The sequence below is a fragment of the Numenius arquata genome, chromosome 20 (genome assembly GCF_964106895.1).
Source record: "Numenius arquata chromosome 20, bNumArq3.hap1.1, whole genome shotgun sequence".
In the NCBI taxonomy this organism is placed as follows: Eukaryota; Metazoa; Chordata; class Aves; order Charadriiformes; family Scolopacidae; genus Numenius; species Numenius arquata.
In genome coordinates this window covers 687,898-815,677 of record NC_133595.1, presented here as the reverse complement: position 1 = coordinate 815,677, position 127,780 = coordinate 687,898, and the positions used below count along the sequence as shown (strand labels likewise).

Sequence of the window (127,780 nt, the reverse complement as noted above, 5' to 3'; positions counted from 1 at the left end):
GTTCACCCGCTTACGGCCAGGTCTGTTGCCAAAACGCTTCTGTGTTACTCAGAGCTGTGCCTGGATTTCCTGGTCCCTGGTGTTGCAAAAAAAACCCCTCTCGGTCAGTCTTCGAGTACCCGTCACTCACTGGATTTGCTGTGCTTTTATACACTTTAACGTTCTGTATTTGTTTGTCCCCAGAATGTGCCCACGGGTCCAAATAACAAACCCAAGCTGCCGGTTGTGATCTCTCAGTGTGGGGAAATGTAAAGCGATGAAACAGAAACGTGGTAAGTCTCGAGTCTTCACAGGCACCCGTTGCGATTGAGCTCGGGGCTGCTCTGCTTCTTAATTTTCTCTGGACTTATTTGCACATTCACCGGGGCCTGCAGAGAGCTGACTCAGCTCAGTGAAACACCAGGAAAAGCTCCTCTGACAGCATTAGCTTTTTTGCCAGCTCAACTCCCTGACTGGCTCCTCTCCGAGCGCCAAAGGCAGCGCTGGAGGGATGAGATTTTGCAGCTGCGATCAAGGGGAGGACGGGGCTGCGGGAGCCCTGGACGGGGCTGGGCTGCCTTGAAGCCTTGGCTTTAGAAACCAGTGGAGGAAAGGGACCTGCAGCAGGAACCCAGCTGGTGTTGCCCAGGTGTCTGGGGGGGGATTTCACGGTGACCTCTCCCGTTGCTACAGAAAGCAGAGCAGGGGGGCAGGCAGGGATCGAGAAAGGAAGAGGAGGAAGAAAGGAGTTGATCCTCCTTGCTCAGTTCAGCTGTAGGGCTGCCTCCACTGAAGGGCCAAGGAATTATCATGTTACATATTCTTACCTTAACTCGGAAAAATACCGCTGTCCTCACCCGAAGGGACAAGTTTCCAGCATTTACTATTTTTGAGGCTTCATTTTGGTTAAGCCAATAGGCTCATGACAGAGCTCAGGCTAACAAACAGTATTCCATTCCCAGTTGTCCGCCCACTTCACTGGAAAAAAAACTCACCAGCATTTAAACAAATCTGTCTAGATTTCAACGTGTCAGGCTGCAGCTTGTCACAAATCTGCTGTATTAGCCTTTTGGTTGCTGATTTTTTCAGATTTCAGCAGGCAGGCACTGACAAAAGCAAATCCCTGCAATTTTTGACCTTCCATTTTATGATTTCCAAAGACATCTGGAATTGCCCACGAAGACACGTCCCCACTTCCGTAATAAAGCCCTTCAGATCTGCAGCGCTTCAGACTCTCGGGAGCTCCTCCTGTTTGACGAAGTGACAACTGGGGATGTGATCACTCTTTCATTTCCCTGGTGTTTCTGGTGGCATTTACAGGCTTTTGAAGGTGGGGACAACCCTGTGAAGAGGCTTCTTGCAGGTGGGCAGAGCCCTGCTGATGGATCACGTCCCCTTTAGGGTTGTCCTCGCCCCAGACTCGTCGATCATTTCTGTTTGGAGTGGATGGTCTCTGGCCAACATCCAGCTGGAGACTGGAAGGGTTTCATTTCTAGGTGCGAGGCTGGTGCCACCCTCTTTATTTCCCAGCCAAGGTCTTGGGAACTGCCTTTCCCACCCTCAGGCCTCGCAGCCACCTGGGGACAGCGATGGCGTTTGTCTGGCCCCACTTCAGACTAAATCCGTTACTTATCGAGATGCTTTAACCTCAGCCAGGAGAAATGGGCACTGTTGGGTTTAAGTTCAGGGGTAGACGCTGAGCAGGAGACCCTGCAGGGCTCCCGCGTTCCTCAGCTCAGGCTGGACGTGAGGTGGTGTGTGCAACCAGTACCGCTCACTTGGGAACCGCTGCAGCGGCACCCAGTGTCCCTGCACGGTCCTGCTGGTGCAGGATGGGCTGGGAATGGCACCCAGTGTCCCTGCACGGTCCTGCTGGTGCAGGATGGGCTGGGAATGGCACCCAGTGTCCCTGCACGGTCCTGCTGGTGCAGGATGGGCTGGGAATGGCACCCAGTGTCCCTGCACGGTCCTGCTGGTGCAGGATGGGCTGGGAATGGCTCTCCCGCTTCGCCAACCTCTCTCTTCTTCCTTTCAGTGCTCCTTCGCCGGGGGTTAGGCCTCTGCTGGCTCCACCCAGTTCTGACTCCAGCCCATTCCGCGCTGCCCCAGTCCTCTCTGATGGCCAATAATAATCGGCACCTATCTCTTTTTTTTTTTTTTTTTTTTTACATTTTGGAATGTAAATAAATAATTTTGTTAAATATTTGTGCAGCGCACATCAGTTAACGTGCTTGGGGACAGGTGAGAAGGGCTATAGCATCCTCAGCAACGTGCGTTATCCCTAACTGGTTCCACTGGGAACACTTCATGTGCGGGGTATGGAGGGACATGGCTGCTGGGCTTTTGTGAAACGGGAAAGAAAGGGTGAAAGGAGCGTGGCAGAGCCGTGCTCCACCAGCTCCTTTACTCAGCAGGTAAATAAGGCTGCCTGGAGAGAGGTTCTTGGCATCTTGGGAGTCTCCAGGACCTTTCTACACAAAGCCTTATTGAAGCACAAGAAGTTGGTGTGGCACAGACTTCCGTTGCCGTGAGTTCACTGGGCTCTGAGATGAGTTTTGTTGTAAAGGAGTGTTTGTAGAACCTCCCCTGGCCCATCACGGCACTGGGACCTGGGGCTGTTACGTGCCACGGGTGCTGTGAGGGTGTTGGATCAGGGCTTTGGGGTGGGAAGCAGAGAATGACCATACTGCAGGAGTAGAAATTTCACTGAATTTCACTGAATTTTTAGAGTTGGAAGGGACCATGAAGATCATCTAGTCCCACTCCCCTGCCGAAGCAGGATTGCCCAGAGCATGTCAGAGCATGTTACTCAGGGCTGCATCCAGGCGGGGCTTGAAGATCTCCAGAGAAGGGGACTCCACACCCTCCCTGGGCAGCCTGTTCCAGGGCTCTGGCACCCTCACCGGAAAGAAGTTTTTTCTCATATTTGAGTGGAACTTCCCATGTTCCAGCTCGTGCCCGTCGCCCCTCGTCCTCTCACTGGGAACCACTGAAAAGAGTCCGGCTCCCTCCTCCTTCAACCCACCCTTCAGATACTTATAAGCATTGATAAGGTCTCCCCTCGGCCTTCTCTTCTCCAGGCTAAAGAGCCCCAGCTCTCTCAGCCTTTCCTCATCAGGGAGATGCTCCAATCCTTGAATCATCCTCGTTGCCCTTTGCCCCTACTCTTTCCAGTAGCTCCCTGTCCCTCTTGAACTGGGAAGCCCAGAACTGGATGCAGTATTCCAGTTGTGGCCTCACCAGTGCAGAGCAGAGGGGGAGAATGACTTCCCTCGACCTACTGGCCACACTCTTCCCTACGCAGCCCAGGATTCCATTGGCCTTCCTGGCCACAAGAGCACATTGCTTGCTCATTGTCATTTTGCTGTCTGCCAGGACCCCCAGATCTTTCTCTTCAGAACTTGACTCCAGCAGGTCCACCCCTAACCTGTATTGGTGCCTGACATTCTTCTTCCCCAGGTGCAGGACCCTACACTTTTCCCTGTTGAACCTCATGAGGTTCTTCCTTGCCCAGCTCTCCAGCCAGTCCAGGTCTCACTGGATGGCAGCACGGCCCTCTGGGGTGTCAGCCACCCCTCCCAGTTTGGTATCATCGGCAAACTTGCTGAGGATACGCTCTGTCCCCTCGTCCAGGTCGCTGATGAATATGTTGAACAGGACTGGACCAAGTATTGACCCCTGGGGGACACCACTGGTTACAGGCCTCCAGCTTGAACCTGCGCCATTAATCATGACCCTTTGGGTCCTGTCACACAGCCAGTTCTCAGTCCACCTCACTGTCCCTTCATCCAGCCCACACTTCCTTAGTTTCCCAATGAGGATGTTATGGGAGACTGTGTCAAAAGCCTTGATGAAGTCAAGGTAGATGACATCTGCTGCCCTCCCCTCATCCAACCGACCAGTTATAGCATCATAGAAAGCTATCAGATTGGTCAAACATGATTTACCCTTGGTAAACCCATGCTGCCCACTTCCAATAACCCCCCGCTCTTCAACTTGTTTGGAGATGACATCAGCTCTCCTTATCCAGCGCGGTCACAGAGAGCACGGGTGAGGCTGCAGGTTGGTGGAAAAACTGATTTTTCTTCTGCCAGCCTAGGGCTGGAAGCTCATCTGCCTCCTGGGGGGCTGTAAACTGCCCCTCCTCGGGGCTGGGCTGCAGCATGAGGTTGCTCATCTAGTAGATTAAATATAAAAGGGTTGGGACAAAGTCCGTTGTGTCACCTGCAGGGGCTTTGTCCCACCCGGGCGCGTCCCAGGGCAGCAGGAGTGGGTTGTGTGGGGCTGTCTCGGGGAGGTGCGGTCTGTGCCTGTAGCTTGTGAGAGTGAGTGCTGACATCCTGGAGGACAGATCCTGCAGGCTCTGGCTTTGTGTGCTCTTCTGTCTCCTGGCTGTTTAAAGTTCTCAAAGCAGGCTCTGGCTGTGGGGGCTTGAGTCCTCAGCACAGGAGGGACATGGACCTGTTGGAGCGGGGCCAGAGGAGGCCACGGAGATGCTGGGAGGGCTGGAGCCCCTCTGCTGTGAGGACAGGCTGAGAGAGTTGGGGGGGTTCAGCCTGGAGAACAGAAGGCTCCAGGGAGACCTTAGAGCCCCTTCCAGTCTCTCAAGGGGCTCCAGGAAAGCTGGGGAGGGACTCTGGATCAGGGAGGGGAGCCCTAGGAGGAGGGGGAAGGGTTTGACACTGAAAGAGGGGAGATGGAGCTGAGATGTGGGGAAGAACTTCTTTGCTGTGAGGGTGGTGAGAGCCTGGCCCAGGTTGCCCAGAGAAGCTGTGGCTGCCCCATCCCTGGAGGGGTTCAAGGCCAGGTTGGAGGGGGCTTGGAGAAACCTGGTGTGGTGGGAGGTGTCCCTGCCCAGGGCAGGGGGTGGCACTGGATGGGCTTTAATGTCCCTTCCAACCCAAACCATTCTGGGATTCTCTGATTCCCAGTAGGGAGGGGAAAACTGGACCCAGATGACAGCTGTGAGATAGAGGTGACCAAAAAGGGACAAACTCAGCAGCTGGTCCTGCTCGGGAACCGTGTCCGGATGCTCCTTGCCCAGGGGTTTGGGCAGGAGCTGGGCTCCAGCGGGGCGGGGGGGCTGTGCCGATGCTGAGCTCTGCTGTTGGCGCTGCTGGTACCCAAATTCACTGTAATTTTTCACCAGGGAAACCAGCGTATTTCTGGGTCTGGGCTCAGCAGCGCATTCTCAGCCTGATGTATTTATGTCACCGCGATCAGCCGGTCTCACTGCCCGCAGAGCAGGGGTCACAGCGCTTCCCCAAGTTAATTAACAGCGGCCAATTCATTACAACCGCTTTGAAAGTCATTCCAGTGGCTAATTATATCCCATTACGTGTCTCCATTTGATGCTGAACGTGAGAGTTTCAGCTTTCCAACTTACGTACCTTGCTGTTCCTTATCTGCTGGCTGAAGGTTCTCCGAGAGAGCACATTTTTGGGTTTAATTCCTCTGGGATGAAGTCCCTCTTCAGTAACGTTGTAGGTAGCAAGTCCTGGAACCTCCTGCCTTAGAGCAGATGATGGATCTTCTCTCTCTGAGCTCCAGCATCTTTCTCCAGCCGTGGATGGTGCAATGGAGACGGTGTTTCTGATTCCCTCTTTATTCATCTGAGGATCAGGTTGGCCTCTGGGCCCTGCAGGGTTACCCCCCACCAAGAGACTGCTGTGTGGTGGAGTATGGTCTGTTCCATCAGGTGGACCACATTTTCTTCTGTAGGTGCACAGCCCTGACATCCTCACAGCCTTCGTCACTGAGATTTGAAGTTTTCTCCCCAATTTTCTCCCTCTAGAGCCTCTCGCACGGGGGATTCCCCATTTGCCATTATATTTTAAGAAGTATTTTTCAATGGACTTACTGAGCATCATCCAGTTTTGATATCATTCTAGTTTCTATATCAAGATCGTAATCCTGATGCAGATCTCTTGTGGGATCGTATTATTGTTTTAAAGCTTTTTCCTTCATTAGCTGAGTTGGAGACTTCATGGAGGAGATAGTTCCCCCTCTGCTCTGGGGAAACCCCACCTGGAGTATGGCATCCAGCTCTGGGGCCACCAACATCAGAAGGACACGGACCTGTTGGAGCGGGGCCAGAGGAGGCCACGGAGATGCTGGGAGGGCTGGAGCCCCTCTGCTGTGAGGACAGGCTGAGAGGGTTGGGGGGGTTCAGCCTGGAGAAGAGAAGGCTCCGGGGAGACCTTAGAGCCCCTTCCAGTCCCTAAAGGGGCTCCAGGAAAGCTGGGGAGGGACCCTGGATGAGGGAGGGGAGCCCTAGGAGGAGGGGGAAGGGTTTGACACTGGAAGAGGGGAGATGGAGATGAGATGTGGGGAAGAACTTCTTTGCTGTGAGGGTGGTGAGAGCCTGGCCCAGGTTGCCCAGAGAAGCTGTGGCTGCCCCATCCCTGGAGGGGTTCAAGGCCAGGTTGGAGGGGGCTTGGAGAAACCTGGTGTGGTGGGAGGTGTCCCTGCCCAGGGCAGGGGGTGGCACTGGGGGGGCTTTAAGGTCCCTTCCAACCCAAACCATTCAGTGGTACCAAGTTAGCGTGTCAAGACCTATCTTTGTTGTTGTGGGTTGACCTTGGTCCCATCCGAGCCCCTCACCTGGCCAGGGTGTCATGTGGGGAACTGGGTTTTGTTCTTCACGCTGGGATGTGGAAATGGCAGTAATTTGTGGGTGATGCTGGAAGGGCTGATCCCAAGGGGATGCACGTTGGTCGCAATGGATGGGGGTCTCCATCCAACCCTATCGCTGGATACACGGTGGGGCGATGGGTCAACTCCCAGTGACCTTCTTGGTGGTTGCTGGTGACTTTTCTCTCCTGTTAGGTGGGAGGTGTCACGGAGCCAAGGGCAGGGCTCTGAAGCTGTGGCCAACAACCACATTTCTCAAGTGCCCAAGGAAAAGGAGTTGGTGGCTGGGGATGCTGGGTTTCTCCTGCACCGTCCCTCTGGGGAACCCAGCTGAGATCTTGGATCCCTCTGAGGCGCCATAAGGTGAAGACACGGGATAAAGAACCCATCGGTGATGGATCCCCCACCACCTGGGTGAGGAGAGGGGCTCGGGGTACGGGGGCTGTCCCGCTGTCACCCCCCTCAGCGCCACCGGGAAGGGCGGGATGGTGAGGAAAAGGCTAATTAGAGACCAGGCTGTTACGAGCCCTGTGGCCCGGGGCTACAGCCTGGCTCTCCCGTGGCCCAATTAGCCCGGGTGCAATTAGCGCCCCCGCCGTGTCCCTGTCCCCTCCTGGCCGGGGCCGGCACGGGGCTGGGGCCTCCGCCGGACCCGGCCGCCCCTTCTCAGAGGGGTGATCACACTGCACCTAATTAAGTGTTCCAAGCAGCTCCGCCATGTCTCCCGGTCCTTTCCCGCCGTTAATTAACGCACCCAGGCTCCTCCCTTCTCATAATGGTTTTACTGAACGGGAGCCCCCGGCCCTTGTACCGGGGCCGGAGCGGGGGCCGCCCGTAGCGTGGCTCTGCCCCGTGTCCTTAAACCCAGGGGGAACGCCGCCAGCGCGGCCGTTGGGCCGGGTCCCGGTAACGCCGGGGCGGCGGCGGCCGCTCGGATGGGATGAAGGGGACCGGGCGGCCCGGGCGGAGGGGCCCAGGGGGCGGCGGGACGGGAGGGACCGGGCGGGGGCGGGAGGGGGCCGGGGGCACCGGGCGCCGCAACCGCCACATGGTCGCGCGCACTTCCCCGGTCGGGCCCGTTGGAGGCGGGAGCGGCGCCGGCGACCAATCAGGGCGCGGGGGCGGGGATTTCGAGTAGGCCGGTAAGAAAAGCGAGCCTGGCAGCCGCGGGCGGAGCGGCCAATGAACGCGCGCTCCTGAGGAAAGGCAGGCGCCTCCGCCAATAGGCGTTCCGCGAGGGGCGGTGGCCTGGAGGGGAAGAGCCAATGGGGTCGCTGGCCGCTTAACGGACGGGCCGAACGGCTAATCGAGTCGCGCGCGGGCGGGGCGCGCGGGGTGGCTAGCCGGTACGGGCCGCCATTGTGGCCAGTTCGATCGGTATCGGGAGCGGAGAGCGGAGCTCAGCGAGCCCGGAGCAGGGAGCAGCCCCCCCACGGCCGGCCTCAGTCACCATCACACCGCGGGAGGCGGCGCAAACAGCCAGTCACCACCACCGTCCGCACCGAACAGCCGCCGCCATGAGCAGCGAGGCCGAGACCCAGCCGCCCGCCGCCCCCGTCCCCGCGGCGGCCCCCGCCGCCCCCGCCGACTCTAAGCCTAACGGCGGGACCGGGAACGGGGGCAGCGGCCTGGCCTCGGCGGCGCCTCCCGCCGGCGGGGACAAGAAGGTCATCGGTGAGGGGACGGGGGGGGGGGGGGGGGGGGCTCGGCGGCGGTTGGGAGGCCCCGGCGGCGGCGGCGGCGCGATCCACCACCACCCCCCCCCCCGCTCTCCCCGCGCCATGGCTGAGGGGCGGCGCGAGCTCCCCCTCAGTGAGGGGCGGTGCGCGCGCGGCCGTTGGGCGCCCTCTCTCCCCCCCCCCCCCCCCCCCCCCCCTCCCGCGCGCGCCGCCGGGCCCCGCGTGTCGGCGGGTGGGGGCGGGGCGGCTCAAAATGTCCGCCACGCGGGGGCCTTTGTGTGCGCCGCCCCGCCACGTGCCGCCTGACGCCCGCCCCTCTCTCTTCTCCCCCCCGCACCCCCCCCCCCCCCTCCCTCCTCTCGCCCCCCCCTCCAGCAACGAAGGTTTTGGGAACAGTGAAATGGTTCAACGTGAGGAACGGTTACGGCTTCATCAACAGGTGAGGGGGCGGCGGGGGCGGGGAGGGGGGGGGCGGGCAGCGCAGACGTTGGACCCGAGTTCAAGTGCGCTCCTGGGCCACGCGGGCTGCCGTTGGGGGGGGGGGGGGGGAGGGGAGGGGCTCTTCTGCCTTCGTCACCTCTGTCACCCCTCTTGGTCAACGCGGTAAGGTGTCTCCTACCTCCACCCCAGCATCTCCCACCCCATCGGGTTGGCTTCTGGTGCTTGAAGCCCCCAGCTCTGGGGCCACCAACATCAGGACGCGGACCTGTTGGAGCGGGGCCAGAGGAGGCCACGGAGATGCTGGGGGGGCTGGAGCCCCTCTGCTGTGAGGAAAGGCCGAGAGAGTTGGGGGGTTCAGCCTGGAGAAGGCTCCGCGGAGACCTTGGAGCCCCTTCCAGTCCCCAGGAAATCTGGGGAGGGACTCTGGATCAGGGAGGGGAGCCCTAGGAGGAGGGGGAAGGGTTTGACACTGAAAGAGGGGAGATGGAGCTGAGATGTGGGGAAGAACTTCTTTGCTGTGAGGGTGGTGAGAGCCTGGCCCAGGTTGCCCAGAGAAGCTGTGGCTGCCCCATCCCTGGAGGGGTTCAAGGCCAGGTTGGAGGGGGCTTGGAGGGAGCTGGTGTGGTGGGAGGTGTCCCTGCCCAGGGCAGGGGGTGGGAATGGTCACTTTCAACCCAAACCATTCTATCAGTCTTGGCCTTGCTGTCAGTGAATTTATTTTCATGGTAATACTAATGATGTTAAGATTATTTTTTTAGTGATTGTTTAGGTTTTTTGTTTTCTTTTTCCTTTTAAGGGTATATAAAAGTCTGCTGGGTGTTAGCACAAACAAAATACTTGTTTAAACCCTTGCATGAGGTTCAGTCGCTCAATGCAAGAAAAAATGGCTTTGAGCGCTTGGTAGTTAAAAGCACACTCTTTTGAGGAAACCCTGAATGTATGGGGAAACAAGCAAAATTCAGATTTCTTTTATATTGCAAGACCACAGTGTTTAAAGGGGTCTCAAGAAACAAATGCCTAAAATATTGTTTTTATGACAGTAGCTTATTTTAAAGGAAAATTGGAACACTTAAAAGAGTTGTGTAAGTATATAAAACAGGCATATCAGGGAAGTTATCTGGTAGTGGGAGAGTCCTGGAATTGCTCTGCAAACCAGTTCTGGAAAAGCGAAATCCTGGTGCCTGTCAGTTTGGGGGGGCCTCGCTGTGGGTTGTTTTGCAGAGTCCAAATTCCAAAGAACTGTCCCCCCCAAACACCTCATACCTTAAACCCCGAGTTTCAGAATTTGCAGAAGACTTGGGAACCCCTCTTCAGGGAAACAAGCGTAGATAGTGATGCTTTTATTGGGCCTTTTATTTAGGTTTGTTTTAAATATTGCATTTGTTTTAAACTGTCTGTTACCTTCTGACCCAGTCTTAAGTGTTTGCCAAGCTCCTTAATTGGTTTTGTGCCTGTAACTTTAAAAACTTGACTCTGAGTCTGCCCAGTTTGCATTCTTCATGTAGGTTTTAATGTGAAATGTTGTATAGTTGTCGATGGCGTAAGCTTTAGCGTCTTTGGCTTTTGTAAACGCGTATAAAGTCATAGGCCGCAAACTCTACCTCTAGGGAAGGCTTTTTTCCTGTTTCCCTCAGTAGTGGAAATGCTCAGTGATGTGAGTCAAGCACGGAAGCAAGAGCAGCTAGTTAAGACATCCGAATGGCTTCCCCAGTCATTAATTTGGCAGCTGTTTAATCCCTGAGGTTGCCATTTTTAATGAGAAACCCAGCGTGATCTCGTGTTATCAAGAGATTAGAGCCGCAGCCTGAGAACCGGACTGGAGGACATTTCCTCAACTCTGGAATCTCTCTGGCTTGCTGCAAGGGGAACTTTGCGGGTGCTGCTGCCCTTGCTTGTCTTTGCTTCAGCCGGGTCTGCTTGAAGCTAAAATTAGCTTTGGAAATAAAAATGTAGCTTTGCTGTAGGTGCATGTTAACTTCAAGTAATTTGTGCGTTCTTCTAATGTTAAAAGTGCGTTTCTGTTCTGAAATGCTAGTTTGAATTCTGAGCATCTGTCAGTTTTTTCTCACAGTTGTCAAAATAACAAATGGATGTGCAGGCCACATCCTCTTGGTCCTTGTACCATAATTGGAGCTGCACATCAATGTCTGGCTTTGTATTTAGTGCTCTGCCGGACTCAACAGCGGCCTTTTCTTAATCCGCATGCTTGCCTGGTGCCTTTTTTTATTGTGGTGTTAAAGGTGTGGAGGGGAGAATCATTTAGGTCAAAGATAAGCTATGGGGCTTGCTGGGCCCTCAGAATGGGGGTTTCTCTTGTACCATTCCAAGTGTTCTTTGAGAAGGTGGTGGCTGTGACTGTTGCACCATCCAAGCGGCAGTGCACCTGCTGGAAAACACCATCAGGAATCACAGGGCAGGCACTGGGGTTCAAAATTGACCAGTAGATTATTTTTTTCTTTTAACTAACCATGTGTACACCTTGAGCTTTATCTGTGTAACTGAGCCATTTGTTCATGTAAAACTTCAGTGTGCTCTTAAATGGAAATTGCATTTTCAAAATAACTTTAAAAACAAGCATCTGGTGGGGTTGTCCAGAATCAAACCTGGGCAAGAGCATAGAGCATGTGCACTTCCAGAGCACAGGTGATGAGCACTTCCTACCACCATTTTTCAGTTGAGAGTGAAGGAACGTGCTATGCGTTTTTAGTTTGGGTGGGTTTTTTTGTTGGTGGGTTTTTTTGTTGTGGTTTTTTTTTTTTTTTTTTTTTAGCTGAAAACCTGTTACTTGTCTCCCCTGAAGGTTTTCAGATTTTGGAGCATCTGGTAGGAGATCTTGCATTGTGAAGGTGAAAGTCTTTAGGCTCAGGCTTTGCAAGGGCTTCTGGATGCTGCATCCTGGGCCCTTAGAGATAAGCTGCCTCATGGTGATGAGACTGGCTCTGCTTTGTTGCCTTTTGACTACCTTTTTCCAGTAACCTTTGAGGCTTGTAGGCATCAATTCCGGGAGGGAACAAGGTGACTTACTTTTACTGGTGCTGATTAGCCATAGCTTGGATTGAGTTTTTGAAAACGTCTTAATTTTCATCCTCGTGTTTTAAAGCCAGTGGTGAGGAACACCTGGCTTATCATTTAAAAAAATAAAAAAATATTGTGGATTCTGTCTCCCATACCTGTATGCTCTCCACTTTTGAGCACGTTTTAACGCAAGCTTGCTTTGCGATGTCTTTAACCAGTCATTCTAGGAAATAAAAGCTGCTTTGCTATTGATTCAAACCGTTCCACAGACCAATGAAACTAACACCGCAGCGAGGCTCAGTTGGTACGACGCGAGCCTGAATGTATGGCTGTGAGTTTGGTATGAGTGGTGGAAACGGCACAGGGGCTGTTTCGGCTCTGCCTCTTAATTACAGAACAGAAACTCTCCTGATTCGGTACCGTGTTGTGGTTGCCCAGCCTCAGCGTGGTAACGGTGGAAACCGTACCATGCTCACGCTGAAGGATGCTTTTGGCTCCCTGTCGGTGCAGACCTGAGCCTTTTTTTGTTTCTTGGGAGGGGAGAAACCCCCAGTTCTTCCCTCTCTGTGCTCACAAACGCAGCTTGACCAACCCTGCTGCCCTCAGTAGCCAGCTAGTGGTGTTACTGCTTTGGTGAAGGAAGCATCGAGGCTGAGAGGATGTAGCTCTGGAGAGATCCCGCGAGGCCCCGGTGGTGATACCATCGCTTGTTTCAAAGATTGCAATAGCTGATCTCCCGTGCAGAGCGCTACCACAAGTGATGGACCAGTCACTGTCAGGTGTTTGTTCTTCTTCCAACGTCTCCCTCGGTGGGACGTGAAGGATAGAGAGGTGTGCAGGAGGGAGAAAGAAGGCTTTCACATGTGATTTACTGGGCTTCAGTGTGTGTTCTGAACCTTGTGTAGGTCACCTGACAGTCCCCTCACTGCCTGCAGGAAGCTGGTAGGGGACTAGTTGAGAGCAGGTTGAGGAGCAAGGCTGATGCTGGAAGCTAGTTAGTTGTCTTGACAGTTTTGTCCCCACCCCAAGCAACTGAATTTGTAAACTGGGCTCATTTTGTGTGTGTTTCATACATGAATTTCAATTTTCTGTTGTCTTGCAGGAATGACACCAAGGAAGATGTGTTTGTCCATCAGGTAAGATCTCCTTGAAACTGGAACAGGCTACCTCTCTGAAACTTGCTATGCATGGCCTGTGTAAGTAGGATTGAAGTTGTGAAAGAGCCTCACGCTTTTCCAAGAACTCTTATTTGAACACAAAGAACTGTTATTCGCTACTGGATTGCAGGTAGAGCCTGCTTGTGGCTGGGGGTTTTGCATATCCACATCCATCCATGGCGAGAACATGAGATCTGTGGGCTTGAGCAGGCTGGTATCGTACAGTGATAAAAACTGATGTCTGCAAGTTCAGTCTGACGTGGGGGATAACTGTTTGAAGCCCAGTTGCCTGGTGGATTCATGTAGTTCTTCGCAAGCATATGGAAATAAGGTTAAATGAAAAGCTTGCAGCAGGGAGAGAAATTAATTGGGCTCTAATAGGGACGAAGTGCCAGTGAAGAATTTTTTTTTTCTAGGCAAAACTTCTGTAGAATGTATTGCTCCAGGCTTTCAATAAAAACCTGAGAAATTTTAATAGGTACTTCTTCAATTAAACAGAGATGACAGAGACGTACACTTAAGTATAATTTCCAGGGAGCATGTAAACCTCTGGAAACTAGAGCAGAGTGAGACTGTGCACTACACCTGGGCCTCCTTTCGTGGGGCAGGTTGGCCTTAGTTTAGTCCTTGGTGTCTGACTTGTGAGTTGCGGTGATCAGCTCTGTGGTTTTTTACCCTGTGTGTCTCAGGATCTCTTGTGAAGCAGCCCACAAAGAGTTCTTAGTGGAGCATGGTTTATGTCTGGCGTTTAGGAGTCCCTGGATTGTTCTTTTGTTTCGGGTTAAGGATATACTGCTGGTGGTGTAAGCAAAGGGAGGAAAAGTGACCCCTGGAAAGAGTTTTGACTTGAGTTTGATTTGCCAGCTTTCAGCTTCTTGCTTGTGCTACGTCTGAATTGCCTGCTATTAAAATGTGGAGGCATTTATTTATAAAAGGTTATTCTGTAATGGGCAGTGGAGAAAGGCCAAGTGACTCCGCTGTGTTTCTGTGTACCGAGGCAGGAGTATATACCCTGAAGGAAAGCTTTCGGACTTCATTACTCGGTTTGCAAGTAGGGTAACCTGTAAGTGACCTTGAATTAATGTCACATTTCAGGACTTGCCATGTAACTACTGTCATTGTTTCTAAAAGCAGTGATTTGTTGTAATGTAATAATTCTCATGGTAAAATGGTTTTTAGGGGTATAATTTGAAAGAAACCAGCTTGTTTTATGAGTTACAGCTGTGTGTGCTTTTTCCCATCCCCATTACCAAGCTCGGCTCTCGTGAAGAGGTGTGAGACTCAGCTGCTCTTATATTAAGGCTTCCTGTCTTTTCCTAAAGTCACTGCTTTATAGGCTGAGACTTGGGGCATGTTTTTCCATAGATTTTGTTCCATTTAGGGAGACAAATCTAGTCAAATTCTGTTGCTGGTAATTTTTGTAAATTCATTACACTTGTATTACTCTTCAGTTAGTGTTTGATAAGCAGGATGTGGCTGAGAACGGTGCACGCTGAGTATTAACTCATCTGTCAGAAAATTAATCCTCTGCTGAACAGCACAGAAAATTCAGTGTTTTCTGGTAACGTCGTGTAACGTGCAGATACCAATACAAAGGCTCGTCTGGTGCTGACACCTTGGAAGTGGTACTGCTTGGTGAATAACACACAGAGTAGATTTGTGATTAATTGGTAAATATTGTGGCTGAAGCAATGGTATTGGAAGCCTCAGAGAAGGAAATATCTTAATTTCTGGCCACCGATCTGCATAGCGTGGGACATGCAGGCTACACAGGGTTTAGTGATGGTTTTTATCACAGTTAGGTTGATGGTTGGACTAGATGATCTTAAAGGTCCCTTCCAACCTAGACAATTCTATGATTCCGTGTGGTTTGGGAATGGCAGAGGGCTGGAAATCTGAGTGTGTAATTGGAAAGGCTTATATACGGGTATATGTGCTTCAGAGGAATGTATAAATACTATGGGGGTGTTTAATGCTAAACTCGGGTTAGGAATACTAGGGCCAGTGTGTATTTCAGGGTTGGGGAGTGTGTGTGTGTTTTCAAACTGCTTTTTCAGCTGTCAGGCAGCATGTTTGCAGATGTGTTCAGTCAATGGTAAAGCCGTTGCATGTTTCAAATAGGCCAGAAGTACAGTAATAAAGGTAAATTTTATGACTTCCTGGATTTCCAGTGATTTAATTGCTTTTTCAGGAGTATAGGTCTTCCTCCTAAGATATTAAATATTCAAATTCCTTTATCTTTTTTTTTTTTAAAAAAAAAAAGGTCTTCAGATATGCTAAGTAGTATTCTCATGCTGTGCCTGTAAAGGTAATTCTGTGCTGTTATGTTGTTAGACTGCCATAAAGAAGAATAACCCCAGGAAGTACCTCCGCAGCGTGGGAGATGGAGAGACCGTGGAGTTTGATGTGGTTGAGGGAGAAAAGGTAAAACCTGTCTCTCGGGTGTTAGAGTGTGCGCGGAAAAACTGGTCTGCAGGCTTTGGTGTGGGGCCTGTGGTTTGAGTCGATGCCTGGTGGCATCCAGGGAGATGAATGGCTTTTCATTGCTTTACAATGTGATGTAAATCGTTGCTCGGTGCTAAATTATATTATGCTGTAAGTGATTCGATGCTGACTCTTTTACCTGACGCTGTCCCCGCTCTTTAGGGCGCGGAGGCAGCTAATGTGACAGGTCCTGGTGGCGTTCCAGTGCAAGGCAGTAAATACGCAGCAGACCGTAACCATTACAGACGATATCCACGTCGTAGGGGTCCTCCACGCAACTACCAGCAAAACTACCAGAATAGTGAGAGTGGGGAAAAGAACGAAGGAGCAGAGAACATCCCAGAAGGCCAAGCCCAGCAACGCCGTCCCTACCGCAGGCGGCGGTACCCACCTTACTATATGCGTAGGCCCTACGGGCGTCGACCACAATATTCCAACCCTCCCGTGCAGGGAGAGATAGTGGAGGTAATGTGTTTTGCTAAACTGGCTTGATTGCTTTGGAGCAGGGTGACGGGGCACGGCTTTTTGCTGCTTTTTGTAGATACTCAAGATGATTTTGGTAAGGTTTGGCAGTAAAACGTTGGATAAAACAGAAGCTGAGGGTCTTGTGTTTCGGCTTTTAAAAAATGGAGTGTCTTTGGATTTGCATTGACTTCCTGCACGGTTAACTGAAAGAAACACAAATCCTGATAGTGCGTACTTGTGTGCCCTAGGAGCGCTGCCCACCTTGTTGTACGCATCAGATTTAATTTTAACAGCCCCTGTACAGCCATCTTCCTCACAGTTTGACGAGTTGGGCGTTACTGGGCTTTGCATGCGGCTACGGTGGTTTGTTGCCTGATGTCTTGCAGGGTGCTGACAGCCAGGGTGCAGGAGATCAAGGCAGACCAGTCAGGCAGAACATGTATCGAGGTTATAGACCACGATTTCGCAGGTATGCTGCAGATCAACTTTGTTTTCTTTAACCTTGCCTTTTAGCAACAGAGACAGAACATGGCGATGGTCAGATGCTGCATTGTTAAAGCCTAGCTTGACTTTCAGGGGTCCTCCTCGTCAAAGACAGCCGAGAGAGGATGGGAACGAAGAAGATAAAGAGAACCAAGGGGATGAGACCCAAAGTCAGCAGCCACCTCAACGTCGGTACCGTCGTAACTTCAACTACCGACGCAGACGCCCAGAGAACCCTAAACCACAAGATGGCAAAGAGACGAAGACAGCCGAACCACCAGCTGAGAACACGTCCGCTCCCGAGGCCGAGCAGGGCGGGGCTGAGTAAATACCGGCTTAACATCTCTACCATCATCCGGGTGCGTGTCCGGGGGTTCTCGGGGATACCGTTTGATGTCCCACTTTTCTTTGCTTTTGATGCTTTCCTTGAATTTTTGCCTTAAAAGGTTCTGGACTCTTCTTGCTTGTGTGTGTTGTAGCCAAACTGCCTGCACATGTGAGCACAGTCACTAATGTCCGCAGAACCCAGCTGTGAGGCTTCGCTCTACAAATGCTGCTTAATTGGCAGGACTTAATTACTGGGACTTAATTTTCATTGGTGGAGCCAGTGCCTAGAATACTGTGAATCTGAAAATCTTGGCTGTGCCCAGTAGTTGAGGCTTTGTCCACCCAGAAATAGCAATTCCAGCGGTGCTGGAATGGTGACTGGAAAGTAGCTGGGAGAAACAGGTACGGGGATGTGCTCAGCTCTGGGTGTCTGAGCTGTTACTGCTCGCTCCCGGGGGGGGGGCAGTGAACAGCGTTAAGGCCTCAAGGCATTAATTTCTAGAAAGTTGGCACAGAATTTGCAGGAGTGTCTCGCTGGCCACTTTGTGTCTAACCAAAGTGCTGGAAAAGCTGCTGGGGGTGGCCCTTTTCACAGAGCACAGGGTTCCTGGGGCTGAAGGTGCGGGGGGGGGGGGGTTGCCGCTTGACAGGGCTGCGCGAGGGTCGGTGTTAAAAAAACGCTGTTTTTGTTGCAAGGTGTGACTGGCTGTGACGTGGTGTGTGTTGAGGCTGTCTCTGGACAGGTCTGTTAATTTGGGGATATTTTCACTGCTAGGACTCTTCCCGCTTGTTCTGCTTTTTTTCTGGCACCTTCCGTGTCTGTTCTTGCTCTCTCTCTGTATCTCTCCTCTCGCCAGCGTTCCTATCCCATTCCCACTGTGCCTCACCCATTGCTCCTTGCTGGGAGGGCAGGCAAAGGGAAAGACTCATTCAGGCTCTAGTGGGAGCGGTGAGGAATGGTCCCGGGAATGGGCTGAAGAGGGAATGTGGGAGCTGGGCATGGAGAGTGGCAGCAGCCGCAGGGCTCTCCCAGCTGTGGGAGCTCAGGGACCTGTTCCCCGAGGGCTGGGACCTGCTGGGTCTGTGCTGTGGGTGGGTTACTGCAATCCTCAGCGTTTCCTGTGCGCTGGGTGCAAACCTTTGTTTTATCCCGGTGTTCATCCCAACGGTTAACACAAGCTGGATGAATTCTTAATATTGTGGGCTTCGGAGAAACACCGAGATGGCACTTGGTTGCTTTTTCTGTCTGTTGATAGTACTGGAGAGTATAAATTGTGGTTCCTGTGGTCTGGGCGGTGGTTACTGAAGCCACAGGTAGAGATCTGCTCTCGGCCGTCTCCTGAAGATCCTGAGTTGCCCTCGTGCCTTCCAGGGCTTGGCTCGGGGTTTGCAGAGGTGGCCCCTCGGCCCCACCTGGGCCGCCCTCCCTGGGAGCCGGGGACAAAGCAGAGGCCAGTGCAGGGAGAGGTGTGGGCAGGATTCCCTTGGGTTTAAATCTATCTTTCTGGAGCTGTTTGTATTTGTTTTGGGTGGAAGAAGGTGGTTTTGGCCGCTGGAAGTGGGCCGATGGCGGGAGTGCGGTGGGGCTGGTGGAAGGGCTGTAGTTGATGAGGGTTTTCCGTGGGTGCGGACGTCACCTCTGTGAGAATTGGTGAATTGCTGCGGAGTCTCCACAGCCCAAACACCCGCGAAACCCTCCCACACCTGCCTGATCGTCCCTTTTTCCTTTTTTTTCCTCTCTTTCAGTTTAGTCATCAAAGAAAAGACTTAAGAAATGAAGAAGAAAAGAAAATGAAATTCCAGCAATAAGAAATGAACAAAAGAATTGGAACTGAAGACCTTAAGTGCTTGCTTTTTGCTGTTGACCAGATTACTAGAACTATCTGCATTATCTATGCAGCATGGGGTTTTTATTATTTTTACCTAAAGAAGTCTCCTTTTGGAAACGATAAACACGTTTTTTAAAAGCCTGTTTTTTCTCAATATACCTTTAAAGGTTTTTAAATTGTTTCATATCTGGTCAAGTTGAGATTTTTAAGAACCTCATTTTTAATTTGTATGAAATATACACCTGATTTTTTCAAGTCAAACTGCAAGCATCTGTTAATAAAGGTCTTAAAGAATTACCTCGTGTGTTCGGTCATTTTAAACCCACTGTGGGGCGAAAGGGCTTAAGTTAAATGTTCCTAAAAGGGTTTTTTGGGGAGAAAAAGTGACTTGATTTATTTTTTCAGCAAAGAGGCCTGGCGGGCTGGGCTCCCCAGGGGCAGCCCTCCCTCTGGGGAGGGTTGGGGAGCCCAGAGCCCCGTCAGGGGGTGACAGACTCCTGCTGTCCCTGCGTTGACACGTCTCACGGCCGCTGTCACGCCCGGGCGAAGGAGCAGGGAAAGCGACCCCGCAGCGTGGGGCTGGCGGGCGCTGGGGCCGCTTCTCTAATAACACCCATTATAAATGACCGCTGATGAAGGTGACTGCCATCCAGGAGCTCCTGGGGGGGGAATATCTTCTGGCAGCTTTTGCGAGCTCTCCCTTCTGTGCACTAACGAGCCCCGCCCCCGAGTCACGCAAATACTGCTCTTTTTAATTGTTCTCTCATGTCCTCAAGTGCTAGACCTTAAATGCGCTGGGCCCTCCGGTTTTGCTCACTAAATACCTCCCAGCGGGCTTGTCCTCTGGACGTGTGCTCCCTGGGGGGAAAACTAATAGCCTTTCAAAGAAACTTCTAGTAATTTAATAAACGTGCCCGTGCTGTGTGGTGCCCGGCAGTTGGCCGGGGGTGGTTCTGCCTTGCACCCGAAGCTGCAATAAAGCACCAGTTTTGCTGCCTTTTGGCTTTGTGCGAGACCAGAACTTATGTCCCCAGCCCCCCCTGGGGACGGGGGGCTCGGGGGACCATCCGGGGTGTGGGTGTCCCCAGCCTGTCTGGACTACGACAGGGACACTGCACGGCTCCTCTGCGTCTTCCCCTTGCAGGGACTCCAGCCCAGTGGCTGCTCAGGCCGGGGCTCGCTCTGCTGCCTTTTGGGGTCACAGCCCGTGTTGGGGGGCTCTTCCCAGTGTCCCCGTTGGGTGGAAAATGAGGGAATAAGGAAAAAAAAAACAATATTCAGCATTTGGGGGGGGAGTTGGTGGTGGCTTGGGGTTGTGTTTTGTGTTTGTAATGGTTTGCAAGTGAAGAAGGATAATAATTCTCTTGGGAAACAGAGTCCCCTTTTCATGTAGAATTAAAAATCTACTTAGATCTGGGGAAGGAATTCTTTACCCTGAGGGTGGTGAGAGCCTGGCCCAGGTTGCCCCGAGAAGCTGTGGCTGCCCCATCCCTGGAGGGGTTCAAGGCCAGGTTGGAGGGGGCTTTGAGGGACCTGGTGTGGTGGGAGGTGTCCCTGCCCAGGGCAGGGGGTGGCACTGGATGGGCTTTAATGTCCTTTCCAACCCAAACCATTCTGTGATTCTATGAACTCTGCAGGTGGAGCACCTCCATCAGGCTTCAGACTGACCCACCTCCTGGTTCCTGACGTGTACGGCTGCACCGTTCCTCCCCCGATAACCCCGTGATGACAAGAAATGCTCTGGGTTACAAGCTTTACCCCGTTTTTAACTGCAGACCCCGTGTTGCCACGTTTCCGAGCCCGGGGGCGGGTGGTTTCCAGCAGGTGCCGGGGTGACGGGGGCCACCAGCCACGAGGAGTCAGTGTTGCCTTGTGCAGAAACGCCTTTCCACTGAACTGCAAAGCATCCGTGTCGGAGGAGCTCCTTTGCCCTCATTGTCCCAACGGCTTCCTCAGGGGACTTGGGGGTACCTTTTCTTAAAGCAACACTTTTCTGGGGCTTATTTTCATGAAAACCGTCTGGAAGTGGGGAAAACCCCCTCCTCTGGGGGTGACTTCTGCAGAACTTGCTTTTCTGCAGCTGCTGATGCCCCAGCTCGCGGGGACCCTGCGACCAGAGCCGTAAAGCAATGGTGGAGATGCCCCCAGTACAGGTGATGGTGCTTTAATGGGGTCAGACTGGGGGAAAAATCGCGTCCCGTGGCAAGCTGGGTGCGGGAGGTGCCGGCGCCCGTCACACGCGGGAGTCCATGGCGTACATCTTGCTGGTGGCCGTTCGGCCCCGGGGCTGGGGAAGTCTCTGGGGTTGCCAACGGCCACTGGTGTCTGCCAGGAAAGAGCTGGTGTTGGGTCACGGCCGGGGATAGCGGGGGGGGGGGTCAAGGGGGGTGACACGGCATGGGGACGTGGCAGGAGAAGTGGACCTGGACAGCCAGCGCTGTGGGGTGGACTTCCACCCCATGGGACCAGGCATAAAGGCTGGAGATGACACTGGTGAGGCATCACCTGCCCTGGTGGTGGGACGGCCAGATTTCCACCGGCTTGTGGCCACCGGCTCAGGCTTTGGCTGGTCACAGAGATACAGCTCCAGCACGGCCACTGCTTTGGGTAGACATCAGCACACCTTCACCAGGACCCGGAGGTCCCACAGATGTGGATGGAGCCTTTAGGCACCCTCTCCGTGCCCTGACTGGGCTTACGGGGTCCTCACTCAGCTTGGTCCGGCCTGGCGTGACCCAGCCTCCCCCCCACGGTGCACAGGCTGGACATGAAGGGGTTCCCCTTGGTTTGGCTGGACCCTGTGAGACGTTCCCGCACCCTCTGAGCTGCTCCTTCACCCCACGTACATCCCTGCAGGACAAAAAGCTACAGGAGGTGGGGTGGGGTGGGGTGGGGTGGGATGGGGCAGACTGACCTGTGCAGGCGTAGAGGCAGCAGGTCAGCAGGATGGACGCCACGAAGCAGCCCATCGAGCCAGCCATCCCCAGCCAGCACGACCACCCGAAGTCGTAGTGGACTCCCAGGAAGATGTTGTGTGACACCAGCATGGCCCTCTCCACGTAGACGTCCACCGCGTACCACACAGAGCCCACCAGACCCAGGATGCCTAGGAGGAACAGGTCTGGTGAAGAAAGAATGATACGCCCCCCTGATGGTCCTCAAGACTTCTCTGAGGGGGTGCCCTGAGCTCCTGGAATCCTCCCCCATTCCCTGAGGGACACAAGGTCCATCTGCCCCCTGAGCTCTCCCAGACACACACCCCCAACACAGAGGATGACACCGGCCCCATAGCACATCTTCCGTTTGACACGAGGCTCTTCCTTGAGGAACTTGATGCAGTCCAGTCCAAGCAGCAACGTAGCCAAAGCCAGGCCAGCCAGGAGGTCTGCGGTGATCAGCAGCGTCCGTGTCACCACGATCTTCACTGGGCAGGGAAGGGGAAAAAAGAAACAGAAAGGGGACTTCTGGGGAATGGTCGGAGGAACAGGTCTCCCCACTCCAGATTGCTGCCTGTGTCCCTGCTGGAGTCATCCAGGCCACCAGTTGGCATGTCCATAGGAGATGTCTACACTGGGAGCCACCAACCCCCTGCCGGCCGTGTGCCATAGGCAGGGTGCTCACCAGCCGCATCTGAAACCTTGCAGCTGGACTCAATGAGTTCGTTATTTTACCAGCTCAGGAAACCAAACAACCTAAGGTGCATCAGTCAGCACCTGGGATGTGGTCACCTACTCGAGACCTTCTTGCACAGCCTTGGACAGAAGATGCTGCTGCCCAGACTGTCTGTTTTTCCCTCCAGGTTGTGTAGCCGGTGGTTTGAACAGCAAGTCTTGACTTGGCAGGGAAAAATACGAGAGCTGGCAGGGTTCACGTCACCAGCCGTGCGCTGGGACTGCTCCCTACAGAGCTTGTTCCCCAGAGCAGCACAACGGGGCCTTTCAGGTCATCGAGTCCAACCATCAACCCAACACTGCCAAACCCACCACTGACCCATGTCCCTCAGCACCACGTCTGCCCGGCTTTTAAATCCCTCCAGGGATGGTGATTCCACCACTGCCCCGGGCAGCTCATTCCAAAGCTTGACAACCCTTTCTACACTTAGTCCATGCTGACTTCTTGTTCCCTTCTCCACTCTGTGTTGTCCCGTGTCATCACCCTACCCAAGGGTTCTCCTGTGCAGGAGATGTGCCCCGTGCAGGTCAGGAGAAGTCTCCGTACCACAATATGACTGTCCGTGAGCTGAGGACGCAAGTCCTTGGCCAGTGGGAATGGTCCTCACCCCTACATGCAGCATCAGTGGGGTTGCAGTTCCCACTGTGCAAGGGGGACAGGAGCCGTGCTCTGTGGGACAAAACACCTTTGTTGTGAGGTGGCACAGCCTCATGGCCTCTCTCCCGCTTGGTGACCCCACAGCAGAGCTGACTGAACCATGGGTGGCTGTCGAGGCCGTGCTGATGAGGCAGGAGACCGAGGGAAGCCCTGGGCTGCTTTGCTGACTGAGGAAGGTCAGCTCTTTGCAACCAGGATCATCTTCCCGGAAAGGGAAGAGGGACAACTCTCAGCTGTAAACTTAAAACACGCCTCCAGGCCATGCCAGCTTACCAGGGTGGTCAGCCAAAATGGAGTCATACTGGTCACAGGTCCTGACCCCGTCCTGCATGTTGGTGACACACTCCCTCCAAAGCCCCCGGCATTTGTGGCTCACCTGGAAGCAGGAGAAAGACACTTGAGCAAAAAGCACCCCAGGTCCCCAGGGTTATCCCAGCCCAGCCAGGCAGATCTTCAGGCTCCCACCACCACAGCTGGACATGTCCTGGTGACTCCCCACCCGTACCCTGTTCTCTGTCTCCTCCTTCTGCTCCAGCATTTCCTTATCTCTCTAATCCTCCAGTCCTCCAACTCATGCAGAAAGCAGCGGGCTTGTCCCACCATGTTCCCTTTCCAAGCCCGTGGAGACATGGTGCAACCCCATGGATGTCAAGGCACCCACCTTTATCCTAACCTTGAAGCTGGTTGCTCTGCTCACCTCCAAGCTGTCATCAGCGTTCACCATCCAGCAGTCGGTGCACGTGGCAAGGAGCAGGAAGAGGGTTGAGAGAAGAGCAAGACTGAACGCTGTCATCTGCAAGGCTGCGCTCATGGGGTCACCTGCAAGGGCACAGAGACATCTGCCACCTCTGCTCTGGCCACTTCCCAGGTACCTGATCCACCGAGGGCGAAGTGCCCTCTGGGCAGGGTGTCCTCTGGATCCCTGTGAGTCATCTGGGACCCATCTCATGGTCCTCAGTGCTGCTGCTCTATCACCCTTAGCCAAAGTTGGGCCACCAGGGTGGCATGTAGACGTGGCCTTCAGAGATACATTGATTCTGCTGTGGAGACATACCCATTTTTGGTTGCTCTCTAGATGTCCTCTCTTCCAAATAGACCATCTGAAGTTGCTAACCATTAGTACCTGCTCTTTGGGAATCAAGAAACATTGGCAAACAACTCCTGTTGTCAAAGCCTGTGATCCGAGTGCGTGTCTCCTGATATCCTGAGCTTTTCTTGATGCCTCCATCCCTGCATCCATGTGATTTGGTGGGAAGATCACCTGCCTTTTCTTGCTTTTTGTTTGAAGAAAAGCAATGAAGTGTTGAAACATCCAGGCTGGAGCACAAGTGTCCCTTGGACATGCCCTAATCTCAAGCTGCAAGTCCAAAGAAAGCATCTCCCATTACAGAGGTGGATGAGGCTGCTGGAGCTTGATGTGGGTGCCCATGGGTGCTGCCGAGGCTTTCCAAAGACCAGAGGGGATGAGATCATCTGTTTTCCATCCTTTCCAGGCATGGAGGGACCTTGCAGAGAGGGGACCTGTGCCCAAGGTGTGGAGCAGAGGACATCATATCTCCAAAGGCTGGACATGAATCCCTCTTTGTTGTGTTTCGCAACCCAAGATGCTAAATATTTTAGTGCCTGAAGTTGCAACCACTTCGACGGCCCTTTGGGCAAGGAGGTTCCCATGAGTGCGTTAATTAATGAGACCAGATGGGTCTCTGAGCTGCATGGGTTAATTGTCGTGGGATGACGACTCTTCACCACGGCAGAGTGTGTGACCTTCAGGCAGACGCTGCCCAGCCTGGCGCGGCACAGGCCTCCCCGCGGGGCAGAGGTGGGAAGGAGGGTCGCAGTCCCCACACCCGGCGTCCAACATCTCCCACCACATCCCTCCTGGGACAGCGCTGGGAGCAGAGGTACCACCCACCCTCTCTCTTCCAGCAGCTCCACCAGCTTCACTCTGAGAGAGTACGTAATTAACAGGCAGTCTCTTAGACCCCAATTTACAAGGTTTTTTTAATTTCCAAGGCTCCCTTCTGAGCTAAATCTCCATAACATTTTTTTCCGCTAGACCCTGGCTGTTTTGGAGCCTTTGAAGAAAATCTCTTCAGCCATTTGAGCAAGAAGAAGGAGCGGAGAGGAGAGGAGAGGAGAGGAGAGGAGAGGAGAGGAGAGGTCCTTAACCTCACAAAAAACCAGCTCTGGACCCTTTTAGGAACCAAAAGGGGCTCGGGGGGAGCGTTACCTTCACTGCAGGCTCATTCTTGCTGGGGTGGGACGATGGCAAAAGCTCTTTGTTGCTGACGGCTGGGGCTGGGGACGTGGGTGTCGAGGGCTGATGGGACGAGATGCTGACCCCCCTGATGGAGTCGGGGAATGCAGCACCTGCCGGAGCCTGGGCCGGGCTATTTAAGGTGTTTCCAAGGCGCTTCAGGTGGGCTTTGCGCTCCACAACGTGATGGGCATCCCTGCGGTTACAACGGTAATAGGTTGGAAAGGGAGCCTCCCCAAAAAATACCACGTGGGGAAACCTGTGGGGACCCGCTGGGAACACTCCCCAGGCGGGGGACTCTGTGTCCCAGGCGAATATCCCACATTTTTTAATTAGACCTTTTAATTACTGCCCAGGGGTAAGTGGCCCAAGACATGTTGAGTCCCCAGGACTGGTGCAAGGGAACCCGAGAGGTGGAGGTGGCTGGGGAAAGAAGCTAAAATCCAAGGAGGATAATTAAATCCTTTGGCCAGGCATGTAGCCAATAATTAGGACTTTTTTTTTTTTTTTTTCCCCTATTAAATGGAAAACAAGCGACAACGAGTGCAGTGGTGGTGGCTCGGGTCATGTGTCCCTCAGCCCCCCAGTGGGGTTTGTGTGACCCTGGAAAGCGGTGCCTGCACCCTCTCCTCCTCGACCCATGGAAAACACACCCAACTTTCCATCTCAAGGGTTATATTTAAGAGACGCTCTTGGGTTTTTTCAGGTTTGTTTTGGGTTTTGTTGGGTTTTTTTCCCCTCTGGATAATCCTCCGGAGCACTGAACTGTGGGGGTTTTGGCAACGCACCGGGATCTTGGCAAACCCTCCAGGTTCGGCCCCGCAGAAGCACCAGGTGCCCGACGTGCGCGATTGTTGTGGCTTTACTTTGGATTATCCTGTTTTCCCGGGATTTTGGCACATGGTGGCGAGGCCAATGCTTGGGCACGTAGCGGTGAATTAGTGCTGGAAACACCCGGGAGGGTTTGAGTACCTTCATTTCCCAACGTTTACAGCTCAGGAATTTATGGCACTAAGACATCCGTGATACAGGTAAAATACTGGTGTGGCCCCAAGCAATACAGAACTGCCGCCGCGTGTCCTGGCGACACCTATAAAATAGGTTTATTTTTATTTTCTGCTCATCTAAACAGTCAGTTTCTTGTATATCGAACCAACCCGCCTTGTCCACCCTCAGTTTAAACTTTTTGGAGGGTTGAGAAGATACAGGCAGAGGAGCGGATCTATCAGCCGTTGTATAATTAAGATCATCTCCCTGGTTAATGAAGGAGAAAATCAGATCTTGTGTCTCACTGGGTTTGGAAAACCCCCGTGTTAAAAAAACCAGTGCTGACAGGAGCCCCAAACCTTTGTGTTTTAGCACAGGTTGTGCAGGAGAAACCTGCTGTAGCTGGAAGGAAAAAAAAAGAAAAAAAAAAAGAAAGAAAGATATTTCTTTGATGGGACCATCTCATAGAGGTGGAGAGGACTCCATGGATGCTGTTGGGGCAGGCCAGCAAATAAAAATATGACTAAAAATGACTAAAAATGACATGGAATAAAACCAGGGATGGCTCAGAGGCGTGAGAAAAGCACCTGTGTGCGTGGAGGGGCTGCAGCCCCTGGCCAAGGGCAGCGCTGCCACAGGAACATCTTTGGGCTAAACATACCACGGGGTGCTGAGATGGGTTTAAAAACTATTTTAATCATTTTATTTATTTATTTATTTTTAAAGAAAAAAAAGTGATCCCCCCCCTCCCCCCTCCCCCTTATTCCCATGGAATTTCAGTGCCGTGGTGAGATTTGCCGCGATCTCAGCATCTGGGGTGTCATTTTCCCTTTCCCTTCATTTCTGCCTATTTAAAAATGAACATTCTTTCCCGGGGTTTTGGGGGCAAGCAAGAGGCGTGGCCCCAAACCTAAGTATTGTTCATCATCCTGATTTTATTAAATAAGTGTGTTTGGGGGGGAGGAGGGAACCCCATGTTTTGGCCCGGATGGGACGAGGACAGAGGCAGATCCCACGTAGCGCAGGGAACCCGGCGTCCCGTTCCTGGATTTTATCCCGCTTTGCCCCGTGCAAAACACACGAGGGATTGTCCGAAGGACAGTGGGGACCTTTATACCCCCAGACATGTTATCGCTGCTCAGCTATTTTCCCACCCACCCCACTTTGATGTACTTCCAGCCTGGGCGTCCGTCCCCAGGGAGCCCTGGGGTGACCCGTGGAGATGTCACGGGAGCCACCGAGGACCCCAAATCCCTGGTTTGGGAGACGGGATGGGGGGTGTTTATGGACCAGGTGCTGTGGACAGGATGAGGATGCTGAGATAGGACACTGCTGTGCAAAAACCTGGGTGGAGAGCATCATCCTGCAAGGAAAACCAGGCACAGCATCACAGGGGGATCCTGCCCCACCACAGGGAAAGCACAAATCAGCTTCAATTAGCAAATTGCCTAATTAGGCCCAAGCCAGCTCTGAATTCGTGGGAAATGGGAGAAAATAAGGGAGAGCCCAGCTCTGCGGGACCGTAAGAGGGGCAAGAAGAGGAGGCTGCTGGTGGCATTTCAGCCTCGGGAAGAGCCCTGCAGAGGGGCACGTCCCTGCGGCACAGGGCACCTGGGCTTTTCCTGGGGCTCAGCCTTAAGGAAAGCAATTTTTAAGGCCACATCCCCTCCTCTGAGAACAACGTGTGGCAAAAGACTCGAGGTATTCAGCACCTGCCCAGGAGGGCAAAAGCCATTCCGTGTCAGGGGACATCTCCTGCCTGGACCACGCCGCAGACGATGCTCTGAGGCAGCAAGGCCCTCGCAGGACACCGGCCCGGATTTGGAACTTGGGGGGTGGTGGAGGGGGGGAGAACAAAGAGAACGATTTGAGAAAGATGCCCATGACGGGAACTATTTTAATACCACTGAGTCACAATTTTTAGTACAAACACTCGGCAAAAAAAAAAAAAATGCATTGAAAAATCCCAACCCACCCCATTCCCACGGCCAGGCACCCCATCGAAAAGTTAATGCAATTTTACATTAAAAGAATAAAAAAACCCCATTCTTCTACACAACGCTGTGCTCTTGATATAAAAACACCTTTTTTGATTGCTTTTTTTTTTTGTGTGTTTTTTTTGGTTTTTTTTTTTTTGTTTGTTTGTTTTTTAAAGCACGACTTTCCTTTTCAATCCTCACTGCCGTAGCTTTGGGTGTGTATTTTTGGAGGGGGAACCCCAGAAGTTGGGGTTCAGCCAACCAAGCACCTGCTGGGTGAAGACAGACTATAAGCACTGATCTCCCCTGACGGGTGAAGAAGACATTTTTACAGGGGGGCTGCGATTTAAAAGAGAAAGAAGCTGTTAGTCCTGCGTGAGAGAGAGAAATCAACACCCACCCCCCCAACCCCCACCCCCCCAGGGCAAAAATGGCATCGCTCCCCCTCCAGCACGGCCCAGCGCCCAAAGCAGCGCGTGGGAATCAAATAAAATAGAGGGAAGTGAAAAAAATGGACGAAAATGAAAAAAATAGAGGAAAATGAAATGAGATAGAGTGAAATGGAATAAGATGATAGAGTGAAATGGAATAAAATAGAGCAAAATGGAATAAAATAGAGTAAAGCGAAATACAGCAGAGCGAAATAAAATTTAAAAAAATCAGCTACTTCAGCTAATTAACAAAAATTTAAAATAATAATAAAAAAAAATATATATAATCAAGCTCTTTGGGTCGTTTCCCACAGGTTAGCACATAGCGCATGCAATACAGAAGGACGGATGGAGGTACGGGGGTGATTTTGGGGGGATTTACGGGTGAAATCGGAGCGATGGCGGCGGTTGCAGAGCGGTTAGTAGCGGCGGAGAGGAGGTACACGGCGGTGGGGGCAATTAGCACGTCGGGGCAATTATCACGTCGGCGTTTGAAGACTTCAGCGCCCGCTCCAGGGGATCCTGTTGGGGGGGGGGGGGGGGGAGGGGAAAGAGGGATTTGGACACAGCGGGGAGGCATCAAAATTCACGGCTCCGTCCATCTGCTGCCCGAAATAGCTGGGGCCGGGCACCAGAAATAAAAACAAACCCGGGCTTTGTGTTCAAAACCCCCTTTTTGCCTGGTTTAATTTTGCCCAACGCCATTTATTCTCCAGCTTAACAAGGCCACATACTTGTGCCTGGAGAGAAATAAGGCCGGGGCAGATTTTTAGCTGGCACAGCTCAGCTGGAGCCCCGGCCACTGGGCTCAGATCGAGACTTAATAATAATTAAAAAATAATAAGTGTTGCATTTTGGGTAGCAACGAGGTGGGGGGGGGGGGGATGCTTGCACCCCGAAAGCATCCCTCTGGTAAAAGCGGGGCTCAGGGATGCTCCAGCCCTGGCTCTGCTGGAGGTTTCCCTGGCTCTCCCAGCTTCATCCCGGGGAAACGGGGCTCCGGTTCGGCTCCTCGCCCGCTGCCGAGCACCGGGATGCGGGATGCAGAGGCGGGGAGGGGCTGGGGGGGGGTGTCACAGCACAAAGCACCTCTGTGCAGCACACCCCCGCGGCACCCCCTCGCTCCGCAGCATCCGCGTGATGGTCCGGCCACCCACGGTCCCGGCCACCCCGGGGAGGGGCTGGGGGGAGCCTGGCAGTGACGGATACGGGAGCCATGACCCCCAAACCCCCTACTTTAAAGAATAGTGCTGAAAACGGTGCAAAAACCTGGAAGATGATGAGGAGAAAGGTCTCACGGGGCATCCAGGGACCAGGCGGGGTGGGAGCGTCGGGGTCTTGACTGGTTTTGGGTGGGAGGGGGGGCGCTGGGCGGTGGGAGGGCAGGGGTAGGGGTCAGACGTACTCCCGAGCCGTGGAAGGCTGCGACTGCCGGTAGTACTGCTGTCCTCGTCGCTCCTTGGGGGGGCAGGAGCAGCACAGGAGGGACCCCCCCAGCACGGTGAGGCTGGCGGCCCCCCAGCCGATGAAGAGAGCCGAGCCGAATTCATACCTGCGGTGACAGACAGAGGGGAGCATCAGGGAGGGGGGGCAGAAGGGGCAGAGGTGCACGCTGAGGGGAGGACGCCGTGGGCACAAGGAGGCTGGTGGCCCGACGGGGCTACGGGCGACGTCGTGGCAGATGTTGGTTCTTCTCCTCTTTGGGAAGCCCCGTCTTTCACCTCGGCCACATCCAGCTACTCATCTTCCCCGGGCCGAGACTCCCCGAGAGCTCTCACTCTGTCCCAGCGCAAAGTCATCGGTGGTACCGACCAAAGCTTTAGCGTTGGGGAGATCTGCAACGTGGCAGCTGTGGGGTGGCACGGGTCCCATCCCGTGTGGGACGTCCCATCTGCCTACCACCCCACGCGTTGCCGAAACCGGCCAGGGAAGGTCCCATGGGAAGCACAGGGACAAGCTGGGATTTGGATAAAGAGCATCCCCCGAGCCGGGAGCTTACCTGGCGTTGATGGGGACGGTGCTCTCTCTGAAGAACTCGTAGGTGACCTGCGTTGCGTACAGGGACACGGCGGCCAACGTGCACAGACCTGGACATAGGACCATAGAAGGGTTTCGGTTGGAGAGGACCTTCAAAGGTCACCTAGTCCAAACCCCTGCCATGAACAGGGACATCTTCAACTAGACATCAACCGTTGAACATCAGCAACACCCAGCCCATCACCACACCAGCTCCTCACCCTTTCTTCCATCAAACAGCTTTTAAAAGGTGTTTGAGGTCTTCTACATCAGAGAGGTGTGAGGGCTGGGGCTGACTTACCGCAGAGGATGAAGAGGACACCACCGGCAACAGCGATGCGGCTCTTGGTCACGGGGTCTTCTTCACCGACTTTGGTGCATTTCATGCCCACCACGCTCACAATGATGCCGAAAAAGCCCAGGAGAAGAGAAATCACCATGAGAGCCCGGGAGGTCTGGATGTGAACTGCGGGGCGGGGGAAGAGAAGCCGCTCGCCAACGTGTGCTTTCGGCCAGAGCCGGTCTCCGGGAAAGCAAGGTCACCCCGGCCCACGCTGGGGATGAACCTGTCCTTAACCCTGTCCTTGCCGCGTGGCCCCGTGTCACCCCTTCCCCACACGGCTGGTGGGGTGACCTCAGCTCAACTCCGGGCACGGCTCCCGATGCCCTCCCCGACCTTCCTCCCTGCCACACTCATCCTCGCCGTGACTTCTCAGGCTGGGAAACACCTTGCTCGCAGTGGCTCTGCAGCCCTCAGGTGCCACGGGGGTGACGTACAGCCCCGTGGGTTGCCACGTCCCCATGGGGCACTGCTGGTCCCCACACACGATGCCCACCCGGGAGACAAAACCCACGGGGGCCGGGGGGGGTCTCAGACTCACAAAGGGGCTCAAGCCCGTGGGGACCAGAGGGGGCCAGACTGGGGGGCGGGGGGGGGAGGCTTAGACTCACACAGTGGTTTAGATCAGTGGGGGGGGGGCAAAGAGGGCTCAGAGCCTTTTGAGGGGGGCTCAGGCACAATAGAGGGGCTCAGACCCATGGCTGGGGGAGGGTGTCTCAGATCCATATGGGGGGCTCAGACCTATGGGGGGGGGGTGTCAAACCCATAGAGGGGCTCAGATCCATATTGGGGGAGTTAAACCCACAGAGAGGCTCAGACTCACATTGGGGGGGGGGGGTCAGCTCCATATAGGAGGGATCAAACTGACAGAGGGGCTCAGCTCCATATTGGGGGCAATCAAACCCACGGAGGGGCTCAGCTCCATTGGGGGGGGGGATTAAACCCACAGAGGGGCTCAGAGCCATATTGGGGGGGGTCAGACCCATATGGGGGGGGCTCAAACCCACGGGGGGCGGGGCTGAGATCCATACGGGGGCGGTCAAACCCATGGAGGGGCTCAGCTCCGTATGGGGGGGGGTCAGACCCATAGCGGGGGGAGGGGGTCAAACCCACAGAGCGGCTCAGATCCATATGGGGGGTCAGACCGATATCGGGGGGAGGGGGTCAAACCCACAGAGCGGCTCAGATCCATACGGGGGGGGCGGGGGGTCAGACCCATATGGGGGGGGGGGGGGTCTCAAACCCATGGAGGGGCTCAGATCCATACGGGGGGAGCTCAGACCCATATGGGGAGAGTTAAACCCACAGAGGGGCTCGGACCTGCAGGGGGGGCAAGGGCAGCTCAGACCCACGGGGAGGGGGCTGTATCCCACGGAAGGAAGCCGGACTCACACACACACACACACACACCCACACCCACACACACACACACCCCCACCCCCCACCGCCCCCGGTACCCACCGTCGAGGGAGAGGAGCGAGTCGTGGAGGCGGCACTGGACCTGCCCGGTGCTCTGGGCGGCGCAGCTCATCCACAGCCCCTCGTGAAGCCCCACGGCGGTGATGATGGCGTCCCCGGCGTAGGAGCTCTGCCTCCACTGCGGCAGCACGGCGGCCGCCAGCGCCGCCACCCACCCGCCCAGCGCCGCCAGGTACCCGGCCAGCTCCCGCGCCCCGCCGCCCATCGCCGCGCCGAGCCCGCACGCCCCGCGGGACACGCCCCTCCCGCCACGCCCCGGTTGGCCACGCCCCGCGACCACGCCCCGCGACCACGCCCCCACCGGGCACGCCCCTGGGGGGGGTGTGGAAGGAGGGAAAAAACCGCTGGAGGGGGGGATGAGGAGGGGTCTGGAGGGGGGTGCGGGAGGATTTGGGGGCTGAGACTGGGGTCCTGAGTGGGAGATTTGGGGACGGGGGGAAGATTTGGGGGCGGGGGAAGGAGGTTTGGGGGTCGGAGACGGGATTTGGGTCCCGAGTGGCAGATTTGGGGCCAGAGGGGGCGAGGGATTTGGGGCTGGGGGGAGGAAGATTGGGGTCCTGAGTGGGAGATTTGGGGGCTGTGAGGGGGTCTGGAGGGGGGTGCGGGAGGATTTGGGGGTTGGGATTGGGGTCCTGAGTGGGAGATTTGGGGGCTGTGGGGGGGGGATTTGGGTCCCGAGTGGGGAGATTTAGGGCCCAAGGAGGCAAGGGATTTGGGGCTGGGGGGAGGAAGATTGGGGTCCTGAGTGGGAGACTGGGGACCGAGGGGGGGAGATCTGGGGGTGCAGGAGGGAGATTTGGGGGTCGGGGGGCAGGATTTGGGTCCTGAGTGGGAGATTTGGGGCTGGGGGGGAGATTTGCGGGCAGGGGAAGGAGATTTGGGGCCAGAGAGGTTGAGGGATTTGGGGCTGGGGGAAGGAAGATTGGGGTCCTGAGGGGGGGAGATTTGAGGCCAAGAGGGGGAGATTTGGGGGCTGGGGGTGGGATTTGGGTCCTGAGTGGGAGATTGGGGGTCGGGAGGGGGCAAGGAGGGCCTGAGGGAAGTGGGGGCTGTACGGGATGTGGAGGGGTCCGGAAGGGGATGTGGGGTCCTGGGTTATGGGAGGATTTGGGGCCAGGAGGGGAATTGGGGGCCTGAGTGGGAGATTGAGGGACTGGGGGGAGGGGGAGATTGGGGGGCAGGAGGGAGGTGGATTGGGGTCCTGAGGGTGGGAGATTTGGGTCCTGGGAGGGGTTGGTTTGGGGCATGGTGGGGGGAGGGAATTTTGGGTCCTGGGGGGGGGAAGATTTGAATGCTGGGAGAGATTTGGGTCCTGAGTGGGAGATTTAGACCTTTGGGGGGAAGATTTGGGTGCTGGGGGCGGTGGGGGTGGGGGTAAATTGGGATCCTGGAGTAAGGGGATTTGGGATCTGGGGGGATGTTGGGTCCTGGGGAGGAGAGCTGGGTCCAAGGTGGGGGGAGACCCGAGGCCTTAGGGGAGATGTTGGAGGGCGGTGGAGATTTGGGGCCTGGGGAGGGATATTTGGTTCCTGGGGGGGGGGGGGGGGGGAACACTTGGGACCTGGAGGGGAGATTTGGGTCTTGGGGATAGATTTAGGATCTGAGGGAGAGACTTGGGTCAGCGGAGGAAGGAGGGGAGTTTGGGTCTGACGGGGAGAGATTTGGGTCTTGGTGGGGGGAGATTTGGGGCATGAGGGGTATTTGGGTCTTGGGGGAGATGGGGACCCCCCCAAGTGACAGTGGAGGGAGATGGGGAAAATCGGGGTCCCCAAGGGAGGCGGGACTGGGGGAGGTGAGCCCCCACCCCATCCATGACCCCTTGCACCCCTGCAGGGGGCCAGGACACCCCCCCCCCCTCCAGCCACATAGGCCCCGGGGGTGGCTCCAGGAATTCGGTGTGGGCGCAGGGAAGGGGGTCATGGCCCCCACATCGCCAGGCCTGACCCCCGCCTCCCCGTGGGGCAATCCAGGGACACCACCACGGCACCAACAAGAACCGCCATTGACGGTGGCGTCCCCCCCGCAGGAGGGGGACACGGGGTGTGCGTGGGAGGGGACGCGTGCCACCGCCCCGGTGACACCAAGAAAGTGGCAGCCCCGGGACCTGGCAATCGTTAACCGCCCCGGCCTCATCAGCAGTCTGCTCACGCGCTCGGCCAGCCGGGGTCGGAGGCCGGGATGGTGGGCAACCACCAGTGGGACCATCCATTCCTCCTGGAGAAACCATCCCCCGGGACGCCCCCTCTCCCACCCCGATGCTGATCGGGACCTGCCCTACGCCCTCTCCAAATATTATGGGGGTGCCCGGCTCCGGCGGCGGCACGGGGCAGGATTTATTTACTCACATTCCCCAGATGGTTATGGAAATGGTGGGGGCCGGACACCCGCAGGAACAATTCGATGCCCTGTTCGGGTCCGCCACGGTGCTCAATGTCCTTCTTGTTCAAGGACGGTTCCCTCCTCCCGAAATCGTGGTCCCTTCCCACGCCGCGGGAGCGGGGTCCAGGGGATGCTCCGGAGCTGAGGCGGGAGTTGCACCACCCCTGCCAAAAACCCTCCAGTGCCCATGGGACCTCCCTCCCCCCCAAAATCCCCCTGGTCCCCAAAAAATGCCTTCCTGGGGTCAGATGTCTCCCAACAACAGACAAAAGCCACGGGGGGGGAGGTGGGAGGCTCCAGCCCCCCGCTCAGCAAGAAACAGCTTAGAAAAAACCCACCTTTATTCACCCGTTTTCTGCAGAAGGCACTTAAATAGCCGCAAGTTCAGCCGAGCGGAAAGGCACGTGTCTGCTACGGTGGCACGGGGTCCTCACCCCCAACACAGCATCCCTCCCTTGTCCCCCATGTCACCCCCCCCAGAGTCTCTGTGACACCCCCCCCGGTCAGCTCCGCAGGGGGGGTGCCGGGTGCCGCACAGGGCATCCCCCAGTTCCCCATCCCACATCGGTGGGGGGCAGAGGGGGGTCCCATCCAGCAGCCCCACGGCTGAAGCCACAATGCTGGTGGTCACTGGTCCCGGCAGGGACGTCCCAGTCCCCGTGGGACATCACAGCTCGTCCTTCCCCACCACGACGGTGGCTGGTGGTTCCTCCTCCGGCTCCGTCTCCCGCAGCAAATCCCCCTCCTCCGTGCCAAAAAGCATCCTCACCAGATCATCCGCCTGCACACGCTCCTGTGGGGCAGACCCACGGCGATAAGCATGGCCATTGCCCCCCCCCAAAACACCCACCCGCTGCAGGGGAGGGAGCTCACCCGCTCGCTGTGTCGAGGGTCCAGGGTGAACCAGAGGGCGATGGCGCAGCGCTGGCCCTTGGTCACAGCTTTCACCCCGTGGGGGTTCTCCGAGCCTGAGGAGAAGCCCACGGCACGACCACACTGCGGCTGGACCTCTGCCTGCGATGGATGGGAGACCCCGCTCAGGACGCACTCGGTGGGCGAGGGGGTGAGTTGGTACCCCCAAACCCTAAGCTCATCCCTCACGGTGGCACAGGGGATGGGGCCAGGCAGAACCTGGGTTTGGTGCTGCACATGGATCCTCAAGGAGCTGAGCTACTCACGGTCTCGGTCTTGGCATCCAGCTCAGTGAAGTAGAAAGCTCCTCCTTCAAAGTCTCCGTTGAGGTAGAGGATGGCACTAAAGGAAGCAGGGGACAAGTGGAGGTGACAGCCATCACCCCAGGCCACAGTTCCAGCAACTGGGAGCTCCCCTAACACCATGGCAAGAGCCAGCAGGAGAGCCCAGCCTGGATTGTCCTCCCACCCTGCTCCTCCCAACCCAGGCACCACCAAGCCGTGGTGCCCTCAGGTGGGGAACCTCTGCCTGACAGACACCACCGGTACCTGTAATCCCGGAAGGTGTAGGCTGGAGGTTCCTTCACGCACACCAGAGCCTCCGCATTGAGGATGCAGTTGTCCACGTGCACCTCATGGCTGTTGTCACTCCGGCCTTCTTGCTTCTCTAGGGCGGAACAAGACCTGGCACGTCAGGACCCCTTTGTCCATGCAAGACTGGGGTCTGTCCCCAGGCACCATGCACTTGGAGGTGACAAGAAAGTCAACTGTAGCCTAAAGCCCTTCCACTTGCTGGACCGTGGACCACGAGAGGCCACTTGGGTGGCACAAGCCTCCAATGACTTGTCCCGTAGCATCTCCATGGCCCTCCAGACACAGCCTCTCCCAGCACCCAATCCCAAATGCCTCCGGGTGCTGAGATCTGGGCCGGCATGAAGCCACCTGCCCCACTGGGGGCAACCAACAGAGCTGCTCATCTGCCCAAACCGGGCTTAGGGACAAGCTCCCCACACCTTCCTTTTGGGAAAAGGAGCAGGTTAGGGAGCATCAAGGAGGTCTCCAAGGAAAGGTCCAAGACCAAACCACGCCAGCTGTTGGAGAGGACCCAGACAGGACAAGGGGCTGAAGGAGACTTGGTTCTCCTCGGGCTGTGCTCCTCTGAGGCCATGCTCACCATCGATGGCAGTGCGGCACACCAGGTGGGAGTAGGAGAAGTGGAGTGGGACCTCCAGGCGGAAGTAGGACTCCATCATGTGCCGCACCTTCTCTGTCACGTTGTAGTAGAGGTAGGCGCTCTGTAGGGGCACCTTGCCCTCCTGGCCCAGCTGTGGGGGATGGACAGGACACGGGCTCAGCCCTAGGCAGGTTGGACAAGCACGAGCAGCTGCCTGCCTTCAACCCCCTCATCCCTGGTCTCCACAGCCTGTTTCTCCCCCTCCCCGCAGCCAGCCCAACCTTGAGAGCCTTGAGGACAGTCACGCCGTAGAAGGTCTCGCTGGGGGTGTGAGGAGATGTCTTCCCACGATAGCCGTCCCCGGCTGAGGCAGCTGCCTGCAAAACCCAATCAGCGTTACTGGTGTGACTTCCGGGCTGCAGGACGGGACCTGCCCTGTCCCTGCCCTCTCCTCCCGTCCCCTCCTCACGTTGGTGAGTCTCTGCAGCTCCCGGCACTCCTCGGCGGAAAGGACCCCATCCACCACGACACGCTGGGAGCCGTTCAGCGCCTTGGAGTTCATGGTGACACTGGCTCCTTCGTACACCAAGGGGCCACCTGTGGCACAAACAAGCTTAGGAGAACACAGGGATGGGTGCCACCAACCCTGGGGTACAACCCTGGGGGGAAGCTGTGGTCCTGCCACTGCTCCTGCCACCACTTATGTGGAGGGACCATGAGCTGGCAGTGGGGACACGGAGGTCCCCATCCCACCTCCCTTCCCGGCCCTCCGCACCTTCTCGGATGAACTTGCTCATATCGGCAGACTCCTTGGCCTTCTCCTCCACCAGCGTCTCAATCTCCTTCATGAGGTTGCCGATCTCCTCTGAGATGCGTGCCGCTGTCTCCCTCTCCACCCTGGGCACATGGCAGCCATCAGCTCCACCACCCCACTGTCCCCGCATCAGGAACGAGGGGCACCAGGACAAGGGCAGGAGAAGTTGTCTCCAGGGGCCAGTGACAAAGCCCAAGGCTGGAGAGTTGTCTCAACATAGCCCTCACCCCGAGTGTTCGGGGTGACCTACCCATCCCCATCACCCCAAGGGCCACTGGGGAGCAAAGTTCTGCCCTCCAGCAGCCTCTTCCAGCCTCAACACCAAAACCCCTCCCGGGTAGCACCTCCATGGCCATGGCCTTTGGCCCAAACCCCATGGAGGAAGATGGGTATGTCCCATTGGTCCCACCGTTGGGTAGGCTTGGCCATCAGCTTGGGAGAGCACTCACTTTTGTTTCTCTCGCAGTCTCTTTGGTATCACCTCTTCGGGTGTCCATGTGTCCTGCAGCCAGAAGAACAACAGCATCAGGAGCGGGACGAGGATCTGGCCGGGATGCAGATCCCTCATCCCTTTTCCATCTGGCCACTGTGTCCAGCCTGGTCCAGCACCACTCACTGGGTCCACGAAGGGGATGCCAAAGACGTCATAGCTGAAGAAGAGCAGCTCCTTCTCCATCAGGCTTCGCTGGCGGTACGCCTGGATCTCCTGTGGGGCAGAGGGACGGGGTGAGGACACAGCACGAGGCCTCTGGAAAGACCCCGAGCGAGGGCAGGAGGGTGCAGGGTTTACATCGCTCCTGCGGTCCTTGCTCCAGACCCACAGCCCTGGTTTCCCAGTCCCTCTGGCAGCCGGGAAGCAAGCGGCTTTCCCCATCCTGCATGAACTTCCCTGTCCTGCGTGTTCGAGCCCTGGGGAGAGGACAGGGGAGACTGAGGCACACGCGTGTCCCTCCTGCAGGAAGCTCTTTCAAAGCAGACTCCCTTCCCTGCTCCAGCTGATATGGGGTAGACACCCCCATCCCTGCCTCCCAGGCACCACTTGAGCATCCAGATCCAGCTAGTTTGAATCCAAATTCTCTCCTTTTAAAGCAATTTCACTTCAGTTGTGGGCTCAGATCCTCCTAAGAAGTCTGTCCATCTGCCTCTTGCAGACCTCACCTACAAGAGCTGGTCCATTTGTGCAAGCCACCAAGCCTTCACTGGGCCAGAGATGTTTTTCAGTCTCTCAGCTGATTTCCAGCTTGTTTGGTCTTGTATCCATCCATTCCTCTCCACCTTGCCACCGAAGGGTAGCTAGACCAGAGCAGATCCATCCAGAGCAGACCCCAAAACCTCTGCAAAGGTCCCCAAGGAGGGGAGAAGACGTCCCTGCCATGGCTCATCCCAGCCAGTTGCTCACCTCTCGTGGTTGGATGGGTCCTGCCAGGTTCTCCCCCAGGACGGCAGTGTAATAGGCCAAATTCTGGTTCATCACCTCGTCGTTTGGGAAGAAGAGCAAATAGGTTTTGGCGCATTCAATGGCTTTTTCATAATTCCCATCTGCAAAGAGACCCGGGGCTGGTAACAGCACATCCAAGAGCAGAGACAGAGCAAACACCGATACGGAGGAGAAACAAGGGAGAAAGTCCTCGCTGTTCTCCAAAGGGTCTCCCAAGAAGGGCAGATACCCTGGAGCAAAGATTGCTCCCGCCACAAAGGCAAAATTTAGAGTCCAAGGCGCTCTCCTGCCTCCAGGAATCATCTCACCAGAAATCAGGGTCGTGACTTGGGCAGTTTTCTCGCTTGGAAAACATCTTGAAGCCTATTTGCAGACAGCAACACCCAACCATTTCCAGGCAAACCTACAATTTTCAGCCACCAAAGCACGCTGACCCACCTTCATCTACAGGATTCCAGCCCTTCAGTCCTCTTGGACTTCATTTTTTTTTTCTTTCCTTCCCTCCTTTTGGAGAAATTTGCACAGAAACAGTTTAGATTTTTCTAAGGAGGTGAATAAATATAAAATAAAATGGGGTATATTTGCCCGGGTTATAACTAACTGCTCTGGAGAGGGAGGTTGTGGTTTGGAGCAGGAGGTGGACAACTGGCCGGAGAAAAAAAATGCTTCTCTAGGCTGTTATTTCACTTGGACAGTGAAGCTGCCCGGGAACTGAGCATCTAAAGTGACATGGAGGGCTCTTGCAACCAGGCACAGCAAGACCCAGCTCTGCTGTGCCACATCTCAGGTTGGAGGAGCGGGACCTCATGAAGATGGTCAAGTGGAAGTTCCTCCACCAGTATCAGTAAAGACGGGGGAATGGGTGGGTTTAGAGCAGCCCTGTGGAGAAGGACTTGGAGATACTGGTGGATGAAAAATTGGACACGAGCCAGCAATGTGTGCTCACGGCCCAGAAAGCCAAGACTATCCTGGGCTGAATTGCAAGAAGTGTGGCCAGCAGGTTGAGAGAGGCGATTCTCCTCCTCTACTCCGCTCTCGTAGGATCCCACATGGGGCACTGTGGCCAGCTCTGAGGTTCACAGCACGAGAAGAACATGGACCTCTTAGAGCGAGTTCAGAGGAGTCCACAAAAATGGTCAGAGGGTTGGAACACCTCTATGAAGAAAGGCTGAGAGAATTGGGGTTGTTGAGCCTGGAGACAAGAAGGCTCCAGGGAGAACTTCTTGTAGCCTTTCCGTACATAAAGGGGCTTATCACAAGGATGGAGACAACCTTTTACCAGGGCTTGTAGTGACAGAACAAGAGGCAGTGGTTTTAAACTGAAAGAGGGTAGGTTTAGGTTGTCCATAGGAGGAAATTTTTTATGATGAGATACTGGAACAGGTTGCCTAAAGAAGTTGTGGATGCCCCATCCTTGGAAGCGTTCAAGGTCAAGTTGAGCAGGGCTTTGAGCAACCTGACCTTGTGCAAGATGTCCCTGCATCGTGGGTTGGACTAGCTGATTTTTGAAGGTCCCTTCCTGACCCAAACCGTTCTGTGAGTCTATGATTTCTACCCGTGAAGAGGACGATGTCCAGCGTTGATGGCCAACGGAGGACAGGGCATTGAGCTACTTACTGTTGTAGTAGGCAAACTGCAGGTAGTTGAAGTGCGAGGGCAGGAAATCCTCCAAGGGCTTGTCCCGGCCAGGCTGCGAGGCCAGCTCCGTAACGCAGCCCTGCTTGCAGCTCAGCACCTGCATGTAGTGATCTGGGGGAGAAAAACCCCGTGTCACCGCACCTGGTCATCCAAGGGGTGATGGAGAGGACCCTGAGGGGTCTCCACTGCAACCTCCTGCTCGCAGCAGGGCTATTGACAGCTTTTCAGTGGCGGAGATCCTCAAGGATGGTGGTCGCCCACCCCTGCGTGATTGGTGGTGGGGCTGTGCCACTCTCTAGAGACAGAGTGGCCACCCATATTCTCCCACCCTTGTGTCCTGGTGCCCCTCTGCTGGTCCCTCTCCTGTTTCTCCACATCCCTCTGGAATTTGGGGGATTCCTGGGCATCACCCCCAGTGCTGAGCATGGGCAAACACCTCCTGCCACTTACTAGCCACACTTCTAGCAAAACCTAGGATGGGGTTTGCCCTCTTTGGGGACCCACCACCCCCCAAGTCTTTGGGGACCTCTTTGGGAACCACCACCCCCCAGGATTGTCCCCAGCTCTTGAGACAGGATGCAGCACACGTGGCTCCCACCTGTGATGGCCTGGAAAAGGTCTGCGTTGTACTCCAGGTAGTTGTAGCCCTCGTAGTCGTAGGGTCCCTCGCAGAGCGCGCGGCACTCGGCGTCCGCCACAAAATACTCCTCCAGCGCCTTCTCCAGGTGGAGGATGGCGGCAGCCGGCTGCTCCTCCGAGTAAAACCGGACACCGAGCCGGAACTCGCTCTGCGAAGGGATGAGAAATAACGAGAGGGTCCCTATAATCGAGCATCCGGGGTGCCTTGTCCCCACGGGATGGGGATGGACCTCCAGCACCAAGGTGGCATCTCACGAGCTTGCCGAGCCAACAGCCACGGTGTCACCTCCCCAGGTCCAGCAGCGGAGGGGCGTTTTGGGAGGGGTTGTCCAAAGCCGGGGGGGTGGGTGTCTCACCAGGTGGGGTTTGGCCTCCAGGTCGGTGAAGTCGTCCTCGCGGACGCCCGCCATGGCTTGGTAGTACTCCAGGTTCTGCCTCATCTCCTGGTGCCCGGGGTTGGCAACGAAGAAGGTGTGTGCGGCCGCTGCCGCCTGCGCCGGCCGGTTCATCTGAGTGGGACGGGACGGGACGGGATGGGACGGGACGGACGGGGTGAGATGGTGGCCGCCCCATGGCGCAGACACCCCCCCCCGGGGACCCCGGAACATCAGACGGCTGGGGGGTCCCGCCGCCGGGATGGAGGGCGGTGACGGGGGCGGCCCCGGCCGGCTCCGACGTGGCACTGCCGGGGGGGGCAGGGGAGGGACGGGCAGGGCCCGGGGCTGCCGTCCGGCACCCCCCACCCCGCCGGGGCGGGCAGCCGGACCCCTCCCGGGTCCCGGGAGCGCCCCCCCTCCTTCCCCCCCCCCCCCCCCCCCGCTCCGGGATCGTCCCCGCCCGGTTCTCTCGGTCCCATCCCACAGCCCGGTCCCAGGATCCCTCCGGGCGTCCCGCATCCCCCCCGCACCGGGACATCCCCTGCCCCTTCCCGGGGTCGCTGCCGGTCCCGCCGCTCTCGGACTCCCCCCTTCCCCCCGCCGGTCCCGCCGCCGGTCCCGCACCTTGAAATAGGCGACCTGCAGGTAGTTGTAGGGGCTGCGCTTGCTGAACTCGCGGTCCAGCTCGTCGCCCAGCCGGTACCGGGAGGGCGCGGCGGGCCCGCAGCCCCGCAGGCAGGCGGCACGGCGGAGCAGCCCCCGGAAGAAGAGCAGGTCTCGGAGCACCGGTTCGGTCTGGGACTCGGTTCCCTCCGCCGGTCCCGCCGTGGCGTTGGCGCAGCGCAGGCGGCACCGCACCAACCGGGAGCGCACGGCCGCCCGGGCCCGCAACGCCCGCTCCATCTGCAGCACCACGGCGGGCCAGTCGCCCCGCGCGTAAGCCTCGGCGCCGGCGGCGAACAGAGCGTCCGGGGGCTGGGCCGGCAGCGGGGGGTCGGCCGGTCCCGGCCCCGGTCCCGTTCCCATTCCCGTTCCCGGTACCAGTCCCGGTGCCGTGGCCGCCAGCAGCAGCAGCGGCAGCAGCGCGGGCAGCGCCATGGCCGAGCCCCGGGGCCGCGCGCGCCCCACCCCGCCGAGGCCCCGCCCCCCAACCGGGCACCGATCGCCATGCCCCGCCCCCTTCCGCCTCGCCCCCGCCCCCTTCCGCCTCGCCCCGCCCGCCGACCAATCAGCGCCCGCCATCGGGCTCCACCTTCAGCGGAAGCTCCGCCCCGCAGGCGGAAGGGGCGGGACGTGGCGGGTCGGAAATGGCGGATGAAGGCGGCGCGGAGCCTGGTGGCGGTGGCGGCGCCGCGGGCCTGGCCCTGGTGGAGGGCAGCGTAGGCCGCGCCGCCCGCGTTGGGGACCCCGGGGACCTGGTGGCCCTGGCCCGGCAAGTGCAGCAGGTGAGGGCCGGGCCTGGGGCCGCGCGGGTACTTGGCGTCCCGCTGCCTCTCGGCCGTCTCCAGGGCCTCCTCAGCCGGCGGCCACCCTGGTGCCTCCCAGCACGTCCTGTTGCTCTCCGGTGTCCCCAGCGGCTTCCCAGTGTGCTCCGTGGTCCGCGGTGTCTCTTGCCATATCCCACTACCCACTCCCAGTATCTTCCAGTATTTCCGTGTGCCTCCCAGAGCCCTCCAGTAGCTTCCCGTGTTCCCCAGTGGGCTACACTGTGCTTCCAGTGCCTCCCATTGCCCCCAGCGACTCCCAGAACTTCCCACTAAGCTCCCAATCCATCCCAGTATGCCCTACTGCCTCCCAGTATGTCCCACTGTCTTTAGGCCACCTCAGCGTGTCCTACCACCCCCTCTCCCAGTCTATCCCAGCACCACCTGATGTCTTTTTCCCCCTTCAGTGAATCCCAGTCCATCCCAGTGCCTTTCAGCCCGTTCCAGTGCCTCCCAGAATGTTCAGCTATCCCCCCAGTGCCTCCTGCTGCCTTCCAGTACTACATCCTCGTCTAGTATGTCCCCCAGAGCTTCTCAGTCCACCTAAGTGCCTCCCTGCAAGTCCTACTGCCTCCTCCCAGTGCCTCCCAGTATGTCATACCACTTCCTTCCACTGCCACCCAGTGTGGCCAGGCGGCTCCCAGTGCCCCGTCCCTGCTCCACAGCTGTCACCCCACTGCTGGGGATGTCACCGCTGCCCCCCAGCTGCATGCAGGGCAGCTCCTGCACCACCCACCACCCCGTTAAAGCCTCACGTGAGGCCACAACCGGCGTGGCAGGCTCCAAAGGGACGTGGCTCGTCCCCGTTCTGACCAAACCCCCTTCCTCTTTGCAGGCGGACGACTTCATCCGAGCGAACGCCTGCAATAAGTTGACCGTCATCGCCGAGCAGATCCGGTACTTGCAGGAGCAGGCTCGGAAGGTGAGGACGTGTCCGTGGGCTGGTCAGGAGGCTGGTTGCCTTGGGCTTGTGAGGGGAGGGAGGTCGGCGTCTGCCTGAACCGCCAGACACTGGGGATGAGCTGTGGCCTGGATGTGAATCGTGGCCAGGAGCCAAGTAGAGAAGATTCAATGGGAAAATAACGAGGGTTTATTGTCTGGTATCAGCTGGGGACGGGGGTAGGGGATGTTTTCAGTGCTTTCAGTCCTCTACACACCAGGGAGGACTTCTGTTAAGGCGGAGAAGCGAGGATGGCCTGACAAAACCAGCGTGGGTGTCAGGAAGGACTGAAAGATGACTCTGGTTTTGGGACAGGCAACTCCTGTTGCTGTAGCGTGTGTTGTGCTCCTGGGAGGACTTGGCGCAGTGGGGTGATGATGTGGATCTGAGCCCCTGGGAGAAGATGAGCTATTACCTGATGACGGGCTCAGCTTTCCAGTTTGTCCCAGTTCATTTGCTGGAGCAGGGGGCCCCGGCAGCAAGCCCAGTGGGGCTCGGCTGTCCTGTTAATTCAGACGTCACCCTTAGGGGTGAAATCTTGGAGCCTGAGTGGGAAAGGATCTGCCAGTCACTGCGACTGGCCCACTGCCATCAAGGCCACTACGTCAGATAATGGTTAACTGGTGGAGCCGGAGCTGTGGAGCAGTCAGCTGGTGGAGCCAGGGAGATGAATTCCCCTTTGTCTGCTGTCCCTTCCTCAGAGGACCGCAGCAGGGAAGCCCCCAGGGTCCAACAGCTCTGTACGGAGATGAGGAACAAGTCCATCACGTGGTGGGCTCAGGCACAGAGGTGAACCTGGGGCTGTAGTGAAGAGGTCCTTGATGCTTGGAGGTATCCTCACCTCCCTGGAGGGGTGCAGGAGCTCTGGGGTCCAGCTGACAGGGGAAACTTGGAGAAAACTTTCTCTCTTTGGAAAACATCTCCTTCCTGGGCAAGGAAAGGTCTGCTGCGTGAAGCCTGATGTGCATCGAGGAGGATGAGGCCTCACGAGTGGTGTGTCCGAGTATCTTGGACTCTGGCTGAGAGGCAACGGTGTGCTGCCATTTTATTTCAAGTGTGGAAATTTTAAATTTGATTTTCAGGTCTTGGACGAAGCTAACAGAGATGCTGATCTGCACCACGTGGCCTGCAACCTGGTGAAGAAGCCAGGAAACACTTACTACATGTACAGGCGGGAGAGTGGCCAGCGATACTTCTCCATCCTCTCTCCTAAGGTGGGTGGTAACAGCCCCTGAGGAAGCAGGGAGGGGGAAAAAGATCCACGTTTTTGGTGCTTGGGCACTTCTGGACCTCAGACGAAAGCACCAACTTGATGGGAGCCTTTGTAGGCCCTTGTTAATTAGTGTTTCCCCTTGGTCTGGGTTACCCTGCTGGTGTAAGAGCCATATTATGAAGTTCTCTTGGACCTTGGTGGATGGTGGGCAAGAAGACCACCTGAATGGACCTGAATTCTACCTTTCAGTCCCTGCAGTTCTTTCTCTGGAGCTGCAAATGTGCCCGGGGCCTCCCTTGCCCGGAGTGGCTGTCTGGCAGTGTGGTCTTCTCGGGGCCTTCATCCAGGGTGTGAGTTTGTCTGCAGCTTGGCAGCAGTGGTCTTGGAGGTGTTCTCCTTCCAGGCCACCCGTTTTCTTACGTCCAGGGTGAGGGCCTCAGAGCAAAGCACCGAGCAGGTAGAGGAGCTCTCTGCAGGTCAAGAAGAGCTTGTATCCCCAGGCCTTCCTGTGACAGCACCGCTGTAGCTTGACATAATTTAGACTTGGGGTAGTTGAGCCTATTTTTAGAATAGAAAATGGGATGGTCACGTAGCTGGGACTGCATCAAAGGTGGGAGGGTGATCCAGGATGGCAAAGGTTGGGCTGAGGGACAGCCCAGCCCAGCTCCAGTTGGGAAACTGAGCAGTGATGGGAATCTCTCCTTTCTCCTCCAGGAATGGGGGACCTGTCCCCACGAATTTCTCGGTGCCTATAAGCTCCAGCACGACATGTCCTGGACTCCGTTTGAGGACATTGAGAGACGAGATGCTGAAATAAACATCCTGGACAAGCTGCTGAGCCGGCAGGCAGCGCTCCCCCCGTGTACGGAGCCCAACTTCCAGGGCCTGACCAAGTGACACAAGTGACCATACGGGACCCCCTGCGTGAGCAGACACAGGCAGGGCAAGGAAAGAGACCAAAAACTAAAAATGCTGACGCTGCCACTACTTGCTCTGTGCTTTAATGAGACTAATTCTGCATTCAGTCTTACTGGATTTTCTAGTAATGGAGTAATTTATTTCTTTGACTTCTGCCAAGCTGTAGCGAGAGGCAGATGATATCAGGTGGAATCAATTCCAAGAGGGCTTGGGGCAAAAAGCAAAACCGCTTGGGGCAGATGTGATGATGCTATATAAATAAGTCCTCCCTGCCCGGCTGTGGTGTACCTCACTGGGGCAGGTCATGATTTCAGGGCTGGATTTTGCCCCTCGTTAAAATGCCCATATTTAGGAAGGTCTGTGGCCTGGGAAGAGTGGTGGAACCCTGCGCAGAAGGGTCTGTTGTGACTGCAGTCTCTGTCCCAGCTGGTCCGACCCCCTGAGTCTGTCACGCTGGTGACCTGGAGCTCTCTTCTCTGGGAATAGCATCCTCAGAAGTCCCATGCAGGCTTCAGGTGCTCTTCAAAAGGTGGGTGTTCACAGTCGTGGTGTGTTCCCCTTGGCTTCGAGTGGTTGAGCTGCCAGGGTGAGACAGGAATGTGCAGGGACACTGAGTGCCTCTGCGCCAGAGCAGCAGAGGGGATGAAATAACTCAATCTTGATCTCAAATGTACCTCCAAGACAGGCCCTGTGTCCTGTTTGCATGGCAAGCATCCCTTTGGCTTTACCAGGGAGACTTGGTGGCACGTGGGGCTGGTAGGATGTCTCCAGCCTCTCTTTTTCCACCAAGAGCTGAGGAGAGGCTGCCGGGGAGACGTCCTACCTCTGCCCAGCCTCACGGGGCTCCTCCAGGAGCTCACCTGCTCTGCAAGGAACCGAGGTGGGAATGTACTGATGGAGATGGAGGTGTCCAGGTTGGATCCCAGCATGTAACATCAGATCTGGTTGGATCCTCCCATGACTTGTTCACCTCCCCGAGATGACCTTATGTGCTGCTCAAGGCCTTGCATGTGCACACTGGCCTCAGCCTCCTCTTCCTCCTCTGCTGGCAGTGTGTGAAGGCTGGGGACCATTTGTTGAAGGAGAATTGTGACCTGGGGTCTGGGCCCACCAAGGGTGGAGGTGGTGCTTCTCGGTGGAGCCCAACCGCAAGTGCCCTTGCGGTTGGGCTCCACCGAGAAGCACCACCTCCACCCACATTTGCAGCTGGGCTCTTCTCACTTCTGAGGTGCTGACGGAAGAGCGGTGTCCTCGGCTCCAAGTGACCTTCCCAGACCCCATCTCTCCTTCACCACTGCCGAGGAAGACACCGCTGCCTTCAGCTCTGCTGGGTGATGCCAACTCAATTTGGGGCTAAGTCTGTGCATCAGGCTTGGATCAGTTCATGCGTATGCTCTCAAAATAATCTCTTTAACTCCTCTAAACTTCCTTGTTCCCTTTCTAGCATGGGTTTATTCATCTTACATCGAGTCCCCAGAGGGTCCTGCTCCTCCTGGTCCTCACCTGCAGCTGGGGGTGGTTTAGGTGCCCCACCAGTGTCCTGTGAAGAGGATGCTGCAGCATCATGTCACCCTTGACTCGTGCATCTCCATCTCGCTGTCTGAACCTGCTGCTTTGGGTTATGTGCTGCAGTGACTCTGCCAAGGGGAGGGACGACCTCTTTGCACCCCCAAGAGACCTAGGGACCAGCACCATCACTGGGTCTGGCCATCGCTGCCGTTTATTCCCGCTCTGGCAGGGCACGGCCTCTCCTCCAGCCTCCAGTCCCCAATTGTCTGTTCCCTTTGCCCCCGGCACACCCTGGGAGGTGCCTTGAGAGATGCTTGGGGCTGCTGGCGGTGCCAATTCCCTGTGGGAAGAGCCATTCCCTGCCAGGATCGCAGAGGTTTGAGACAGCTTCATGGCAGCCCAGGATGTTTTTGTCCTAGATTTTCGTCTCCCAGCTCTGCCAGAAGCAGCAGCTCGGCCCCATCCCAGTGTGGTTGAGTCTCTGGTTGGCAGAAGCCCCATCCTCGAGTCAGTCTGGGACATTTCAAGCACCTTTTCCCAGCTCCCTCACTTGGAGCACAAGGGCGGATTAAAAGCAATGTATTATTATTATTATTAGGCCAGGGTATAATTAATTCCTTATCAGGTCACAAGTGTCTAATTTGATGGGTTTTTTCCCTGCTTGTTTCACCGCCCCAGGTCTTATTTTACTGCATGTTATTAAATCTTAACTTGGAAGGGAGAAGTTAATTACTGCATGGGCTTTGCCGTGGTGCTAATTACAGTGACAGCAGCGATCTTCACATGTGTTGATTCATGCTCCTCTGGGAAGAGGGGATTCCTGCCCAAGTTTTATCTCTGTTTCCCATCATTAAAATCTGTACGGTGACACGTGGAGGGGATCGGGGTGATGTCTGTCGGGCTTTGAATCACACGCTGGCCTTTGGTGGGATTTCACACGTGCTTTCCTACATCTCCACCCCTGACCCTCCGTACCCCGGAACTCCCTGGTGTCCCCTGGTTCCTCTGGGAACTGGCGAGTCTTTTTCTCGGCTTTGCCCCAAAAAAGCAAAACCACTATGGCTCTGGCTTTGTATGAAAATACTCAGAAGGTATCGAGAGGCAAGACATGGAGATGGTGGGCTCACGCTTGGAGCTCTCTGCGCTGCGGGGAGCAGGGATGTGGCTGCCCGACGGTCCCGCTGCGGCGCAGGGAGGTGATGCTGGAAAAGGAGGAACTGTTCCCCAAAACAGCTTTACCCGGTGTTGCCATCTCAGCTGGTTTGGGATCTAATTAAACCCAAGGAGCTGAGGCGACGTCAGAAATACTGGAAGGCGCTGCTGCAGGGCTGAGCAACCCATCCCGTGGGAAACGGGCAAGGATGGAGCCGGTGGGAGGGAGATGAGCTGGAGCCTCCTGCAGCGCTTGCAGCGGGGATGAGTTTGTGGAGAACGCAGGAGATGGTGCTCGGTGGAGGACTCCCCGAGTCCCTCGAGGCTCAGGGTGTCACCCACTCGGCTCAGCCTCTACCGAGCCGTTGCTGTTACGGGGTTTTGGCTCAATGGATCAGGGATTTAATCCAAAAATCAGCTGGGAAGAGTCAGTGGGACGCGGTGCCGGGGGGCAGAGGTTGTCCGCAGATGAGGTGTGGGACACGTATCGCTCCTACGGGTTTTTCAAGCTTTTTCTTTATGTGAGGGGGGAAAATAGTACCCTCTGCCCTCTGCGCTGCCCAGAGGAACAGCCGTGCAGGGAAGGAGGGAAGGAGGCAGGACCGGAGGCTGCTGCTCCGGCTGCAGGACCTAATGTGTTTCCTGGGTAAAAATCACCTGCCTCCTGCAAGACTTGGTTTCCATTCACGGGTTCATCTTGAAAATTCATTTTTCAAAATATTCCTTTCCCTTTCGCGAGTGCCCGGGGCAGCAGCGATCCTGGTCTGACGGACACGGCTCGCTCCGAAATCCCCAGGGACGGACGATATTTGCGGGAGGAGACAGAGAGGTGCTTCTGGCCCCCTTCACGCTGGGCAGAGCGGGTTTTGCTCCATCTTTTGCCGTGCAGATAAACTGGGGCTCCTTCCGAAGGGCCGGCAAAAGATGTCCTCAACATCTGACCCTCTCCCAGAGCCGGCGGCTGCCCCCCCCTCGGGCTGCCGGACCGGAGACCGGGGGGGTCTCCCTGCCTTTTATAAACTGAATTAACTCAAAACAAGTTTTCTGGTTCAGGCCAGATTTTGGCTCCCGCTTTTCAAACTGGCAGCAGCCGGAGATTTTCTTCTCCTGCTCTTGTTCCTGAAGGGTAGTTTTTATTTGATTTGTGGGGTTTGATGAGGGGGGTTGGTTATAGCCCCCCCCCCGTGGGGGGGGGGTGTCTCCCGGCCGGGGGGAGTCTCCCAACAAGAGCAGTTGTGGCTCTTTGGCCCCTTTTATTCCAGCGGCAGCTCCAGGCAGGAAAAAAGAAGAAAGAAAAAAATGAGGGAATTTGGAAACAGCCATGCAGGGATGTGCGTGCACCCGGGGCGGGGGGAGGGAAGACGTTGTGCCCCCCCGTGTGCTCCCGCCGCCGCCGGGGTGCCAGGCCGGGGTGGGGGTCCCGCCGCCCCGGGGGTGTGGGGTCTCGCATCCCCCGGGGTGCGGGCAGGGCGGTGCCGGTGTGGGGCGGTGGTCCCGCCGCCCCCGGAGCGCACGAACGGGGCTGTCGGTGCGGTGTGGGGCTCCCCCAACCCTGGGATGCCGGTGCGGGGTGGGGGTCCCGCCGCCCCTGGTGCGGGCAGGGGTTACCGGTGAGGGGTTGGGGTCCCGCCGCCCCCCGGGTGCCGGTTGCGGGGTGTGCCGTCCCGGGGGCGGCGCACGTTTGTCAGAGGGTCTATGGCGGGCACGGCCCCGGGGCTCCCCCCGGCTGGTCGGGGTCCCCCGGGACCATCCTCCCCCCCCCCCCCCCCCCCCCCGCCCCGGTCCCGGGCTCCGCCCTGCAGACAGCTGCGCGCGCCCGCGGGGGGGGGGCGGGGCCCGCCAGCCCCGCAGCGCCCCCTGCCGGCCGCGCCCCGCCCCTCGCCACCGCCCCGCCCCGCCCGGCGTCGGCTGCGCGGTGACGTCAGCGGCGGCGTGCCCCTGTGCCCGAGCCGAGGAGACCCCGCAGCCGCTGCCAACGCCCGGCGGAGACTCTGAGGTGAGCGGCCGCGCCGGGGCGGGCACGGAGCCGCCGCTGCGACCACCCGCACCCTCCGCCACGCCCGCCGGTGCCCCCGCCGTGCCGCAGCCACCCTCCCGGGGCCCGCGGTGCGCGTGCGGGGCCTCCCCGGGCGGCCGCGGGCAGGGCGCGGGGGGGCCCTTCCCGACGCGGTGGGGCGGGGGGGGAGGTGCGGACTGGCGCGGAGCCCCCCCCCCCCTCCTCGGTCCCGGTTGCGGGGGTGGGGGGGGGGTGGGGGGGCTCGGCCGTCGTGGGGCCGGGTCTGTCGGGGGCAGCGGTGCCGGGCCGCCTCCTCCTCCCCTCCCCCGCTTCCTGGCGCGGCGGGCGGGGGCCGGACCCTCGGCGCTCGGAGCGGCGGCAGGAAGCGCTCCGCTCCCGGGCTGGGGGCGTCGGCCGCGGTGGGGCCCGGGCCTGGCTGCCCGCGGGGGCTGGACGGGCCTGGCCTGGCCTGGCTGCCCGCCCCGCGGAGCGGCCTGGCAGCCCTGGGGGGTGGTGGGGAAGCCCCCCGGGGGCGAGGGAGTGAGTGGGGCGCGGGCTGGGCTCTGTCAGGCCGGGGCAGCTCCGGGCCGCAGCCGCGGTGCGGGCGCTGCGGGGGGCTTGGTTTGAGCTGTACGGGCTGGAAAAAGTCATCTCCCGCACGGGAAGGAGGTGGGAGGTGCGGCTTGGCTTTTGCCTGCCAAGGTGCGAGGTCTCTGGCTCACTCGAAGGCCATCCTTACCCCGTGCCAACGACGGCCCTGGTTTTGGCTGGGGCAGGAGCCAGGGCTACCTCGAGGGTTGGTGTTGACATATGTTTCTCTTTCTCCTTTGAAACCTCATCAAGATGTATGTACTGCAGCAGCGTGTAGCCTAGCTATGTTTTAAAGGTTTGTTTTAGTGATCTGGACTTCGGTAGCGTTTTTTTCTTTAAGTGGATAGAACTTGCAGCTGGTGGTGACCGTGGGAGACACTTGTATGGCCAGGTAGCTGTGAACATAACAACCGGCATTGTGAAACCTGTGCTTAATGAAGAATTGCAAAATGGTCAGAATTCCTGTTGCCCTGTCTGTGTGGGTACTGCAACCAGTGGAGCCGGAGTGGCTTTGCTACCCTCTTTTGACAAGGCCTTCACGAGGAGGCCATGTTAGATGACAACTGAGTAGGCAGAAGTAGTTCGGTCTGACCATCTGTGAATCTGTGACTGTCTTTGTCTCCTGCCCATCTGTGTTCCTCCTAGGAAAGGGGGTGCTAGCTGTCTTTATTCAAAGTGTTAAATCACAGTTCCCCAAACATCCTTTTTTTTTTTTTTTTTTTTTTTTTTTTTCCCCCTTTTGAAGGGTATTTAAAACCTGGATCAGGCTCCTCGTATTGCTAATTGGAATAACTCAGTAAAGCACTTAAAGCGTTCCCTTTCAGTTAGCGAAAGGGTCTTATGCAAAACCAACTTTAGATAGAAAGCCTTTGTATTCAGCTAGCTATACGTGGAGAATCCGTTGTTCTGCTTTGTTAAGTGTTCCTTCTTGTTAGTGTAGCATTATGAGGAAGGCTGTATAGGCAGGCTTAGGTCTGAAACGGGTCCTATGGGTGCACGTAAGGCTCGAATGAGTGTATTACTAACTATCGAAATAGTTAGTTTAAACTGTATCTGTGTTTAAACTGTTCACTTGTTTTATGCTTTGGTAACAACGAGGAAAAGCATTTTTAAATCTTGGCAAGGAATAAAAACTACTGTGATGCAAGATAAAACATGTTACCAGACTGCAAACATGTTCTAGGCAGAAATTTTAATCATTAGATTTGCATACTTTGAACTTGGTTATTCATGACCTGCAACTGATGCTCTTGGTTCATTATATATCCTGCTTTGGGGTTATTTGTTTTCCTGGAACTGATGGCCTGGTTTTGGGAAGTTGATTGTATTTTCATTGTTAAACAGAAATGTTCTGAAAGTCCTAGAGTGTCTGGAGTATCTAAAATGGAAACCATAGATCCTTCTACTAAAAGAACAATAGTAAACAGAAACATCTGAAACTCCGAGGGGTTTCCCTGATGAGTGTGCAGCTGTGCTTTCCTTGTGTTCTGTAAAGCATATGAAAGGCCGATGTGAAGTGACCGCTAATCCTGATGTAAAAGTTCCTTCTGGTTAAGATGCAGCTGTAGTACTAAAATAAATTTCCAAGTCTTATGAGCGCAGACAGCCGGACATCTTAATTAAAATCTTCTCAACACCTGTCTGTTACCCCGGGAGCTTCAAAGTTAATACAGCATATTGATGTCGCTGGCTTCCTGCTCTGCTGCTGGCTCCTGAGAACTTGTTCGATACATGAATATGCATCGTCGCAGTTGGGGTGTATGTAATCTGCTTGACTCTAATGTGAGTGCTCACAGCTTTTAAAAGTCATCTATGGGCTTGTGTGTTTTAGCCCTCTCTTTCCTCTGCCTTTTGGGGTCAGCAGAGCTTTCACGCTGTCATTAGCCTCGATCATATGAATTTCAATGATTCGAGCTCCTAGAGTAATAGCCTGTGAGGAGGGATTGTAGGGGGGTGTAGTTATCCTTGCTTTTGAGGCTCCGTTCCTGAGGAAAGAACAACGCCTCTTTTTTTTTTTCTAGAAGGTGAAGGTGTTGTCAAATTAAATGGAAGTGAAATGGGTTTCTGGTACTCAGGGTAGCACAAGAAGCTCTCTTTAACCACTTAGGAGTATTGTAGACTTCTGCTTTGTCTCCTCTCACCCCATTATGCTAAATGCAGGTGAAAAACCCCACTATTTCTAGTATTTCATGTATGACAAATAAAACAGTGTATTGACTAGGTAAGCTTTTATGCTGAAGTTTTAAAGAAATTTGAAGTATCTTTACATTTCTGCAGCCTGTCATAATTTAATTATCGGCTTCCTTCAAGCCCTGTTTAAAATAGCTCACGCCGTACTGCACACACTACATACCATTGGAGTGTCCGTCGGAAAGGGTTACCCCTAGAAATGGCAGGTAAAACCCTTTCACCGGAGTCTCTCCTTGGGCACAACATTCTCCCTCCGCGAGTGCATGAGGCCGTCCGTGTGCAGCGGTAGCTGCCTCTTACAGACCCCAGCGCGTCTTTGTGATGGTCTGCAGGTAAACGCCTGAGATAAATGACAAAAATGACATTAGGGCGAGATGTTCCCAGCTGCTGGGGGTGGATTGTTGTTGGGTGGAAGAACTGGGGTTATTTATCCAGTCCTGGGTGTGCAGTAAACTGAAAATAGTGAATAAGAGAAGCGGAGTTTCAACACTGCTGTCATGTAATTGATCTTTCTAATCTTCCCTTTGAGTTTCAGATAGTGACTTCTGTTAAAGAGTTTTAAAACTTCAGAATACTGTTTGGCCTGTTTTCTCATCAGCAAAGGAGTTGTCCTTTTCTTCATGTATTGACTTTTCTTCTAAACAAGTGACATTTTATAAAGAGCTAACAAAGAGTTAGTTCTGCAAAAGCTTTTAAAACCCCTTGTTCTATTTTAAGCTCTTGTGCTGCTTATTCACCCCATTACTTTTGAATGTTACAGTGTAATTTCTAGCAGGAGGGTTGTTCTGTGCACTGTTCCCTTGGCTCTTGAAAATCCAAACCAAAACTGTTTTTAATATAGCAGTGGAGGGGCTTCCTCTGAGCCTTTGTCTGGGGGTGGTGTGCGGGTACCGCCCTTGTCTGTACTCAGACGCCTGTGCCGGCGGTCAGATGGCGTGGTATCAGTGCATGTTCTCAAAGTGTAGACCAAACTATGGCAGGGTGAAGGTTTTTGCCAAGCGAATACGGTGTTGGAGCAAACCTTAGACTGAGCGGAGGAGTGGGGCTGGTGGGGGCCTGGGGGCAGACGGCGGTGGGACAGGGCTGCTGTCACCCGTGGTGCCAGACTCGCAGCAATAGCTACGGCTGCCAGAGTTGTCTTGATTTGTAATGAGCTGTTCTGAGTTGCTCAGCTCTTCTCAAGTTGAAAGATGCTGTGCTGTGTTTTTGGCCAATGATGAGTGTTGTGTAGGGGAAGGTGTGAGGGGGGGAAATGACAAAAATGCTCCTGCAGCTTCAGATGTCAGGAAAAAGGGCATCTGCCACTTTGTGAACTGGTGGAGCTGTTTGCTGGGGCCCGCTGAGGTTGGTCAACAGCTGAATGCAGACGGGCTGCTGGTGGGAGCGCCGTATCCTGGGCTTGGATTTGACAGTGGCCGTGCTCTGGTTGTGGCTCACCTTGGTGCGTTTGCGCCGTTGGCTCGAGTTTAGTGATTTAGTTTTATTTTTGCTGCTTGTGAAGTGTTGCTGAGCTAAAGGCTTAGTTCCTCTCAGAAGGATCCTCTTCTTCCACATCCTGGGGTGGGGGTTGTTAACTTTTTCTCAAGCACTTACCTACTGCTGAGAAGCTGCCGGTTGCCCCACGGGCTCTGGGTCCTGCCCTGGTGCTGCGGTGGCCTGTCCTCTGCCGTACGAGGGAGGGGGCTCCAGCTCCTCTGGTTCCTTCCTCTGCTCTGGTGAGTGCGGGGCCACCTCTCCCCTGTCAGTTCTGCTGGTAGCGAGCTTCCCAGCTACTTCCTTAGTTTTAATGGAAACACCAAGGTCGCTCAGTGGTTTGGAAAGGTCAATTTTGCAATGTTTTGGTGTGTGTGTTTTTTTTTTTTATTTTTTAAAACAAAGCTTTATCTCTTTGGTCCTCAGAGAGTGTGTTGCTACTCGGCCAGAGTGTCCCCCCCTGAACACCGCTCCACCCTGAAGGCTGTGTGCATGGAGTGTCCCCTTCCCTGCGCCTAACAGCAGTGAGGAGCGATCTCGGCGACTGCTGCGCACGCAGGGTGCTTCCCGCTATGCAAAAATGTGCCTCAAAATAGAGGAACTTCTGCCAGGGCCTGTTCTAACCCCGTTAAACGTGCCCGGCCGTTGCTATGGGGGGAGGAGCACCCAGGCCTAGTGTGTGCCATCGTTTCTAGTGTGTGTGAACAGCAGTATAGGTACAGCTTGTATTTTTAAATATTAACAGTATGAAACTGAGCTAATAAAGATAGTTTTTTTTTTTTTTAATGTGGCATTAAAATATTGAACAGGATTTTGTTACATGGCGGAGTGAAACAGCTTCCTGTAGAGTATGGAAGTGAAGAGCAATAATGTCAGATTAAAATGCCTTTGACAGACTAGAATTTACTGCGAGCCCACATACTTCCCAGGGTTTGTTCTGAGGCAGGTTTTCCCGGTGCTGAGGGCTGGTTTTGAACAGTGTAACCTTAACCAGAGCAATAACAGAGAAAATGACACTTTTTGCTGTCGAGTCTGGCGCAGTTAAGGTAGCTGCTCTGAGCCGGGTGGGCAGAGGCAGGCACGGCCACTCTGCTGGAACTGGTGTGGCAGCAAAGAGCCCACCGGGTCACTCTGTCTCACCAGGCTGCACAGGCAGCTTTCTTGTTTTGAACTTGGGACCAAAATGGGATGACATGGCTTTCCCCTTCTTTTTTTGAAGTTACGGAACTTGAAGCACGTTGGTAGTTCAAGTTCAGGCGTTTAAAAATTCCCCCACCCAGCTGCTTCACTTCCTGCCTTGTGTGTGTCTCTGCTTCACCAGTTTGTAGTGAGGAGCCTTTATGAAGAGGTGCAAAGTAGTTGTCAATTCTTTCATAGTTAGAAAAAGAAAGTTGCATTAAGTGTAGAAAATACCAGTTGATCTCAGACAGTTGCGTTTTGAGAAGAGATCTCTTCTTCCTTGGTAATTCACAGTAACTCATCTAGAAACAGATGCTTCAAAACCACAGAGATGCTGGGATTTAGTTTTACATAGTCCTGCAGGGAGTTGGACTTGATCCTTATGGGTCCCTTCCAACTTGAGATATTCTGTGATTCTTGGAGTGGCAGGCTTAGGGATGCTCCAAGATGCCTGATGTTACCTCAAACAGGGGTTCCCGTAACGATAGTGAATTCTGTGGGTTTCAAGAACAACATCAGCCTGAGAGCTCAGGTAGGGCTGTGGTGGTGCCGGCCCAGCTCCGTTGGTGATGGTGGGTCTAAGTGTTTCCCATTCCTGTGTTCAGCGCCAGGTTGAGAGCGTGGGTCTGGGCAGCTGGAGCGTGCTCTGCTGCTCTGGGTCTCTTCAACTTCACACTGAGACCTGCTGCAGATCTGGATCTGTACCAGAATTCTTGTGTTCCTCTTCACGTCAACTTGTAGTGCAACTGAGGTTTTTTGGCGTTATGTCTCTTAATTAGACACCTTCCATATAAACCAAATAGCAATGCTGTTTTTTGGAGATAGTTCTCCCTTGTGGAGTGCAAAGTCTGAGATAAGATTTAAAGGATTGCCTGACTTGTTAGCAGCAGTTAAAAAAAACAAACCAAAACCCAAGCAACCAATGCTTAAAAAGAAGGGTATCTTTTTCAAGATCCTGAACTGATACGATGCGCGATTGTTTCTTCAGTTTGTTCCTTCTGCTTTTTGCAGGTTTTGCCTTGGGCTTCATGATTTCCTTTGTTCTAAGGGAGTGCAACTTCTGTGCTGGTTTGTAGCTTGACAGCCTTGTTCAGCTCTGTTTAAGAAATTAAATACCTGGGCCTTAAGCTCAGTCTGGAAACTTTGGGAGCATTTCTGTTTATCGCTTGTGTGCCTGCAGCAGCCCGAGCTGTGGGCAGGACAGACTGGTGATCCTGGCCACCAGATATTTTAGAGCATAATACATTCTTTTAAATTTCTCTTACCACATTGCTAGTATAGAAGTGGCAAATGCATTTAGTTCTGGGGTGAGATCTCTGTGCCGAAGGTCTCTGGCAGGCTGAAAGGTGAGCTTTGGGCTGGAGGATGGAGGTAGCATCTGCGAATGGGTGCTGTACACAGCAGAGGAGAACCCTGGCCATGGTAATACTGCTCTTGAATCCAGTATTGCCTTCTGTGCCAGTGAGTCTTCCTGGAGCTCGGCTCTTCATCAGAGCAGCTTCTGGTGGTGTTTTGCATCACAGGTTTGTGGTGATATCAGTGTACCAAGAGGTCCAAGGTCTTTTAACTCTACTGTTGACATCTGAGCTCATGCAATCTCTCCAGTGGTGGTTTGGGATCTTCCCAGAGAACTGGTGCCTTGTGCACAGTGATCTTTGTGATGAAGGGCTTGCTGTGCCAGGTAATGCAAGTGTTCCATTAGTACCTTCCCCATTTTATACTGGTAGGTGTCTGGTGGGGAGGCAGGGTGGCTTGGGCTGTAGTAGCTGGTTATCTCTTTGGTGCCCTTGATTTGGGAGAGTTGTCAGTTTGAAAAGCAAAAGCGTTAGTTTGTAGTAGGGCTGGAGGACGTGGCAAAGGGCAAGTACCTTGAAACGGCAGGTCAAGGGTGCCTTGAGATGGCTGTGATTAATCTAGCAACAAATTAGAAAATACAAACAAATACTTTGTTTAGAAATGTGGGCTTTCTTATAAGATACGAAATAAAAGTGGTTAACAGATGAGCATGTGGAAAATCCTGTGTATATTCTTCCTTTCATTGTGGACTCCCGAGTGCTTTGAGCTCACAGGAGTCAGATGAATAACCTGTTTACTGTGCAATTGCTTTGTTTGGGAAGGGAAAAAAAAATAAATTAGTGTTGGTGTTCTTAGTGTTCAGAAATGGCTTCGTTTTCTTGTATTGTGTAGCAGGCTCTCAAACGGGATCTGGGAGCTGTGAGGAGCTGGTTAAGCAGGGGCTGGTGAGTTAATGGTGTGTGCTAAGGAGCGTTGTGAGATGGTTGTTGGTTGTGAGATGGTTGTTGGTTGTCAGCGGCGGTTGCTGCCGCACACAGTGGTACCTGTGATGAAACGGAGCAGTTTCAGCCCCTGAAAGAGGAAGCCGTGGTGCTGCCGAGGCTGGGCAGGAAACGGGCGCAGGATGTGTGGACAGATTTGACAGCTCGGTTTCCTTTGGCGAGGAGAATGTACACGTTCTGACCTGAAAACAGACTTCAGCAGCTTAAAAATTAAAGGAATCTTAGCGAGCTTGAAGGCTTGTGGTTTCTGCATCAAATTGCTTGTGAAGAGTGAAGGCAAGATCATGTGGATTCTTACCCTTTGGTTTAGGAGAGAACACTGATTGTGTACAAAGAGCCAGAAAATGTCACTTAATTCTTCGCAGTCAGTAGTTCCTGTTGCTGCTAGAACATACTGCAACTACTTTGTCTTACAGGCAGTTTTGAAAACTAAGGAGCTCCCATATTAACACCACGTTTCGTGTGCTTGCCATTAAAATGGGGAAATGAGGCATGTGCAAGAGGAGTTGTGCCCTCAGTGTCGGGGTGCGTTTGGGACAGCATTTCTTGTGACTTGTGCTGTGTAAACGGGAACTTACCAGAGGCACCATGGATTTCCTCAGCCTTTTGTGATCTGGCAGTGTCCTCTGGTGTCTGCACAGGCCTGTATGAAGAAAGTGCATAATGCCAAATTTTCAGTTGTGCTAGGAAGGATTACCTGTCCACACAGCATCCCGCTGGAGGCTCTTCATTGCAGCATTTACCACTTTTTGGGGTTAATCCTAGATGCAGATCAGGTGTCTTTCATAAAAATGGAACTGAGCTTTAAAGCAAAATCCTGTAAAATGGACCTGTTGAGTTTGGAGTAGGGCCATCTGGTGAATTTGACAAAGTTTATGAGGCTTTGTGATCCACAGTTTCCAGGGTAGCATTGAGCTCTGTAAAATCCTGCTGCTGCTAGCATATGCTAAACAGGTTAAAATCCCACAAATATTAGAAATACGATCAGTTTAACATGTACTTTACTGAAGTACTGGAGTTCTTGATGCCAGTACAGAGAAGTTTGAGAAATTAAATCAATTCAGTGTTGTGTGTGTGTGGTTGTAGTTTTTTTTTTTTTTTTTTTTAGGATGTCTTTAGATCTTGTTGGACAGGACTGAGCTACCCTGACTCGCGTTACATTCCCAGCCTTTATCAGCTCTTCTCTCTGGGCTTGGCCGGGTGGCTCACAATTACATGCCTCAGAATCCACTCACTGCACTCAAACTGGGATGACTTCAGAGCTTTCCAGTCTGTTTCAATTCCCTCAGATATTTAACACTTGGAGTGTTTTCTAGTCCCGCTGGGTGTTGTATATGGAGACTTCCTTTTATTTGGCTACTTTGGAGGGGAGGCAAACCCAAACCCCTTGTGACTTCTTTGTTTCTCCCTCCCTCTCATATTGGACTAAATTGCTTTTAAGCCACAGGTCAGTGATATATGTATCTTTTTTAGAGCTTTTCCTATGGAAGAGTAGGTCCGGAATGGTGCATGTGAGCTCCCAAAAAATGAGCTTGTTTTCAGCTGTGTTCTGTGGACCTCTTAGAAATGGAAAACACGAAGTAGCTCGTCCTGCTAATCTAGAAAACCTGCTAATCCAAGTGAAATAACTTGTTCAACACCACTTTCCCACTGGTAAGACTTTCGAGGCCTATGCTTAAGACTCTAAATCCGTTTAAAATTTAGGCTTTCTTATTTCAGTATTTAAAGATAAATTTGTATATCCATTAAGGAAAAAAATAACGGTGAGGAGATCCCTTTCCCTAAAGATGTGTGGCATGCAGTTTGGTCCTTTGAAGATGGAATCCTGAAGTGTCTCGGGAGGTGACGGGGGGCAATTAAACAAGTGTGTGAGAGAAGTGGTAGTCGCTTGGTACATGGAGAGTTTCTGTGGACCAGTTCAGTGTTTTTCGTCGTGAATTCTGTTAGTGTCTTCTTTTAGAAAGAAAGAAAAAGTCAAAACAACCTTGCTCAGGCTCTTCCAGGTGGCCTGTTGTGCAGTTCAGGTTCTGCTTTATGCTCGGAGTGAGGCCTTGGTTATTTGCACTGTTTTGTTCCCACTGCTGGAAAGCCTGAAGGGTGGAGTCATCCCGTAGGAAAAGGGATGTGTGGGCTGAGTTCAGAGCCTTTCCCTCCCGCTCACCCAGTGCGGGGTGGTACACCTTTGAATTGGTGATGTGCACCATACCCACCCCGTGAATTGGAGGTGCAGGGTGAGAGTACGCAGTGCTTTCCTGGGAAATACTCTTGAGTTTGCAGTGTTGGTGTTCTCCACTCTTCACTGCGAGTCAGACCTGGGTGCTGGGGGAATGGCGCTGCCTGCGTGGAGGGGCTGTGTGTGCAGCCTGGTCTCTGAGCTCAGCCTTCCCAGGGCTCGGCTGGGCCTGGGCCTGGGGATGGAATGAGGGGAGGTTTGCAGTGCACTTGTACCACACTGATGGGCTTTCTCCTACTCGGCTTTCATTTTGTTCCATGCTTGATGCTCTCTGGAGTAATGAGTTTTGAAGAGCAACACTAAACGCTTCTCCTTTTTTTTTTTTTTCTTTAAGGCTTTTTTTTTCTTTTTTCTTTTCTTCATATGAGTGCATATACAGACATGTAAGATTTATAGTTAATCATGGACTGTATGCTGCAACAAGCATAGGAAGTGCTTCAGAGCCTGGATTTTTCCTCTTGTGTGCTTTCCGGGTTCTGGAAAGGCGGTCTTGAAGCAGATATGTAACCTGCAAGTTATGGGTAAACAAGGAAATACAAATAATTGGGGCAAGAGGGTAGAGGAGGAGGTGGAGCAGGAAGGGAGGGAGGAACACAGACCAGAGGAGGTGTGTGCGGGAGGGCAGGGAGCAGGGGAGACTGTCTCAAAGGGGTGGCCCCAGCGCAGTGAAGCTGCAGGTGGGTCTGCTCCTCCTCTTGTGAGAGTGACTGGGAGGAGCAAGGACAGCTGGAGCAGAGATTTCCTGAGTTCCAGTTGAAATTGGAAAAGCTGGGAAGCCCAGTGTGGGGAGTTCTGTGCTACATTTGTTAAATGAGACGAATTAATGAAGGTGCTACCTGTGCTGTGCAGTGACATAGCTAAGTGGCTGCATTTGAGGCCATCCCAAAACAAAAGGAGGGGATGGTGCTTTATGGCCCGGGCAAGGCTGGTAATTTAGGCTGGCTTTAGTTGGAGTGTGCTTGAGTTGGTCAGCTATGTCTGGGACCTGTTTTGATGTGTTTTTTTCTTTTAAAATCTACTAAACAAGTGACTCATCCCTTTCTACCTTTCTTTTAAGCATGAAGCCTTTCTTAATTTGGGATTGAGCTACTCAGTTCCATTGCCTGCTTTCTTCCTGGTGACTTTTTTTTATTCTAAAATGTGACTTTTTCTCTGTGATCAATGCTGCCAGCGTGGCAGGGCAGGGTATGTGAGCACCTTTCCAGTCCAGGCAATGTTGACTGATACTACTTAGGTATAAAGAGTTGAGCTGACCTGAACACAGAAAATGTCTTTTTGAAATGGAAACGATTGCCTCATCCTGAGTAAATGTGTGTTTTCTTCAGGGCTAAACTTCAGAGCTTTTTGTAGTATTAATGAGGGACCTGTTGATTTGGCTTAGCTGTGCAAGCTGCTGATCGTCCTGTGAAGCTGAGCCCTGCTGCATAAATCAACAGATTTTATTATTTTGATATTGAAATATGGCATCAAGTAGAGGCCTGGTGATAAGACCTGGTCCTCCATCGTCTCTGTACATTGAAAGCAGATGTATAGATAGCAGTGCTGTGAGCGCCTGACGTACCAGATGCGAGTGGTGGCCTGCTCTGAGGCTTTGCTGCCATTTCCTACCATGGCCTGCTGTGGAGCTCTGTGGCTTGTGGGAGCACGGGGGGTTAGTGTTCCCCTACAAGGGCTGTTTTTAGGAATTTCTGAGATGTTTATTATGAAGGTAGCTGGTGCTGTCTAAATCTTTGAGCATCCCTGCAGCATCTGAAGAAAAGCCAGTGGTATAAGGCTTGTTTTGAGTCACCAGCAATTACCTTTCCTTGCAAGCGGAATGATGGGATGTGCAGTGTCAAATCATGTTGTTAGCTATGACCTGGAGTTGCATTGTATTTCTTCCAGATCGCTCTGAGAAGTGAAATCCCCAGGGGGTGCCCAAATACATAGTTCAGCAGGGATTAATTCCATTTTTTTTTTTTTTCTTAAAATGCAGTTACCCAGAACTGAGAGCCATGGCAACATCCTTGCTAGGCTAATGCAGTGCTGCTGTTCTGAGGGTGAATTTCCTGCAGTGGATGTCTCTTCTCGTCCTCTCCCCCCGCACAGGGGCTAACTCAGTTTGCAAGTCTTTGTTGCTGTAAATAAAAGTACTTCCAATAATATAGGAATGTTGAAAGTCAGTGGGAGCTTTGCTGGGATCAGGATTTCACACCTGTATGTGAATGAATGGCCAAAGGTCTGGACTTTTCTAATTAAAGTATTACATTAATGGAGGGCAGCTGTGTCTGGCACTGGAGGTAGCTAAATAATGTTTGGAGGAGGTATTGATGGCAAATATTTATTTAGTTTACGTGCTGGGATGGTGTTGAAGAAGCTGGGTGCATCATGGTTCTGTAATGCCTGGGGAATAATGGGATTCCTTGGGAGCCTGATGCCCTGAGCTGCTCGGTGCTTTGGCCGCTGCGAAGTGGGGATAAAGGAACATGTTTAGTGACTTTAACCAAAAGATTGTAAAACTGCACTTGGGCTTTAAAAAAACCACAACCAACCAACCAAAAAAAAAAAAAAAAAGAAGCAGGGGGGGAGGAATTAATCATGTTTACTTCTGTCTGTACCTGCTTACTTTTGTCCCATAAACTAGTTTCAAAGCTCATACCATTGTGTTTCCTGCTGAGCCACATTTACTGAAGTGCTCTCCAGAGGGAGGATCTCTTGGGAGGAGTGTATGTTACTTAGCAGCTATCAAGACCCAAGTCACACCTTTGGCTTTCTAAGGCTGGATGCTTCCACGCATTAAAAACAGTCTGGAAAGGCCTTAAGATCTTTTTCTTCACTAGGAAAAAAAATCACACTGAATTTATGTAGTCCTTCGCAATGTAGACAAGTGGCCATGCCTTAGGTGGTGGTGGCAGTTGTGTGCAGTGGGAGGAGGGGTCTGGCTGCAGGGAGGAGGTATTTGCATTTATGAAAATCAGCAGCTTCCCGTTGTGTGTGTGTGTGTGATGGAGAGAACGGATCTAACACCTGATCCGGGAACACCTATTTTCAGATCCTATACGTGCTGTTGGTGGTTTGGGCTCCAGTCGAAGCTCATCAGTGACGTGTACTGCTGTCTCCTGAGAATGAGAAACATCTAAATATGTGTATCTTTTTTTTTTCTCTTCTAGGTTCTCATTGGAGTTGATATTCTAGTAGACTTCAGCTATGCAGACGATCAAGTGTGTAGTTGTGGGTGATGGTGCTGTTGGTAAAACCTGCCTCTTAATTTCTTACACAACAAATAAATTCCCGTCGGAATACGTACCAACGGTAAGTGTGAGAGTGGCTCCGGTTGTTCTTTGGGCATGATGGGGTCAGGCAGTGCGGGTTTCCTTCCTAACTAGCCTTTGTGGCACATGTGCCTTAATACTGGGTCTTACAGCCCACTTTCCTGTTGGAGACTAATTAGTACATCATGGAAAAGCACTGATGGGTGTGTTTGGGGCACTGCTGGTACCTGGTAGTGCTGGGGGCCTTTCCCGTATCTGGTCAGTTCCTGCTGCTTTGCGGGGTCTGAGCTTCTCTGTTGATGGGCACCAGCAGAATTCTGTTCACACGACTATTAGCAGTTGTTAATACTGTTAAGTGGAGAGCAAGGAGCAGGAACATCTGCTTTCCCACTCGCGCTCTAGTTCTTACCGCATCTTCATTTTTAGGGAATAGTATTTTATGTTGCTAGAATAGTTGGTGACTACACTTAGAAACGAGCAGTGGAAAACATTGCTTTGCAGCTCTGAAAGGCCCAGAGGTCCTGCAGTGAGCTGTGGAGCCTGGCTGGGTATTTCTCACGTGCTCAGCTGAAGTCATGTTTGCATCTAGACTGCCCACTCTCATTCATTTGTACTTCCAAACACTTGCCATCTTTGCGTGTGGGCCTTGACTGTTTCTAAGTAACCTTTTGGAGTCTTACAGGCTCAGTTTTCTGAGATACTGAATCCCTTGGCTTATCTAAAGATCAAGTTGGGAACAGTTTGCTGACTGCCTGCAAGGCACACGAGCGTTATCTTTGTAATAGAAAAGTGCTTTTCTTGTTAATATTGCATATGAAGATCAGTGAGCTGACACCGAGGTGGTTTAGGTTTTTAGTGAGGTTGCTGCAAGAGACTTTGACATCTGGATGCTCTTTTTACCAGTTTTCTCTGTTATGGACCTGAAAAGGCCATCTTCTACACATACCCAAACTGAAGAGTTTATCCAGATACCCCAAACAGATTTGGGTCTGGAAACTGCGGACAACTGCATTGTGAAGAGGTTGAATGTCTGTTGGTGGAAGGGTCAATGGTCTTTTCTGCTATTATGAAGCAATTCAAAAGAAGAACTATCTCCTCTGAGATGCAGGGTAGCTCCTGCCTGATGGCTCTTCCAGAATAGCTACTTCTTTATAAAAATGTCCTCTCTTTGTGGACAGAAAGTTGCAGTGAACATCATTGCCTCTTTTTGAGGTATTGGTTTTGTACCCTAGCCAAAGATCTTCCACTTCCCAAATTTGAGGTTTGTTAAGAATAGGACAGAACTCCACAGAATGAAAATGTTTGTGTTTAGTTATAGATCTGGAACTAAAGAAGGGGCTCCCAAACCTGAGAGCATTCAGGTTGGATGCAGTGACCACTGTTAGGAACCTGAGGTCGTGCTTTAGGCACAGCGACCCAAGTTCATCTCACGGAGCTCCTCTCGTTATGGACTGGGAGGGAAGAAGTAGTGTTTGAAACGGCGTTTTGCCATTCTCAAGTTTTTGAGAGTGGTGTTAAATATCCTGCTGTGATGCTTTTGGGGCAGCCACATCCCGTGCTGCATCTGTGGGACTCTGCTTGCCCTACCTAAGCTACTCTTTATGGTTAAGACCAAATGAGAGAGGTCAGGGAGTTCAGGCAGGGAGCGTTTCTATACTTACCCCTAGTGAAATGACCCTTAATTATGTTGAAAAATGTTATAATCTTAAAACATGTATTTTGAAAGCTTGTTAGTTTGTCTGCTGTCCTGCAGATGGTAGCACTGTCTACAAATCCCTGCAAACAGGCAGTGTGGAACAGCTACTCAAAAGAACAAAGTCGCTTCCCAGTGAAGTGTGCAGAGGCTTATTTATTGAGCCTTTTAAAACTGTCCCGTGTTTCTGGAATAGTATTTACCACTGAACCTCATGGCTTGAGGAACTCGCTGTTCTGGGGATATCACAGGCTATTCCTAGTTCTGTGGATGGCCTGGAAGAACGTTTCATGCTCTGGAAACTGGTAAGTAACTCTGATATTCCAGCTAATACTCTAGTAATAAATGGGCAAAGAAATAGAACAGATAACACTGTTCCCAAAACGAAAGCAACCTGTCTGGGTGTTGACAAGCTTTAATGTTCCCAGAATGTTTGTGGCTGAATAAGGACCCTCAAATAAAGTAGGTAGGACTCAATCTGCTTAGTAAAAATGTTTAAGCAGGAGAAAAACCCTGCAGATAATTTCTTTTTTTTTAATTATTTTTGAGAGCCTGGTAAATACTATTGGTAGCTCCAGGCCAGCACAGGGACAAACACCAGGATTTGATGGTTGGAGTAGATGATCTTAAAGGTCCCTTCCAGCCTAGACAATTCTATGATTCTATGATTCTACCTGCAGCAGCTACAGCATCACAGCAGGATACTTAACAGCACTCTCAAAAACTTCAGGGTGGCAAAACTTGTTTTCAGATGTTACTCCTTTCCTGCTGGTCGATAATGAGAGGATCATACTGGTACTGCAGCTGGTTTGTCACCTGCATGTGTTTGATGTCACTGCCATTCTCGAAGGCAGCGAGGGGCATGTCTGTGGAAAGGTAGTGGCAGATCAGGGGCTCACGCCACCTGCTCTAACGGGCTGTCTGGCACTGGCAGGAACTGAAACTTCTTGTTGGGCTAATTGTTGCTCTCGCTCTTAGCCTCTTTGCCACAACTGAGGATGGAATTCTCTGTGGGTTATGCTATGAGACTGGAGTTGCCAGGTTTGCCTGAAGGCCAGCCGTGTAACTCTGGCCTCCTTAGAGCTGAACCCCAGAGGTTTTGAATAACAGCTGTACCTTAAAAAAAAAAAATAAAAAAAAAAAAAAAAATCCCATTTTGCAGATAGGGAACTTAAACCCACAAAAAAAAAAAATAGTGAGGGAAAATGCTTGCTAACCCCCCTAAGGGGCAGCCACAAGCAGTAATATCACCTTGCTGACCCCTGGGCAAAAATGAGGGGATGTCTTTGGGGGATTAAGCTGCCAACCATCCTCGGGCATCTGGAGGAGCAAGTACTATGACCTTCAGCACAGAACATTGCAGTGTCTTGTCCTGTACCTGGCCTTAGAGGAGTTCTCATCCTGACTGGTCCTCTGGGGTCTTGAAGCTGTGGTATATTGAACGTGCTCTGGGAAATGCCTTCCACCCTCCTCCAGCCTGAAGGTCTTCCTTGTAGGTGGATGCTTTCTGGGGCGTTCAATAAGGCAAAGGCAGGGCAGCGTGTAAAGGATTGGGCTGCAGGTAATGGAGATGAGTGGAGAAATCTCTCGCAATATTTTAAAATCCTGAATGCTAATCCAAAACAGCGTGAGAGTTGACTTCTAGCTGATGTTTCTGGGGCCGTAGCTGCTGTCTCGGTTGCTGCCACTTGTGAAAAGTGGAAGAAATTAGCGTGGTGTCAGGTATGGCTTTAGCCAGGGCAGTCGGATGGGAAGGAGAAGGATGGGAACTCTTGGAAGTTCAGCTCTGAAGTGCTGTCTTGCCGGTCTTATATCAGTTTTTAGTGGGATTTTCTCAAGGACCTAAGCTCTTCCTAAAGCCCTGTTGGTAGATGCATGTGACGGCTTATTTCTCCATGTCCCTCCCTCCCTGCTTCCATGAAGAGCTTGTGAGATGGCTGCTGGCCTCTTCAGTGGTGTGGTTTTTTTCAGCTGCGGGAGCTGCTCAGGCTTTGGTTTTGTGTTGAAGCAGAGCTTCCCTGTTCGTATTCCAGATCCGGCCTGTCTCCGAGTGACCTGCAGCCCCGAGTGCAGGGACAGGCGCTTGGGGTTTTTGGTGGGAAGGATTTTTTGCCAAAGGCGCTTCCTGAAACACTGTCTATTGTGGTTCTGAAGATAAAGTGATTATTGAAATTATATTGTCTGAGGTCACTGTTCGTACTCTTAGTGCTGAGCATGTGGGTGTTGAAGGAGAAGGCTTTGGGAAGGTCCTTATGCTCAGCTATGTTGGAAACAAGTTACCGGGGAAGGCTTTTTGGTTGCGCTGGCTGCCCCGTGAGGCAGGTCTGCCTGTGAGACGGGACGGTTGTGCCAGGTGCTGTACAGAGACAGTGGAACTTGGGCTCTGGAGCTGGATTTTCCATTTAGATTGAGAGTGGATTTGGCACGGACTGATTTTGATGAACTGTATCACTTCCTCCAAAGATGGAGGATAAATTCTTATTGAAGACAGGACTCTATTGAATTCTGTAGATGGTCAGACAGGCAAACTCCAGACCCCTCTGTCCTGTGAGCAGCAGCCCCGGAGCTCTGTGCCCTGAAGGGCCAGGCTGAAGTTCATCAGCGGTGTCGTTGTGGGGACGTGTTACTGTGTCAGGCTGAGAGTGCAGGTTGGGATTTCTGTGGCTGTGTGGGAAACCTCTGCAGTTACGGGCAGGAGTGGTTGCAGGTGTGTTTTCCCTGCTCTGTGCAGTGGTGTTCCCAGTGTGTCTGTTCCTGAGATACCTCATGGAGACAGCTCTGGTGTCCCTGTTCCAAATGGAATTGTCCCATTAACAGCCATAACGGGAACAGCGCTGTCAGCCTGATGGCTTCTCTGATCCTGGGCAGATCACTCTTGTACCAATCTGCAGTGCTCTGGCAAGGTGAGTAGGACATGGTTTGAAAGATGCCTTATTCGCATCCTCTTAAATGTGCTTTTTTTTTTTCTCTTTCTCACCAGGTTTTTGATAACTATGCTGTAACGGTGATGATTGGAGGAGAGCCTTACACCCTAGGCCTCTTTGATACTGCAGGTGAGAAATCAAGTGCTTGTGTCGTAACTGCCCAAGATTTAGTTGAAATGATATTAAACACAAAGACATACAGTTGGTTCTTTTTTTTTTCATGAAAGAGAAAAATCTTTCTTGATTCTTCTTTCCTGACCTTTGAGTTTATTTAAATAAAGTTTATCTAAAAATAAAACTACCCCAAACCCAACACAAAACAAGAAAACCTTCCACTTCCTGTAGGGCTGTTTTATTTTGTGACACCAAATGACAAGTTTCAAACTCTCACCTCTATTCTGGGGGATACCTGAAGGATAAGGGATTTTTATGTGCTTAAATGGAATTAAAGGAGAAAACTGTGTTGAATAAAATCTGTGGATTGTATGTGGTTTTTGTTTAGTAAATAGCCTATTTTTTGGCCAAATTTCAAGACAGAATGGCTAATGTTAGAACACCTTGGATGTGCACATGGCATGTGTCTGTGTTCGTAACACGGATGGAGTCAGGATGTTGTGTGGAGTTCCATAAACCTCTCTCACTCTGGGCTTTTTTAAAATTAAAAATAAATCTGCACGCTTCTTTGTGATTATTAGACCGTATCTTAATTTCTGGCTGCAGAAACGTACAGTGATTAAATAGCTACACATGCTGCTTTGCACACGTAGAAATTTAGCAAGAAAGGGTAGAAACTGGTTGAACTGCTAGTTACCCAGTCCCCAACTGGTAACGATACTGAAGTGGTACGGCAGCATCGGATATTATACGCTCTCCTTCCAGGGTGTCCTTCCAGAGAGCTTAGTTGATGAGCTGTTACCTAAATTGTCTTGGTAGATTAAAGTTCTGTTTCCAGATGGATTCTTAACAGATGCATCGTTAGTGTCTTGATTAATGAAATGCTCTTATGCTTCCAGTTAAACAATATAGCTTCAATTCTTCACTTTCTTCACCTAAATGTGATTTGTGTGTTAGTGATTGCAGACTCCCTAGTTCATGGATAAGGAGCAGGCAGAGAAGAGGCTCCTCCCTCACAGCTGTGTGGGGACCAGTGTTACTGGGTGTCAGCTACAGCATCCTGGTCCCTGCAGAGGCGAGAGCTCCATGAGGGCCTTCTCTACCCATATCCCTGTACTGTCTGTCAGCGTGAGGGCAGGAATCCAGCTGGGAATTCTCAAAACTTACCAAGTGGCTTTAGTGCATGGAGCTGACTTCATGCACTTGTGCGTGTAAAGGCTTTCCTTTCGGAGCTGGGCTGCTGCAGTGGAAGCTTTTGTTTGTTAGGGTTTGCCTGCTTTTTGCATTTAGAATGCACTTCTGCATTTAGCTGGCTACTATTTAAGCAGCCAGCACAAGTTACAGAACAGTGGATAAACCCCCTATTACTAACTGTCAAGAAAAAAGAAGTCCTTATTTTGAACTTGTACTATAAAACAAAGCTTTTTAGAGTAGTCTCTTACAGTCACAAGGCATTTTGGTCGGTGCTCAGCTCCAGCCAAGTGGCAGCTGTAACAAGCTGATTAGACCCTTGTCTCCAAAGTGCAGATCTTCCTCTAGTGAGACATCCCAGGTGTTGAGTCACCTTCAAGATCCCCAAGCTCTTTGTCCTGTGTGATGGGTGGGAGAGCATCAGGTGCAATCTGAGGCATTTTGAACAAGTGTTTCTGATTTGGTTGTCAGCAAGTGCAGCAGCTCCTCTAGTGCCAGGCCCCGTTTCCAAGAACTGTTACTGGGGCAGGAGGAGGTTGGGGAATGAGCTTGGGCAGTGGGGCTGGTGGGTCAGTGCTGGTGGTGCCTACAGGGACTGACTGCTCTCTGGTGGGCAGAGGAGCGCAGTGGCCTCTGAAGCACAGCCTGGGCCAGAAATTTGCTGTGTTTTTAGGGGAATGCTTCTGGGTGGCCTCAACACACTCGCCTCTAGCAGCAGCATCCTCCTCTCGCTGCGTGGAGGATACTTCGCTCATGTTTGCGAGCGTAGGTCAGAACAGTCTAGTGAAGAAAACTATTTCTCCTGCCCCTCCCCCAAACTGCAGGGTTTTTGAAGGATAATGAAATTTGATGGCATAATACTTATAACGAATGGACTAGGTGCAGAAGATTTCATCTATAACCAGATCTGTCTTCTGCAACTTTTCGTTATAATTGAGGAAAGTGTTATTTACACAGTCTGAGGGTGCTTGATCTAAACATTTATTTGAGCGTGCTCCTATCAGAATTCCAAGCTCTCCTGTGACTTCAGGGAGCTTGTTGTTACACAGCAACTGAATGAATTCTGTATTTGAAAACTAGGATTTTTGAATGTTTGGGTTCAGAGCATGTGTATTTGCTTAGGAGTTAGGATTAATCACACTAATGCCATTGTGCTGGAACATGCATTCCAAGTACCCATAAAGGGCAGTGTTTCATTGTCTGGGTCTAATTCTGTGTTAATTTTCTCCTCTCTTAGGTCAGGAAGACTATGATAGATTACGACCCCTCAGCTATCCACAGACAGATGTATTTCTGGTCTGTTTTTCAGTGGTGTCTCCTTCTTCATTTGAAAATGTGAAAGAAAAGGTTGGTCGAACTCTAAATCAAAAAAGGGAGCTGCTGCGGTGATTTTGGAAATAGGTCAGGAGTTCTCTTTAAGTGGTTAGTAACAAATATTCTGTTTTCTCTGTCTTTAGTGGGTACCTGAAATTACTCACCACTGTCCAAAGACTCCTTTCCTGCTTGTTGGGACCCAGATTGATCTAAGAGATGATCCCTCAACAATTGAGAAACTTGCCAAGAACAAGCAGAAGCCCATAACTCCAGAGACGGCTGAAAAACTGGCCCGGGACCTGAAGGCTGTCAAATACGTGGAATGCTCTGCACTTACGCAGGTGAGAGTCGGTCTTTGACCATTTTTGTGTGCTTATATTCCACGCTTTTTTCAGTTATGGGGAAAACCACCTCCCTATGGATGTGAAAGGGTCTAAGTTCTGTTTCTGCTGTTGACTCAGTGGCTTTCTCTTCGTCCTGTGGTTCTGAAGTGCAAGGAGCTGGCAGTGGTACAAAGCAAAGCAGCCCATGAAGGTTAGGTGTAGTGTAGGGGTGATGGAGGAGGGTGTTCTCGCTGTGTTTGCTGGAGGAAAACAGCTATCGAAAACCTAAATACGGGCAGTAAATGGGTTAGGACACAGAATGCAGCTCCCTGCTGGAGAGAGCAGGCAAAGAAAAAAAAAAATAATACCTCTGGGAAAAGTCAATTCTGGCACTTGTAAGACTAGAAGCCTTCGAACTTGAGCTGCTTCCTCTTCCTGTGCGGTCAGTGGTGAGCTGTTTCCTGTGTCCGCCTTGATGGAAGTTCTGGTGAAAGAGAAAATAACAATGAAATAGTTCTTAAGACATAAACACTGTGATGTTGTGTGAATTAACTTGTGAACATGAGTCTAAAGCCAACTGAAACGGCTGATCTGAGGCCAGGAAACCTGGTTGTCCTTCCCCTTCAGGTTTGGAACACCAGGGTGAGGTGGGTGGGAGCCTGGTGCCTTCACTGTGGATGCTCTGGGAACGTAATTTTGCGTGCCTAACCTTGCAGAATTGACTACAACTCTTTAGCAATTTCCTTAATGCTACACTGTACAGAATTTTTTCTCTATGTGATGTGCATGAACTCGGGGCGCACAGTACCAAGCCCCTTGCTCTTTCCAGTCCCGGTGTGCATTCATCGCTATCTTGAGCACGAAGCTTTCCTGCTGAACTTCATGAAGGCTGAAGTTCTGCTTACCTCGCACCTTTTGCCTGGATTGCATGTTGACTCTTCCATTTGGGATCCTGAGACTTTTTTTTTTCTTTTTTTTTTTTTTTTTTTTGTAACAAAGCTTTCCCTGAGCATTTGCTGAGGAGGAAGAGGCTTTTGAACTTGTGCCGGACGCTGGTGCTGGAGGTGTCATGGCTGGGCACCCTCAGTTCCACCTGGGAATCCCTCATCCAAAGGTGCTCTCAGCTGCGCTTCCTCACTGCCTGTGTGCCAGCTGAGGGTTATTTGTGCTTGAGCCAATTCTCTTACATCAGTTCAGTCCCTAAATTCCACTTCAGATGGTGTCTGGCACATCTGAGTTCTGCTGCCAACTAGAACCTGCTACCGGGATAAGCACATACCAGGACTCTGTCCCGTATGAGACCCTTTCCTCTGTAGCTTTAAATTCACCTTGTTTATTCTGCTCAAATTGAATGGAAGCACTTAGAATCACCTGAGTAAGAGCTGACATGATGAAAAATTTTGGTGTTTATCCATTCTTTTTATTTCCAGATAAACTAAACTGTGTCTGTTACAGAGAACAGCTTTATGCACTTGGAAGCTCAGCCTGAATTTCTTCCAGAGCACTAGTGCTTGTTGTACCCATCGGTGGTGTTAGGAATTGAGAGTAGTGTGGGAGGAAGGTTCAGGAGCCTTCTCACCTGGAAGACTAGTGGGTTTGCATCTCATTTGTTGTCAGCTCCCCTCACAAAGCAGCTATTTCAGCGATAGCTGCCAAGCACAAATGTAGATTATCTGTGAGGGGTTGTTTGACGTTCCCGGCAGTGATGGAGCTGCTGAATGCAGAAGTCTTTCCTGGCTCTCCTGGCCAGAAGGGTGGCGTTCCTACCTGCCAGGCAATGCTGTGGTAGCTGGGTTAGACTCAGCTGGGTAGTTCAGGCTCTCTTTACCTTGGCTTCAGTCGACACAGTTCACTGCAGTCCAGGCTGGCTTTCTTCCTTCCCAACTAATTTACAAATGACTCTGACACCACAGTAGCAAGTAACGATAAAATCAAGGAGCCAGAGCATGTTTGTTTGTTTGTTTGTTTTTCCCCTGGGAGGAAAAATTTGCTTGTCTGTGTGGAAGAGCCAATGTTCTGAAAGGACTAGGTGAGTTGTAAGAGGCGGAATTTTTGAATGTTTTCTGTGAAGCCAGAATATCTCCTCCTTGAGTTTGGGTGACTCTGCAGGACCGAGGAGTCGGTTCCACCCCCCCTTTCTTCAGGTTGTGGAATCCCTGTTTGTGACAGAGGCACTTTCAGTGTCTGTCTGCAACTTTTCTCTTCCAAATAGCACCCAATAGCACTGTAAAAAGTGGGATAACGCTTTGCTTTTGGGAAAAGGTGACTGACACAGGTTACAAGTAGAATTATTGTTGCTTCTTCTACACTTAGGAGTTAAATGCCTGAGTGGCCTTTCTGAAGCTCAGTGCTGGTGCCTAACACAGGGAGAACTTTGAATTCTGTTCCTTTTTTCCCCCTGATGCTGGGTTGACAGCTTTGACACAGATTTATGAAGTGTCTTAAAGTGCATGTGAACAGAGTGGGTACAGGGAGCCTGAACTCAGCCCGCTCCCCAGTGCAGCACTGGAGCTGTGTTGCTTTAACTGGGGTGTGGAGGTGGCATCGAACACGGGTCCCTTCCTGTGGTTACTCTTGTACCATCCAGGCTTTTAACCCCAATCCCATTTTCACAACAATTTTGTCCCTGTCCTGTTTTTTTTTTTCCCTCTTCCCTCATTCTGTTTTTTTTTGCCAAGTCCTTCAAAACAAATCCTAAATTCTCTTCTCTTAAATGAATTTCTCCTGTGCAATGGGAAAACAAGAGTCCCTGAGTAGGAGGATTAAGGAAGCATGTTTTCTTGGCTCTTGCCCTGCCTGGATTCCTAATCTATCTAACAGTACGTAATTGAGTTTATTACTACAGTCTTATTCTTGCAGAGAAAGAAAATCTAATTAGTGCTCAGACTTCACACAGGCGTTATTTATCTGCAGCCTGTAGCTCTTTTGTCAGCCTGGGTTACAACTCATTAAAAAAAAAAAAAAGTTGCTGGGGAGGATGTACAGAGTGATTGTACCCGGTGATTTCCTTAACTTCTCGTCTTTCAAGTATAATCTTGCATGTAACACGATGGACTTAAATGTTTCCAGATGGAATTGACTTCCAGATCTCCCATGTATGTGCTTCGGTAAAACAAGATTAAAGACCTTCTGAAAGGGATATGTCCAGTCTAACCTGTGAGGGAGAAACCAGTTATGTTTGAATGATTTAAAAAAAAAAAAAAAGAATCTTAATTTTGCAAATACTACAATTGTTTACAGGAAGTACTTTAAGCTTTTCTGTCTGTCTTTGGCTGGGATAAAGCAGTTCTGAATTTCTGAGGGTCACACTCAGGACGGTAGATTTAGGCGAGTCCAGTTGGCACAACCTGAGCCAGGTTTCGGTGCTGGTGTCCCTTTGCGGTGTGGGAGCGGTGACACTGGGGTGTCCTGCCGTGCCTCCTGCCCCGCTGTCACCCCCGCAGGCTCCCTGCAGCTCTGACTGCTCCTGGTGTGGGATCGCTGTTATTCCAGTCCTAACCCTGTTCCTGCCCTCCCGTGACTGGAGTGAGTGGTTAATTCTCACTTTGGTACCTGAGCTGAATAACTGAAGTCACCGTTTCCGAGCTGGCTCTCGCTGTGGAAGCAGCTGCGCTGGGAAGGTGTTGCATTGCTGCTTCAAAGCCTGACAGCCAGTGTCTGAGGATGAGGATGGTGTACTGGGGGGTACCACTTCCATCCCAGATCTGGTTTCCCAGCCATCTGGAAATCTTCAGTTATTCAGGGGCTGAATTCACAAAGCAGAGGAGTGGTTTGGAGCCTTTGCTCTGGACTGGTTGCCACTGGGCTAACTGGGAGCAGTGAGCCCATGTGTCTGACATGCTGTTAGCCACAGTGGGAGACAAAAAAAGGTTTACCTGACCTTTGGGATCCTGTGGGGGGACAAAACTGCTCTCCACTGGGCACAGTCCCCCGTAAACTCCCGCAGTGTGTGTTCAGCAGTTCTGTGGAAACCACCAGCTTTTGTGCGGTCCCTCCCACCCCGTCTTTGTGCCTCTGCCCCTCTGGGTGTTCCTTTGGTCTCACTCGGTCTCTCGCACCTTCTGTCTGTCTCTGTTGACTTCTGGGTCACCTAATCGAGATTTCCTCCCAGGATCTACTTTGTGTTTTTGCAAAGTAAATCCGTTTACTGCCTCTGTGAATTCAGCCTGGTCTGTCCTGAATGCTCTTTGTATCTGCTTGTTTTTCTCTAATCCTCTAACCTGGCTGCTGTTTTTTCTCCTCCCCTCTGTCTTGTAGAGAGGTCTGAAGAATGTGTTTGATGAGGCTATCCTAGCTGCCCTCGAGCCTCCGGAAACTCAGCCCAAAAGGAAGTGCTGTATATTCTAAACTTTCTCCTTCCCCTCTTGCTGCTGCTTCCTCTGTCCCACTACTGTAGAAACCTGGTTAAAAAACCGAATAAAACCACCTTGATTGAAAGCTGTTGTGTCTGCTTACCATCTCAGAGCAACCTCTGTATTAGCTCTTGGACTGAAAATATTTAAGATCTTTAGTAAAACGTTGTGACCGTGGAACATGAACTGGACTCGCTTAACTCTCTGCTGCTTGGGTTGCCAGATGTGGGTAGCTTAATAATTCAGGCTAGTGGGGGAAAGGATTTGGTTACATCATTATTTAAAGAAAGATCAAAAAGAATGAGACATGATGTTTGATCTTCCTGAATCCAACTGGAAGAAACAATGCGTGTTTTTTCTCAATTTCTACTTGTGACTCTTGTTAACTGTATTTGCATGACAAAAGTACATGGAACGGTGATCTGCAAGTTACGCTGTAATGTGAAGGGTTTTCTGGTTCTCCTGTGTGCAGTGAGATGATGTTCTGTTGCTGTTGCTTTGGCTGTCTGTGCTGTAGTGGAGTATTTGTCGGTCCTTGGGGGGAAGGAAATATCAATGTACTTGCTACTGCTTTATGAACTGTTAAAAATTCTTGCTTTCACTAACATGGTAGAGCTCTTCATTTCAATAATAGATCCTTAAAGCCTGTTACTGTAAGATGTAAAGCTGCTTCTTACTCTCATGCTTCTGATTTTTATTGTTTTAAGGAGAAAACATCAATTGTAGCTTGTCTTTAAATTTTGAAATTAAAAATTGCGGTTGTTTGTATAAATGACTGATGAAGCTTTATTCCGATTTGCACTTTCTGGCTTCAGTTTAACACTTTAACGCACTGTACGGTCCCCGCTTCCTGCTCCTCCCATCCCCACTCCTCCGAGACCCTGCGCAGCTTCTGGGCTCAGCCTGGCCGCTTCCCACCCCGGGGGGCTGGGGACCGGCAGCCCCACCAGAGCGGGTCCCGCACCCATTTATCGCTGCATGTTTGCCTTGTCCCTGCTCTTCCTTGCCTTGTCCCTCTCCTCCCTGACACACTGTGTCTGCGCTGCGGCACCCGTCGTGCTCCACATCCAGCTCTTCATTTGAATGCAGCACCCTCTGCTTTGGCATTAGCATGTGAAACGTGTTAGTAGCCAACTAATCATAAAAAAAAAACAACAAAACAAAACACCTTAAGGACATGACTTTGGTACGTGTGTGTTGCTCCTTGTGAAGTGTACTGGTCTGGTCTTGGAGGATGCGCGTTCCTGTTGGGAAAATGGGATGCTGCGCTAAGGAACTGCGAAGGGCGGCACCGCGGCTTGGGCAGCCGAGCACAGAGAGTCTGCAGTTGTAGAGACAAACCTCGGTTCGTTGTTAGAGGGGTTTGTCTGCCCTTGGCTTTCTGTGCTTTTGCTTGTGTGAAAACTCAAAAATGAGACTGCCCCTTTTTCTCTTTGCCCCTTTTCAGAAAGGCCTAAAGAATGTATTTGACGAAGCGATATTGGCTGCCCTGGAGCCTCCGGAGCCGAAGAAGACCCGCAGGTGTGTGCTGCTATGAACGTCCCTCCAGAGCCCCTTCTGCAAAGCTGGTGTTTGATGTCATACTAAAAGCAATGTTTAAATCAAACTAAAGATACAAATTTAAAAATTTGTTTTCGCAATAATGACAAATGCCCTGCACTCCCATCTCCCCCACACGATCCCTGTGTGAGATGAGAATGTTAGTGTTTATTCCCCAGTGCCCCCTCAATTCAGTTTAACTAGTTAATTTTGAGTAATTATGTATTATCAGAAAACACTGATCAGTACTAGTTTTTTATTTTGTTTACTATTTCTAATTTTTTTTTGTTTGTTTAAAATCCAGGCATGCTTGTGATGACTTTTTCTGTAACAGACTAATTCTAGGCTGTTTTACTGAAGCCTTGTCCCTTACGCCAGTCTGGCGAGACTTGGTTCTGGTTTCAAGAACTGGTAGGGCTGTTCAGCAGCCGGCAGCCTGGCTGGCAGCAGATTCTAGGTCTAAAGACAAATACAGGAAAGTAAAACGTCCCAAGCTGGTGCTCCTCTAAGGAGGAGTGTAGAAAATTTATCTGCATCTCCTCTGAAGTTGCCTTGTATCTCTTCCCCTGGCTTTCTACTGTGCAGGTCATGAATTTCTACCCCATCCTCTAAGTTATGAAGCCTTAGGAATAGGAGAATCCTTTCTCTGGATGCACCATCAGACTTGAAACTAGGTTGCCAGTCTCTCCCTTCATATTTGACTTGATGAGCTTTTTGTCACGTGCTGAAGAAATAACTGCACCTTTTAAAGCGTGCCCAGCTGATTCAGGTGGCTTTTAACAAATCCATCTTCTGCCAATCCTTAATGATTAGAGAAACGCTTACGGTGACCAGCACACACACACACTGCTGTTTGGGCGCTCTGAAAGGACCTGGTGTATGTGAAGACGAGTTTTGGAGCTGGCCCTGGTGGTGCATCTCGTACTGGATGCCTTGGCGTCCTTCAGGGAGGGGTGGAAAGACAGACCTGTGTCAGGAAGGCACTGCAGGAAGGGGGTTCTAGTCTTTAGTTTGGCACCACGTAGGGACCAGTTAAAGGAATCCCCTTGTTCTGCATTTTGCTCGAAAGTAATCTTGAACCTGTCAGATGGGTTCCAGCCCGCTGAGGATCGTGTGCAGGGTCCCTACGCAGACTGACTGCAGTGTTGGAGGGATTTTACCAAAAATATATTTTGGCTTGCAAATTCAAAGTGTGTGTGTTGTTTTTTTTTTTTTTTTTTTAAGACTTAGGGAATCTTCTCCATCTTCCAAAATTCCGATTTCTTGTAGACTCATTAGTGTTGAACCAATGCTTTTTCATGTCTAAGTTCTTTGTATATGCATTCTTTTCAGATGTATTAAACATAAAGTATCTTCACAAGCCTGCCTGAGGGTAGTTATTTCCCTTGCCTTTATCTTGAGTGTGAAGGACTTGTAAACACGGCTTGTATCCCTTGCGAGCCCCACTCTCCTCCTCGCAAGTTAGTTTGGGTCTTTCCTTAATGCTTTATCCCGTCGGTTCACGTCTTCCCTCATTTCTGGTGCTGGGCTCAGCTCTGTCAACCCTGCACTGATCTTTGCAGAGCCCTTGCTCGTAACCAACGCTGGGTTGTTAACGAAGGGAACTTGTTGTGCATGTTCCCCAATATTAAAAGTTGGCTTTTGGGGCTTATTGGACTCCTGCACCTCTTCTCTCTCTGTGGAAGTTTCCCGTTGTTCCCCATTCATGGGCAGATGCAAAAACTCTGAAGGGACAATTGACATCACACCTGTTCTCCCTCACAAAAACGCACAGGATTTATTACACTTTTTTGTTAATTCTCCAAAGAAATGGTGAACTCTTACGCTGTTGATCTATAATTTGTATTAATTATTAAAGCACATTTCAAGAGCTTCATTAAAGGTCACTTTTATTTTAAGAAGCTGACTTGTGGGTGCTGTAATCCGAAAGCTCAGTGTAAAATGTGTGTGTTTTTCACTTTGCGTAGTGTTTAGTGCTGCTGCCCGACTTCGCAGTTCAGTTTTTAATTGCTGCCTTCTGTGGGGAGGCTCGGCTGTAGGTCTGTGCCTCCCAGCTGAAGGTACTGCTGGGCACCAGCGGGAGCGCTGGTGGCTGCTGGGTGTGCTGACAGCAGATTAAAATAGGCTCCTGCACCTTCTGTAGCTAAACTCAATTCACGTGTCCAAAGCCAGCAGCAAGGCTGGGATTGTCTGTGTGAAATCAGGCAAGAAACTTCCTCTGAAGTGAAGGGGGAACCCCTTAGGACTTTTGCTTCAAGTAGCAGGGTTACCCAGTGAAGCCTTCTCTGTCTTGGGTGCATCCTTACATGGGGGGGTTATGTAGAGCTGCTCGTCCCTCTGCCTACCTTCTCTGCCAGTGACCTTCACGCAGGTCCATTTGGCCAAACAATAGAGTCTCTTCCGTTAAATGGGTGCCATGAGGTTAAACTGGGCTCTGGAGGGAATCCTGGAGGTGCTGGATGATGGAAGAACATCCTTTTCAAAGAGCAGTGCTGCTTCCTTCCTCTGTGGGTTGCATTAGCTTTGCAAAGGTCTGTCTGATGGCTGTGTGACTGTGCCAGGACACAACTGTCCCAGTCCAGAGAGGAGATGGGATGCTGGGGCTGGTTAAACAAGCTCAGTCGGGGGCTTTCTCACACCGTGGCGCTGTCTCTGGAGCTCCGTAGCAAGGTCTCTCTCCAGCTGCGTGTGTGTGAGATGTGCTCCGTGTTGCTGGGTTATACGAGCTTCTCACAGAGCTCCTTGGTGAGTGTCTCCATTCCTGGGCTAAGGGATGCAAAACGGGCAAAAGCAGGCAAAGCCACCACCTCCTTCCCCTCCTGGGACCGTGGCTTTCAGCCAGCAGGTTTGAAAGCAAAGGTCTGGGAGGCAGGGGGGGATACTTGGCGCTTCCCTTGACACTGGCGTGGCAGCCCGGTGCATGGTATGAGCTGGGATTTCCTCGTGTTACTGCTTTTTACAACTTTTTTTACTCCCCTGTCTGACGATGCACCCACAGCTCAGTGTTGTCCTCTCCCCTATGAGGATTCCTGAGGTTCCCGTGGTCACTCACTGTCACAAGCGGTGCCCGAGGTCTGGGCTGGCTGCGTGACCCACCGCTACCTGTGTTAATGGTCTGTCGTAAAGGGCCGGCAGTCCCTGATGGGAAGGCATCTGAGAATCGTATTGAAATCGCTCCAAGGACGGAAGGCTGGGTGGAAACTGAAGTTGTAATAGCTGGGACGCACAGCAGCCTCTGAGTGAAATCTTTCGGTCCTTCGTGTAACTCTGCTATTAAACAGCGCAAGGACCAGGATAGTGATTCCTGGTTTTCTATTGGATCTCATCTGAATCTCTGGATTCTAATACTGAATCAGTTTTGCAGGTAGTGAGCAGAGCTTGTGCTTCTCTTGGCTACTCCAGACAAGTGCCTCCATATCTTTATCAGCTGGTTGTTGTCTCTGAAGGGGTGACCGTTCCCTTTCCCTGCCTTGGCTGCCTGTTCCCACACCATCCTTCGCATCGGCTCCATTAAGCTGTGTAGGGAGACGATTACATTCACTAATTGCACGGAAGTGTACCATCTTGCAGGATACTTTCCTGCTGAATTAATGGACTCTGCTGCCTGTTGGTCGTGGTCAAGGTGAAGCCAGAATGACTGCGAGGGAGGAGGCAGGAGAGCAGATCTGGCCTGGAGGGTGAGGGAGGAGGTGGGAGCAGACACAGTCTGACCAGTTCGGCTGTATCGGGTAAACACCCGTGTGCCCTGGTGACAAATAGCATGAATCAATTTGTTTTCCCACTGTGCTGTTGTCAACAGAGTTGACGCATGGAAATTGAGGACTATCGGCTAAATAGGCAAGTACTTAATGTGGAGGAAAGCCCTGCCGCTCTCCTGAGGGGCACACTCCAGCAGAAATGCCAGCCCAGAGGTAGGGCTCCAGGGCTGGTGACTGGTGGGAGGAGCGCTCCAGGGTTTTCCTAAGGAGGAGATACCTTCAAGCACACCCTTGTGCTCCGGGGTGGGTTAATAGGTGGGAATTCCCCACTGTGGATACGCTGCTGTGACTAACCCTGCTGTTCCTGCAGCTCCTGGGTGGGCACGGTCTCCGCGTGCCTGCCGTAACCCAGACCGGTGCTGAGATCGTGTTAAACCGGGGGCTGGTTTTCTCCCCAAGCTGCCCTGTGCTGAGCCGTCAGGAACACGTTGGAGACGTGGGCTTTTTCTTGCTCTCCCGTGTCTGTTCTCCCCCTGTGATGGGAGAAATGGTGCTGCTGAACAACGGGGTCTTTCTGAAGCGCTGGGGAGCTGAGCGAGGCCGAGCGCTGCAGCGTTTGCCCATGTTCTTTACCCCTCTCCTTCCCAGTAATGGGCCAGTTCTCACCATCAGCGCTGTGCGTTACACTTACCGAGGTGTGGCCCTTATTAAAAGGAGCGTAGGGTATCTCGTAAGGAAAGATGAGCACATTTGATAAGACCTTGAGAGAGAGGAGCTTTTCTGAGCACCAGCCCCACTGAGTCACCAAACCGCGGTCCGGCACCGGGCAAACGCTGCCCCTTGCCTGAAGGGCTTTTCGAGCAGTGACCCGGGTTAGTCCTCTCCGTTCTTTACTGCCTCTGCTGGGGTTATGTCTGTCTGTCCTTCCTTTCTGAGGGGGCTCCCAGAAGGGAGATCTGACGAGATGCGGCTACTTTATTGTTAGGTCAGATCAATGTGCAAATCTCCAAGTTACCCATACTCGACGTGCTCCGTTTCACACCCCAGAGTGGTTTTGGAGTGTGATAGCTGGATTTGTGCTAGGGAGAACTTCAGCGGGATGCTGTCCTCCAAGCAGCTGCTGGAGCGTGGGTCTGTGGGACACTGCTGGGGTCGGTTTGCAGGGCCCAGGGTGCCGTGTTGCTGGTGGGAATGGTTTCCCTTGGCAGCTCTGCTCATGCCGTCTCTGCCGTTTGCTGCTGTAGACACAGCTAAAAACAGACTGATGATTTTGGCCTGTTCCCAAGAGGCAGCAACGTCCTCTGTTGCTTGGCCACCGTCCTGGTCTCCTTTTGCAGCTGGTGGCAGCTGCCTCCTCTGAAAAACAGATTTGGAGTGGGGTTCGGAGAGCTGTTGTGTCAGCGCTGCCCCGGACCCGGCCTCCTCTTGCCTTAACTTACACCAACCGCCCTCTCTCGCTGTGCGGCGGTTTTATGTGGGGGGGTCCTGTGCTGGGGGGTGCACTGCTCGGCTTTCCCTGGCTGCATGTCCTCTGCTTCCTCTGAGAAACGTTCCTCTTGTTGCTCTCTTCAACCCCTGGTCTCCTGTCTGAGGACTGCAAGTCACCGTTTGGCTGCCCGGAGACCTTTGGGCTGGTGAGTAATAAGACAAATAGAGAACAAGTGTGAAAGAAGAAAATACTGCTTCAAAAAGTGTAAAGAAGAATCCTAAAGTAATCACTTTAAGTAATCACCAAGAGTAAGTCAGTTCTAGCAGGCGAGAGGAGCTGGCCCCTGCAGTGTATTTCTGCTGGTTTTACCTTGGTCCTGCTGATCTGTCCCTTTCACGGGCCGAATCAGTTCCCGAAACCCAGCCTGGGAAAAGAGGAGCCGTGAGCAAGGAGCTGTTGGTGGCTGGAGCTTTCCTGTGAACTCCTGCCCGGGATGACTCGTCCAGGATTGTGCAAGAGACCGGCAGCAGGGCCCGGTGACAGGAGGTTGTCTTCTCTGGAGATCCTGCTGCCCTTTCGGAAACCCGCTGGCAAGTCCAGGACCTCCTCCCTCTCCTTCCCCTGGAACCTGGTGCCAACCAACCACTCCTCACTGTAGCGAGGTGAGATAAAAATATCATTTATCATGGGCTTAGACCAGGATAAAAAGCCTGGATAAAAAAGAAATTGGCTTCAGCTCAGGGAAGCCTGGATGAAGGGCAGGGGAATGAAACTCCTGGTGCTGCAGCAGGGCTCCTCTCTGGTTTTGAGGACTCTCTTGGGTATAGATTTTGTATTTTTTTTAGTCCAAGCCGCATGCTGCTGCCCTCTGCCTGCCTCTCAGCTTTGTTGGAGGCTGAGGGTGAGTAACAAAGGCGGTGTATTCGATCACCCCCCGATCTAGTCCTCCCTGGAAATTAGCAAAGTCTTTTCCCTGCCCCAAGGAGCTCTTGGGCCTGAGCTGTCAAGGTGAACATGGCTGCTGAGCCTGAAGCAGCCCAGCCCCTGTGCGCGGGGTGCTGGCAGCCCCTGGAAATGCTCTGAGCGCAGGGGGGGGATCCAGGCACCAATACAGGTTAGGGATGGACCTGCTGGAAAGCACTTCTGAGGAGAAGGATCTGGGGGTCCTGGTGGATAGGAAACTATCCATGAGGCAGCAATGTGCCCTTGTGGCCAAGAGGCCAATGGGATCCTGGGCTGCGTAGGGAAGAGTGTGGCCAGTTGGTGGAGGGAGGTCATTCTCCCCCTCTGCTCTGCACTGGGGAGGCCACAACTGGAATACTGCGTCCAGTTCTGGGCTCCCCGGTTCAAGAGAGACAGGGAACTACTGGAGAGAGTCCAACAAAGATGATTAAGGGATTGGAGCATCTCCCTGATGAGGAAAGGCTGAGAGAGCTGGGGCTCTTTAGCCTGGAGAAGAGAAGGCTGAGGGGAGACCTTATCTATGTTTACAAGTACCTAAAGGGTGGGTTGAAGGAGGATGGAGCCGGACTCTTTTCAGTGGTTCCCAGTGAGAGGACAAGGGGCAACGGGCACAAGTTGGAACATAGGAGGTTCCACTCAAATATGAGGAGAAACTTCTTTCCGGTGAGGGTGCCAGAGCCCTGGAAGAGGCTGCCCAGGGAGGGTGTGGAGTCCCCTTCTCTGGAGATCTTCAGTCCCCGCCTGGATGCAGCCCTGAGTGATGTGCTCTGGGCAACCCTGCTTTAGCATCACTAGATCATCTAGTGATGATCTCTAGATGTCCCTTCCAACTCTGACAATTCCGTGATTCCATGGTCCCCTGGGTCATTAACACTCCCCCCATCACACCCGGAGCCCATCTGAGAGGGCAGGGAGCGTGTGGGGGGGTGTCTCTGCAGGTGCCGTGGGGCAGCCGCTGGGCAGGCAGGTTCCCCTGCTCAGAAATGGAATATTTAACGTGGCTGAGCCCATAAATGGTGACGTTTCAAGCTGCCCTCTGGTGGTGTGGGACAGACGGTCCGAGATGAGGAATCCGGCTGCGTTATTGACGTCAGCCCCTCGTAAGAGCCTCCGCAGCAGCAAATGGGGCCCAGCGCTCCCCCCACCACACCCCACAGCTTCCGCAGCTCCCCGGGCCTCCCGCGTGGCCACAGTGGGGCTGGTCACGGCTGCTGCTGGTAAAGCCTGGTGAGGCCCCCAGTGGACCAGCGGCGAGGGACACACGGCTTGGTGTCTGCATGGGAGGGAACTGGAGGAGTCAGGCCGAGGTGTCAGGGGCACTGGAGCAGGAAAACACAAGCTAAAGGTCCTACAGCAGCTTCTCCGCGGGCTCCAATGTGAATCTGAGCTCTGAAGCACAGGTTCACACTCACCTTTAGTCCCTTGCCATCGGTATCGGTGCTGGGATAAACTGTATGAACAGTAAATACCGAGTTCAGTTTTAGAGCTCAGGTTCCTGACTTTTAGGCTTTACGCGTGTGTGAAAATACTTCCTTCTGTTAGCTGCAAAATTCCAGCTTTTCCTTGGTTTTGAAGAAATCGGGACCCTGCTGGGGGTTGGGTGGCACACGCACAGGCACATCCCGTATGTTCTCGCTCCTCCGTCACCTCTACTCGCTGCCCTTCTCCGGCCAGAGAGGTGCCCGTGTGAAAGACACAGTTTTAAGCGTGTGAGCAAAACCCCTAAACCCCAGAGTACTGGAGTGCACTGGTCCCTCTGTGCAGTCACTGGAAACACTGGTTGGAGCTGGGTGAACGCTGGGCAGGTTTGTGCGGCTGATTCCTGCCGGGCTGAGCCCAGAGGTGTCTCTCTGTTGTCTGACGGGCGGGTATTTCCCTGGCAGCAGCATCAGGTAGGAAAATAGCTTGGAAACCATCCAGAAGTAGCAGACCCCCATGCCGAGAGCCCTGGGAAGCGTGTGGCACCACGCTGGCATCTCACCTTCCCCTTGGGCACCAAATTGTGAAAGGTGGGAGGGAGACTTGGGAAACAGATGACCCAAACGAGGAGTAGCCGTGGAGGAGGGGTGCAGGACTTTTTGAAGGCTCCCACCTGATGGGAAGGGGAAGAGAAACTCCTTTAAACCAGCAGAGCATCATGAAGGAGAGGGCAAGATACCTTCCTGCTCCACTGCTGGCACTGCTCTTGGCAAGGGAACCTCCCTCCATCTGATGCCCCAGATCATTCAGCTGAGTGTCTCCTGGATGTAGCTCCCTCTCTACAATCATCTTGTTGGGAGCACAGGGAGGTCACACCCACGCGAGGGAGAGCACCCTTGGCTCTACATCCCACGCTGAATCCAAGGAAGATGTACGCAGCACTCTGCTTCCTGCCCATCTGTCCCACCGGGGCCGTACGTCGGTAACGTAACCGTCCCCCCTGGGTGAACCTGAAAAACCCTCTCCCTGGCCCATGCAATCACAGGTATGCTTTGGTGGGCATCAGCACCGCGAAATAAGAGATGCTGATGTCCTCCCACACTTTGAGTGGTGGTGCCAATGTCCCAGACGTGCAGAAACCACTTTTATTCAGGAAAGAGAGGATCATAGAATCACAGAATGGTTTGGGTTGGAAGGGACATTAAAGCCCATCCAGTGCCACCCCCTGCCCTGGGCAGGGACACCTCCCACCACACCAGGTCCCTCAAAGCCCTGTCCAACCTGGCTTTGAACCCCTCCAGGGATGGGGCAGCCACAGCTTCTCTGGGCAACCTGGGCCAGGCTCTCACCACCCTCACAGCAAAGAAGTTCTTCCCCACATCTCATCTCCATCTCCCCTCTTTCAGTGTCAAACCCTTCCCCCTCCTCCTATGGCTCCCCTCCCTGATCCAGAGTCCCTCCCCAGCTTTCCTGGAGCCCCTTTAGGGACTGGAAGGGGCTCCAAGGTCTCCCCGGAGCCTCCTCTTCTCCAGGCTGAACCCCCCCAACTCTCTCAGCCTGTCCTCCCAGCAGAGGGGCTCCAGCCCTCCCAACATCTCCGTGGCCCCATTGAGAACCGATGTCTTCCGAGCGACTGCTTTGCCCCGTGAGGAGCGTTTCATCCTTCCATTGCCTGTTGGCCACGCAGTTGGCTCCTTCCTGCGTGCCCTGCGTGTGTACGGCGGAGCTGCTGGGCGTAAGGGATGCTTGGATGCGTGTAGGAGCGAGCAGCACCTGAAAGGCCCGTCCTGTAACTGTGCTCTGGCTTCTTCCCTTCTCCTGGGGAGTGTCTGACTCGGGCACCGCTTTTAGAAACTGCTGAGGCATCGTCCTGGCAGCCAAGAGGCTGTTGCTGGTTTCCTGCGGGGAGAGGCGAGGGCCGGCTCTCGGTGTGCTCTGCACCGAGGGGAAGGTCTGGCGGGGCCCGAGCAGCGCGGCTGCCGAGGAGAAACCGCTCCAGGTTCTGGAAAGCAGAAGCGGGAGGAGGCAGAAGGGCTGGCAGACAGCTGGGGAAAGGCTGAGGGACTTGGGTCTGTTCAGTCTGGAGAAGAGAAGACTGAGGGGGGATCTGATCAACGCCTCTAACGCCTCTAAATACTTCAAGGGTGGGTGTCAGGAGGATGGGGCCAGTCTTTTTCCAGTGGTGCCCAGGGACAGGACAAGAGGGAACGGGCACAAACTTGAACATGGGAAGTTCCATCTAAACATGAGGAGGAACTTCTTTGCTGTGAGGGAGGCAGAGCCCTGGCAGAGGCTGCCCAGAGAGGTGGTGGAGTCTCCTTCTCTGGAGACATTCAAACCCCCCTGGACACGTTCCTGTGGGACCTGCTCTGGGTGAAGTTGGACTGGGTGATCTCCAGAGGTCCCTTCCGACCCCGTATCATTCTGTGATTCTGTGACCCTTCTGTGTGGTTACTGCTCTGTGTTTTTTATCCCAAGTTTGGTTTTAAGAGGTGTTTTATGCCTACCCTGGAGCACACCCCTGTCTTCTTCCCTGGTGGCCGTTGAGGTTGTTACCGGCAGCAGGGGGTACCTGGCACCCCAGGAGGTGGCTGTGGCAGGTCCCTGGGGGCGTTCAGCCCTGCCTGGGAGCTGGAGCCTCCTGCGCCAGCGAGGGGGAGATAATGAGTATTGATTCAATTAGGAATTCGTCCTGGCCCTGGGTGGGATCCTGGTGGAGGGTGGGCTCTGGCACCCGCATCGCTGTGCAGCAGGAACCGGACACTCGGTGGCTCCCAGAGAGTGACTCGGTAAGTCGTGGGCATGAGCGACGTGGCGTTGCAGTCTCTGCTCGCTGCCAGGACTTGCCGGTGGGTAGCTCTGACGCTTCTCCTGTCTCGCATTGCCTCCGCTCCGTCTGCGTGTAGCAGCAATCACACCTTTCCAGCACCCAGAGATCTGGCTCTGAAGCTCAAGAAGAAGCCTTTTCCGTGATGCTGCATTTCCCCGCTCCTCTTCCGCATCGGGAGCGGGGCTCTGGGGTAAACCCTGCAGGGATCGCTAACAGGGCATGGTTTTTACAGGACCGGGGAGCACTTGTGGTGGTTTTGGGGCTGAGGGCAAAGAAAACGAGCCCACCAACCTCTTCTGAGGATGGCCAGTTGCACTTTTATCTCAGGCAGGTAAATCTGGGCTGCTGCGCTGGATCTGCCGGTGGTACCCAAGCTCTGCGAACGCTTGTGGGTGCCCCTGACACCGGGGGGGGATGATGGGGGTGAGATTTCCCTGCTGCTCTGTAGCTTCTGACAGGCACAGAAGGAGTATCCAGGGGGCAAACTGGCGTCTCCTGGGAGCCCTGCCCGTGGATGGGGAGAGGCAGGGCCAGCCCCCCGGTTGCCTGGGGACTGGGAAGCGTTGCCTTCATTGCTCAGTGCAGTGTTTGCCCTCTGATGGGATGGGGCATCCTTATTGCTGCCCCTGGAGGCAGCAGGGTTGGTTGTTTTTTTTTTTTTTTTTTATTATTTCCTTTGAATTAATGAAAAGAAAAAGGGAGAAAAAAAAAAAAAAGAAAGAAGAAAAATAAGTCTCATGGCAAACCAGGGCCAACCGTCCCCAGAGGTGCTTATGAACCTGGCACTGACTGATCTTTAAAGCCCTGTTAAAATAAACCCTGAAATGTTTTGCGCAATATATTTTTCTTCCCTTATTTGACAAATACTGATCACCCTGATTCGGTATGTGCTCGAATAACAAAGATGGTAATTTGTCACCTACGTGCAGTGGGGGAACGCTCAGGGACGGAGCTGGCCGCAGGAAATAATCTGGAATTTCTCACTGCTGCTGGGCCCAGGGCTGTTACGGCCCCGCAGCTCACCTTGCCCCGGTGTCCCACCAGCCACCCTGCTGTCCCCTTCCCCCGTGCCCACGGTGGCTTTCCCTGGAACAAACCCAGCACCTGGGATGGAGGTTCTCCGTTTCCCTGTTTGCTCCTGTTCCTGTCGCGTGTGGGGCGGCTGCGGCACCGTCACCAGAGCTGCGGGTGAAGCTGGAGGGACTCGGGCAGCGGGGTCCGAGGGAGGTGGCACAAGCCTGGCCTCTGCTGCCGGTGGATCCTGCGGGGATAAACCCAGGGGTGTCATCTCCGGGTTAGTTGTGGGGTTGCAGGGGTGGACAAGGTCCCCCCTTCTCGCTGGTTGTTTATCCCCTGCTCCTTCCTGGGCTGATTGGCAAACCTTTGGTGGCCTGTCAGGAGCAGTTGGGGACCAGCCTGGTGTTTACAAAGGGGGTGTCGCTGCTCCAGTTAGTCCCAAGCAAGCCCTGTGGCGGTGTGTCCCTGGGAGGCTGGAGAAGACCAGGGAAAGCTCCTGCTGCTTTTCCTCTTCCTTTCTTTCTCCCACTGGCAGTCTCCCCTGTCTTGGTTCCCCACGTGTCGTCTCAGCGTCCTCTGACCCTGTTCCTCTTCTCTGTTGTACTTCTAACCCCTTCCACCTCTCTCGACAGGCTGAGAGAATTGGGGGGTTCAGCCTGGAGAAGAGAAGGCTCCGGGGAGACCTTAGAGCCCCTTCCAGTCCCTAAAGGGGCTCCAGGAAAGCTGGGGAGGGACTCTGGATCAGGGAGGGGAGCCCTAGGAGGAGGGGGAAGGGTTTTAAACTGGAAGAGAGGAGATTGAGATGAGATGTGGGGAAGAACTTTGCTGTGAGGGTGGTGAGAGCCTGGCCCAGGTTGCCCAGAGAAGCTGTGGCTGCCCCATCCCTGGAGGGGTTCAAGGCCAGGTTGGAGGGGGCTTGGAGGGACCTGGTGTGGGCTTTAAGGTCCCTTCCAACCCAAACCATTCTATGATTCTATGATTCTCTAATTCTATGTCCTCTGCAATTGCTCCCTTTCCATCTATCCCTCCCTCTGCAGCTTCCTCCTCTCTTATTCCCCCATTTTGACTTATGTCCTTTTGAGCTGCCACTTCTTCGTTCCCCCTGTCCCCGGAGCGGGGACCTGTTCATGGAGCAGCGTGGGGGGATGCTGGCAAGTCAGGTCGGGAGATGGGGCCGGGCAGATGCCGTGTGCTCAAGGCTTCTTGCAGACACCTCGCTGTGCTGTGGGACCTGCCCGCAGTTGGGCACCCCATTCCTGTGGGGTCACCTATCGTTGCAGCCATTGGGGGTGTGAAAATGTGCTGTTGAGGGGGGGTGAAAACGTGCCGCTGAAGCTGGGCTGGCCTTGCTGCAGCCCCCGAGGTGCGGGGGGAGCCGGTGGCTGTCCCTGGCCTGCAGCGGGGCTCCCCAGCCCCTCTCTGGGGGCTGAAGCGGCACCAGCTCTCCAGAGCTCTCCTGGGCGCTGAGGGTCGATCCTGTCGTGTGGGTTTTTTAAGATGTGACACTCTCGTAGAGTCTTTTCCAAGAGGCGAAGCAGAAGTGATTAGTGTTATGTTTGCTCAACCTTAACTACAGCTGAACAAACTTTGTTTTTCCTCCTTAGGATTTATTATTCGGGTGAAAATTAAAACAATTTACTTGTTAGTGCCATTACATAGTATCATGTGTTTTTCTTTCTTTCCGTTTTATGTCCCCTTTTTCTTTATGATCCTAAGGACGCTCCGTGAGCTATGGGGCAGCGGGACCATATGGGTCCGCACAGCCCCAACGATTTTTAATTGAGCTAGCAGCCAAGTTGGCTGGGAGCGCAGTGGAAATATTAAGCCCCTTTCCCTTGAAACCGCTGATTTTAAAAATGAAAATATTATTCCTAAAAATAGTATTTAGCCTCTTCTGCGAACAGGCGGAGCAGATGTAATGCAGGTGACATCCTCGCTTTCATGAGATGTGGCCACCGTAAGCTGTCCTGGGGTGGATTTTCAGGCTGCTGCCACGTAGGAATGGACAGACCCCTTGGCCTGATGGATGTTGTCTTATCCCAAGGCGTTATCTCCAGAGCTGAGCTCTCATGAGCAGGATGCTTTGCAAGGTCCTGGTCCACCCCCTTGCCTTGACTCCACTGCAAAGCATGTGTGGGCTGCATCCCCAGCAGCGTGGCCAGCAGGGCAAGGGGGGGATTCTGCCCCTCTGCTCTGCTCTGGTGAGACACCCCCCCCCCCAGTGCTGCCTCCAGCTCTGGGGCCACCAACATCAGAAGGACACGGACCTGTTGGAGCGGGGCCAGAGGAGGCCACGGAGATGCTGGGAGGGCTGGAGCCCCTCTGCTGTGGGGACAGGCTGAGAGAGTTGGGGGGGGTTCAGCCTGGAGAAGAGAAGGCTCCGGGGAGACCTTGGAGCCCCTTCCAGTCCCTAAAGGGGCTCCAGGAAAGCTGGGGAGGGACTCTGGATGAGGGAGGGGAGCCCTAGGAGGAGGGGGAAGGGTTTGACACTGAAAGAGGGGAGATGGAGATGAGATGTGGGGAAGAACTTCTTTGCTGTGAGGGTGGTGAGAGCCTGGCCCAGGTTGCCCAGAGAAGCTGTGGCTGCCCCATCCCTGGAGGGGTTCAAGGCCAGGTTGGAGGGGGCTTGGAGGGAGCTGGTGTGGTGGGAGGTGTCCCTGCCCAGGGCAGGTGGTGAGACTGGGTGGTCTTTAATGTCCCTTCCAACCCAAACCATTCTGTGATTCTATGACCAGACAGACCTGTCTTGCCCAGATCACCGAGATTTTGTCCCTGTCCTGGGACCTGGCAGAGCTTTGCTCTTGTGGGGCAGCACCTCCCTGCAGGCTTTCCCAAGGCCACTAGATGGCAAACATGTAAAAGCTTTGCTGCTCCGCTGCTGGCCAGAGTCAGGCCCTGTTTGCAGTGCCAGAGTGGGCTGGAGATATTATTATTATTATTATTATTATTATTATTATTATTATTATTATTATTATTATTATTATTATTATTATTATTATTATTTTCTTGCCGGGGGCCGTCTGCACCAGCAGCAGCCACCGGCTGTAGGTCTAAGCGCCATCATTTACATTTCCAGCTCCTTTGTATAGCATCGATACTGGAGAGGGTACAAACGGCCGAGCTGTTTCCATCGGCGGGATCGGCGGTGTCCAGCTGGGCTGGGATGGCTCCGGGAGCGAGGAGCAGCCCCAGCCCTGCTGGTTTTGGCTTCCTCCGGCTGAACCCGGCCCGGCTTTAGGGAGGATCAGGAGGAAGAGGAGAGAGAAGAGGGGGTTTTGTGTGGGAGGGTTTGTTGCCACCGACAGGCTGGGTTGCTCTCCATCTCCCTGGCTTCAGGGCAAGCTCATCTGAGGTGCCTGTTTGCCCTGACGCTGTGTCCCCGTAGGGACAGGAGAGTGGGCAGAAGCGCTGAGCCCCTCTGGGGTACCCCGGTCTGGGGGTTGTAGGAGCCTCGACCAGCTGCAGCGCTGCCCAGATGCCCCATCCCTCTGCAGATGTCCCTTCAGCCCTGCTCTCTGTCCCCTGCTGTCTTAGCCCCAGTGAACCTGGGGTGGTTTGGCCTCTTTGGTGACAGACATTGCGAAGGTGGATGGGACAGACCTGTCCCAGGGAGGGTACTGCCACCAGACTGATGTCTCTGCCCAGCTTTGGCTTCTGGACCTTCTCATGTTCTCTAATACAGGGTTTGTGGGCTGGGAGCGTTCTTTTGAGGGTTCAGCCAACAGTGGGAACATCTTCTGTCTCCTGAGAGTGAGGAAGCTTCAATCTGCCAGGCTGACGTGTCTGATGTCACAGGGAAGAGCTGCTGCCTTCTCCAGATGCTGCCCAGGGAGCCTGGGGACGTGGCTGCCTCTGCAGCAGAGCAGGAGACTATTTCGAGGGGCCTGAGTAATTCAGGAGCTCGATGGGTGAGGTCTGGAGGTGCCCAAAGAGCTGCCTCTGAAAAATCCCTCCAGGCTTTTATCTGTATTATGAGGGGCTGAAATATCTTTGAAAATCCGGCCACGGTGTCCGGGCAGAGCTCAGCCCTGGTGCCCAGAGAGCAGGGTGGCTTCTGAAGACGGGACTGTGTTGCTCGAGGGGTCTGTTGGAAATGTGAGCTTTGACCAGGGCCTGTCCCGCTCCCCAGCCCAGTCTGGAGACACCGTGGGGGGCGATTTGCCCTGGGGCCGCCTGATCCCACCGAGGTGGGTGTTCGGATGCCCTCCTGACCCTGGGAGGAGTGGGGAAGGGTCTGGGCTGTGGGACGTGCCCACAGTGCTAGTGGGGCACGCCTTCGGTGGTGAACTTGGCTGTGAGCGCAGCAAGCGTTGGGTTGGGCTTTTGTTGTGGTTTTTTGTGTATGGTTGGACTCGGTGATCTCAAAGGTCCCTTCCAACCATGAAGATTCTGTGATTCTGTGATTCAAAGCCTTAGTGTGGTGCTTGGGCATCTACTGTTTGCCCTGGTCCTTCCTCGGAGCCGTGCTGGGGGGGTCCCTGCCCCCCTGTGTGGTGCTGCCTTTGCCTGCTCAGGGAGGAGCCCCCGGAGCTTGATTCCCATCTCAACCTCCCTCGTTTTTAGCGTCTGCCCCTTGCTCTGCTCCTTTCTAGTGTCATTCTGGCTCAGGCCAGGCTCCAGCGTGGGTTAATCTGTCAAAACTGTTTTTAACAAATCCACCCAGACAATGAACAATCTCAGATCTCTGCCTCCTCTCCCCTCCTGCCGCCCGACGGCAATTTGGGTTGGAAAACAATAGTCCTGGTCAATCAGAGCTGATTTCATTCTCTGGGAGATTGCGGGTTTGGTTGCTGAAGATAACTGAGTTTACGTGGTAGGCTCCAGCTCGGCAAAAGGTTCCATTTACGATCGTGGTGTTTAAAAATTAGCACAGTGTGCTGCAAAACGATCGTGTCGCTCACCCACCCTGCTGCTGGTGTCCCGTGCGGGGACAGCCTGCCAAAGGGAGCAGGGGACATGGTGGTGGACATCCATCCCTGCCCTGGGGCTGGGCTGCCGGGGGCTTGGCTTGGGCTTTGGCCACCCTTCCTGAAGCACCGAGCCCCAGGCGCCGCCTGAGAGACAGCGGTGGGATGGGGAGGGGGATGGAGCACTGTCCGTCTCTGCCTTGGGCAGCTCCGAGGTGACGGTGGCAGTCTCTGAAATCATAGAATCATAGAATCTTAGAATGTGTTTGGGTTGGAAGGGACCTTTAGAGGTCATCTAGTTCAACCCCCCCCTGCAGTGAGCAAGGACATCTTCAACTAGACCAGGTTGCTCAGAGCATCATCAAGTCTGACCTTGAACGTCTCCAGGGATGGGGCCTCCACCACCTGCCCTGCTCTGGTTCAAAACCATTGCCCCTCGGCCTATCGCTACATGCCCTTGCAAACCGTCCCTCCCCATCTCTCCTGGAGCCCCTTAGGGACTGGAAGGGGCTCGAAGGTCTCCCCGGAGCCTTCTCTTCTCCAGGCTGAACCCCCCAACTCTCTCAGCCTGTCCTCACAGCAGAGGGGCTCCAATGCCTTCGTGTCACCTGGCGGTGCCGTTGCTGTCACCGGAGGTGATGCTCAGCACCGTTCCCAGCTCTCCATCCGGGGAAGGACATGTCTGCTGTGGGGGTGTGTTGCCAACGTGCTCAGGGTGGCTGGAACCCTGTGGTGCCCAGGCCCTTTGGAGGGGCAAGTGAGCCTGGCTCCTGCCTTGCCTTGCCCGGCAGGAATCGCAGCCCAAGACTCGCTCTGTGCAGGCATCCTGAGCGAGTCCAGGCTTCCCTTCCTTGCCTGTCCCCTGCCTCCGAGGGGCGAGTTCTAATTGCGTGCAGATAACGAAGCCCAAGAGTGATGGCCGTCTGACTCCCCGTCGGTGCCAGATGCGTTTTATTACTGCCTTGGTTGGAGTTAGCGAAGCGTCAGGCTGGAGGGAGCAGGGTGCACCCTGCGGGTCCTGCCAGGGCTGGAGCCGACGGGGAGGCTCCGGCTGCTGCGTAGTCATCCCCAGACCCCATTCCCTCTCCCCAGGGCACCCCAAGAAAGCTGGGGGGACCCAGGCTCCTTCCTGGGTACCCAAGCAATCCTGCAGCTTTCCATGGGTGATGTCTGTATCTAAAAACCAATGCCAGGACCTGGAGTCTTGGAGAATGAAGACGAGTAAGGGGGGGAACATGGAAACAAACCCCACTGCAGGGGCTTCTGCTGGCTCTGCTGACCCGTGGGAGCGCCCCAGGACCGGGGTGCTGGTTTAAGAAGGTCGGCATCACTGTATTTTCATTTCTGGGAGAAGCTCAGAGAACCAGGGCTCTGATATGCAGCTGGGTCTGTCAGTCTTTTGACACTGTCCCGTCCAAAAAGCCCCTGAACCTGCCAGCTTCGCTTGCCAGCGCTGGCTCCTTGCCTGCTCCCCTCCCAGAGGCTGGTGGGAAGGCACAGACATGGGCAGAAGGAGCACTTACATCTGTCGTGGTGTCTCTGCAGTGACAAAAAGGATAATTTTGGTCATTCCGGGTGCTGTTGGAGCTTGAAGGAGGCACAGGCCAACACCAGAGCTGAGACCTGGCTGCACGTCAGCTGGATGTCCGGGCATCGGCATCTCTGAGGGGCTGGAAGGGAAGGTCTCCTCTGCTTTGGGGAGCTGCTGGCAGCTGGGGAGCCAAGACAAAATGGAAGCATTGGTTTATCCAAGCTTTCCTGATCCTGGGCAGCGGTTGCAGCAGGTCCCTGGTTTCAGGGGACATCAGTGGGTGGCAATACACGTTGTGTGTTCTGTCTGCAGCTGTGGTGATGCTGGGGTAGAAGTTGGCAGCACCACTGGGCTGGAGTTTGCAGAGCAGCCTCTTCATTCCTGGCTTTTGGAGAGGTTCGTTCCCTGGTGGCCCAGGCTTTTTACGTGTCCCTGAAGACCTTGTGTAGGTTGAGTGGAGATCTGGTGGGTAGATGTCCTAGGACTTTTCCTGCCTCCACAACATTCCTGAACTGAGCTGGCACTGCTGTGGTGCCCGTACAGCCTGTCCCAGGGCATGCTTCACGTTTTATGGCTTCTTTCCTCCTCCTGCCCACCCTGCTGAGGATGAGACCCTGGGGAGGTGGCAGCAGCCCAATCCCAGCCACTGGGTACAACCGGAGCAGCGGGATACACTGGGGAGACACGGAGCCACGGGCCAAGCCCCGCTGCCTGGGGTGGGTGCCCAAGAACTGCCTGGACCTGCCAGGAACCGCCGGCTGCCTCTCCCCCCGAGAGCATCCCTCCACCCCGTCCCTCGCCTTTTCCTCTCCGCTGGCTTTGCCGATCCATTCAGGGGCTGGAAGCTGCTGTGCACACGCAGGCATGGTGGAAAGGAGCCCAAGGGCTGGGCAGGGGTGGAAAAGGGGCTGCTTTGTGCCGCGGGGCTGTCCCAGCCCCCTGGCAGCCCCCCAAGCCCTCCTCCGCCTCCCGCCTCTCCCCCCCAACTCCTGGCAGCCCCCAAACCCTTGGCTCCTTGGGGTGCTCGCACGAGGCATCGGTCGCTGAACGCCCCTCTCCCTCCCCACCGCGGGCTCTGGGATGCCTGGCCAGGATCACAGGACAGCTTAAGGGTTTAAATAGATAGGAGGCTTAATAGCTTGACCCCAGGACCTCTCCTTTGCCTGCTCGGGGCAGTGATTTTGCAGCGCGTGTGGGAACGTGTCCAGAGCCAGGGCTGGCTCCGCTGGGCTGGGTCTCCAGCCACGCGTTGCATGGGGCCTGGACAGACTGACCAGGGGTAGACAGACAGAGCAGGGGGTGGACAGACCTCTGCTTGCAGCAGGGGACCAAACATCCGTGGGCCAAAGGCTTGTGTGCGCACTGTGACTCTTGATGTCGGTCCCCCCTGTATGAGCCTGAATTCTGCAGGGGGTTGTGCTGGGTCATGGGGCTGGTTGGGGAGTGTGGGCAGGATGGGCAACCGAGCCCCTGCCTGTCCAGGTGCACCGGGAGGGACCCTGCGGAGGCAGGGTTTGTCCCTGGCCACACATGGGAGATGTGGATGTGGGGCTGATGCTTGGTGACACAGCTCTAGTCTCTTCTCCTCTAGATGGTGTCCCAGTATGATCCTGGCCGTGTCCTGGCAGGGATGATGGGTGGGATAAATACAGCCCCAACTATAGGATGAGGGGATCAAGTGCACCCTCAGTAAGTTTGGTTTGCAGAAGACACCCAGTTGGGTGGGAGTGTTGGTCTGCTGGAGGGTAGGAAGGCTTTGCAGAGAGATCTGGACAGGCTGGATGGATGGGCCGAGGCCAACTGTGTGACGTTCAACAAGGCCAAGTGCCAGCTCCTGCCCTTGGGTCACACCAAACCCATGGATGCTCCAGGCTGGGGGAAGAGTGGCTGGAGCTGCCTGGGGGAAAGGACCTGCTCTTGGCCGACAGCGGCTGAATATGAGCCAGCAGTGTGCCCAGGTGGCCAACAGCATCCTGGCCTGTATCAGGAACAGTGTGGCTAGCAGAACTGGGACAGCGACCGTCCCCCTGGACTGGGCACTGGTGAGGCCCCACCTCGAGGGCTGGGTCCAGTTTTGGGTTCCTCACCACAAAAAAGACATTGAGGTGCTGGAGCGAGTCCAGAGAAGGGCAACGGAGCTGGCGAGGGGTCTGGAGCACAAGTCTTGTGAGGAGAGGCTGAGGGAGCTGGGGGTGTTCAGCCTGGAGAAAAGGAGGCTGAGGGGAGACCTTCTCGCTCTCTGCAACTCCCTGAAAGGAGGGGGTAGCCAGGGGGGGTCGGTCTCTTCTCCCAAGGGACAGGCGATGGGACAAGAGGAAACGGCCTCAAGTTTCGCCAGGGGAGGTTTAGGATGGATATTGGGGAAAATGTTTCCACGGAAAGGGTTATCAGGCATTGGAAGAGGCTGCCCAGGGCAGTGGTGGAGTCGCCATCCCTGGGGGTATTTAAAAGCCGGGCAGACGTGGTGCTGAGGGACATGGGTCAGTGGTGGATTTGGACAGTGTTAGCTTGATGGTTGGACTCGATGATCTGAAAGGCCCCTTCCAACCCAGCCGATTCTGTGATTCTACAGGAGTAGTGAACGTTGAGGAGAAGCTGTCACACCATGGTCACAGCCTCCGATGCCACCCGGCATCCCCAGCACACGCTGATCCCGGGGAGACACGGTGCTCAGCGCTGCTGTATCCCCACCGGTGGCTCTCCCGCACCATTCCCGACACGTCTCCTCCTGCGCTGGCTCCTGCGGGTGCTCGGTGGCTGCCCTGGGGCTGTCTCGACGTGCTGGCACAAGGCGGGCAGCCCTGACCTGCCCGGGGCTGTGTGGGTGGCATCCTGGGCTGGTGCCCTGTGCCAACGGGCTGGCCCGATGCAGGCTGGCGTGCCCAGGGGGAGGATTTGCTGCCATGTCCCTCCCTGTCTTCCTCCATCAGTGGGTTTGTCTACTGGAGAGCAGCCTGGGTCCCTTCCTTGTCACAAAAACATGTCCTGCGTTCTCTCCCTGGAGGGACGGGATCCTGATTTTCAGCTCTGCCAACCCGTTGCACCCAAAATCACAACGTGCCTCAGAAAAGCCTGGCACCCCGCTTGCGTGGCAGCGTCGTGAAGCTCCACCGGGAGCAGGAGCCCTCGGGTGAGTCCCCAAACGCTGCCAGGGGCTGTCACCAAGCCCAGCAACATCCCTGGCTGCAGAAGGGATGGAGCCATCCTTGTGGTGACCTGCATCCCTGCGGTGCCTGAGCCGAGTGGGGCGAGGGGGCCCAGCAGCATTTCCACCCCCCCCCCTTCCCCAGGTTGTTATTTCAGCTGCCGGAGCCTCCGCGGGGCTGACAAACACCCCGCAGGTGCTGTTTGCGAGTACCTTCTCCCCCAAAACCCCCCGCTCCCGGGCTCGGGACTCCCTCGCCGCCCACCCCCAGACCTCGCACCTCTCCCCCCTCCTCCCCGTTCCCCAGGGACCAGCTCCACATACACGAATCCTTGTTGCTGCCTCCCTCCTGACCCGGGCTGTTAACAGAGGCCGCTTTTCTGCTGGCGGCGGCGTGCAGGGCCCTGGCCACCCCGCTCCAGCCCTCCAGGGCTGCCTCTTAACCTGGCGCGGTGGCGGGTTGTTTGTGTTGCTCTTGGCAGGGCGGCCCTGGCCCCGCGGAACGGGGTGGGGGGAACGCGCCCCGAGGTGTGGGGTGCGGGCCAGCGCGCCCCTGTTTGTCTTGGACCCGCCGCCCGGGGAATTAGTTCAACTCGGCTGCTAATTGCTTCTGAAGTGCGGGGCTCTGTCAAGCGGAGGCAAACGGGTGACGGGGACGGTGGGCACGGGACGGCGGGGGGAGAAACCGGCCCCGTGCTCCTTCGCTCGGGGCTCTCGAGACCTCGCGATCTCCCCTCTCCCGGCTCCATCAGCCCCACTTAACCCACGGGGAGTGGAGGTTTTCCAGCTGTGACCCAGGTGTTTGGGAGCCCTGGGACTGAGGTGCGATGTTCTGCTTTTAGCCGAGAAAGAGCAACCCCCTTCCCTGCCCCACGTCGTCTCTCCTGGGCTGGAGAGGGGGGACGGGTAAAGGAAGAGGCTTTCCCTGCCCCAAATCCCCACGCGGAGCCCTGCTGGCTCTCCCTGCCCCTTCTCCAGCCCAGCTTTGCTCTCAGGCTTGTTTGTGAGTCCCCCAGCGCTCCAACTGGTGGGACTGGTGGCTGGGAAGCGGTGGGAAAGGAGGATTTTGCCCCACAGAAGGGCATCCAGCTCTGGAGTCCTCAGCACAGGAAGGACATGGACCTGTTGGAGCAGGGCCAGAGGAGGCCGTGGAGATGCTGGGAGGGCTGGAGCCCCTCTGCTGGGAGGACAGGCTGAGAGAGTTGGGGGGTCAGCCTGGAGAAGAGAAGGCTCCGGGGAGACCTTGGAGCCCCTTCCAGTCCCTAAAGGGGCTCCAGGAAAGCTGGGGAGGGACTCTGGATGAGGGAGGGGAGCCCTAGGAGGAGGGGGAAGGGTTTGACACTGAAAGAGATTGAGCTGAGATGTGGGGAAGAATTTCTTTGCTGTGAGGGTGGTGAGAGCCTGGCCCAGGTTGCCCAGAGAAGCTGTGGCTGCCCCATCCCTGGAGGGGTTCAAGGCCAGGTTGGAGGGGGCTTTGAGGGATCTGGTGTGGTGGGAGGTGTCCCTGCCCAAACCTTTCAACCCTTCCAACCCAAACCATTCTGTGATTCTATGATTCCCCCTCACTCAAGCATGGGCTGATCCCCTCCATCCCTGTCCTTTCGCTGTACCTGGTCCCCTGGGACTGGGGTGCTGGAGCAAAGGAGTCCAGTTCCCTCACCTGGATGTGAGTCCAGCTGAGGGTAGGCAGCGAGGAGAGGCCTTGAAGTCACCACCCTGTGTGTTTTGCAGGGCGTTTCTGGGCCCTCCAGCCATGCCAGCACCAACGCCCTGGGTGCAGGTGACAGGGTGCTGAACCTTTCCCTTTGCAGCATCATTCATCATCACTCCCCTCTGAGTAGGCCAAAGTCATCAGGTGTCCATCCATGGTGGGACTGGGGGATGTCCTTTCCCAGAGCTGGGTGGGATCTAGTGCAGGAGGAGGTGCTGCCAGGTGCTCTCCTGGCCTTGGGAAGAGGCCACCAAACCTACCACCATCTTCCATGCAGCTGTGACCATGCTGCTGATGCATGGTGTCCCCAGGGTGATGTGCAGGGAGAGGACTCTAGGCCAGGTCAAGGACAGAAAGTCCCAGGCAGGCTAAGGGGTCCCTGGGGTGGACGTGGTCCCCTGGTCCTTATCGAAGCGACGTGATCCCCTGGTCCTCATCCCTCTGAGATTTAGCATTGACTGTTGCTCTGAGCCTCTGTGGGCTAAACCAGGCTGCCTGTCCAGCGCCTGCCTCCCTGCTGGGTGCTGAGCACTGCCCGACTCGCTGCACCGTGGCCTCCATCCCATGGTCCTGCCTCTGCCCTCTTCCACCCCTCCCTCCCCCTGCTTTCGTGCAGTAATTCTCCTGTAAAAGCCCAAACGCCCATTGTCCAAATGGGGATTAAGCACCATCTGTGCAAACTTTGAGGCCATTTTGGGTGACTGGGAGGAAACGGATGACTCAGAGGGACGTTGCGACACAGATCGGCTGTGACCCCAGGCCGAGCGGGTGGATCTCTGTGGAGCAGTGCTGTTAACCCAGGCACCTCCCAGCAGCCTTTTGAGGCTTGTGGCAAGGGAGCCAGCAGCAGTTTTGGGAGGGCTGTGGGCTCCCCACTGAACTGTGAGGTGTTTCCAACCAGCCATCCCTCATGTCAGAGCTTTGGTCCGTCTGGTTCCACTGGTGCCTCCTGAGTTCTGGTTCTGCGTGGTGCTGGTGGGAAGGGGATGCAATGTGTTGGCTCCACGGTGGAGTGTTGAGGCCAGGAGGTCAGTCTGCATTAGTGACAGATCCCCCAAGACTCTTGTGTTTTGGCTCTTTTTCCCCAAAACAAGGTCTGAAGGATGGTGAAGGTGGCCCTGGAGGAAGGAGACAGTAAGTGCTGCATCCACTGGTTAATACCAGGAGATGCTTTCATGTGGGAGCAAGAAAGTTGTGCTCCAAGTAGCTTCTCTCTGTTACCACCTCACCTGCCCCATGTGTGACATGTTCCCACAGCCCATCTGGGCTGGGATGACGCCCAAACTGAGGACACGGTGGTGGTGAGGTGCATGGGAGGCAGAGGACCAGGCTGCTGGCCGTGGTGGCCCAGCACTGAGGAGCACTTGACCAAGGTAGGATTTTCAGCAGGACTCGGTGTGGGTCTGTGTGTCGCAGGTGAAGAGGGAGATGTTTGGTGCTAGTCTCCTTTTAGCACAGTGGGACACTGCCGTGGGCTCTGACCTGCACGGGGACTCTGTGCAAGGTGGGTGACTGCCCTGCAAAAGCCCTGCCTTGGCAAACTCCACCCAAACCCCCTTTTGTCCAGTGTCCTGAAGAAGGAGGTCTGGGGAAGGACAATAGATTTTAAGGTTGGGCAGACCGAGGGAAGACATCAGATGTTTTGAAGGATGGTGGTTTTGCTGATTCCATGATCGCAGGAGGTGGATCTGGGTCCTGAGCAGGGCAGGCCCAGCCAAGCCCAAGGAGCTGAGCAGGGTGATGGGTGTGAGAGTGATGAGTGAAGTGCTCCTGATTTTCGTTTGTAGGGCAAAAAGAGACTTCTACCTTGCAACTTTCCCCCCTTTTCCCCATGTTTTTGTTGTTCCCCAGCTCCACCATGGCTTGTTTCTGGCTCGCCAGGATGCTGCTGATGTGCAAGAGGTGATGCTGGAGCGACTCTGAGCTCAGCAAGGACGAGGCAGGGCCGGACTTTGAGTGCTGGCGTTGGTATGGAAGGAGCACCAGGAAAATGCTCCTCATTTGGGAGCGTTTTGCTCAGCTCTGCTCGTGGTGCTGTCTGTGTCCGTTGCATTGGGATGGGAAATGGGTGTGAGATGTCTCAGCTCCCTGCTTGGTTGGGGGCATCATGATTGTATCTAAATCCGGTGTCCTGTGCACAGCTCGGGGTCTTCAAACCCTGAGAGGTGATGGTTGGGGCAGGAAATAAGTAGCCTTCAACAAGGAGCTGTGATTAAGACAGCTTTACACCACAAGTCCGTCCTGGACAGATACAATAACCCTAGAAGTTGGTGAAATTATTAGGCAGAGCTTAAGTAAAATGATCTGAAGACAGTGCTAAGGCAGGTGAGATTTTGCTTCGCTTAACGCACAAAACAGAGAAGAAAAGGAGAGGAAAGAATTTCCCCTGTGAAAGTCTCGGCTGATTCAATTTCCAGTGACAGTCAAAGAGTTAAAGTGATATGTTGGGAGTTATGAGTGTTTATCTAAAAGAAAAGTGGCAGGTGAAAGGGATAAAATAACACAGTTTGTAAAGCAATGCAATATGTTCGAATTATCCAAGGATCAGAGCTGGAATTTGGAAGGTAATATTGGATAGAAGGAAATGGGAGATGGAGACAGAAATAGGATGGGGAAAAAACAGCTTGAGGTGGCTTCCCCATTGGTTGCTACAAAGGAAAAAAAAGGGGTTGGAATTATTAAGGCCATTGTGAATTTGTTTTTTAGAGAGGATTTTTATTGTACTTTCAGAATTAAGCTCAGGGCCTCTGCTGTGTCAGGGTGCGGAACGGACCCTCCTGAGCTGGGTTTGGCTGGAAAAACATGTGCAGCCTGTTATCGTGCCCAAGAACATCCCTGGGAACAGCCACTGTGCTCAGGTGACCTCAGAAACCCCCAGTGCCATCCCTGAGCGGGTGCTGGGATCCTGCCCCTCCTCCTGGCGTGTGCTGGGCTGCGGGGGCTCAGCCCCATGGCGCAACTGGGTTCCCCCAAGCCTCCCATGGGCCAAGTGCTTTCTACAGCAGCGACAAAACTACTGTTCTCCTCCTGCCCAACCAAGCACCTTCTTCTGCTCTTGCCTCCATAGCATTGAGGTACCTTCTTCACAGGGAAGGACACAGGCAGGTGGGTCTTGGCACTTTGAGAAGATGCAGGGGATGCAGCTGGGAAGCTTGGGCACCTCTATGGGACTGCTCTTAAGACTGTGGCACAGCCATGCAAGAAGAGTTCAAGCAGATTTGTCCCACTGCCCTCACTCTTAACTGGCTTTTATGACGTCGGCTTCAGCTGCTCTCCCAGCACTATCCTCACTAGTCCAGAGCTCAGCTTCTCCTGGGCTGTTCGCCCGGTTCTGGGAAGTTTCCAGCTCATGTTGGCTGAGAAGTGCAGAGAGGGTTTGGGGAAGTCGCAGCATCTCCACCGCTGCCTCTGCCCTAAGCCTTCTGCCTGGACAGGCTCCCCAGCTCCCAAATCTCCATTTGCCTCTACAGCCACGTCTTTTTCCTGACTGCTGCTCCTCTAGATGGTACGTTGTCACCTCCAGCATCTTCACCTGCTAAAGCCTTTAGCTTGGCAGCTCTCTCACAGCCATGGTGTTGGGAGATCCTCTCCCATTGCTTGACTGTCATCTCTTATCAGGGCTTCCGTGTCTTTGACACCCACCAAGGAGACCAGGCTTGTGTTCAGATCTCTGCGTGGTTTGCAGGTACAACAACATACACCAGCCTTCTCTAACCAAGAGATGGTAATAGGATAAAGCACAAGAGCGGGGTGTCATTGATGCATCAACTTCTCGAATCTGCAGGCAACCCGGAGCAGGGACTCCGAGGGGTGCCACCATCCCACTGGGCTTCTTTATCAGCCTGACTTTTCCTTGCTGCAGCACATGAAAAATTGAGATGGCAAAGTGACTTTATTGAGGAAAAAAGACACAAAGGACTGATTTATTTTGCATCCAATGCAGCTCCGAGGCTCTCCCAGATGTTCCAGGTTTCTTGGTGGAAATGAAACGGCTGCAGATTTTCCAGCTGGCCACAGAAAGCAGAGCACTTACACCAGGCCAAGTCCCCAGTGAGCTATCTGCAGGGCTTCCACTGCTGCTGTTTCGCTTTGGCTGTTCTGCCTTTCCCTGTGCTCATCTCAAAGGTTGTTTTGCTTCCTGGTCCTGTCTGTCCCACTCTTCCCCTTGTGGTCCCAGTCCCCTGGAGAGCGTGCATCTTCCTGCTGAGCTGTGGGTTTTCTTCCTTCTTTTTCCCCCTTGGTCACTCCTTCATCCTGCTTTCCATCCAGACCTAGAGTCTTTCTTCTCTCTGCTTTGATGAAACAGCAAAGATGTGGTACTGTCACACCAGCTTCCACGCATGCGAGAGGCAGCCCTGGAGCTGCAAGATGTCCTCTTCCAGATGTCCTCTTCCATGCTGGTTCCCCACTTGTCTTTATTACCACAAATCTAACGAGATTGACTGATGGACATGGAACAAGCCTTCCTTTTGCTCCAAAACAAAGCAAACTGGGTGGACAGAAGTGTGGTTCATTGCTAATACAGCAAAAGACGAAGGGCTGGAGTTCGCCTCTGACTTCCCAGAGAGAGGACTTTGCTCTAGAATAGAAAGCTGCACCATGAAGCCTTCTGAGATGCATCTCCTACAGCCCCCCATGAGCCTGGAGAGTGTTGTTACCAGGCAAAACAAGTTAAATATCCTGCTGCAGGTAGAGACTCCAGAGCATCTTCATAGTGTCCTTGGAAGTGGCTGCTGATGGTCACTCCGTGGTTGGCCTCAGATAGCTTCTCTGTGCAAGGTGTGTTACCTCTGGTAATTCTGCGAGTCAACATGAGTATTGACGTTCCTTTTTTTTTGCAGAATTCCAGATTTTTTCACTCTTCCAACTGAACTGCGTATAAACCACAGTGCCTTGACCCCCGGCACTGCTCCAAACTTGTTCTGTATTTTTGTGGTCTTTCTTGGACATCTTGTTTTATAGCCAAGTTTCAAGTTTGAAAGCATCTATAATCCTGCCACATTTAATTTTCTGCACAACTTGCTTCCTGGACAGTAGCTCAGTGAGAAACTTTTTGCAGTACAACACGGTGCCTGAACTGTCTTTTTCAGAAGCAGCCTGAAAACTCCCTTTGAAATTTCTAATTCTTGGGTTCAAGAGCCATTCACTGATAAACCTCCACACACCAACCAAAAGTTGAGGTTTTCAGGCTGTAAATTACGTGCGTTGTCAGGTGCTGAGTCTCTTGGGTTTCTTTGGTGGAAACCGTAGATAAGAGGGAAGATGCAGTAGCGATTTTGATGTCCTTTCTCGGCCACGGCAATTTTTCTGAAGGTTCCTTGACATGTGGTGGGAGCAGATTGTGCATCTTTTGGACCAGCAAAGCAGTGCTCATACACAGATGTAGCTGAAATCATCTTGCAGGCCCAAAGATGGGAACCAGGGAACCTGATGGCTTCTCAGGTTGTGGTGTGGGGAAGAAGGCGCAGTTCTATTGAGTTCCCACTTGGTGAGCAGTGGTCTTCTTCTGGCAAAGGGTACATGTACCTCTATGAGACCACCTTGTGGGCTCTTGGAGGTGGTAAGACAGGTGAGAGAGGTGACCAGCCGTGATGGTTTTGGTTCCTGGTCTGTACAGCAGTCATCGCTTGTGAAGGGAGATTATCTAACTGGTGGTTGCCTGCTTTGGCACTCTGCTTGACAGCCTTCATTTGAAAAGGGCTGGAGGCAGTGGAGAAACCTTCTCATGGACTGAGCTTGGCCACCACCCAGCACAGGGAGGCTGGGACATCTGAAGAGACAGGCCATTGCATTTTCCAACCCCTCCTTACTGTGCCTGGCTATAATAGCCCTCACTTGTGGTGTGCGTGGGAAGGAGCTCATACAGATGTTTCTGTGCTGTTTTGCCTCTGCTTCGCGTGGCCGCAGTTTCAGGAGCAAAGCTGCGATAGTGCAACAGCCATCCTAGATCAGAGCCCGAGGGACAAGTAGGCTCAACGACCTCAACAGGGGTTTTGAGTGGGGTTTCTTTTGCACTGTTGAGCAACTGATTCTAATTAAGACTTGCAATTTGTGCTTTCACTGGTGGCTGATGGAGATCTGGAAGGATGTATGGAGATGGAGATCTCCCTGATGTATGATTTAGCTGCTTTGGACCAAGCGCCAGGTGTTGACAGGTTGGGGACCTGCAGTGGTACAGGGACTCACCCAGCCAACACGCCTTGCTCATGCCCTTTAGGAAATATTAACGGTGAGATTTGGGATGGGGAGGAAGAATGTCTTACCAGGTCAGGAGGCCAGCCCAGGGGAGCTTGTGGCTCCTGAGGTCCCAGCACAGGCACAAGGACGGGGCTTGTGTGTGGCCACATCTCTGGGACCCCTGAGGGGAGGCTCTGTGGCTGCAGGAATATCTTGGGCGTACCGGCAAGAGCTGAGGATGAGGAGGGGAGAGCCTAGTGCAGGCGATGCTCAAGGGCCAGGTGTTGGCATGGTCCATCCTAAATGCCGAGATGATGATCCTCAGCCCATCTCCTGCCCCTTCCTCTCCCTCCGCTTGCACTGGGTGTTACAATCCAGTCTAAGGCAGGTTGCACAATTTATTTTCCTGTACTTAAAGCAGGATTTTGGCAGCCAGGGTCGGGAGGCCTCTCTGAGGAGCGCTGGCTGGACGCCCTCCCGCTGTCACGGGATCACGCTGCTGTCAAAGGCTCTGCTCCGCTGGGCGTCCTTCAGCGTGGCCTTCTGCCGCAGCTCCAGGGCTGATGGAGGCAGCGCCCGGGCGGCCAGGACACCGCTGACATCTTCAGCAAGTGTGGGTGGGAGCTGTGGTCACCCCAGCGTGGGTGCTCTTATGCCGGACTGAGGTGAGACCCATCATTTCCAGCTCCCATGAGGGGAGCTATCAGGGGGACTCATCTTCTGGTGCCCATGCAGGGAGACACTGTCCCATCCTTAAACCATCTTTTCTCAGTGGTCCCAGGCTCTTGTTTCCTGCTGTCTCCATCACCCAGCTTCCTTACAGACAGCTGGCAAATTCAGGTGGATAAAGGGAGAGCAGGAGATCCAGGAAAATTACTGTGGTCACCACTGCAGGAAGATGCAGTCAGAGTTGCTATTCCGTTCGTTGACGGTGTAAGGAGGGAAAGGATGCGAGCGCTAATTCATGCTCTGCATGAGGACTATTAATGCCATCCATGGTGATTTAATTGCTTTGCGAGGAGAGCGGCGAGTGAGGCTGAGCATGCCTGGGGAGGGAGGATGAGATAGTTGGGAGTGATGAAAGTGTTGGTGGCCAGTAAAGGGCATGAGGGTGATGTGTCCAAAGCAGCTGGAGAGAAAGATCAGCTCTGCCTGTGCGCTTGGCTGTGTTGTGCTCAGACCAGAGGGTGGGGAGTTGGCAAATAATGAAGCCCAGAGCATGGAGTAGCTGAAGTTGAAGGTACATGACACGTGGGGTGGGTTTTCCAGGAGAAAAGGTGGAGAAAAAAAGAAGGAGCAGAAGATGATGGTGAAGTTGGGAGTTTGAGGAATGGGAAAAAAAATCATGGAGTTTCCCATCCGCTGGAGCAGGGTGGGGAGGACTTGGAGGGGGTGTCCTGTTTTTGCACGATGATCTGGAGTTGGCAGTGGGACATCCAGGAAGGTTTATGAGTGGGAGAGGCCGGGTGGTGATGTCGGCCTGCGAGTCCTCGGAGGAGAGATGAGCTCACTAGGGAGAGGGTGTCGAGGGAGCCGAGGAGGAAGACTGAGTTCAGAGCTTGTGGGGCTGGCAGGGGAAGGAGCGTGTGGAGGGATGTGGTGGTGGGGAGGGGGTTAGTGGGCTGTTCTTGCATGCATGGGGGATGTAGGGGACAGGCTGAGTGAGTGGGGGCACTGCAGGAGGACATGCTCTGTCTGTGGTCACAGAGAAGGTGGCATCTCCCTGTACCTTGTTTCAGCATGGGGATGAAGCACATCTTTGTTTCACCACCATGCTGCGAGGTGGTGTCTCCGTTAGATGGTGCCTCACCTGGGGCTGAAGGTGGAGTGGGGAGGGTAAGAGATGGAGCTGGGAGGTTGTGGAGTAGGATCCACTGTGGGAAGAGAGGAACCATTTGAAGGAAGGGTTTTGGGGAGGCTCAGGACTTGTTTTCTCCCATCCTATTTCTGCAATAACGGTTAAATTAAAAAAGGTAGCCTGCAACCCTGGCCACCCACAGAGGCCAAAGTGAGAGAAGCCATTGGTTTTACCATGAACCCTGTGGAAAGGTGAGAACACAAAAATGTTCAGAGAACACAAAAACGGAGCTCTACAACTACTGGCGTTAGTGCAGTTGGACCCAGCAGCAGCCCGTGCTGAAGCCAGCAGCTCCAGACTGTGGGGAAACGGCATCAAAAGGATGAAGCTGAGTGGCCCAGGCTTGTGGAAGGACAAAGGACAAGTGAAATGCAGCTTGGGGTGTGCCAGGCATCTGGCACCGCATCCCCCCCAAATCCAGCACCCTGCAGCACAGGGATGGGGGCTACAAAGATGATTAGGGGCCTGGAGCATCTCTCTTAGGAGGAAAGGCTGAGGGACTTGGGTCTGTTCATTCTGGAGAAGAGCAGACTGAGGGGGGATCTGATCAACACCTATAAATACTTCAAGGGTGGGTGTCAGGAGGATGGGGCCAGTCTTTTTCCAGCGGTGCCCAGGGACAGGACAAGAGGGAACGGGCACAAACTGGAACATGGGAAGTTCCATCTCAACATGAGGAGGAACTTCTTTGCTGTGAGGGTGGCAGAGCCCTGGCAGAGGCTGCCCAGAGAGGTGGTGGAGTCTCCTTCTCTGGAGACATTCAAACCCGCCTGGACACGTTCCTGTGGGACCTGCTCTGGGTGACCCTGCTCTGGCAGGGGGTTGGCCTCGGGGGTCTTCAGAGGTCCCTTCCAACCCCAAATCATTCTGTGATTCTGTGAAGAGGGGGCAGGTCCCTGACTCTGCATCCGTGGGCAGTTCTTGCCCCCTCCCAGCCCAAACGCACCCCGAGACCCCTGGTGAGATGTTTCCAGCAGCACGGGCAGTGGCTGTGGTCAGGGGAGGAGAGCGCTGCTGTGAGCAGATGGATATCAGCGCCCTCTCGGCAGGAGGAAGTCGCGGGCTTTCTGAAATCTAAGATAAGTGGCCTCTTAAGCCAGCGGTGTGTCAAGTGGTTAAGGCAGAAGCTTAGCGAGCAAGCTCTCCTTCCACCGGTGGGAAAGCAGGGATGCAGCCTGTGCTCCAGACACCAGCATCTCCTGAGACGATACAGGAGGGACAAGAGCAGCCTTAGTGTCCCCTTTACACTGTCAAGAGGCACGTGGGCACCTCCTCCCAGCCATGGGCTCCTGGGAGGAGACCAACAACCATAATGTGTTTGCAGCACGTGCTGGTTTAATACAGCCCAGTGGAGCCCGATTGCCAGGAGAAACCCCATGGCTCATCAGCACAAACTCATTATTTAATAGACAAAGTAAATATGAAAAAAAAGACATTATTCCACTCCCCCCCCCCCCCCCCGCTCTGGTGCTGAAATTTACATCATTTGTGAGAAGAGCCAGAGCGCTGCAGAGCCAGGGTATCTCTGGGTGACATTTACAGGGCTCAGTTTTCATCACAGCTTGAAAAGATCCCGTGCGCCGAGATTATCTCCACACTGATCTGGATTGTCTTGTTCAGCTTTGGCCCTCATCCTAGATGGACAACGAGCAGAAAACTTGGCCAGTGGCCTGAGGTCTGTGGCCTCCTCTGCATGAGCTGGGAAGAGGAGGAACAGCCTCCAAGGTACTTAAGAACTTGCAACCTTGGGGGGGGGCTGAAGAGATGAAGCCGGGGAGGGGGTGAGGCTTAGTGCCCCCTGAGGATTTAATACTGCAGCCTTGGCCAACCCACCACGGAGGGAGGCAACCCCTGCTCTGGTGAGGAGACCTCTGGTTTGCATTGAGGCGGATCAACCCATGGTGGCTCCACCTGGGGGTCTCCCCTGGGTGTTACCCCCGCCCCCCCACCACCTGGCATCCGTTGCTGGAGGTTTTTTGGAGCTGGGGCCAGGCAGGCAGGAGGGAGGCAGCCAGGGGGATGCCTCAGCACAAACCCCCCTCGCCCTGCACCGCTTCAAGTCAGTTGTCAGCAGCCTTCCAGCCGGACGGTGTCTGGAGACCTTCCAGGGACCACAGACTCTCCTCCAGCCCATCACTGCCACAGCCCAGATGGGATTTAACCTACGTCTGCGCCTCCCCCCAACCTTTCCCCTCTCAGGATGAAGCAAGGAAGAAAAACAAGGCTGCAGGTTTGCAATGACCCAGGGTGATGGTCACAGTGACGGGCTTTTCTGGACCACGGAGAGAGCTCCCAGCTTGCGGAGGAGGGCTCCCCATTTCACCACGGGCAGATGTTCCTGTTGTGAGGTGCCACGTTGAGGTTTTTCTCCGCTCCCCTTTTGCCTCTCAACTTGCAGACAAGTGGGTGAGGGAGAGAGGAACCGGTTTGCTTTCCTCCTCCCCTCGCAGTGCCCCTCTGCTTATTAGTTCTCCAAATATTCCGTCCGGCAGCCCGGCAGCGAGGGCTCCGCGCTAACCTGGTGGCGGGTGGAGGGAGGCTGGGGCGGTGGGACAGCACGTTGTCCCCGTGGCACCGCTCCAGGCCAGCCCGCGGGGAGGGGGACAGGGCAGCTGGGGCACTAAGCTCAGGCTCAGCCCTCCTCTCCTGCCGCCTGAGGGTACCGGCAGAGCACAAACATTGCCTTTCCCCCCCAGCAGCATCTTTCCCCGCCCCCGCCAATTACTCCACTTTATAATTTTGCTGTTCTCAGCAGTCAATGGGATGGGGGCTGTCTCCAGAGCCCACACCGGGTGTGGAGAACAGGCATGTGGAGGAAGACGAGACTTGGTGTGGGATGCTGGTGAGCAGGGTGGGGGCAATTATGGGGCAGAGTAAAAGAAAACCCCTGGTATTTCTTCCCATCAGCTCCCAGCTCCATTAAGAGCCACTGGATTGCAGGTACCATGGCCTCCCTGAACCCTCTTCACAGTCTCCTGTTGAACAAGATGCTGGAGAAGTGAAGGGGGAAGGGGGCTTGCAAGGGGAAGGGGAGGATGGTGGGAACATGGTGTCCTCCAGCAGCCCTGGGCAGCCACTGAGGAGCTTCAGTAAATCAGAGTGGCTGCTGGAGCTGCTCCAAAATCCATCCAGTGCCCAGGAAGCCATCGAGCATCACAAAATGAGGGGATGCAAGAGTGTCCCCCGTCCCCTTCATACACTAATGGCCCTGGATGGGCTCTCCCTGCATTGAGCTTAACTGCCGGGGACACTGCCACCCCGTCACCATCTGCCCGTCCTCTGCAGGGTGCCTTGGCTGCACACGCTGGCTGTGCTCCGTCACCTCCCGGGGCTCAGCCAGGCCAAGCAGCGCTCTGGGATGCTCAGTGCACGTCTTAAATAAAAATAATCACGATAGAAGATAGTGAGTGCCTAACGCTTAAACACCTCCTGTTTGCGATGCTGCGGCGTCGGCAGGAGCTCGTGCGATGAGCGCAGGCATCACGCAGGTCCCCAGCCAGCCCCGGAGCAGACACGTCCCCGCTGGCACAGGAGCGGGGCTGAGGGGCTCTGGCTTCAGCAATAAATAAAGTGAGCAAACAAAACAAAACAAAACAACCCCAAGAAAAAGCCAACAATGATCGATTTTTTTTTTTTAAACTTTAAATATTTTTTTTCTTTAAAATCTGTTTTCCTCTGGGGCTCTGTCTCTGTAAAGGACTGTGCTCTCCCTGCAGCGTCTGGGTTCCTTCCTCAGTCCTGGCTGTGGGGCAAGGGAGAAGCAGGGTCAGTTAGAGGGGGGACGGAGGGGCGTTCCCCTCCGTGCATCACCGGCACGTGTGGATTTCCACCACCCGATGGCAGGGTTTGCACTTGACGGAGCAGCACCAGTGGAATTTGCAGCTGCACCTCTCCACAACCTCCACTTCGTCCGTGTGAAAGCCCCGGCCGCAGCACATCAGCTCGCAGCCGTCGATGGCCTTGGAGGTCTTGTTGCACTGCCGGCCGCTGGTGCCCAGCACCCCGTTCTTGAGGTCGTGGTCACAGAAGTCGGGACTGGAGTCCAGGTAGACGAGGTCCTCGTCCGTGTGGGGCTTGAACTGGGAGTTTTTGGGCACCAGCACTTTGGTGGAGCCGATCTCGCTCTGCTCCACCTCGGTGGCACCGTCGAATTTCTCCTTCAGGACGTTGCCCACTTTGCGGAAGGGGGGCATGGCCTTCCAACACGTCTTGAACTCGCAGGAGCCAGAGACGCCGTGGCACTTGCACTCCACCCGCATGTTGTTGAGGATCGCCTGGAGGAACAAACACGAGAAATGAGGGGGGAACCGTGACCTCGGGATGGACACAGCAAGAAGGGCGCGACGCAGGGGGTCTGGAGGGGTTGTGCAGAAAGCAGTGCTCAGGTATGTGAGCCAACGGGATGAAACGAAGCCAAAAAGGCGTCAAGCAATCACAGAGCTGCACCCGCTGCCCACCACCCCCTCACCATTACCTTCCTCCCCGCCTCGTTGTTGTGGAGGTTCATTAACGCTCTGTTGGAAGAAGCTCCTTTGCTCCTCTCGCGGACGTCAACGAAGGACTGCGAGAAGGCCACGCCGTAGGCGATGTTATCGGAGCAGCCCGACCACTGGAAGCCTAAGGCAGAGGGCAGGGTTGACAGAGATGGCAGCCAGCCCTGCTCTTGCTAAAATACAGCTTCTGCCCCCCCCTTCTGTCCTGCTGCCCACAAGGCTGGGCTGCCCAAGGGACTGGGAGAGCTGGGGAGTGTGGCCCTGGCGGGGACATGGACAAGATGCTGTCTCTGCCCCATGGGCAATGCTCCCAGCTGCCCTTTTAAGGGACTCATGTGGACTAACAGGAGTAGTTGTTGTTTTTTTTTTTAAAAAAAAAAGCTTTTTCCTCCTCCATACAGGTTCTAGAACAGGCATTTCCCTGCTTGTCCCATTTCGCATCCCCGCTCAGCCGCCCCGGTGCGTGCTCACCCTGCGGGCTGCCCCCCTGCACCGTGCGGTCACATCCACACTTGTCCAGCTCGCCGCTGCTGCAGGCTCGGGTCACCGCGAAGGCCACCCCTGCCGAAGAGATGGCGTAGACGAACGCTGCCTCCCGCGTCCCTGCAACAGCACAAACCATGGTGGGAAATGGGGCAGCAAGTCTGGGGCACGTGGGAGGGCTTTCTGGAAGGCTCTTGGTGGGCTGTTGCGTGTGTCCCTGCTCCTCTTTCCTCCTAACGCTGGTGTTGCACATAAACCCCCTTGAAAAGCTGGTCTGAAAACTGGCTCTTGGCAAAACATGTTGTGCAGAGCTATTAAATCAAGTCCTTTGCTCCATCCCTTCCTCCCAGGATGCGGTTCCCCGTGCAGGACACTCATCCTCCTCACACCCAGGGATGCTCTTTGCTCAGTGCCAAGCCTGGACCAGTCTGAGCAGAGACACCTCGGTGCTGGCAGATGGTCTGCAGCAGTGAGAGCCCTGTCTTGCAATAGTGAAGGAGCTGGGAGTTGCCCCACAAGGTTAAAAACATGAATGCCATGGGCAATTATAGCCCGGCAGTGAGGGCGATGCAAAGGCTACTCTGCCAACATGGGGAGAGCTCTCCAGAGCTTGTATGGAGAGTGTCATGCCTGGTGCTTGCAGGGCACCTCTGCCATGAAATCCCTCCTGCATCCGAAATAGTTGGCTGCTTTCCACATCCAGGAACATCCCCTGCTGCTGCAGATCCTCTGACATGGGGTCTTGTAGCTCCCAGCACCTTCCAAACCACTCTGTAAAGCCCCAAAGTGCTTCGCAAAACTACGCTGGTCCCCTTCCCAGCTCTCGCGTCTACCCATATGGTGCCACATGGTTAGGAAGAGCCTGTTTGGGAAGTCAGGGGACATCCCTGGGCAGAAACACACGGGGCAGCATGGCCAGGGATCAGCTCTTGTGACACCCAACTCCCCACCATACTCTGAGGCCGGTTGAGGACACAGCCCCTCCATCTCCGAACAAGGAGGGTTGGCGTTTGGGGTAGTCCCGTGGCAGGGGTAGAGGGGGGGTGGCTTGCGAGCAGACATCCCCCTGGCTTGCTGGTCGGGCAGAGGGCAGCTACTTTGGTGGCCCAGCTGCAATCTGGCCCGGGCGGCAGCGGCTGGGGAGCACCCGGCCAGCGCGGGGACTGAACCGCCTCCAAGTTAATCGAGGTTAATAGTAGGATCGTGTTGGTCGGTTTGTGCTGTGGCTGCCTAAAAAGAGACGACTTTTAGTTTCTGGTATTTCTGGTATTTCCAGTCCCTGAACCTTCACAAGAAGGGATCTTCACCCCTGCGTTGAGGGGAGGAAAGTCAAACAAGGAGCCGGGGGGGTGTGTGTGATTTGGTCTATGGGTCCTGGGATGGGATGCGAGATGGTGCATCAGAGATGGCAGCAGCACCTGAGGGGAGGCGAGGGCTGCTTCGGTGGTCTCTGGGGGTTGCAGAGGGACTTTCCCCTCCGTCTCCTCTCCCCAATGCTCTGCGTCCTTGCATGGTTTGATCACAGCCCTGTGCCTCTGGGACGCCTGCGTGCAGCTGGGATTGGAGGGGCTGGGGGCTGCCCTGGCTGTAAATCCCCCCTGAAGGCTGGCAGCTGGGCGGTGGCGGGCGATGATGCTCTCCTCGGAGGGTCTGGCCGCCGTGTGTTTTACTCGCCTCGGGCGGCAGAGGGCTGTCCTCCCAAGGCCTGGCCCGCAGACGGCTCTGCTCCAGCACCGTGCCAGTCTGGCAGCGGTCACCGCTTCCGCGCTGCCTGGAGAAGGGACCGAATGCATCCAGCATCCTGCTGCAGCCGTGGCTTCAGGGAGCGAGGCTCCTGGGCTTGGCGGGGCAGAGGCTGGACCACAGGGTGATTTTAGGGCCCTGCTCGAACTTGGCGTCTCCTTGTAGAAGGTCCAGAGCTCACCAGCTCACCTGGGCTGGTGCCTCCACCCGATGGGCACCCGCTGGGTGGGAGAAAGGTTCAGGAAAGGAAACACCCAGCAGCTGAGGAAGTGCAGGGGTCTGGATGTGCTGCCCCGACACAGTCAGAAGAGCCCTGCTGAAATGCCCGTCAGCCCCAGGATCCAGCACTGGGCTGTTCCCTACTCTCCCCAGCTGCTGGCTCAGGGGCAAGCAAGCAAAACCCGCTTGCAGCCCACCGGACTGCTGCAGCAGCCATTCCCCCACACAGCAGCACCCCAGGCACGTGTCCTCCCGGCTCACCTTGTGTCACCACCTTGCCGAAGACAGGCAGGGTGTCCAGTGTGGAGCAGTTCCAGCGGCGGTTGCGGAACTGGTACTGGCACTCCTCGATGGCCAGCTGGGCTCCGCGCCGCACTGAGTCCATCACCTCCAGGTTCCTCTTGCACATCTGCACCTGGCGCTGGATCAAGCCCTTCAGCTTCTCACAGGTCTCCTCCTCCGAGATGCTCCCCACTGAAGACAGCTTCGCCAGGTACCTGCCGCGAGAGCCAGCACAGCTCGTTAGAGGACAAGGGTTGGGGGGGCATGAAGCCATGTTCAGCTGGGACACCTTGCACCACAGAAAGCGCAGGAGACCTAGCCTCACATCCCCTCCAGAGACCTGGTGCCCAACTGGGATCACCTTAAATGTGCCACTGCGGTGGCTCCACAGGATGTGTTTTTGGCTGGCAGAGAGTGAGCCCAAGCAAAACAACCATCCCCCTGCAGCCCGGTCCCCTGTCTCTCGGGGAGCCCAGCTGCTGGCTCCCCTTTGCCTCTATTGCCTGCAAGGAAGATATTTTCGGCGTTGTCTGAATGTGCCCGGTCAGGTCTCCTGAGTACCGGCACATCCAAGTGCTACTAGGAAAAGCCAGAGGTCTCCGAAGTCAGCCAAAACAAGCAGGACAGGCACTCGGCTGCCAGCGCCGGCTGCCACACGGCTCCCACAGCCTGGCTGTGTGCTCATCACCGACAAACATCGCCCTCCAAACCACTTCCCTCCTGGAGCCTGCTTTTAGCTGCCCCAGCCCCCAGCAGGCAAGGATGGCCCCTGGGAGCTGCCAGGTTCCCTGTCACTTGGGCTTCAAGCAGGGCTTGAAGTGGGGAGGACAGAGTCAGGAGCCAGCCATTGGGCAAGACCGCACACGCTGGGCACCTCTTCCACCAGCCCGGCTTGTGAACATGGCCATGAGGTCTCTGCTGACCTGGAAAAGACTGGCCCTGCATGGAGGTGACCACATGCTCTGCTTTCCATCACCCCATCCTCAGCAGGAGGAGTTACAGAGCTGCTCCTCAGTGTGGGCATTGGGGGGAAAGGGGAGCTGCCCCTTTTTGGGGCAAGCACCCTGCCAGCTCTTGGCATCTCCCCCACTAAGCACATGGGCAGGATGGTTCGTCCCATGCACATCCCAGTAATGCAGCCCACCAAGACCTGCACGCGTGACTGCTTGCCCATTTCCCACGCCCATCCTCCTGCCCCAGCCCCGGAGGGGTTTTAAGACAGACCCGCACAGCTTGATCAGGCTGTTGGATCATCCCAGATCCTCTCTCTGGACCTGTGCTTGCCCACACCTGGCTGAGACTCCTTCCTTCCCGTGGCTGTGGCCACTGGTGGAGCCCCGTCCCGCTGCGGAGCAGGGAGGTCCCCTGCACCGGACAGGCAAAACTCACACTGAGCTGTAACGTCCTCGGGAATCGCCAGTGTCAGCTTCACGTCTGCACCAGGAGATGCCAGTACTGAGTGAAGGCTTTTTGGAAACCTCATTCCTTGACTCGGCATTTCCCAGCCCTACAGAGCTTGTGGGTTTTTTTGTTTGCTTGTTTTTTTTTTTTTTCCTCCTCCTCCCAAGTTGCAACATCCTGCTAAGTCTTTTTCCTTTGAAGCCCTGCTCGCCTCCGAGAAGTGACTGTGCAAAAGTGGCTCCTGCTCCCTGCCTGTTCCCATGTGTCCCAGGAGCCAGATCTGCTGACTTCAGCCACAAAATCAAGTTGTCACAGCCTCTTCCTCCCATTAGCCCTGCCAGCCTGCCCCAGGAGGAGAGAACAGGATTTTCTCTTCTGTGCATCAGCAGAATTATTCACCAGCTTGGTTTCACGCTTACAACTGGGGGGCCGTGGGAGATGGTGAGAAAGCCAGCTTAGTTTGCAGCGTCCGTGGGGAGTCTGCATGGCTAGCTGTCAAAAGCATTCGGCTTTCCTTGTGCGTGGGGCTGACTTGATGCAACGCCTCTCAGACAGCGGGAAGTGGCAGCCTGCCGTGGTTTCAGAGCCAAGTTCTTCTCTAGCCTTTATACCAGCAAAGCATCTTTGCCCAGGGCTTTCTGCTCCTCCAAGGGCACAGCCCCGCTTGCCGAGGACCAGCCACACAGCTCCCTGATGCCCATGGCTGGCTCAGAAACCCCAGCGTGGCCAAACCCAGGGCTGTCACCTTTCTGCTGGCCCCCACGCTGTGTGTGAGCATCCTGGTCCCCGTGCTGCAGTGCCAGTGTGACAGTTGCTGCTCCCACATCTCACTGGGCTCAGCTGACCGAGGATGAAACCACCCTTGGGAGCCTGAAGAATGTTGGATGCTGAGCAAACCCGGGGTGACCGTGAGAGCCCCATCCCCTCCCAGGTCCAGCCATCGTCTCAGTTTGACCATGGAGAAGCCGATGCGCAGCGGAGCAGTGAGATCAGCCCAAGGCACCGTGGGTCAGTTGATCCGCTTTGAGCCTGGAAGCCAAGAAAACCAGATTCCGCCTCCAGTACTAACCCCGTGTGCTGATTTGGCTATTCCCCCCTCCTGCAGCTTAAGCAGCATTTATCACACCAGGGAACCAGCTCCTGCAGAGCAGCACAGCCCGTCCTGCCCACGAGTCGGTGCCCAGTCTGGCTGCCGGCACCTTGGCAGGAGACAGCTGTGCCACAGGTGGAACGGCTACGTGAACATCAGCTCCGCTCAGGATCGGGGCATCATCTCCTTTTTTAATAAGTTTCCCAGCTCAGTGGGTTTCTCCAGGCAATGGGGAGCTATAAATTCAGAGCACACATGAAGAAAAGCGTGACAAGAGCCTTTCAAGCCTTTCCAAGTAGATGCGCCTGATAAGATGCCTCCCCAACAAGCATTTAATGCTGTTTGGAATGATAAAACAAAGACCACGGGCGCTTCAAAGACAGGTACAGCTCTCCAAGAACAGGTCTAGTAATTTGTTTTGCAAGGCGGGCAAATCAGATGAAGCTATCCAGAATGGTGCTCTGGCCTCTCTCTCCCGTGACAGGTCCTCTGTATCCATCATCCCTCCTCAGCCCATGGACATCTGCCCCTCCTGGGGGATGGAGGCAACTGTGCCTAAAATGCCATGGCCCCATCAGACTTCCAGCCTACCACCAGTCTCCTACACCCTGTGAGTACCACCGCTGGTTTCCAAAAAAGGTGGGTTTTTTTTTTTTTTGGGTGGGGGGAGGCTGCCATCCTGGTGACTACTCCAGAAGGGATCGGGAGGTCGAGTCAAGGATGCAAGGAAGGACTTTTGTCAAGTGCGGGGCAGCTTTGAGGCTGCATCTCTCCATGGCGCCTCTCCACACCACGTTCAGAGGCACCGGGCAGGAACATCTCACCTCTTTTCCCCTCTCTGGGGCAGCTGAGGGGTGAGGTAAGAGCTGGGAAACATGCTCTGCCCTCAGCAGCACTCACAGATGCTTCTACCCCGTGACTCACTGTTTCTCAGGGCTGGAGAGCCCAAGCAAGGTACCAAACCCATCCACAGCATCCCACGGTCACCATGGAAACCCGGCTCTAGCATTGCGCCTGGTCCTTAATGAGGACCTTGATCCAAACTTAGTTTTCCTGGTCTAACATGGTAGAAACCACAGACAAAGCCTTTGTCTACCCCTGCACGCAGCACGACAGGCACAAGAGGAGGAAACCCAGCAGTTCCTGCCCTCTGCGAGGTCTCGGTGCAGATCTCCATCCTGATACCACATCCTGACTCCCGCGCAGAGCTCTGGGTTATGACTTAGGTCTCACATGCACCTTCAAAACAGCCCTGCTGGTGGAAAAAAAACCCCAGTAATAACATATTTTCTTCCTTTTCCAAGACTGGACAGAGAATGTTTCAAGGGGTGAGCTGCTGCCCAGGCCATTAGTTCATTTTGTCTTCTTACTTCATCATGGCATTTATGTTTCTTTTCTCCTGCCTTTAAAACCAGACAAGTCACTCACAGAACAAGCTCCCTTCTATTAAAAGTCACTGATTTAACATAAAACTGATGGAAAGCCCTTCCTTTTTTTTTTTTTTTTTTTTAATCCGCAGTACATAGATCAAGATTGAAGCCCCGTAATTTAAGCAGCTGCAGCTGATCCACCCTGCGAGATGGCAAATAAGGAAACCTCAAACCCAGGGAGCTTTGAAAAGGCCAGGGTGGGGGAAAGCCTTACTTAAATAAAAATGACAATAATAATTTCAGGAGGAAGGATAATTGGTGGAATGACAAGAAGACATCAGAGCCACGGTGGTTGGCAGAGAGAGCCAGAAGGAGAGGGGAGGGGATTCCCTGCCATGGGAAGGTGTGGAAATTTGAGTCATTGACAAATTCTCAATAGAGGTCAGGGGAGATGTAGTGGGTTTCTTGGAGAAAGCAGAAATCTCTGGTGTTTCTTTTATTTAAAGAAATGAGTTTCAAGTGTGAGAACTCTTTGAATTGTCTCATTTTGGGAACATTTTCCTGAAGATGGTAACAGTCGGCCCCAGGCCAGTGGTACCACTGATACATCACTCAGAGATGCTGATAAGTCAGAGGAGCTCAGAAGCTTCACCACATTCAGCAAACACCAAACCTGCCTGGGATACAGAAGGCTTGTCCAAGTCCTGAATTGCAGAGCTAATCCAGCTCTGCTCCTCTCTGAGAAGCAGCCTCTGCAAACATCCTCCCTCCTCACGGAGCATCAAAGTCAGCCTGGATCAGTTGTGCATCTCCGTGCCTCTCTTGGCTGGACCCATGGTCAGCCAGTGACTCGGGGCTGTGCTTAGCGTTGAGACTGCCTTGTGCAGAGAGGAGTCCTCTGAGGAAGAAGAAAAGGCTTGTTTAGGATGGAACAAACAAGAGTGTATGAAGACAGACAGATGCACGAAGAGGGAGGTACGGACCAGGCACTGCAAGGAGCCAACCTGCAGCTATGGAGAAGGAAATCATATTTTCCTTGTTGCTTCCCCCTTCCAAGCAGAGAGAAGGCATGGGGAGATATCCCAGGACTGGCAGCTCAAAGGATGCTCTATGTGGGCACATGCTTTCTCCTGGCATCCTAACACATCCCCTGTGCCAACATGGCCAAGCTCACAGGTACCACCCACGTCCTTGGCATGGTTCAGCAGGTCTGCCAGCTCGGGCATGTTCCTGGCAGGATCTGCTGGAGACCTGCAACCTTATCCAGCTGATGCCTCTGCAGCAGGACATGTCCCTCCCAGACACCAGGCATCCCACTCCTGGGGTTAGATACCCTGCCTTTCCATCCCTTCTCCATGTAAACCATGATGTACAAAGCCATCATCTGAGAGCCTGTCTGGTTTCTTCCCTGGAAGAAAAGCGTCTCTCTGGCTCAGTCCTTCCTGTCACAGTTACCTCACGTTTCATCTCTTGGCTGAAACTATGCTTTTCACACCCTCATCTCCACCTCCAATTAATGGCTGCCCAAACAACGTTCCAGGAGGAGGCATTGCCATCCTCACCGTCACCTGCCCACAGGCTTGAGCATGCAGCTCCACCGTCTGAGCTCAAAGGTGAACCTGCAGCTCAGATCCCGTCCCTCCACACCCCGGACCCTGCACCTAACACCACGTGCACCCAGCAAACACCATCTACCCATTCACCAACCACTGGTGGTGGCCTGCCTCATCACAAGTCTCTGGGCACAGCGAGATGGCCCGCTGTTGGTCCTAAGCCAGTGATGCTTCTTGGCTTCCTGAGCATCTGGGGACAACATATCCACTTTGTGATGGGAAAGCCTGGGATGGAAGCTGGGAAGAGCAGGGTGGAAGCTTTTAAGACCGTGAGAGCAGCATCCAGTCTGGAAATCCACCTTGGATTTGTAGGAGACATCTTTCACTGCATCCTCCTATACAAGCCAGCAGAACCTACTCCTGGGCTTGAGTACAACAGCAATGCCTTGTTGCAAGAGGAGGCAAGTGCAGGCCACGGGGCTGAGCTCTGTGGGAATTCCCCTCGTGCAGCGCTTCAGGCCATGCCTGGTTGGAAGAATCCTGATGAGTTTTTAGTTTTGATCAGAATTTGCAAATACGTGGCGAGAGGAGCCTTCTGCAGGATTAGTTTGATCTCGCCCAACTTGCAGCAGACCCCAGGCTGCTCTCCATCAGCCAAGATACTCAATTTTTTCCCCCCAAGTAATTTCATGAAAGCATAATAATGGCTCCAGTTCTGCTGAGCCAGCCAGATCTCGCACACCACCTTCCCAGCTGCAGGGCAGCAGCTCCTGGAGAGCCGGGAGGATGCTGTTGGGGGTCACCCACAGGCATGGGGGGCACCCTGGGGCTGGAGCCAAACAAAGGTTACCTGCACTTTGTACCCACAGCAGAGTCTGCCATGCGAGCAGCCTTGGATGACTGAGATTTTTGTGGATTCACACGGCTTTCAACTTTACCAAAAAAAATCACCAAATACCATAAGAGCCAGCATGGTTGCACTTGTAAGGAAATACGCAAGAACCTCCTGGAAACTGTTAACATCCAGGATTGCTCAGCAATTTCATCATTTTAAGAAAACCCAAATAAACATCTCTAGTGCATTTCTCTCCATCCGCAAGGATGAATTAATTGAGAGGACAGTAGCTTTCAGCAGAGTAACATAAACATTTTTTTTTTTTTGCTTCAGTGCAAAAGTCCGGTTCTGACTCATGGAGCCACAGCAAACCCTTGCAAAAAAGAAATTTGCTTCTTGCTGTTGCTCGCACTTGGGGCTGATAGAATCACAGAATCTCCATGGTTGGAAAGGACCTCTGAGATCACCGAGCCCAACCACACACACACAAAAGATCCCCACAATCTCGGCCACCAGACCATGCCCTGAAGTGCCACATCTACACGCTTCTTAAATCCCTCCAGGGATGGCGACTCCACCACCTCCCTGGGCAGGCTGTTCCAGTGCCCGACCACCCTCTCAGGAAAGTAATTCTTCCTAATATCTAATCTAAACCTCCCCTGCCCCAACTTCAGACCATTTCCCCTGGTCCTGTCATTATTCCCTTGGGAGAAGAGGCCAACACCCACCTCTCTGCACCCTCCTTTCAGGGAGTTGTAGAGGGCAATGAGGTCCCCCCTCAGCCTCCTCTTCTCCAAACTAAACATGCCCAGTTCCCTCAGCCTCTCCTCAAATGACTTGTTCTCTAGATGTGATTCTGCATAGCCTAAGGTGCAGGGTGGTTTGCTCCCGTCCATCCTCCCTAGAATAAGGCTCTGCTGCTAAAGATTGGGGTGCGGTTCTATATGAGGCTCCCTTAGGAAATGCCCATCACGGCTGAGGAGGCCGAGAGCACGGATGCCTCCTACACCCGAGCAAACGCAGCCCTGAACTCCTCCTGCCAGACAAGACTAGAGCTGGGACAAGCCAAGCTGGCTGGAAGTCCAGCGCCAAGACTGGCAGAGGTCTCTTGCCTCTGCAGGATGCAACCCTTAAAGCCAGTTTATCTTCATCACTAAGCTAAAATTAGCTGGTTTTGTCAAAAGTGGCAAGACATAAATTAATAAAAATTAATAAATATTTCCAATGGAGGCTGCTGATTTCACTCTCCTCCCATGTCCTTGAGGGATGAGTGTTGCTGGTTGTAAGCACCAACCTCGCGGACCCGGCAACGCAAAGGAGCCCTGGGCACCCCAGAAGCACAGAGCCGCTCCTCCAACCCACAGCAGCCCTCAAAGCATGGAAATTCTCCATCAGACCCAGTCGGTGCAACCCACCATCCCGGCTCCCAGAGACCTGGGGAACCTTCTTGAGGCTGTCCTCACACCCAAAGAGAGAAGCATAGGCAGGGGAGCAGGGCTCTGCTGAATCGGCGCCACGGCATCCGCCAGGAAAATGCTGGACCGGTTCCTCGCCAGGTGTGAAATGGGAGGGTCGCAACGACAATGCGAAGAATCTCACACAAAATTCAGCCAAGCCAGGCTCAAGGCAAAGTGAGCTCTCCCTGCTGCTAAGGCTGGGGAGACTCCCTTTAAGAAAAAAAAATAAATCAAGTCTGGTTTAAAACCAGTGTAGGACCCAGGCATGCTTCTTCCCAAATCCTCTACATTGCACAATGACCCAAACCGGCACAAAATGAACACTCAGGCTGCTCTTGCAACATCCCCGCTACAGAGCTGGCAGGGATGAGCACGGAGAATCGGGCCCTGCATTTGGAAAGCACCTTGTGATGTTCAGATGAAAGGGGCGAGAGAAACCCAAACTGCTTTTATCCCTCCCTCTCCAACCATCAAAAGTGGTTACTGTTAGAGAGCAGCCGCTTAGCCAGGCTTGTTTGGACACTTGCAAGGTCTTTGAGCTTTCCCGGAGTGCTCAAATTCAATTTTTTTAGAGGGTTTAAAAGCACATCTGTGCTCCTGGCCCTTTAAGCCAAGTCTCAAGCCCAGACGGAAGTTTTAAACCCCTGTAAATAGGGGGTAGAGGGAGCTGCTGGTGGCACACCCTGCTCTGCAGCGGCACAACCACATCTCAGACTCTCCAGCCTACATGTGGAGAGCCTCCTCAAAGCCAGTTTCAGCTACAAGAGAACGGAGGGAGGCTGTAATGATTCCCAGACAGCCTGATAACTAGGGGTCTCGCCCATAAAGGACCCCTGCCCTGTTGTATCCGATGCTTTCCAGGCACGGGAATTGACTCTCATCATTCAAACCACCCGAACAGATACAGATCATAGAGCCCCAGGGCCATGTCCAGTTACTGGAGGCTGACACCCACACTCCACTTTGCTCATTTTCTAGTTCACCTCTTCAGGCGGACTTCCCTCCCTCCAGAATAGATAAATAAATGAATAAAGGAACAACTAAAGTTCTGCTCGCCCCTTACCTCCCACTGAAACCGGAGCCTGGTGCTCCCATGCTGGCTTCAGAGAGGTGCTGGTTTGGCTGAAACCCTCTACAAAACACCCCCAGCACTGGGATGGTTTTAGAGAGAACTGAGAGAACGCACTTCCAAATTCAACTGCGTTACTGCATGTGCAGGTTCAAGAGCTGAATCGAGTCTGTGAAACGCGAATTCCTTTGGAAAGTAACTTGGCTGTTTCCCCTGTAGGAAGGAGGTCCATGGACTCCTCCAGAGATAAAGCAGAAGCCAGAGGGACCTTCCCGCGCACAGCCAGCACCAGATCTAAAAGGCAGTATCTACAGCCCTTTATTTAATTTTACAATTCTGTGCCTGAAGAGGCAGGAGGAAAAGCTTTAAAACTCTCCAAGACACCAAAGGCAGGAGGAAGAGCGAGCCTGAGGCTTTCACGAGAAGGGGGAAGAGAGCATCTCTTCAGATTTGGAGAGCAGAGGTTTTCTGGATAGGCAGCAAGCCAGGCAGCGACTCCCCAAGCTCAGACACTGAGAAAACACACCTGAGGTCTGCTTCCTAACCAGGGATAAAGCAGCTTGGTCTGTTTAATGGAAAGATTTGGCAGAGTCCCTCCCAGCTCAACAGTCTCTGTAGCGGCACGATCCCTCCGAGAGACACCTACGCCGCCTTCCTTTTCTATGGGATGGGGTGGCTCAGAGGACACCATTTGCGTGGGCAAAATGAGCCCTTCCCCACAAAGCCAGGCTTACAGAAAACCTTCAGCTCAAGTGTTGCAAGCGGCGTCTCTCCGAAGCGCTGGGGGAATGCGAGTCCGGACAGGTCGGAAGAAGCTTTGGGGGGGGGGGGGTGAGCGGGGGGGGTGGGAGGAAGAAGTCACAACCGAGCTTAATCACTAATCCAGCAGGTTTCTGGAAAAGCAAACTTCACCGCGCGCTGCCACCCAGCGCACACACCTATGTGCAGAGCTATGCGCCCGGCCAGGCGCGATCCGGCCCCCGAGTGCTGGGCGCAGGCTGGCAGCGGCTCCGGGGCAGAGCAGAGCTCGCCGGAGCCCACACGCGTGAGGCTTCGTGAAGACGAACGAGGCGCACTCATTCCTCGAATATCTGATAACTCCTGGGATCCTTCTAACTCCGTTTATTGCCTCCGGCAGCCTTTGTTTCTGATGTGAGAAGATAAACAATGGGAATTGTCTTAATCCTAAAGGCAAAGAATAAAAAGCACCGAGCGGGGGACGATCCTTTTATCATGATACATTTGCAACATCAAAAAAAAGCTGACCCCCTTCCTTTCAAACGCACGGAAATGGATCTGCTTTTCCTCCCCTGTTGGCAGGAATGAGCCCTCTGCTCCGGGGCGGCCGAGCCCCCCGCGCCCACCCCTCGCCTCGCCAGCACGGACGGCTGCACACAGCCCTCCCCGTCTGCTGCGGCCAAACACCCCTCCGCCTTGGCTTCCCAAATACCACCCCAGCTGCCGGCGGTGCTGAGGACCGGGGGGGGTCCCACCTCTGCCTATCCACACCAGGCAGTTTGTCCACCTCGCTCATGAACCCCCCCCCTTTGCCAGGCACTTCCCCGTGCCCATCCCAGGGCAGCCCAGGCTGCTCCTCTCCAGGGACCTGCCATCGTCCCACAGGGCTTCCTCAGCAGGACCTTCTCCCTGCAGGAAAAACACTCCCACAGTTCCCAATATACCTTCACCAGCAGCGTGACAGCTTAAAAGACCACCTTGATAGCTGCTATGATCCACCCACCACTTGCTGGAGACGCGTGGCGCGCAAGTGGCTCCATCTGGCAAAGGAGGAGGGGAGGAGGACAAAGTGCTAATGCATCCCGGGCAGCTACCGACGGGCGAGCACCTTTTCCCATGGGCAGGAATGCTGCTGACCTGGCCCTTATCCAGGCCGTAGGGAGCATCCTCCAAAACCTACAGCCTCCAGCGAGCCAAATCTGGAGGGAGGAGAGACGGGAGTTGTGTCTGGACATGGAAAGGACTCCTCGCGCCGGGAATGTGCTTGTGGGATTGTGCCCACCTGGGCGCAGGTGTCGGGAGAGACACAGGCCACTCAGGATCTCTCATGCCGACAGCCCCAGGCGTACCTGCCCTTGCCGATGGAGACCCGGGGAGAGGAGATGGAGAGGGCCCATGTTCCCAGCCTGAGAGCAGGTCTGCTGGGTGCGTGCACTGGGAACTAATTAGTTCACAGCAGCCGGTGACACTGGGAGCAGGGGAAGCACTGTCTCCCACCAGAGAAGATTAATTAGGAGGAACCAGCGCCTTCGTTTCAAAGTTAGGCAGGAAGGTGCTGTTGTGCTCCATCCCTCTGCCCTGGGGGGGGGTCTCCCCAGAAGACAGTCCCACCGCCTTGGCAAACACGCAGGAATTTTCCAGAACGATTTCCGCCCCTGTTTACCTTACACATTATTTCGGTGTTTGTTCAGCGGGTTCCCGATGCCACCGGGCTCCTCCGCAGCACGCAGCAGCCCCCCGCCACCCGTCCTCCCACCGGGAACGGGGGGTCTGAGGCACGGGCAGCCCCGTCTGCTGCAAATCCCCGGAGCCGGCGCGCTCGGCCGCCCCAGCCCTGCCAAATCCTTCTCTGGACCGCTGGCCATCGCCCGGCACCTCGCCAGCCCCCAGGCCCTGCTCTGACCCCACGTCCCGACCTCCCATCCTCCCCCGGCGTCATCCGGATTTATAACTTCAGGACAAAAAGGGGGCTCGATACCCAGCCCCTGTCCAGCCAGCCGCGATCACACGCGGGACCCGGGGGGCTGGGGAGGGTGGGCAGCCCCTGCAGCCCACCTGCCCGGGGACGCAGGCTGTGACGCCCGCTGCCACCGGTCCGGGGGGTCAGCGGGGACAGCGGGTACCCGGCGCGGTGGCGACGGGAGGCTGAAGCCCCGCCGGGTACCGAGCGGCATCGGTGCGGGGTGTCGATCCCCGGTGCTGCTCGACCCCGGCGGCACCTGCTCCGCCGCCCCCGGGGGTATCAACAAGTGGCGGCGGCTGCGGTACAACGCCCCCCCCCCCCGCCCCGCGGCTACTCACAGCCAGTTGCTGGCGTTGGCCGAGAAGGTGGCGAGGATGATGAGCAGCAAGGAGCGCAGGAAATACTCCGGGCTCATCCTGGAGGGCAGGCAGGGATAGAGCCAGCGGAGCCGGCGGCGGCAGCTCCCCCCCCCAGCCCCGGCCCTCCCCTCCCGGGGCAGCCGCCGCCGCAGGTGGGCGCCGGGCAGGAGCGGCGGCGGGCGCTGCCCGGTGGATGCGCCCGCGGCGGCCGCCGAGCCCGACTGTCAGCTCGGCCGGCCCATCCCGGGATGGAGCGGCGGGCCGGGGGCGGGCCGGGGGCGGGGGCAGCCCCGGGGGCCGCCCCGGCTCCGCCGCTGCCTGGGCGGGACCCGCCGCCGGGGACACCCCCGGAGGCGGGACGGCGGCGGGGAGGGCACCGGGGGCTCCGGCGGCGCCTCCTGCCCCTCTGAATGCCGCCCCCCCCCTCGCCTTATGCGACCCCCTGGATGGGTTTGGTGGGCGCGGGGGGAGGGGGGGATCGGGG

At 54.2% G+C, this 127,780-nt stretch overlaps 8 protein-coding genes across 11 annotated transcripts in view; 4 read left to right on the top strand and 4 right to left on the bottom strand.

Annotated features, from left to right (window-relative positions):
- The window catches only part of PPIH (peptidylprolyl isomerase H), an 11,565-nt gene extending 9,388 nt beyond the window's left edge, over positions 1-2,177 (top strand). Inside the window, exons 9-10 of the mRNA XM_074161715.1 lie at positions 184-272; positions 2,015-2,177. Of these exons, the coding sequence (XP_074017816.1) occupies positions 184-252 (69 nt within the window). The 3' untranslated portion in view covers positions 253-272; positions 2,015-2,177. The remainder of the gene's footprint in view (positions 1-183; positions 273-2,014) is intronic.
- Positions 2,178-7,925: 5,748 nt separating this feature from the next.
- Positions 7,926-16,695, top strand: YBX1 (Y-box binding protein 1). Of its 2 annotated transcripts, none has more exons than XM_074161705.1 (7): positions 7,926-8,286; positions 8,667-8,730; positions 12,850-12,883; positions 15,239-15,328; positions 15,551-15,853; positions 16,240-16,322; positions 16,430-16,695. In XM_074161705.1, exons 1-7 carry the CDS (start codon positions 8,130-8,132, stop codon positions 16,662-16,664), a joined length of 966 nt encoding a protein of 321 aa, XP_074017806.1. In that variant the 5' UTR covers positions 7,926-8,129; the 3' UTR covers positions 16,665-16,695. The 2 variants fall into 2 exon arrangements, with proteins under 2 accessions (XP_074017806.1, XP_074017805.1); XM_074161704.1 differs by having other exon boundaries at positions 7,986-8,286; positions 16,418-16,695.
- Positions 16,696-20,725: 4,030 nt separating this feature from the next.
- LOC141474030 (claudin-16-like) lies at positions 20,726-23,632 on the bottom strand. Its single transcript, XM_074161710.1, has 5 exons — positions 23,519-23,632; positions 23,095-23,197; positions 21,752-21,916; positions 21,407-21,598; positions 20,726-20,817 (listed from the first exon to the last, which is right to left on the bottom strand). Exons 1-5 carry the CDS (start codon positions 23,630-23,632, stop codon positions 20,726-20,728), a joined length of 666 nt encoding a protein of 221 aa, XP_074017811.1.
- A 4,699-nt stretch (positions 23,633-28,331) lies between these two features.
- On the bottom strand, positions 28,332-32,515 carry CLDN19 (claudin 19). Its single transcript, XM_074161709.1, has 5 exons — positions 32,293-32,515; positions 30,793-30,957; positions 30,475-30,562; positions 29,881-30,027; positions 28,332-28,383 (listed from the first exon to the last, which is right to left on the bottom strand). Exons 1-5 carry the CDS (start codon positions 32,513-32,515, stop codon positions 28,332-28,334), a joined length of 675 nt encoding a protein of 224 aa, XP_074017810.1.
- A 2,499-nt stretch (positions 32,516-35,014) lies between these two features.
- P3H1 (prolyl 3-hydroxylase 1) lies at positions 35,015-42,778 on the bottom strand. Its single transcript, XM_074161691.1, has 15 exons — positions 42,305-42,778; positions 41,660-41,812; positions 41,263-41,452; positions 40,644-40,775; positions 38,988-39,127; positions 38,205-38,294; positions 38,038-38,090; positions 37,550-37,671; positions 37,244-37,371; positions 37,056-37,151; positions 36,775-36,925; positions 36,150-36,267; positions 35,868-35,943; positions 35,563-35,703; positions 35,015-35,482 (listed from the first exon to the last, which is right to left on the bottom strand). Exons 1-15 carry the CDS (start codon positions 42,776-42,778, stop codon positions 35,357-35,359), a joined length of 2,190 nt encoding a protein of 729 aa, XP_074017792.1. The 3' UTR covers positions 35,015-35,356.
- A 196-nt stretch (positions 42,779-42,974) lies between these two features.
- On the top strand, positions 42,975-46,764 carry C20H1orf50 (chromosome 20 C1orf50 homolog). The gene is made up of 4 exons (XM_074161713.1): positions 42,975-43,125; positions 44,000-44,086; positions 45,187-45,318; positions 46,032-46,764. The coding sequence occupies exons 1-4, from the start codon at positions 42,988-42,990 to the stop codon at positions 46,212-46,214; spliced, it is 540 nt and encodes a 179-aa protein (XP_074017814.1). The 5' UTR covers positions 42,975-42,987; the 3' UTR covers positions 46,215-46,764.
- Positions 46,765-50,802: 4,038 nt separating this feature from the next.
- Positions 50,803-79,446, top strand: CDC42 (cell division cycle 42). 2 transcript variants are annotated; one of them, XM_074161712.1, is made up of 6 exons: positions 50,803-50,892; positions 64,005-64,146; positions 68,780-68,852; positions 71,266-71,375; positions 71,486-71,683; positions 75,923-76,099. In XM_074161712.1, exons 2-6 carry the CDS (start codon positions 64,042-64,044, stop codon positions 76,010-76,012), a joined length of 576 nt encoding a protein of 191 aa, XP_074017813.1. In that variant the 5' UTR covers positions 50,803-50,892; positions 64,005-64,041; the 3' UTR covers positions 76,013-76,099. The 2 variants fall into 2 exon arrangements, with proteins under 2 accessions (XP_074017813.1, XP_074017812.1); XM_074161711.1 differs by lacking the exon at positions 75,923-76,099 and adding an exon at positions 77,465-79,446 and having other exon boundaries at positions 50,814-50,892.
- A 32,455-nt stretch (positions 79,447-111,901) lies between these two features.
- On the bottom strand, positions 111,902-127,352 carry WNT4 (Wnt family member 4). 2 transcript variants are annotated; one of them, XM_074161700.1, is made up of 5 exons: positions 127,276-127,352; positions 115,441-115,676; positions 113,206-113,337; positions 112,716-112,858; positions 111,902-112,515 (listed from the first exon to the last, which is right to left on the bottom strand). In XM_074161700.1, the coding sequence occupies exons 1-5, from the start codon at positions 127,350-127,352 to the stop codon at positions 112,048-112,050; spliced, it is 1,056 nt and encodes a 351-aa protein (XP_074017801.1). In that variant the 3' UTR covers positions 111,902-112,047. The 2 variants fall into 2 exon arrangements, with proteins under 2 accessions (XP_074017801.1, XP_074017802.1); XM_074161701.1 differs by lacking the exon at positions 127,276-127,352 and adding an exon at positions 125,175-125,235.
- Between the last annotated feature and the right edge of the window lie 428 nt (positions 127,353-127,780).

Excerpts from the sequence above, each read along its gene's own strand:
- YBX1 (XM_074161704.1), top strand. The coding sequence starts at position 8,130 with ATGAGCAGCGAGGCCGAGACCCAGCCGCCCGCCGCCCCCGTCCCCGCG. Across the intron at positions 8,731-12,849 it reads GGTTACGGCTTCATCAACAG|GAATGACACCAAGGAAGATG; the intron begins GTGAGGGGGCGG and ends GTTGTCTTGCAG. Across the intron at positions 16,323-16,417 it reads TATAGACCACGATTTCGCAG|CTTGACTTTCAGGGGTCCTC; the intron begins GTATGCTGCAGA and ends GTTAAAGCCTAG.
- LOC141474030 (XM_074161710.1), bottom strand. The coding sequence starts at position 23,632 with ATGAGCGCAGCCTTGCAGATGACAGCGTTCAGTCTTGCTCTTCTCTCA. Across the intron at positions 23,198-23,518 it reads ACGCTGATGACAGCTTGGAG|GTGAGCCACAAATGCCGGGG; the intron begins GTGAGCAGAGCA and ends TCCTGCTTCCAG. Across the intron at positions 20,818-21,406 it reads CTGCCTCTACGCCTGCACAG|ACACCAGTGGCCGTTGGCAA; the intron begins GTCAGTCTGCCC and ends CTTTCCTGGCAG.
- CLDN19 (XM_074161709.1), bottom strand. The coding sequence starts at position 32,515 with ATGGGCGGCGGGGCGCGGGAGCTGGCCGGGTACCTGGCGGCGCTGGGC. Across the intron at positions 30,958-32,292 it reads CTCGCTCCTCTCCCTCGACG|TTCACATCCAGACCTCCCGG; the intron begins GTGGGTACCGGG and ends CCCGCCCCGCAG. Across the intron at positions 28,384-29,880 it reads CAGCCTTCCACGGCTCGGGA|CCCCCCTGTAAAAATGTCTT; the intron begins GTACGTCTGACC and ends TTTAAATCGCAG.
- P3H1 (XM_074161691.1), bottom strand. The coding sequence starts at position 42,778 with ATGGCGCTGCCCGCGCTGCTGCCGCTGCTGCTGCTGGCGGCCACGGCA. Across the intron at positions 41,453-41,659 it reads TGGAGGCCAAACCCCACCTG|AGCGAGTTCCGGCTCGGTGT; the intron begins GTGAGACACCCA and ends ATCCCTTCGCAG. Across the intron at positions 37,152-37,243 it reads AGCTGCAGAGACTCACCAAC|GCAGCTGCCTCAGCCGGGGA; the intron begins GTGAGGAGGGGA and ends TGGGTTTTGCAG.
- C20H1orf50 (XM_074161713.1), top strand. The coding sequence starts at position 42,988 with ATGGCGGATGAAGGCGGCGCGGAGCCTGGTGGCGGTGGCGGCGCCGCG. Across the intron at positions 43,126-43,999 it reads TGGCCCGGCAAGTGCAGCAG|GCGGACGACTTCATCCGAGC; the intron begins GTGAGGGCCGGG and ends TCCTCTTTGCAG. Across the intron at positions 44,087-45,186 it reads TGCAGGAGCAGGCTCGGAAG|GTCTTGGACGAAGCTAACAG; the intron begins GTGAGGACGTGT and ends TTTGATTTTCAG.
- CDC42 (XM_074161711.1), top strand. The coding sequence starts at position 64,042 with ATGCAGACGATCAAGTGTGTAGTTGTGGGTGATGGTGCTGTTGGTAAA. Across the intron at positions 64,147-68,779 it reads CGTCGGAATACGTACCAACG|GTTTTTGATAACTATGCTGT; the intron begins GTAAGTGTGAGA and ends CTTTCTCACCAG. Across the intron at positions 71,684-77,464 it reads AATGCTCTGCACTTACGCAG|AAAGGCCTAAAGAATGTATT; the intron begins GTGAGAGTCGGT and ends GCCCCTTTTCAG.
- WNT4 (XM_074161700.1), bottom strand. The coding sequence starts at position 127,352 with ATGAGCCCGGAGTATTTCCTGCGCTCCTTGCTGCTCATCATCCTCGCC. Across the intron at positions 112,859-113,205 it reads GCAGGGGGGCAGCCCGCAGG|GCTTCCAGTGGTCGGGCTGC; the intron begins GTGAGCACGCAC and ends CCTCTGCCTTAG. Across the intron at positions 112,516-112,715 it reads ACAACGAGGCGGGGAGGAAG|GCGATCCTCAACAACATGCG; the intron begins GTAATGGTGAGG and ends TTGTTCCTCCAG.